The sequence below is a fragment of the Plectropomus leopardus genome, chromosome 1, assembly GCF_008729295.1.
Source record: "Plectropomus leopardus isolate mb chromosome 1, YSFRI_Pleo_2.0, whole genome shotgun sequence".
NCBI classification, from domain to species: Eukaryota; Metazoa; Chordata; class Actinopteri; order Perciformes; family Serranidae; genus Plectropomus; species Plectropomus leopardus.
Genome location: NC_056463.1, coordinates 15,284,208 through 15,409,207, shown reverse-complemented (window position 1 = coordinate 15,409,207; position 125,000 = coordinate 15,284,208). Strand labels below are relative to the sequence as shown.

Below are 125,000 nucleotides of genomic sequence, written 5' to 3'. Positions count from 1 at the left end.
GGAGGGCTGGGTGTTTACTACTGTTTAAAAGGCAGTGGGTGCTGTGTGCAGATTAATAAACAGGAGGTAATAGCAGAAGGACTCTATATTTATTTTTTATCTTAAATGTTGCTTGTTTGTCGGGCTGGATGAATATTGACTGTGAAATTGGGATCAGGGGCGACACATGCCAGTGCTCGGCCTTATCTCTGGGATGCAGGCAGGCCTGGGGCCGTTATCGCAGTGCCACAGTGGCGTGCCGGCACTCCAGCGCTCTCAAAGCCGCCACATTCCCTTTGTATCTGCCTGGAGAAGCCTGTTTACCTTTCACTGGCTTGATATTCCTATTAGAGCCGCTGACTATTTACTCAATGCCTCCTCCTCCTCTCCCTCCACCGGGCACTGCGCTGTCTCTCATCTCTTCCTCTTTCTGTTTCCCTCGCTCTGTTTGGCTATGCCTATCTAGCTCTTTTTTACTGTCTGTCTCTTTACTGTATATCTTTTTGTCCTGCTTCTGACCTTCACCATCACATAAAGTTCTAGACATGGCTTTGCTTACCAAGAAGTAAATAGCTAAGAACTAGGGGAGTACTTTTATACAGATATTACATACATGATGAGGCAGACTGCTTGACACGTGCATGGTAGGAGACAGTTCTCACCATAACATAACAACATTGGTCATGTCTTCAAACACTTCCTAAACTATGACAAGTGTGAGTGAGTTGGAGTTTCACGTTCCATCTCATCCGCGGCTTAACCAAATCTCGAAAATAGATGTGGCAGAAATCACTGGAATGATCATAAGTGTCATTTGGGGAGAAACTCATGTGACATTTATTTCATCGTTTAGGTGTGAGAGCTTGCCGCGCTATATATCAAAAATCTGCTGAGACAGATCTGGGTTCTAGTTGTCATCTTGCCTCTGCCTTCTGGTGATGGGAGAGTCAAAGCAAAGCACCACCTCTGAAGCATCCAACTAGCACCTTCAAGCTGCCGTCTTACATAAGTTACAGAAATACCTCAGTGACCCACATAAACAAACATGATCTTAACTAGTTTTAGAAGTGTTTCTCTGAGACACACAGCTACAATCAATGAGGCATCTAGTATTTCATCAACAAAGGTAAGCCTGTTAAGACAGGCAATTTGATTTAATCCTTGTGAAACAGCAAAAAGAGAGATGTGGTTCTGTGTTCATTTTCTGCTAGTCTTGCAGAGCCAGAGCTTTCTGCACACTTCTCTTGAGCACTGTGCCAGCGCTGGAGAAAGGTCTGGCTGAAGGGGGAAAAAAATGCTCTGTGTAGTTTGTATTTTTTTGTAACCAATCCCAATTGTCTTGGGTGGCGAGTGGGACTAATTTCTAATAGTTTCTTGATGAAAAAGGGTCTTACTTATAATGGCAGGCATGTAGCAAAGGATATAAAAAGATATCACACAGTGTTATATTACAGACCTTGGAAGTGACTCAGGTAGTGGCAGGAGATGCTGCAGCAGACACAGTGACCAAGAAGGTTTACGCTACAAAAGTTTTAAAGGCTTTCTTGTACAGGTGCCATTGTTCCCACAGCCCCAAATTCCAAAACCCCACCAGTCCAAAAAAATGCCCCACATGACTGAAAGCCTATTTCTCAGAGAGCATGTCATCCCCAAAACATACTGCTATTGCTCCAAAGTCCAGTTTCTCTGAAAATACACACTTTTTGCCATTAGATCCCCAGCGGCGTTTAAGCCACCAATCCCAGGTTGATTTTTTTTTTTTACCATCAATTCACAAATTTTCAAGCAATATTTCAGCCACTGAACATATGGGAACATTTTTTTCCTGAGAATGTGTTTAGGAACTGCAGGGAGAAATTTTGGGCCATGGGATCAATGGGCAGTGCCTCTGTAAAACTGAGTGAATAGAATTAGATGTTACTAGCAAGCTGTGGCCAAGCAGATGATGAATGAGCCACTGATGGTGAAGTATGAATCAAGGTGCTGATATCAATCAGCTTTTGCAAACACTACTTGAGTGTTTAGCCAGAAATAATGTTATCCTCTATACCCTCACCAGCGATTTTAGCTCTAAACTCAGATAAAGTCTTCAACAACTCACATCAGCATGAATCATATGTTTAGGCTTTTATTATGGGAAAGGGATTTCTTATTCATTTCAAAGAACTTGTTCCTGTGTAGAAAGTTTCTCAATGAACAAATTTAATAGGCAATAGACTTCTGAACACAAGACTCTCGCACAGGAGGGGCACACATGTATGTATCCAAATATCAACAAAAGAAAAGAAAATTAAAAAATGAACAAACACAGAAATGGCCTGGTAAAAATGGTCAAAAGGGTAACAATTTTGAAACATTATTTTTAATATGTTATTATGATAATTATAAATATAGTCTTTCCCTAGCTTTTTTTCCCTTAGACATTTTTCCCATAGTTTTTTTTTTGTTTTGATTCTAAATCTATTTATTTCTCCACCAAGTGGCTCATTGCCCTTTTCCCATTTCTTTGAAAGAAGCCAATTTGCTCAGGGTTCAAACATTGAAATACTTGTAAAAGGCATGTGAAACCAGCAAAAACAAAGCGATGTCGCTTAAGGCTTCAAAGGGTTAAAGGTTTGAAATAAGTAAGTTCACAAACTGAACATAGGGAGGCTCCGCGTAACGTTTAGTGATACATGTAAGCTTCAACAGTTTGAAAATGACTGTTTTAGAGCACTTAGAGTTACAAATTTCTCTGCAACATCAGGCAATAAAGAATTTAAGAGAAATCATACTAGAAAAATGTTACCAGCCGAAAGGCACCAGATGTGGTGCAAGCCCCAAAGGGATGATTCCCTTAAACAAGTTATACTCTCTCCCACTGCCGTACCTTACTATTATCAGGCAGCTGTGTACACCAGCTTTTAACTGCATCCCAACCTGCAGGCAAACACAACTAAAACTGACAGAAACCAGGTTTGGCAGCCAATCACTCAGTTAAAGCTTTCAGACAATTAACTGGCACACCTGTGCCTAGAATATCAGTAACATACTGTAGTGAAACACAACTTTTCAAATGTCGAACAGTCTCCTCTCCTCTCGTCTCCTCTCCTCTCCTCTCGTCTCCTCTCCTCTCCTCGGGGAAGGGCACTCAGATTCCTCCAGTGATGACTGCCTCTTCTCTGACTGCAATCTTCGTGGCAGTTTTTTTGTTTTATCTCTCTCTTCCATGCAGGGTACTATGAGGGGCTTGGGGCGCACAGTGCTGCATGCCATGCCATGAGGTGGGATAAGGAGCAAACAAACATACGGGCAGCGCTTAGCAACCCTGATCAGAGTGTCTGCCAGGGTCCTGATAAGCTGACAGGCAGGAGAGGACAGCGAGAGGTGGAAGGAGTGGGCTGTGGCTGTGGAGATGTAAGGCTGTTGACATTGAAGGGCGCTTTCCCTCTCTGAGCTCTAATGGCTGTGAATGTCATGACAGCCCCTACGAATAATTTTTCAAAATGGGAGGTCCTGCAGAACACAGATTAAAATCTTTGAGCATCTCACACAAAATCTTCAAAGTTCGTTTTTAAGTTGCATTCGAATGAAATGATGAACTAAAAGCCACCATGCTTTATTTGCACAGATTAGACCAATGGAGACCGCAATGACTGTACGTTAGACGACTGTTCTGGGACTGGAATCCAACACAAAGTTTGCTGCAGGTGGGAGAGGGCAGACAAAATCAACTATGAGTCCCACGATTTGTTGGAATTTAACTTAATTTGGCGTGCTATTCCTAATCAATGCTAAAGGCTGTCTTTTCAGTTGCCCTTTCTGCGTGCCTATCATTCAGGATGCAAATTAGAGAGTGCGGGCTCACTGGCCAATCACAACCAAGCTGGGTGAACTGTGCTTACGTTATAGACCCTGCCAGTCTAGACAAGCCACACAATTGAATTATTTTGTCCCCATTCAAGTTAGTCGAGTTCTCAAACCCAAGTAGCCGGCTTGGCTGAGGAAGTCTGTTGTGCGCATCTCTGTTCTACGAAAGATAATTTCAAAAACAACAATATCCATTGCTGAACTGTTATTTACCTTAAAACATAACACAGACTGCGATAAACATTTGCATTTTTTGTGTGGGTCAGGGTTGCAACCATATCCAACTACTATTTAATCAGCCTCACCGACCCTCACGGAGCCTCCCCCACCTAGGCTGCGGGTGCAGACGCGAGCAGACACACACACTGCGGGAGCATGTGATAATGGTCAGAAGGAACAGGCAGTGGTGAAGTTAACAAAACAGTCCTGTGTAGGGCTCTACTGTACATTAGCTGGCAATAAAACATGCACTGACGTTCACTATGTGCTTTACACTCGTGTTTTTGTAAGAGAGCTAAAATATAACTCGATATCAAAGCCTATGTTCTTACTTTTATTTAACTCTAAACCTTCATTTTCTCTCTTGTCTCCTTATGTTTATAAATTGGGTTGTATGAATTTTTCACTTTAGTTGCAGATGCATCTTCAGCTCAATTTGCTCCACCTGGACTGAATTTGCATCAGCTCAAATGTTTTGTCACAGCGCAGAGAGCAGTTAAGAAATTGTTGAGTCTACAGGAATTAATTAACACTAAGCCTTGCAGCTATACCAGCCACTTTACTTTATAGGCCCAACATATAGTGAGTGTCAATGGTTTTTGATGCCAAGTCAAGGATGTGTGCCTTATCTGCACCCCGGTGCGCTTAGCTTATCTCCTGTGGTGTTGCCTCCTCTGACTGAGTGATGAGGCAAGCCCAATAACCGCCCAATATCTCTTACAGCTCAGAGTTGGTTTCAGTTTATTAAGTTAACATATAAACACAGTCAGACACTAAACCAAAATACTTCAGGGTGTAATGACCATGCCCCACCATATGTGTTATCCCAAGTGTTTCCCCTTTCCTATGTCCCCATTTGCCTTTTTCTCTCTGTTTTGTTTTGTCTGTGTGTGCTGGCGTGGGCGTGGTCTCCTTCTCTGATTTCAGTAGCCCCTGACTCTTTTAATCATATTCACCTGCCTGCTATCAGCTTATCAAGCTCAGCTGCCCCCCATCACTTCATCCACATGCAGTGTTTGTATTTTGTCTGTCTAACCCCTCACTGCCAGATTGTTGTTCAACCTTTTGTGGTAGCCATGCATCGCCCTTGTCTACAGTTATTTGTGGTATTTTGCTTCTTAGTGTTTCCTGTGTTTTCCCACGCTCCAGGATGACCACTCAACTACCTGGATTCACCTGCTCTCCATGCTTTGCTTCACTATCTACCCACGCCAGCCTCATCTCAGCCACCTCCATTCCTCCTCACAGACCTTCCATCCCTCACCACGAGTCCTATAGGTGGGTTGGGAGTCTAACTTCCATTTGCACTACTGCACTTCTCCTATTAAATTTATGATAATTAATATTAGCATGCTTTTATTGTGTTTTTATTGTTTGAGCAGCTGACTGACATAAACATGGAGTATGAAAAGAAAAAATTATGGTAATCAATCTGATTAGGGGTTAGGTTTCAATCTGCCAAATATAACAAAATGAAAACTTAAATACTGTGTAAATGCAAAACTTTATTCATAAGCTTGGTTGCCAGATTCAGATGTATTATCTTCACCTCAAACTCATCCTCGATGTTCTTACTTTATACTGCATTGCAGTACTTGTGTCTGCTCCACATTGACTTCTTCAGTCTGTCATTTTTTTGTGGGTAAAAAAAAGTAACAAACTTAAAAATTCATAACCAAGTAAAACAAGGTGAGATTATTTCTCTGTTTACCTTAATTTAGCCTCAGTGCAGTTTACCCAACAACCCCAGAGTGATAAACATCATGTAGTGTACCCTGCTGTATTATTACAGGACATGTTTGTTTTATGTTTTAGGTCCTTCCTGACCCAAAAGTGTATTTTCATCTCACTCTCTAACTATCTGAACAGCTGCCTGTCTTTTGATGGTTGGTCAATCCATCTGTCTGCTGATTACACATCTGTCTGTCTATCCATCTGCCAGCTTTTGGAGTCAATGTGTGAGGGACGTGAGCAACATTACTGTCCTGTCCTACAGCCGTGCGGAGAGAGGACATAGGAGGATGAAGAGAGGGGGACAGTGAGTAAAGGAAAAGCATGAGATGATACCTGAACAGTATGTTTAGCAAATTTAATCAGAGGACAGACTGCTAACGTGCCAGCATGTAGGCATACACAAACAAACGGCTAGCCTCCGCCATAAGAGGTGGACTTACGCCTTCAAGTAAAGTTGAAGCAAAGTAGTTTTTGTACGTTTCTAAGATGGGACAATACAATCAATGACTTTTGTTCAGAGGGCCTGTGAACTTTTTTGTGAGGACAAAACTTGTGCACTCAACAGGGCTGAGCAAGCTGTGGATGGACAATAAATTACATCCAAGCTGTAGGCTGGGTGCTTATTATACAATAATTTCCTAATTTTTGTATTACCTCAAGATTCAAATACAAAAGATATTAATGTAACCTGTGGCTCTAGAGACTCTGAAGTTGGAGGCCCTTTGATTGAACTGGGTTGAGAAGTGAACCAGAGCTGATGCGCTAGATCAGCGTTTCCCAAACTTCTCCTTGAGTACGACTTGTCCTGCATGTTTTAGATCTCGCCTTGCTTCAACACAGCTGATTTAAATGATCAACTCATTCTGAACTCCTGAAGCTGCTTAAAGACAGGCTGATCGTTAAATTCAGCTGCGTTGGAGAGATCTAAAACATGCAGGACAAGTGGTACTTGAGATGAGGTTTGGGAAACGCTGTGCTTGATGAAAAGTGCAAGCTGTAGTTGGCAACTTTTATAAAAAGTTTGTTTTATTGACTGAAACTGTCACTATATTCACAAAATACAAAATCAGACCGTGTTTCTAACCGCCTTACTGCATATCAATGAAAACAGTCAATCAGTGCCTTGTAGCACTTCTATTGGCATTACCACACCTGAACAAAAACAACCAATCAGAGCCGTGGAGGCTCTAACGCAGCTGTCAGTCATGTCAATCAATGCTTGTGAACTGTGGTCAAATTGTCAAAGTAGGCAGTACTGATGTGATTTGAATAAAGACTGTAGTTTAGCTGTAAAATGACAAAGTTTGCTCCATCCGGTGGGTCGTTCTTGGTGCTTTGTTCAGCTGCCACAAAGTCTCTCATGTGCAGTTCAACCGTACACTAAAATATGTTTCTGAAAACATTTGAGGTGAGAAATAGACAACGCAGTAACAAAATCTTGATTCATCTGATCATGGCTACCTAGTTTGACAGCTTGACCGTAGTTCACGAGCAGTGATTGACATGACTGACAGCTGCATGTGAGACTCCTTGGCTCTGATTAGTTGTTTTGGTGCACTGCAGTCATTTCTTTTGAACCCTAATAAAAGCAGGAGGGAGGGGAGGGACATGATTTTCTTTTGTCATACATCATCCATCTCAGGTACTTCTCTCAGAATACAGTGACAGTGTCAGTAAGTTATTTTCATAAAAGTTCCCAACTGTAGCTTTATTGGATCAGTAAAGTGATTACAGTTCATTCAGAGGGGAACATGAATGTCTGAATCAATTTTTATAGCAATCCATGTTAAATTTGATGAGAAATTTCATCCAAAACCAGAAATGTAAACCTCATGGTGGCATTGAGACGATTACGCCAACGGATGGAAGTTGCCATCCCTGGAGACACACAAGTAAATGTTATTAGGTGTATAGTTAGTTTAGTTATTTGAAGTAATATAAAGACTTTTTCAATAAATCTTAATCAGTTAGTAATCAACATTTTTTGTGTAAGTTGCCCAACACTGAAGATGAGTTTTGCAAAGTGAGTGTAGAGTAGTGTGGCTTTATTTGAATGTCTGAACATCAGTCGTTTCTGTGTTTTGTACCACCATACAAACCTCCTCCATATGACTCTCAAGAAGAATAAACAAAAGTATTTGCAAATAGTATTTGACCCAGGTCCGTTTACAGATCAGCGAACCTTAATTGGCGCTGTCAGCCCGTGCTCACTTCCAGCCTATCCATTTCAATACTGAGACAATAACAACATTATGGAGCTCAATAGCTCATATTCCTATGTGGCAATAATATCTAGCTCCCTCCTCCTTTCAGTGTAAATCAATGGAGTGAGATGGCCTTTGGCTTCATTTTTCATCTTTAATATTGATTGCTGTTCTACTTTAGAGTGCACTGTCAGTCCAATTAAGGAGAATTTAATTGATTTTTCTTCACAGGCTGGGTTAGATTGGATTGGTTTATGCAAAGCAGATCAAACAGAAGTACTCCCTGGACTCCCCTCTATGTGTAAAATACAGCTCTAATGAGCAGCAGCACCCTGACACTTTCTGCATCTCACCCTTATTCTCCCCCTGTTTCTCTCTCTCAGCACAAAGTGACACACACGAGCACACACACACACACACACACACACACAGAGAAAACAATTCAATGTAACAGCACCACTAGTAATTATTGTTAGAAACCACTGCAATGATTCCAGCAATGTTAAAGGAATAATCATTTTCAGTACACTGTAATTGCTAGGAATGATTGTGTTCATAGTTTCAAACCATCCACTGATGTATTTTTTCCCCCAGAGAGAGTTGAAACTTAGGCAAAGAGTTGATAATTCATACAATTATATGCGATGAATAAAGCAGGTGTCTCTTCATTTGAAAATTCCACAATGACCTTTACAGGAAGCCTCCTCTCATGAAATATACATGACCCTGAACACAATATGTCAGACTGCTAGACAAGGCTAATTAGCTGCAGGTAAATTCAGAAGGCCTTGCTCTCTCTCTCTCTCTCTCTCTCTCTCTTTCGCTCTCGCTCTCTCACACACTCGCTCACACACCTTGGTCAAAGCGCATGGTTCTCGTGCTCCAACTGACACACTGTCCCACAGGTCTGGAACTGTTGACTTCACCACATTTTATAATTAGTTTTGCCTGCTGGTTAGTCTCAATTTTGCACTAAACTGCCCCAAACTCCCACCTTAACAAGACACTTGGTTTCATATTATAGCTTTAAAGATGAAATATTGGCCAATTGTGTCATAGCAGAGTTTCACTTGGTTAACCCTTTGGAGCCGAGGCTCCGAAATGAGCAACTTAAGAAGAAATGACCCATATATACACTATATATATATATATATATATATATATATATATATATATATATATATAAAGACTAAAAAGCAAAATGAAATAAACAACCTAATACAATTACAGAAAAAGAAAGGTAAATAACAAAATAAAGTAAGAAAATGACCTGAAAAAAATATTTTTTAATCATAATAATAATTCTGTGGCATCATTTTAGATATAAAATTATGATAACAATAGTTTCTCATTGCCTTTTCTCAATCAAACAATTTAGCTCAATTACTTAAAAAGTTTAACTTAATTACAAATTTAAATAAAATTAACATTTTGTCAGGTTTTGGTAAGAAAATAGGATTTTGATCAGTCCTGGCCAAGAAACGGAGGACAGTCAGACTACAGAGTAGCTGTTTCCCCCTGTTTCTAGTCTTAATGCTAGCTTAGCTAACTAGCCGCTGATTGTAGTTATTTAACACGCAGATAGAAAACTGAACTGATAAACATTACACAGACCAAAACTCTCTGATTTTAAGTGTCTCAGTTTTTCTATCCAACATTTCACAAATCACCTGATCCATTTGGAAAAGCAACTTATGAATCTTAATTCTCTTAATTTATCTGATGAACAAAAATACATTTTTAGAAAATTCTTTTCTAGTTTTCACTTTTTAAGGGAAAATTTAACTGATAAGCGTTACATAGGCCACCAATACCAGCTGTTTCATGTAACTATCTGAGAAAAAGCATAAGAAAATTAACACATTTCACAAAATGTTGAACTGTTTCCCAGTTTGAATTTCATCACGTGATTTTATGTGTTATTAGGGGTTATAGATATGCGTTAGAAGAGACAAGTTTAAGCCCAGCTATGCACAGACTGCTGTTACGAGTGTAATTAATGGCTGTGTTTGTTGTTATGCGTCTTACGTAACATTAGTCTAAGTAGCGAAAAAGTCCATGTCGGAAGGAGGTTTTGCAGGGGTTTGTAGCCTGTTGGAAACCGTTGGCAAACTGTTGGCAAAGTTGACTTATTTTAACCATGTTGTGTAAGTCACATGGAGTATGTACATATGTGACTTATATTACATGGCATACACCATGTAACTTAACCTAAAATAAATGTTAAAACTTATTACCAATGCTACTACATAATACTAATGCTAATATTAGTGATATAAAATCACAATGGAAGACTCCTACAATGGGCAGCACTGTACACATCACTTTATTTCCCATTCAATTATTATTTCCTGGAGGGCAGCGGGCTGATGTTTAATGTATGAGTCTTTAGGCATGTGTTAGTGTGTCTGTTTGTTTGGTTGCCATAGTGGAAATGTGTTGTGTTATAGCAGTCTATCGCTTGTCTCCTCACTTAAATCTCTACTTTCAAATTCCTGGAGGCTGGTAGTGGAGCTAACACCTCTCCTCTTTGCACCTTTGCACAGCCTGCGTGTGTGTGTGTTTGTGTGTGTGTGTGAGAGGGAGAGAGGGAGTGAGACGGAGATGGCGCTGTCTTCTATATCTCTGGGTGCCCCCTTGCTGAGCTGTCATCACTCCCTGGCACCGGGTACACAGCACAGCTGCAGGGGAACCACTCTGCAGGGAACCTTCGTTTCCATCTGTCTCCAATTCACAGTGGCACCTATTTAGAGCAGATCAGCGGCTGTGCATGCCACGAGCCACAAGAGAGGGAGAGGCTGGGTTTAAGGGGGTCAAGAGAGGTAGGCAGCGATAGATCAGAGTTTAGGGCATTGAGAGAATGGGGTTATGTTTGACAGAGGCATATTAAACCTGTCAAATGTGACTTTATCACGTTAATACATCAGCTTCAGTGTAACATATTGCATTTTTCATTTCAGTTCTGATCTAATCAGTTTGTCATCAACAGGCAGATTTCTTTTTCCAGAGCGGCATGAGAGCAATACATAAAGCTGGAAAAACATGACCAAATTTGTTCAAACTTTTAAAAAAAACATTGAAAAACATGTTATTAGAAACAAAGTTTAAAACTGTTTTTGATGAAGTTATAATGTCAGACTCATATTTGTCAGATGATCTACAAACACATCAGTATATACACTATATAGACAGAAATTTTTCTGAATTTATACAAAAAAAGTTAAACTGTATAATTTGTCAAATTTGTATTCTTTTTACAAATATGAATTTGAAAAATTTATTAATATAGTTTTATGTATTTATCTGGTTTTAAACAAACAAACGTGCCATAAATTGCAATGTATATTTTATCCCCAGTATCCCTATATCAGTGTAATATCACTGTGAGTTTATCAGCATCTGTGAGTGTGTGCATGCATGGCCATGTGTGTCCACTTGTGTATGTGTGTATACACTATGTACTCCTGTTCTTGTGTGTGTATGTGTGTGTGCAAGTATGAGAACAGGCTTAATTTAGCAGGTGTGCTTTGACAGTTCTTGAATGAGTGCCAAGTCTGCTGTATGAAGGATAAGAGAGAGGAGGCGCTCAATGTGCATCTGTGTGGAGCTCGACTGTGACAGATGGGGACGGTTTAACTTATAGAGTTCTGTTAAGATCTGGAGGTTTTTCTGACGCTGTCTGTGCCAAACAGGTGTGTATTCTAAAAAACACCACAGAGAGAGAAGGTGAACAAGCCTCGACTGACTTATTTGTCTGGTTGCTGCTGATAGAAGGAGGTTGCCAGTGGATACTTTGTTTTTTTTCTCTTCTTCTTCTTTATGCGGGTCCAAATTCATTGCAGTAACTCCCTCTGGAAGAGACACTCGAGTGTTCTCATTCATCCTGTCTCACTGTGGCCAAATGGAAACAAATACAAACTCTAGTCACATACATATTCTATGAACTGTTGTTGAAGCTTACAAAGAAATTAGTTAACTGAAATGGAAACTGTCAGTTCCAGGTGCTGCATTTTATTTTGTACCATCCAGACAGAAACATTATGATATATTCTTCCTGTGTGAAAGCTCCTATAATAGTCTCCTCTCTTTATATGGTCTTATTCTAGTATAGATTATAATAATTCAAATTGTTTCTGAGATAATTCAAATAACCAGATGTGAGTTAACCCTTTGAAACCTGAGGAAATTTACCTGATTCCTTTCAAGAATATAGGAAGAAGGCAATGAGTAATTTTACAAGAAATGACCCAGAATATTGCCAAGAAAAGTACCTGAAAATTACCTGAAAATTTGCGAAAGAAAAGAAAAAAACAGCAAAAAACGAGGAAATTACCTAATCCCTAAAAGAGCACAAAAATAGATTTTTCAATTTTTAATCTGTAATATAATTGTAATACTTATAAATACTGTTTCCAGTGTTTTTTCTAATTTTTTATTTTCTTATAAGGTGTGCGAGTTCAGCACAAGAAAAGTGATGACGAGTCCAGGTTTCAAAGGGTTAATTTGGTTGATTTAGTCGATTTACAGTGCTGTAGTTACAACAGGCCCCAGTGCACGCTATCACGACTGGCCATTGTTAGTTGTTTGCTGTCACCTTATTTACTAGTTATGCATCTAAATGAGCTATATAATCTTAGCATCTCATCACACAAACTTGACAATGGACATTTGATAGCGCTAACCAGATATCATCATTGCATGGATGTGAATGACAAAAATACCGAAGAAAATAATGAATTGACCTATTGCTAAGCCCCGCCCTAGAATTCCATGAGCCAATCACATTTCGTGCAGCTGTGCACCCAGACATCCTGCTTGTAGACCTCCAGAGAAAAGAAAATTTTGAATTTCCTGCTTGTTTATTAAATCATGCAGCTTTAATTTAAGAAATTGTCAAACAAAGTGCATTTGGTAACACAACAGTGATAGGGGGTAGCCTGAGAGGCTAGAGAGTGGAGTGTATTTTATCCTGTTCCCTAAACCTGACATAAACAGAGTTTTCTCCTTTGGATTAAACTGTTTGCTCAACTTGAAGAAGATAAACAAACAAGGATGTCTACATTTGTTCTAAGGTAAGGCAACATAGTGTTTGCAAAATTTGCTGCAAAGTGACAAGTGTATATAACTTCATACATTATGTAAGCAGCAGCAAAGTTAAGGTAACATTAGCTTATAGCCGCTAACGTTATGGCAAAACTTCACCTTCGTAAAGTTAGCTCATCATGTCAGCTATTCAATGTAGTATTTTTGTTCTTTGACAATCCCACAGAAGTGTTAACTGTAGCAAAAGTTGTAGTTAAAGCCCACCCAACTGCATTTTCATCAATTTAGCATTAACGTTAACTTAGCATTACAACTTAGTTAAAAAGTTACAAAGAAAGCAAAGGCTGGCTACCGCTAACACCGCTTCATAGTGAAGAGCCTTTTGATGGCTTCTGTGTGAAATAGAGAGCTTCTGTCCCCAAAAGTTCTGCTTAGCATCTTTGGATATGTCTTTGACAGACAGCTGACAACTGACAGCCGCCATTTTTGGCCTATAAGTCAGCATGCCGCTTGTTTGTCGGAGTCGAGTGAGTGACTGACTTTTGCAAAAAGACAAAAAAAACCCATGATGTAGATGGATTTGCCTTTTTATTTGGCATATATATATATATATATATATATATATATATATATATATATATATAGCAAATGTCATGTTTTGTTATTTAATGTGAGTTTTTTGAACATAGTCATATTTATACTCACAAGGCCCATTTTCTGCCCCACCCATATAGCACCTTCACCCACCTCCATACCGCCATTTATCTCCTTTTCTTATCATTAAATAAAATCGTCTATCCATTTTTACCCAAAAGAGACCTTTTCTCTTCATTTCTTACACACACACACACACACACACACACACACACACATGCATATATATATATATATATATATATAATATATATAACAAAGTGAAAACAGGCTGTCATCTGAGCATTGTTCACAGTAAATAAATCAAACGTTATCCACATTTCTGATGTAATGATAAGTTATTACTGGCACATCTTATGTATTAACTTGTAAATTTGGATTAAAATAATTTATTTGGCCGCAGTCTTAAATTGTGTTTCATTTTGCTAGCTACGAGCATAAGGATGTCGGTAATGCTAGATAAATATTAAACTTATCGTAACTGTTAGTTTAAGTGGTATGTGTTTTTTAAAATACCCCCTTACATTGTGGTACGCTTTGAACATAAGGATGTAGGTTAGTGTTAAGTTAGTTAACATTACTGTAAACGATAACTTTAGTTTTTCCTTGGGTGATGTGAGGGTCTAAGGGCAGAGGGATGTCGTACACTGTAAAGCCCTCTGAGGCAAACCATGTTTTTTGATAATGGGCTCTATAAATAAAATTGACTTGACTTGACTTTACCAGCTCTGGCACAAACTATTGTTGGAGGGCGCACTCTCTCTACGTCCCCCCACCCCAGGGGCCCCAGTGCAACCATTCTGCCTCTACTGTCTATATTTACACCTCTGATTGTGGGTTTAAATTTGTGAGGTTTCAGCTATAATAAAAGTAAACCAAGATCAAAGTTATAGCAATGTTAGTTTCAAGTTTCAGGTATTTCATAATTGTGTTTTGTAAAGTTTCTGCTGCCTATACATCAAATTAAAAGTATTCACTTCAGCTGTATTAGAAGCAAAACATTTTAGAACATTTAAATGTTATATACTGTACATATATAGCACTGAAGGATGTGCTTACTCATAGTGCTTTGAGCAGAGTTGAAAAGTTCAGCCGGTTAGGGGTGGCCAGGTGTCTTGCAGGCAGACAAGACGCCTCGCCATATGGCTGTCTCTCGTCACCCGACGCCAGCCGTCCCAACCAATGACTTTCAAATGCTTTACTTTGGCTGTACAAGGTGAAAAGTTGCATCTTGTCCATCTCATGACCAACACAGTAAGAGAGCTCTGTATGTGTGGAGAGAAACTTGTCCTCCATCAATGTAAGGAAATTGTACTGGTATGTCAATTAATAACCCGGCTAGAAAACGAAAAAGAAGGATTTGATGCATTTTTGATACACCAACAAAGTTGCAGATTATTTTGCCTCTCTCCTGCATGCTGATTGGAGTTTTAAAGAGGTAATGAAGTCCTGGTGTGTCCTCCTGCTGGGTTTGTGTTTGGCGAGGGGTGCCTGTGTGTCGCTGATAGAGGGATCTCTCTGACACGGCTGCTCTGGCCCGCCGCATCTGGGAGCCAGTAGCGGCAGCCGCTGGGGGGAGATAAGGCAGGGCTAGTCGCTCGCCTGTAACACACGTTTTGCCCCCCTCTGCCCTGCTCTCCTCTCCTCCCCTGCTCCTCCCTCCCATCATCCCCATGACCTTATCTCAGGGGAGAAGGCACCACTGGGTCGCTACTGTGATAGCACCTGCCAGAACCAGAGCTGGCCTCTGGTGATTATGGGGGAATCATTATCTCTCTCTCCCCAAAAACTCATTTTATACCTGCCAACATCTTAGGGGAGGGGGGCAAAGGAGCAAAGGCTTCTATAACAGGTAACAGGGAAAATTGTGTGTGTGTGTGTGTGTGTGTGTGTGTGTGTGTGTGTGTGTGTGTTCGCGTGTGTATCTGGAGAGTAGGTCGTGGGGTAAACATGCAACAAAACATCTCGCCTTGTTGCCATGTGGGATTTAAATTTGATATTAATGTGATGAGATACAGATTAAATGAGATGATGGCTGATCATCTGTTTTTAGTTGTTTTCAGCCTGTTACTGAATTGTGTTTATCAATATATATATTTTTATATGGGCAAAATGGTTGTTTATTGAAGGGTTACGTCATCGGCATAAACTAGAGTCAGGTTAGTGAGGGCAATTCTTATAAATTTTGGGGAAAATATGTTCTTCTATTGGATGCCTTGTTGAATATGAGAGGAAGGATTTTTGAGTTTTTGATTTAGCTTATATGGGGCTTAGCATGCAGTCAAACTCTTCCTTCCCAAATTTGTTGCTTTTACTGGAGCTTTTATTTGCTCCTTAAAGGTCAAGGGTGTAGAATTTAGGGGGGGTAATGGCAGAAATTGAATGCAATATAATAAATATGTTTTTCTTTAGTGTATAATCACCTAAAGAGAGGAATTGTGTTTTCGCTACCTTAGAATGTGCTGTTTATACAGACACAGGGAGCAGGCCCTTGTCCATGGAGTCCATGTTACACTTCTACAGTAGCCCAGAACCGACAAACACTGACATTGGTACATTTTACGGTTTCACATTGGCCACCATAGTTCAGTGCTTTTGTCAGTTTAAATCACCTGCTCCATTTGTTTTGAAGAGGAAGAAACCTCTGCAGATGAGGTCCTGGTAAAAAAAAACAACAAAAAAACCCCCCAAAAACTTCTGAACATCTGGATCTTAAGTTATCAGAGAAAAAAGATGAGCACACATTAGTAGGTGCTGGGTTAGAGGCCCATGTGAGGAGCTTAGAAGCATTTTAGAGACAAAGACTTGTAACATGAGACTGCTTTATCTGGTGTTTTTACTTGTTTAAAACACCTGATCCATTTGTTTTGAAGAGGAAAAAAACTCTTGGTTAAAATCTCCTGAACAATGAACACTGAAGGAGTCACTGAAGGAAACAGGAGTTCAGATTTGAGTTTCAGCTGGTTGCAATCTGCAATCCTCACCCTTAAATGCCACTAAATTATATTCCTTTAATTAGTTTAACTAAGCCTCTTTGCTCTCTCTCTCTATATATTTTCCCTCCTCCCACAATTATCTAATCAGTTTAAAACTGCAGAGACAAATCCCTCCCGCTTCACATCATCCAGTCAAGTGAGGTTAAAAGTTTCCATCCGCTGTACAAGAGTCTATACAGTTTGTACCCCATTTCTAACTTACTCCGTTATCTGCACCTGTATCTTGTCATTTGTTCCCAAACCTGTGATGAACATTCACTCCCCACCTGCTGTACCACCTGATGTTCTCACATAGTTCATGTACTGCAATAAGCACACGTTTTCATTCTCACTTCACAGACTACTTTTAGTCACAGGGTCCTGCCACCTAATCCAAAAAAAGTCTGCGCTGAAATGTATTCAATCATTTTTGGGATTCAGGTCCGAAATGAAATGTAATTTGCACTTTGATTTTTATCATTAATAAGATTTACAGTCTAATGGCTTTAATATAAAATGTGAATGTCTAATGCATGAACGCTTGTGAGTGTGGGAAGTCCCATTAGTTTAGCTGCTAAAAATAAAAATAAAAACCACCAGTTTTTTCTGCTGTATACACTGTGGGTTTATTGAGAAATCAGTTCTCTCTCTCTCTCTCTCTCTCTCTCTCTCTCTCTCTCTCTCTCTCTCTCTCTCTCTTTCTTTCTTTCTCTCTCTTTTCCCGTCCCCCACACCAAAAGTCAGCAACACACACTTCTCTCACTTCCTCTCTTGCTGATGACCATGTGTGTTGGTTTCAGCCAGGCACTTGGCACATCTGTGTACTCACATCCCCTCTCACTTCTCTCATCAGCACACTACTTGCTCTAACAAAAATATGTGTATGTGTATGTGTGTGAGAGAGGCATTATGGGGTATTGCTGTCATATGCACAGGCCACTCCATCTGGGTTAGGGGTTAATGAGTCCTGCAGGGGTCATAGGTCAAGGAGGTGATGGCTACAATGTTGCTAGAGTTTCACACAAGCCTCTTTCAGCTGTCCGAGCTTTGTGACGTTTACTTTGGCATCTTTGATTCTAAATGTAAGATGGCCGTGTTTCAGCCTATGTCTTTTCCCAGAACAGGCGTGCTTTTTAGAGGTGGCTGCTTTCTGTCAACCCCAGCGTGGTGGAGGGATGAACGAATTGCCAAACCACATTTAAAATTCAAATGAAATGATCAAAGAAACTACCCTGGCCTCGAAGTCTTGTCAACTTCATCTGCGTGTCTTTTAAGGGGAATACCTCTGTTTATCTGGCATGTATGAAATGAGAAGTAAACATGGAGTTATGGAGACGAGCTGTTCACATGAAACTCTAAAACGAAATTGTGGTGTTAATTTCTGATGGAATGTGATTTATGTTTGTGTGTTAAGAAGAGTCTTTTCTACTTAGTTAAACTGTAGAATCAAAATTGTTTTAAAAAGTTGGTGTTTTAAAGGGTTAGTTTGGATTCAGCAATGTCATGCAAAAAACTACCATGTTCAACACAGTAAAATTACTGTTTTTGTCAATGGATAGTCTCGCTTTCAAGAGATAGAGAAGTTTTTCTTTCGATTCAGTTCCCTGTCGTGAAGGGCTGTCTGTTCGGGAAGTACTGAGCATAGAGTTTGATAAATAAGACTTGGATTAACTTTTTTTGTTAGAGCAGTGGCCTATGACTTCAATTATCAAGAATCAAGAATTTTCTCCCTTTTCAGATTCTTTGTTCACCGTGGAGGCATACGAGGAAGAAAAAAGCTTTCTTCACAGTGTAACACGGGGTGAGTATTGATATACAAATGGTCATTTTGGGGGTAAAGTATTCATTTAAATGACATGCTAGCATTGGCTGTACTTCCTGTTAAACTTTATTGTCAACTATCATTCACACATCATCCCCAAAGAAAGAGATAAAAAAAAACATACAAAGATGCATGCTTCATAAAAGAACTGGCTAGAAAATGTATGTCAGCATGATAGAAAAGGTTTAGTGTTATGTTAGGAAAGACAAATTGAGCAGTTGGGCAGATGTATGGACAAAAAGAATGAAGTTTGTGCACTGAAATGGGACACAAAGTGTCATGGTCATTGAGCAAGGTGCACAGAAGCAAAGGATTCTGGGAAGGAGGGAAGGGGAAGGAGCGGCTGCCGGCCGCAGAAACAGCTGGTTCCTGACAGAGGAAGCCCAGATGGAGGCCCAGGTCCTGCTGCCTGCTGCTGTCTGCTGCTATCACTGCAGCCAGTTCTGCTGCCTGGCCTCCCCAGGGGCTGCGGCCCTGCAACATGCACAAACACACACTCACACACACACACTGTGTGTGCAGCTTCTCCTTTGAGCTGCTGTGGCAGGCAGGGTAGGAGGAGGGTTCAGATGAGAGCACAGCCCCTCAGCCAGAGCCACGAGACAAGCTGACCTGCCGCTGACATACACACACACTCTCACACACACTCTGCTGGAGGCAAACAAAGAGAGAATGAGATGAATGGAAAAGAAGAAAGAAAGGTAGATGCTCACACAAAACCTGCCAAGTACATCTAAAGGGGACAGCAAAAGACGCTTGGAGCAGAGGACAAAGACTGTTACTCGTGGGTATTGGCGGACAACTATCATGCATTACTCTGATGCAAAGTTGTATGAAGACATATAACAGAGAAAAAATATCCAGCAATAAAACAACAAGGATCAAAGTCTGGTGAGGAGGTGAAAGGATGAAGAGGAAGCAACCTCTGGCTGTTTTTCCTTTTCTCTGTTTGGAGTTTTAACAACAGCTACATCTTGTCCTTTTATGGCAGTTCAGTGGGTCAAACACAGTCTACTGGGGCCTTATTAAAGGTAAACTGGCTGAATATTATAAGGAAGAACATGCAAAGCCTCAAGGAAATGTGGGAAAGAGGATTCAGTTGGAGAGCCATCTAAGATTTTGGAGCTTATAAAGATTTTATACGCTTGTCGTCTTTGCCATACAGCTTGGACCTTGAAATCTAAAGCAGTGGTGATCTGAAGGTCCGAACATGTCTGCCGAGGTCCATTTGGAGCCCCAGAAGAAGGCCAACCTGAGAGCCAGGGCTTCAGCCGCTCCAACGTTTGCTCCACGTGTCCCCACGGTCACACTGATCAGCCAAAGAGAGCTGAGGGATAAACACTCTGCTCACAGACTCCATCCCGGAAGCGTCGATCTCAACCTGGCAGTCAGCAGCTACTACAGATGTAGTGAAGGTAGGAGCTTGTCATCTTGTAGGACCTGTTTTATGAAATATTTTGGCAGTGTGTTACCGTGATGAGAGACGGAGGGTCCCGCAGCTGTCAGGTCTTCTCATTAAGTTGGAGTGATTGACAGATAATCAGTTTGTGTTGACTTAGTGCCGCATGCTGTAAGGGCAAAGTGAGGTTTCTTCATCTTGTATAGACCTGTTATTTGATGATTGAAGCTCAGATTTCAAGGTTAGAATGACATCAAACAGCTAAATGAGTTTTTTTCCCCAAAGCGATTATTTGAAAAAATATTGCATTTGGCAATTTACTGTACTTTTCTTTTACTTCTATGTAAAACAAACTTGCTTTGGGGATGAAATTGAATTATAAATCAGGATTAAATTGGCCACCAAGTGCAATTTTCTCAACAAAATCCTCTTATTATCATATATTTGGGTCTAATATATGAGCTTTCAACAGCAAATACATTTGTCATTATTGTTAGGAAGCCCAGTGGAGCACATTTGTCCCTAAAGGAAAGAGAGGGAGATTTTAAGAGCTTTAGGTGGGTGGGGGGTCTTCCTCCGGGCATCCCCATACAGCTGCAGGGAACTAGATTCTTGAGTTTCTCTGTTCGCTTCAGTGGCTTCATAATACACATGCAGGTCATGAGGGTGCATCACGGTGAATGACAGAGTGAAAACTTTAGGGACTATTTGCAGGCAGATGAGGGATACTTGAAAGACATCCAGGAAAAAGGGAAGAGAAGAAAAAAATAATGTAATTGATTCTTAAAGCACTGAAAACACTGAAGTGGTGCCTTTAGGTAAAAATGAAAACCTTCACTTAATTCAGCAAAGGGTTTGAGTAGAGCGAGAGAGAGATGCATTAAGAATCAGACATTAAAGGCCCAATTTTATAGACTCTAAATATGTAGAAACTGTAAGCCAGAGCAAGGACTAATACCCAACGTAGTGAATTACCTGCAGCGCCTGCCGTCTCTTGGCAGTAATGAGCTTTGTGAACGTTGCAGCGATAAGGCCTCTATAATTAGGCTTAGTCATAAGCATCCCCCCTGTAATTCTGTGATAAAAACCCAGTAGAACTCTGGTGTCGGTGCTCCAACCCATTCATCTCTCTCTCTCTCACACACAAATGCATACACTGAGGAAATTAAAATGTGTCAATGTGAACTGTAAACACAGCTCTTTGTCTCAAGTAGTTTACCTGATGTAACTGTGTGTGTGTGTGTGTGTGTCCAGCGATATGTTCACACTATATGGAAAGGAAGCAGTAGTAATGTGCGGGCTCGTGCGTGTGCATGTGTGTGTGAGGTGTTGTGAGCTGCAGCATAGGCTTCCTGTGAGGGAGCAGATGTCGCAGAGCTCAGGCACAGCTGCGACGGGCGATAACCGTGGTGGCAAGAATATGTCGGCACGCTGGCTCTTCTCCCTGGGTCTTATCAGCCGCACACAGCATACAGACACACACACACACACACACACACACACACACACACACACACACAAATGCACACACTCATATAGACACTCTACAATAAGGAACTGCCACCCAGCACTAGCACACCCTCACAGCAAGCCCAGATAGAGGGAGGAAGGCAATGAGAGAGATGGAGAGAGGAAGAAAAGGAGAAAGGACTAAATCAAGGGACTTTGAGGGAAAAGGTGCAGTGAATCCCTAACAAAGCCTTGGCTCATGTCTGCTGTATCATAGACTTCATAATTTGGTGCCAATCCTAATCCTCTATAGCTATGAATAGGCTATTCTTTACAGTCTTCTCTCACATGAAGAGATGACCTTCATATAAGTACACAGCTTTGTCACTCTCTATCAACAGTATTATCCAGGTCACTAAAGACCTGTTGGCCTAATCATTCACATAAAATAGACTTTGAGATCAAATTTATTTTGATACCGCTATCCATTTTATCTTTATACACAGTTCTTTCTATAACATTCAACATCATTACAATGTCTTGCAGTTTTACAATCTGGTGTATTTTGGGTTTGTTCAGAAATAGTTGCTCTAAGTGCCAGGGCACACTCTATCTTTACTTAGCAACTATTTTTAAAAGTTTTAACTATTTATTGATTAATTAATGTATAGTCTGCACCAGGGGGAGTTTTCAGTTACATTGTTTGCTTGTTCATATGATGATTTAACTTCTTTTCTGAGCACAAACTGGAACATTCATAAAGTTAGAGTGCATTAGAATACCGTTTGGTTTGTCAGAACACCACACTGTCGGGGCAGCAGAGCGTACTCTGAGAACTGGGTCTGGGTAGATGGAGAGCAGAGCACTCATAAGATTAACCTATTGGTTTGTTAATTTATGTAAAAAATACAGCACTCTGTTTCTTCGAACAACACCACTGTCATTTTCGTGTAGAGCGTCAAATTGGATTTACGAGTGCATCCTTTTGTGAATCTGACGTTGGAATATCTATACTGTAAGTTTTCTGTGCACAGATGAGTTTTCAATGTATCCTCATACAACAGTTCATATGAAATCTAACAAATTAGGGGCCAATGAATGACATTATATACTTGAAGTAAAGTGATGTACTTAACATTAAATTATGGGGTTTAGATTTAGGAAAAGAGGCATGATTGATTGATGATGTTGTCTTCAGGGGCGTAGCACCAAATTCTGGGCCCTATGCATAAGCATTCTCAGTGGGCTCCCACTGTTTCTTTCTTGATCCATGTCTCTCTCACACACCTTTTGAGTTTTCTTGGTTTCATCACTTGTAGCCTTCCCGATTACGTTGGCTATACACAAATTATGGGCTCGTGATTATGTGTTTTATATATGAATGTGGCGCATTACTTTAAATAGATTTACATATAAACAGTACAAGAGAACAACCAGGAGATTTCAGAGTTCTGTAAAAGATCCACCTCGTTTGTTCAAAAATGCTTGTCTTGTTTACAATTTTGCATTGTCACCATATCTCAGCAGTTAAGCTGGTGAACAGTCACAAACAAAATGATGGTGCATACTACTAGACACATTTTGTAATAAAATCCTACAACCTTACTGTACATGTTAAAATGTAACATTTTCACTGATCCACTGCTTAATGATTACATCAGTATTTGTCTGGCACAGATACAAGCAGACAGATGTGGCAGAGATCATCAAAAAATGTGGGAAAAGATGGATGTTGATGCAAGAAGAGAGAGGAAAACAGGGTAAATCAGGAATGGAAAAAAGTGAGAGGTACTATACGTGTAGGAGAAGAGGCAAGGTGGTGATGAGGTGTGTGTGTGTGTGTGTGTGTGTTTGTGGGAGAGAGAGAGAAGTTATCCTCTCTGTTTTCTCAGCACCAGCTTTGTGGTTTCTATGAGGAACAGATGTTCACAACTTGATACAGTGCCTCATCCCCCTCGACTCACTATCTCCAGTGCCAGCACCACCAACTGTCTGCACACACACAAACGTGCACTCTCACAAGCACACACACATATTGTCTCTTGGGAAACACAGTCATATATAGCACGGACTTTCTTATGTGAGTGTGGGAGGGTGTCTTCACCTGCATACTGAGGACTTTTTACTGTCCATTTCCCCCTCAGGCTCAGGCTGCATATCCTGTTCTTGAGTAAACACTTGATATAATCAGGTGTCACTTCCTCCTTTGTCAGTTTGCACTTCTGTTGGTCAGCTGTGACCCTGCGCTCTGGACTGGCAGTCTGGACAAATAAAAAACACAGATGCATGCACTAACTGTATGCATGTTGTTAAAGTCGACACGATCAGACACCAGTCATCCTGCAGATAAACATAACTTGTCTTATCAAAGCATCTCACATTTTTTGCTTCCTACAATTCACTTCCTATAGATTAGTTGTTAGTAGTAGGACTATGAATGCCTATGTATAATTAAGAAATGTAGGTATAGTCTTACTGTTGTTTATCTAATTTTCTATATTTTACTGTTTTTCTTGGATCAATAATTAAAGGGACAGTTCACCCCCAAATCAGAAATACATATTTTTCCTCTATTTTAGTGCTATTTTTCATTCTAGGTTGTTGTGGTGTGATTTGCAGAGTGTTGGAGATATATCGTCTGTAGAGATCCTGCCCTCTCTCCATTATAATGGAACTACATGGCACTCAGCATGTGGTGCTGAAAGTGCCAAAAAATATATTTGAAAAGCTCAACAGCAATGTTCCTTTCCAGAAATCATGACCCGGTTACTCAAAATAATCCACAGACCTTGTTGTGAGCAGTCTCATATAGGACTTATTATCTTTCTACCAACTGCACCCGCCAACCGAATCACTGCACGAGAAGCTTGTGCTTGTGACAGTGTGAGATGTAAACATCAATAGCGTCTACCTCGGCTGAACTGTAATGTAAGCTAGCTCAGTGGTGCTAGGTGAGTTAGCAGTAGAGGCACACTTCCATCTGTGTGGGTATACATTTGGTGGAAAGAAAATAGTTCCTTCATAAACTGCTCACAACAAGGTCTGTGTATTATCTTGAATAACTGGGTCATAATTTCTAGAAATATTGCTGTTGACTTATTCACATGTATTTTTTGGTGCTTTAAGCACCACAAGCCGAGTGCTATCTAGTTCCATTATACAGGGGAGAAGAGGCATCTCTACAGCTGATATCTCCAACACTCTGCAACTCACACCAAAACAATTCAGACTGATAAAAAGCACTACAGGTAAGAGAAAAAAAAGGTATTTTTGATTTTGGGGTGAAATGTCCCTTTAAAGTCTTTAAATATTTACAAGTGAAATATGATTTTAGTGTTGCAATGCTTTTGCAATATTTTAGTATTTGCAAAACAGAAAAAAAGAACTGAATAAATTTGAATAGTACATGGAATAGCAAAACAGTATGGAGTAGTGACAGTAGTGCACGGTGTAGTGCTCTTAATGAAACAACCCTAGAAGTCAAGTTTTTCAAAGGACATTATTCTCTCCAAAGAGCATGGATTCAATTTTGAATTCACATCATGTCTGTATGATTCCAACAAGCGACACTTTGCTGCTCGATTGCAAACAAAATGTCAGGGGGTCTATGGGTGCAATTTGTAAAAGCAGCATTCCAGCGTACGTGCTTGAGTGGGTGGGTCAATGATCCGTTGCACCACGCCGTATCACAGAAAGACTCCCTCTCTCTGTCTCATCCTCTTTCATAACAGTATGGAGCAGCTTGAGAGATGTGCACGCACATTAAAGATGTTAACATACAAAGTGCGAGAACAACATCCTCTTATTGGAGAAAACAGTGTTTACATCACAAAACCCATATTCGGGGAGGATGCACGTGATTTCTCAACACACACAATTATTTTTATCAGTGTTTTAATCAGCATAAGAGTTTTGTTTCCGTTTTGATCAAGTGAGATGTACTCTTTCCCCCTTCATGACAATGACAATGGTGACTTTAATGGCATCTCCGTAAGAGGGTGGTCTGTTGAATGTGCATGTGAGAGGAGAGGATAGGAGAAGAGAGAGGAGCGCAGGAACACAATGGGTCTAGCGTTCCTTTCAGTCGGCTCAGGGCCTTATCTCCTGTCAACACACTAGCCTGTGACTGCCACTATAGGAAAGGATTTACAATGTGTGAGTGGAGGAAATGCTGCAAACTTCTCTCTTGCTTTTGCGCTGACACACTCTCACACAGAAATAGTCATTTCCATACCAGCACAATGACCAAACCTAATTCTTGTATCTCAGTGAGTGCTCAACTGTCCAGGAGATACTGTCAAAATAACAGAGTCCGCAGCAGGGCGGGGGGGTATGTGAGGTACCGGAGAGATAGAGGAGTGAAAGAAAACGGGGAGACAAAGCTGTTTTCATCATTAATGCCATCAAAGGGACTTCCAGTCGCAGTATTATGGCACAGAGAGTTCATTCAAGCGAGCTCCCCACCTTACTTGTGTGTGTTTCATTGTGCAGTTTATCAGGCCGGCCACATGGAGTGTCAGGGCTAACCCAGTGACCGCTCAACAAAAGCCCAAATTAAGAGGAGTGAGAGGCTGTCGTACAGGGAGGCTGACAGGTTGACTGACGTCGTTCCCGAGGAGAATAGCATCCTGTCAATCTTGGAGCTGTCACCTTGACAGGAATCCTTTCTTTGGATGCAACCCCCATCGCCAACCTTTCTGTCACTCAAGGCCACACACACACACACACACACACACACACACACACACACACACGCACACACACACACCTCTTCCCTTTTCAGTATTCTGCACTGGAAACAAATAAGCCACCTACAGTAACATACTAAGAAGACCCACACACACAATGCTGCATGAGCCACCTAGGGCCATAACTCTGAGAGAAATATAGAGAGGGAGTTTCATAAACACTTCATCCATCTCCTTGACAACCGTACTTCCACCATGGTACTCTACACGCGCTGCCTCCGACAGACTCAGCTTGTAATGGCTTGTGCATCTCTTTATGTGTGTGATGTTGGTGAATTTCATGAGTGTGTGTGTTTGACCACAGCGGCAGCTTTACAGTGAAATCGGCATTTTCTGGTGTGAACAAAAACATTGGCACTGGACCTCAGGTTACCTGAAGTTATTCCTTCACATGAGCCGCGGGGGGAAACTCTGACGTTCCAATCAAAGAGTGCTGGGGCTTCCCCTCCACGCTTGTTCACATTATTTAATCAGAACTGGAGCGCTTTTTTTTTTTAAAAGTCCTCCTGGCTCCATATGAAGGCAGCGTTTGTGTTGGAGGCTGGCGATGCTGGTGAGACTGGAGTTGGGGCAGAGCAGCTGTCTGTGTGTACTTTACAAGCTGGTTCTGTTTGTTCTGTAGACACAGCAGGAGGGGTCAGGAGGGTGTCAGCTTTGTCTTCTGTCCCCCTCTATGGCTATGTGTGAGTGTGTGTGCACACACACAAACGTGTGGCTGTGTGCGCGTCCACAAGAGGGAGAGAAAGAGGGCAGGTGGGTGGGGCAAAGGGGGTAACAGACCAGTGTGGACAGGTGGAGGACTCTCATTGTAGGAGCCAGATGTACCTGCTTTTTTCACTGTGTCTCTCCATGTATTTCTGTCCGCTGTCTGTCTGTGGTTGTGCATATGGACGGATAAATGAATGGGCCTATCAGCACAGGCCCAGGGGCCCAAAGAGTCAGGGCCCCACTTGGCCCTTATCTGTAAAATCTTACTCAAATTACAAACCAAAAAATTGACCCCAAATTACTTCAAAGAGACACAAAAACACAAAAGTATCCCTTTCCCACCAAAATTTGCATATGCACGTGGGTTTTTCAAACATGTGTAAACCCACTAATTAAGCTATAGACTGCTTTCCTATTGCCAGTAGCAGACCTGTACAGGGCTCTACAGCAGGCTGGTCTGCCTTTTGCTACTGTATGGGTTGTTTTGGTGTGTCCGTTTGACATCATGGATGGATCGGAGGACAGGTAAAAAGGAGAAAGCAGCATGAAGATGGGTCTATGAAAACTTTACAGTGGTTTATTTTCTTTATATATATATCTCTTACTTATTCTGCCTTTCTTCCAGACTCGGTGGAGTCTAATATGGATTGATGTTTTAGAACTGCTTAGGTGGAGATGGATGGTAATAAGCGGCAGTGCATCACGGCATCTCGCCGGTTAAGAAGCTAAAATTAACACGTTCACCTGAGTGTTGTGTTTTGATCGGTGCCAATCGGACCCGGAGGTGGTAAATACCCGTGTCTGTTGCAGAGTTATTGGACCTGTGTGTGAATGCCGATTGTACGCATTCCCATTACATTAAAAAGCCAGATATTAGCAGGTGTTAGCAAGTTTTTTGTGCAGTGGGAATGAGGCTGTAGAAGCATCATGACTAAAGAAAGACCCAGAACAACAACAGAAAGCATGCAAAATCACCATAAAGCCTGTGCGTGTTGTTGCTATTTAGGATAGGTGGTGGGGCCTTTTGCATATCTGTGCCAATGGAGCCATCATCTCAAAATCTGCCCATTGTTGTGCACATTAATACACATTACTGTGAATGCACCATCATTTTTAGTAGAGCTGATATGATGAGTCAATTAGAAATGAGTTGACTGACAGAAAATAAATCTGCAGTAGCTTCAAAAACAAAAAATAGTTTAGGTCTTTAATGAAGACATAATGTCACAAACAGGCCACCTTTCCATTTGCTGCTTGTGTCTATTTTGTCATTGCCAATTGAAAAGATTTCAGTTTTAGACTGTTAATCAGGCAAATTTAGCAATTTGAGGACATCCTGTTTTGTCTCTGAAGACTTTTGATGGGCATTTTTCATTATATCCTGACATTTTATAGACAAAATAGTTAATGTTGTTTGTTTTATATTTCTACAATATAGATAACAAATAATGTACAATGCAGGGAAATGCAGAAAATCCAGTGGATTTATTTGAAGCCTCCACCCCAAAAATAATATTTTTTTTCCCAAATGTAAGGTAAACACAAAAATTAACCAAAAATAATGTGACAACAGTACACAATACAACAGTATTATTGTTTTAACATAAAAGTTATATGTAATACCAAATAAATAATAGCTATTTATAGATAGATAGAAAGATAGATGGATAGAAATATAATTGACAGATTAATAAAAAATAATTGTTACTGGCAGAGTTGCATAGTTGCCTTGATAGGAATAAAGGGCTGAAACAGCCTATTAAATAGGATATACACAGTCAGCATTAAAAAAATACCAATGTTGATGTTGGTAAGGATATATAGAGACAACACTGTGCTTCATTGTCAGGTACTAATTAAAACAGGCAATACACGTGTATTTAACTGCATGCAGAGCAATAAAAATAGAGCACTAATGACAGTGATAACAGCAACATTTAGTCTATCCATCTTCACATCAATCCACCCACCGACTACTTATGACAATACCTGACACACACAAAGAAAACAATACATTTTGCCAGCTTTGCAGCATTTACTGGCTTGTTTTCACATGCAGACGAAGATATTCTTTTGTATTCATTCAGCTCTCAGAAATCTGTTCTTGTGGGGTTTGTTTTGTTTTTTTCTCTCAAGTGTTGAATAAAGTAAATAAAGTCTGCAGTCTTACGAACTCAATTCTGCCCTGCATGTCCTGATATGAGGAAACAGCGGCCCCCACGGGCAGACAGCGGGACAGTAAAACAGTTGTCTCTCACTCAGCTTTCACTGCTTTTTTATGTGACCGGCTGAAATCATTAGTTTTAGGCTGCGCTCTTTAAGCCATGTAAAATGCATATATTTACATATTTTTCTAGGCATGGATTGTAAAAAAAAAAAAAAAGTCCTTCTTCATGCAGGTATTGTTCTGTAGCATCGTGCAGTTTATTCAGCCTCCAGTTTAATAGTTTTAATAATTTTGTATCAGTATGGGGGGTTTGTACTCTATAATTTGGATCTTCTTCAATTTAGAAAGATTCCTGTACATAGCTGCCAGCTCTCGCTTCTGATGGTACCCGAGAGAGAGAGAGAGAGAGAGGGAGAGAGAGAGAGAAAGAGGGAGAGAGAGGGAGAGAGAGAGAGGGTAGGAGCTCCAGATGGTGTTTAAACGCAGACAGAAGGCTACAGCTAGGACAGAGAGAGGAGGAGGAGGAGAGAGCCGCGGTTACTGCGTACAGTGAGCTCGCCAGCTCCGCTCATCAGTGAAGACAAAACAAGTCTGAGAACCCCTCAACCCCCCCCTCAAAAAAAATTGTAAATCTACGGGAAAAAGAAACGTTAAAATATGCCCAGCTGACTGTGATTTTTCTGCGGGAGAAGTGGATCTCTTTACAAACACCATCTGAAGACAGGAGGTCGGCGGAGGATCGGCGCGGCGGCGGAGGAGAAGGACCGTACAGAGAAACGTGGTAGTAGAGTGTCCACAGGCTGCGAAGAAACTGTTTTTAAAACAAACAAAAAAAGGAACAGATTGAATCTCTCTGGATGTATACGGACTTGTTTCTGACACCACGGACTGTGGCTGAACTGTGAACTAAAGAGAGGTTTAAAGTTGTCACAGGAGGAATAATAGACGCACCCTGCAGACAAGAGGATCCGCATCTTAATAATTTGCGTTTTTTTACATGGCAGACGCAAGGATTTTTGGACAAAATAGAAACCGGTTAATACTTTTGTCTGCTTAAAACGAGCAGAAGGGACGTTTTTTTTGCAGCTGAAACTGTTTTTTTTTTCTTTCATTGTGTTTTTTATTTTATTTCTTCTATCCGGGATGGTTAAAATGAGCAAGAGAGCGGATTTACATGACTGGGACAAGTTGTAATATTTCACCGTCATCACAAGAAGCTGTTTGCTTTAAAAGAAAATCACAAAACAGACTGCAAAACCAAAGAGGATCCAAAAGCCCTTGCTTTGATTTTATTCCTTGCTTTTTCGATATTACTGAGAAGAGAAATACCTCATAATTTATTATACCTGGAAAGTCAAAGCCCTTTTCGAACCAATCAAAGGAAAGTTAAACCTTTTTCTTTTGTGGCTTCTGCCTCGCTTTCCTCTCAATATTTCAAAACAAAGCAACAACAAAAAAGGAATAACATCTGAACAGTTTCCCGCACTATCTAGCAAAGGCTTTATCATTTTGTTCCTCCAAAATAATGAGGATTTAGACGATATAAAACCTGCTTCACAAACTATCTGGTGTGGATTATCACCGCTACAATTACCTCAGCTTGACCTCGACCTTCACAAAGTAAGTTAAACCTGCAAACCCAACTGTATTGAAGCAAAATCATGGAAAATATTTAATTTGTTGTTGGTATGAAATGTGTTTAAATGCACTGGAGGCGTGCAGGAGCGTGCATCTGGGTTTTTGTAATTTGATATAATAGAATACGTGTTTCATATTTAAAGGCTCAGACTGCTCAGATATCTCGATTGGTTTAAACTCTCTCAACATTGTGGTCAACATTGTGTTTCCAGCTCTGTTGGAGTGGCATGTTAATGTCAGTGTGAAACCAGGCTGCTGTTGGTGGACTTATATATATCATTTAAAATGCTTATTTTGCGATCTTTATCTGTAGTTCCAACCACTTTAATTTAATCCTTTTACATATTAAGTTGTTTTCAGGGGGTTTGTGATCATGAATGTAGGGGAAGCAATGAGTTCTCTGCATGAAATATCACATTTCTTATTATTTAATTGTTGTTAATTATGTAGAGATAGAGACATGCAGACCAATGGAAACTGCTACCCTGGATGTGGCAGGACAGGAAAAAGTGAGTCTGTGATGATTAAAAAAACAACAAAAAACATCATCATTTTTATTATTAATGCCAGTGTATGCACTTGTCTGTTTTCATGTGTTTTTGTTACTTTATAGTAGTTAACAAAATGTGATGAGGTGAAGAGGGACAGACAAACACAGAGACACATGGTTCACGAGTTGTTTGCCCCACCAGTCTGTGCTGCACATCAAAGTGATGTTGAGACAAAGTGATGACACAAAATCTTTGTTCTCCATGAACTTGGTGTCCACCTGGACCTGATGAAGGGGAGGGCTGTTAACGGATAAACTGAGAGGTTTACCCTGAACTGAACTCCACCGCACCTCCACATTTTGTAATGATAGTGCATCACCAGTGTTCATTTTTGTGTGACAAGAAAGACCAATCCTTTCTGTTGAGGTCAGGGTGTTGTTGTGATACCAACTTGTGAAAACATTAATGCAGGATGTAGAGGAAGTGTTTAAAACAGGAATACTATGGAAATCAATAGGAATAAACTCAACTGCAAAGTGATTAGAAAAGCTGAAATCATGGAGGATAATTTATCTTGCGACTGCAAGGGACACTCCCTGAGAAGAAACAAGTCCAGCCAAAGGTTTCCACTTGAACAGCCTCAGCAGCGCACTCTTCTGCCTGTGAGTGCAACAGTAAAACACTCAGGCCATTTTCTCTGCAGGACACGGCCCTGTATAATTGGCCCTGGTAAATATCATGTGAATAATTGAACAGTTGATAATAGTCTCGAACAATGGATGGGAGGTTGCAGGGGTGAAACCGCAGTGCAGACACCCTGCCTTACCGCACATTATACCTCCATCACCACCGAGCGAGCATCTCAGCCTCTCGCCTTTCCAACGCTGACCGCCCCATCGCTCAGCTGGGCCCGGCCAGCCGCCCGCTAAGGCAGATGTCCCCACTTCATCATTAAGTAGCTCTCTTAAAAGGCAGGCCATTCATTATAACCCCAGCCTGCCGAGTGTTTATTCAGTTCCCATCTACTACCACAGGTGCATGGATGGGACGTTGTCTGTTTAATATGCAGAAGGAGAAATACCACAGGACTTTTAAAGAGAAAAACCTGTTTTCTTCTGAAGAAACAGCAGCAGGCGAAGCCACAGACCAGCAGAGAGTCAGTGTAGATTCTCTGTTATTTAATGACAACTAGAAGAAACAAATACTGCCCTGTGCTTCACGATGCTTTCTTGTTTTATGATTCTGTGATTCATTGCTGCTATTTCAGGCACATTTTGACTTATGTTTTGCCATCAAGGAATCAAAGGCACAATATTTTTGGTGCTCTTGCATGTGCCAAAGTTTACAAGATAGTTAATCAGGAGATGGGGAAACTGTTTTCATCATCTAACACTGTCTCTTGTCTGGTGACACGGCTCTTTCTGTGCTGTGACTTGATGCTGCAGCAGGATCTACGCACAGCTTACGTGTTTACTGTATTAGTGTGTGGGCTTGGTGAGTGTGCATGTGGTAATTATTGTGATCTAAATGCGGGTAGTGCAGGTGAAACTGGCTGTCTCCTAATTAATGAGCAGAGCAGATGGCCTTGGGTGGGCGGGAGCTGCGAGCGCACAGCAAGGCCGGTCAGGTGGTCAGCACAACACAGACACCTGGGCCATCACAAACAAGACAAGCCAAGCAGTTGACACTAGTCAAAGACATCTGGCCTGTGTGTGTGTGTGTTTGCGTCTATCTGTGTATGGCTAGTAGATATAGTGTGTTGTATCTGATATCATGTGACACCTTGAAAAGGAGAAGTATCGACTCGTGACCTGTCCTCATACATGCTGTATGCTTCATGTGTAAGAGCAATCATTAAAGAAGACACAGCTGCACACAAATATAATTTGTGAAGCAGAAAATGTTCTCGTCTTATACTTTCTGTCCAGTCAATCGTCTCTGACCCTTTAGATGTTCACTTAGAGGAACCCAACCACCAAGTTGGAAGCCATATAATTTTACACCAGGGTGTTTTTAAGTTCTGGCAATGGCACAAAGTTACATAGTGTGTGTGCAGCCTATTTATATTTATGTTTATGTGTATGTATCATGTTAAATAGTGAGTCTTATTTCCCATTCTAATAAAAGTATTGTTTCGCAAATGATTCACCAGATGATTCAAAACGAAGTGTGTGTCTTTACAGCTCATATTTTTGCCTTTTGACAAAACTATGTTTGTGGTATTAATTCTTAGTGTTGTTTGTGGTAATGTAACCCAAATTATGTGAAGTTTTCACTCAAGAGGAGTATTTTTTCACAGATAAGCTCATTACAGTCTCCCTGCTTTTCCTTCAGGGTGAGAACATTAGCCACCAAGAGATAAAGATACTTTCAAAATAAGAGGGGGAAGTACATCCTCTGTTTAGTTTGTGCCATGGAGAACAAATAGCTGCAGTGACATGACAAAACTGCAGAAAGTGAGGAAGCCATAATTGTTGGTTATTATTCTAACCATTGCCTCCCCGTGAGAGTATGTGTTCATGATAGAAGCAAAAAACGACAGACAGAGAAAATGCGATGGGTATTGAAGAGGAGACAGTGACGTGTTATAGATTGTTATTTGAATTTTGTTAGTAGCTTTTTGATATGTCTGTGTTCGGGATGACAAATTAACAGCAGCCTTATGCAGCACTGTTGCTCACAGCAGAAGCAAAGCATACATACTGCACAAAGTAAGTTCAGTAAGATCAGTGTGTGAATGTGTGTGTGCTTTTTTGTCGATATGGGAGCAAGTGAGCAACTTAAGGAGTGATGAAGTGACGTTCCCGGCGCTTAATCTCTATGGTTTCACTGTTTATCCTAATACACAGTTGGAAAAGACCAGAGTGGTTCTGGCCGCCTCCTGCTCCGTCCTCCGTCCTGTGCGTGCGTGTGTGTGTGTATGTTGGTCTGCTCTGCTCTGGTCTGTTCCACATGTGTTTGACATTACTGTGACAAGGCTGCCCAGCCTCTCTGGGGAGATGGAGAATGTCAGAGACTAGAGCGGAGAAGCGAACAGCTTCCCAACATCTGATGGAATGAGAAACACACTCGCTGGATGGCTGACCTGCTGACGCCACAGCGTGGGAGCAGAGCGGAGGGTGGAGGCCAACTAAAACCCCAAATGTGTGTGCGAAATATCACTCTTTCTCTTGTTTCCCCGTTCGCTTCCCTACATGTGCACACATCCACTCGGATACCCAAGAATAACACACACACACTCACCATTTCTGCTCTGCTGGTTAGTCACAACACTGTTTTGCATCCAGGGGAATGATCAGGAGTCTTTTCTCTGTGTTTCCATGCATGCAGAGCAGGTGAAATGCTCCTTACTACCTTATCTGCCTTCCAAGGGTGAAAACTCACCATTTATTGCTGAGCATTTGTGGAAATTATTTGCTGAATTGACTCTTCATTTTACTAAAATTACTTCAGCATATACAGCACTGACAAATTGCACCCTCAATTACGCATTTCAAAAGGGAGCCACATTTCCACAGTTCACAGAAATGCTTAATCATGAATGCAATTGGAAGCAAATGTCACAACATTGATGATTTCACATATAAAGTACGTATAGCTGAATTGTTGACAGCAACAGCCAAGAAAAAAAAAAACACTTCCTCCCCCTCCCTTCCTAGTCTTGTGCCTATTTCACCTCCTGCTCTGCCTCCTCACCTTTTACTTCCTCACTGACCTCTGACCTTTTTTTGACCCTTCTCTTTTCCTTGTCCCTCCTCCACACCCGCTCCCTCTGCTTCGTTGTAGGAAGTATGCTTAGATCAGAGTCAGACACAGGAAACAGCTGGGCTAATCTACAGTAGCACTGAGCTCTGTTTTAATCACGTCAAATGGACAGGCCAACAGAGAAAATGGGAAGTTCATATCGCCACCGCTACCTGATATAATGAACCCCTCCCTTTTCTTGTGCCCCCACGTCGAGGCCTTTATCACAGGCAGGGAGTAAACAAGCACAAAGGAACACAGACTGGAGTTATTAAGGCCTCCACTCCAAAGCAGTCCTCTCTGGACGTCTGGGGAAGTGCTGCAACACATGAGCACGCAGGCAGAGATTGGGAAGGAAGGCACGTCTCTCTCTCTCTCTCTCTCTCTCTCTCTCTCTCTCTCTCTCTCCTTGTACAGTATTTGTGAAATTAAAAAAGCCGTTATCTCCTGGAAACAGATCCTGTGCCACACAGATGGTTCCGTCTCTCTTCAAATGGGAGGCTGAGCCACTGAGTGCCGTTGTGTTACCAGTTAGTTGTACAGACCTTAATCTCGGCTCCAGCCTTCCTTCCTCTGCCTCCCTGTCTCTCTCTCTCTACACACACACACACACACACACACAAACCCACACACAGACAAACGACACCATGCAGATAAAAGTATTGCCTGTGTGGAGCCCTAATTTCACTAGGAGATGGACATTTTAGCTTCTCAGAGGTATTTGAAGTGCGGAGAGAGGAAGGTCAGAGATTTTCTTGATATGTCAAAGAGCAGTGGTCACTTTGAGGAGTGACTTATTATCGCCCGGCATTTAAAGTCACCAGGAGCCTCTGCAGGGTGTGTGTTTGATGGTCTTTCAAGTGCTACCTCAGAGAAAGATCATCCCATTAGTAATATGCTCTGACCTCTGTGAGTTATCAATGAAGAAGAGGTGTCTATATACATCTGTAGACTCTCAGATAAACAGGAGTGTTGTGATTATGTGTGAGACCATAGACTTACATTTTACAGTATCAACTTATAAACACTGTAGTATCAATTACAGGCTTGTCATGGACCTCCTGATCACATTGACAGCACATTTCTGAAATGCAGGGCTGTAGATTTTTCAGGAGGATAGACTGCGGAAGGATTACTGAATCGGTTTACTAAGCACAGTCCCAGGGGCCCAAAATGTAAGGGGGCCACCCGTGTCCTTACCTGCAAAATGTCACTCAAATCAATACATACTGACTGGGAAGATATTCATAAATGACCACAAAGAGATGTAAAGTAACTGCAAAGAAACAGAAAATAACTTAACAAAAGGGACAAAACAACCATAAAGAGACAAAAAAGACCAAAAAAGAAACCAGATTACCTCAGAGACGCACAACTACTTCAAAGAGATGCTCAAAGAGAAACAAAGTAACACAAAAATTGGCTTAAACAACCACAAAGACATACAATATGACTAAAATGGACCATTGATTACCTTAGACAAACTACCAACAAGTGATGCAAAGAAACTGAAGAGACACAAAATAACTACAAAATAACTTAAAAAATAACCATAATCATAGCTTGGACTTATCTTAAATGTGCGTAGAGTTTAAAAGATTGTGAGAAAGATGAGTAGGTCTTACTTTTACTGTGTGTGTTTAAATGGTGTGTTATCTAAAAGCAGTCTGAGAAGGTCTGATCAGGGTTGTGTTCAAGGTTTAGTCCATTTCTGCTTGATTTAGTTTAGCTTTTTATGGAACTGTCACTAATTTACCTTTTAATTAGAGTTAATGTTAATGCACAACTTAGGGATGAATTAAAATGTTCATACAGTGGCATATTTTCTCAAACTTTTGATGATCCACAAAAGAACACTTCCTCTTAAAGTGATACTGTTTTGCCATCCGCTCGCTTTGCCCACGACATGACAGCAGGTCATCCTAATTTGCCAATTAGCTCACATAATCAGCATGTTATTGGCACGGCGGTGGCTCTCTTCCTTTGCCCGCTTGCTCTGTTTTTGTGGCGGCGTCCCGTAGTCGGCTCGTGTCCCAGAGGAGTAGCTGGTATTTATTTCGGCAGCTTCCAGCATGAGCTGGCTGTAGGCTAAATGGAGAAACTGTCAAAGCTTCTCTCTAACCTGTCACATGAATGCTCCCCCCTCCTCTTCCTCTGCCGCCACATTCTGTTTCCCAGTGGTTTGTGTGCCTCAATATGTGTGTACGTGTGAAACCTATGGGTCCTGCAGGATAATACACAACACCCTACCCATGCCTGGCTAATGTCAGGAGCTATTGTTACTGTGCCTGCGGGCCAAATGAAGAGGTATGAGAGCGCTGGCAGGCTGGGGAGCAGTTCAGGCTACAGACAGTTTTGTCAGCGCTGACAGCTTCATAGTGACAGAGCAGACATTTAACACTGAATGAAATGAAATACATGACATCAAGCAGGAGAATGACTAATCTGCTGTTTGTTTTCCTATCTTAGCTGTAAGTGACAGCTCAGTGTCAGGTTTTTTAACGGGCGCACAAAGAGCGGGAGACATGGGGAGAAAAATAAGGCACAATCCGCACGTGGACGGGGAGGGGGGGGGGGGGGGGGGGGGGATGCTGCAGTTGCCATGGTATGTGTGTGTATGTGGTGCCAGGGTCAAATCTAAGTCTTTTGTGCTCCATAAATCAGCAGGAAGCAGCGGTGACGTAAGAACAAACAGAGCTGCTCTCTGCTGCAGCTGGCTGGAAAGAGGGAGAAACAGGAGAGAGGAATACAGGGAGGGAAAGAGAGAGCAGGACAGCAGCTGTCAGGCCTCCATCGCACACCTGTCACACAGGAAGTGAGCGCCGGCCACTGTTTCCTGGATACACCTCCTCAAACACTGCTCCTGGAAGAAATGGGAGGGAGGACATCTGCTGTGAGGGGGAGACAGACAGGCAGCCAGACTGATACACTAACAGATCAATAGAGACATTTGCTAAGGATGAGGAATAAGTGCCGACTAACACGAGGTGGAAACAGAAATACAGAATTTTTCATGCCTGTGTTTTCCCTCTCATGTCAGCTGCCTCGTCGTTCTGTTTGCATGTGTGTGCAGATTACACACAGTTAAGAGGATGTTTGTGTTATCGCAGAGCTCTGTGACAGACAGGTCACTCTGTGGAGACTCCGGACTAACTCTCCCACAAATACAATAAGCTCACATGCCCTAAACTTAACAGTGGGACATTCCCACGCTCGCTCCTCTCAACCGCCTCTCCAACCCTAACACACCCCGCTCCCCCCTCCCTCCTGTGACCAATATGAACTAATCCAGATGTAGTAGCTGCTCACAGATGCACTTTCTTTACATGGCTTCTTTCTTTCCTCAAATTTGTCTCCTCTCTGCTCTCCTCAGCCTCTCTCATCACTCAGCTCACAGTCTCCACGCCGGACTGATCAGAAATAGGAAGTGATATCACTCGTTGCTGCAGCGCTGCTTGCTGATGAGGCACTTGGAGCTATTGTCTCCTGTTTTTGCTTCTCCTCCCAGCCTCCAGAGTCACTCTGTTGTGGCTGCTGTTGGTAGAAAAGCTCTTCTTTGTTTGTCAGGCTTGTCAGGCTGGGTCCTCAGGAGGCCCCCCTTGCCCTATTCCCAGGCTGCCCTTCATGCTGCCTGTATGCAATTAACAGAGTAATTAAAAGCCTGATGAGCTAATTGGTGCTGGGTGAGGCTGCAGGTGTTTGGATCAGGGAGCTTATTTTTGTAAGTGCACTCATTGTGAACATCCTCTGACAGAGGATGACAGAGGCGATTTTCAAACATGTTTTTGTCTTTTATTGCTATTTAAATATTATGTATTTAATTATTTTTTCACACTAATAAGGGGGATATATTGGCAGAAATTAAATATAATGTAATAAGTACGTTTTCTTTAGTGTATAATCACCTGAAAGTAAGAATCGTTATGTTGCCGTTACCATGTTGCACCACCATGTTTCTACAGTAGCCTACAATGGACAAACCAAACACTGGCATTTGGCCATTCATGTCTTTGCATGGACCATCGTTGTTAGTGGCCCCTCCACAACAAACTGTGTTGGAAAAATACAGATTTTTAACCTGAAGCGCGTGTGTTCATACCGGTTTAAATTACAAGGTCCATTTGTTTTGAATAGGAGGAGACCTGTGAGGATAATGTGGCTCCTGGTAGAAAACTTCATAAACATCTGGAGTTAGCAGAGAAAACAGATGATCACACATTAGTTGGTGGTTTATAATGTGAAACTTCTTTATTTAGTATTTTTATCGGTTTTAATCACCTGGTCTGCAAATTTTGAAGAGGAAAAGACCTCTGCGGATAATTGGGCTCCCAGTAAAAATCTTCTGAACAATGAATGCTGAAGGAATTCAAACAGGTAGAGGTTTCAACTGGTTGTAATCTGCAATCCTCACAGCGAATTCCCACTAAATTCCCCTGAAAGTTTACACACTGTTACTTTAAGAAATTCATCATTCTCTCTCTTACTGTGCCCACCATCTGCAACCACGTATGCCATGTGTTGCAGATACATATGCAATGCTCAGTGGGAGGAAGAAAAGAGACAAAGTGTAGCCAACAATGTATTACATTACCTGGTGAGTTAACAGTCAGTAATAGAGTACATTTAAAAAAAAAAAATCAAATGATCACAAATGCAGCAATACCAGTCAGGTTGAGTTAGCTCAGGTCTCAGAGACTTGGGCAAAGTTTGTGCACAACCCTGTTTCATACCAGCATATCAACAGTGTACTGGATATAAAGATGAATTATGTCATTTCTGATGGAGCCCACTAACTGAGCTCATCTGAAAGAGAAATGACGGAAGAAAGTCTGATGTGATGTTGCAATGTAGCAGCCTGAGGCTGAGCTCTCAGCTGGCAAAATTAGGCGCACAGCTGACAGGACGAGGAAAAGAAGACATAGATGAGAGGGAACAAAGGAGAGTTATCATGCAGAGCAGAGGCTACAAGTAAATCCCTCTCTCTGTCTCTCTGACCCATTCCCAGATGTGCATGCACAGTCACCTTCTCATATACAGTAGCTGTGTGTGTGTGTGTATGTTTGTGTGTGTCTCTTTCTTGTCTCCTACTTCCTCCCCCATATCTCTCTCGCTCTGTGGCAGCTGTGCTGGTGATGGCTGTGTGCCCATGGTGCAAGCTGGCTGTGGGGTCCCAGGTGGCCCACATGACAGTTATTGATGTTCAGGTGTTCAACTCCTCTCACACAGAGACCCTGGAGCCACACACATACATACACACACATACACACACACACACACATACAGACAAGCAGAAGCACAATACACACGCATGCCCTCTCAATGTACTTATACTCAGTGTACTTACACAATTTTGCATATAAATGTGCATTATGTGTATTCCACTATTGCTGCTAAGGAAGAGTAAACAACACAGTAACAAGTACAACGGAGAGCTCGTGCATACAGCTGCTGGGCTGTCTGGCAAGCAACAAGAACCACAGTTGTCATTGTGAGATGAAAACAAGCTAGTCATTATGAAAATGTTTGCAGTCTAGTTTGTATATGATTCCTATGGTCCAGTATGTGTGACCACTTTCTGTGTGTGTATGTGCGTTGGGGAATCCATTGTTGGTACCAGTGCCCAGTGCAGTCCTAACACACTCCAGATGTGTCTGGCTAGCCAGGGAGTTGTTCTTGGCACAGCCGCCTCGGCTGAATGTCACAAATACTTTCCTTTATTTAGGAATGGCTCTGGGTTAGTGGCTGAGAGGAAGGCGAGGATGGATGGATCGAGGGGGAGAAAGGAGGGAGCGAAGAGCAGAGAGGTAGATGAAAAGAGCAAAATAAATGATTAGCAATGTAGAAGGACAGGGGAGGAGGAGTGGGGGAGGGGGGGGGGATAAGAGAGAGAAGAGATATAGAAGGACAGAAGATGGAGAGGGAGGAGAGGAGGAGGGGAGCGGTGAGGGAGTGAGGCAGAAACAGCTCCAGTCTAGCATCTGGATTTTATTAGCAGCCGTTGGGAAAATCTGAAAAGGAAGTTTTTTCTCTGCAAACACGTCGGCAGCAGTGATATGCTGCACATAACCACTTCACTGCCGACGAGAGGAGCCAGGCCCTCCCAAAGGAGAACAGATGGTCGCTAGAACTTCAATACAATTACATCAATAACAGCTTTCACAGATATAAGCACTGTATGACAGGATCCCTGCAGCTCAGAGAGACAGAAGTACAACTCCTCTACCCTTAGCACCTCTAGCCCTGGATAAATTGTCTTTAATCCATCCTCACTCCCTGCCTGTGCTCAACTTATCCTTGGTTTTCTTGCCAGTTTGCCCATTTTAAAGAAAATGTTTTGGTCCAAAGCTTTTGACTTGGAAAAAAAATGGTGACTTGTCAATGATTTGCTCATGGTAATCTGATCAAAGACAGGAGGGCTTTTGTCAGAGCTTATTAAGGAGAACCCCCCCCCACCCCCACCGTTTGTTTTTTTGTTCAACGTGTTTGTTCAGCCGGCACTGCATGTGTACTATCACAGGGATTCTCAAGTAACATAGGGGAAATATGTGTTTGTGTCCGCAGCGTGAGCATATGCATTCAGCAAACATGTGTGCATACATCTGTGTCTCTATTTGTGTGTGTGTGTGTGTGTGTGTGTGTGTGTGTGTGTGTGTGCGTGCACTGTATAGGCCTGTCTCCCACCCTGTCATTAGTGAGGGCTTTAAAGCCTCTGAACTCTAAATCAGCTCAAGATGAAGTGGAGTCTGGGATCTTTCTGCAGAAGCAGCCTGTGTGCTAACACGCCAATACACACACATGTACACACAGTCCCATCTTGCCTGTGACACAGTTCAGACTTCACACTGATAACAAGGCATATATTCAAGTATAGAATAATCAGAAAGACATCTGCTCTTTTCATAGATGTCTCTTGGTTAGAGGAAGATGACTGTTTGTGTGTAACTGATGTCTTTTTTCTTTCGAATGGCATTTGGGCTGGTGGTAGTAGGAGAGTGGAAGGTGCTGTAGATGCTGTATCCCCAAATCTTAGGTCCAGGGCACAAGGCTACAATCCCCATGTTTTGATATGAAGGCCTGGTGGGAGGCTGGGGGCCAGGGGCTGAGGCTCTGTTTGTGTGGACTCCTCAGCGGCCTGATAGGGAACAGATGTGGGAAGGCAGGCGGCCGGGCAGCCAGCCAGAGCAGCTGGGAGAAATTAAAAACAACAGCATTCCTGGAGACATGGGGAATTACAGTGGGAGGGAGGGAGGGATGTAAGGAGCGAGAGACAGAGGGTGAGTTTTAGGGCTATGTGGTCACTGGCGAGAGTCTCTGTGGAGTACGAGAGATTGAAGAGACAGGAGGGATTTAAGGGAACTGTTGTGCAGCGGTTAGCTAAAGCTAATAAGTTGCAGCTGTATTTCCAGTGGAAGCATGAACACACATGCGAACACACACACACACACTCACACACAGATATGCATACAGTCAACAAAGGGACATATGCCGATGTGAAATGAGACCAAGATGTATCTGTATGGCCCTCTAATGGCTTGTCATGACATGATTGTATTTATTTGCGAATGTGTATCTGTGTTTGTTTTGAAGAGCTTTAATAAAGGCATATGTACTTAAACCTATAATGATACCCCAAAATGGCTTTAGAAAGTTGCACAAACCACTGTGCTGTGTGTGTGCAGCTGTACAGTACATGATCGGTGGTTTTGTGTGTCTCTCAGTGAATTGTTTTTCATCTTGTTTCATCATGGCACAAGGGAAGAGTAGAAGACAGAGAACATTTTTAGAACTCAGACTGCAGACTGTTTCTTTGGTGAGCAATCTTTTAGCCCCGATTACGTCAAACGTGCAGACATACAGCTGTTCAGAGAGTTGGAGAAACAGAGAGAGACACAGACACGGCGGCAGAGAGGTACGTAATGACTGTATTGTTTTATTTTCAGCCTAATATTCAAGAGCGAGCATTTGGGATAAACAGCAACGTGTCTGTATCCTGAGCAGATTTATTCTCAGCTGTATTGATCCCAAAGTGGCTTCTCTCAGAGAGCCAGATGGGGGAAATAGAGCAGCTTGCCGACAGGAGCATGAGTCTGGTCCAGACGTGGAGGTCTGTTTTACCTGGTAACCTGTTTGCATTCCCAGGGCGTCAAGAACAGCAGCTTGATCAGTGACGTCTAATTCCAACACACAAGTCACTCCTTATAGCGTCTATATGAGACATATCGGGCTTTCACTTGACTCTTGTCATTTTCTGCTTCTCTCAGTCTGAGTGTTTCGTCCTTCAGCACAAAGCACAATGGGAGCACAGATGGCCACAGATGGGGTTGCAGACCTAGCAGACTTCCTAATGTATTAAAAGTGAAATCCAGAGCATGGTGCATATGTGTGTGCTCTGTCCCTGTAGCTGGTCAGATTAAACAGCTGTCTATAATCCCACGGTGGGAGCAGACAGACAGACCGGACGCTCCTCTTATCCTCCACTCTTCTCCTCTCGAAGAAGTGACAAAAATAGCTGTGTTGTAAACAGACAGTTTTGTCATTCCCAATCTTTTGATCACACGTGGGCCCAGCTTTTATTCATTCTTATCATTATGGGGACTAAATACTCTTGAGCAGTGTATATTTTTATAAGGATTTATAGCCTACTGCTTGTAAGTTCTACATTGCCTACAGTGGCACAGTAAATTTGATCAAAGCGAAGGTTCACTGAAACATATGGCTGCGTCCCTTCAGGAAGCAGCCACCCAATTCGGCAGCACAGAGAGCCTGTTTGTGTGTTTAGGAGTTCTTTAGAAGAGAATGGCGGCATCTATTTATACCAGCCCTCCCCATCTGCCTCCATCTACAACCTTGTGTGTTTATGTTCAGTGCGTCTGGCATGGGGAAAACAGCGGAGTGCCCCTCGTGTTCTTGAGGATCACTGTGTCAATGGCCCTCGTACAGCACACTCCAGAGCGGCACTCTTTAAATACAGACACCAGCTGTTGAACGCGTCTACATGAGCTCTCAGAAATAGGTTAACACCAAGGACTGAGACCAACTGAGGCAGGGGGTGTTGTGGAGGAAAACACGGGGTTCAAAGTTGGCTCAAGAGGAGCAAATGAAAAACACATCATTTGAAAGTGATTTAATATGTTAGCTGGTGACTACAATACTTGTGCACTTGTAAAAGAGGGCTATTAACAGTGTTCAGATGTATGAAATACCTTTTGCTGCTTCAACTCAAGAGTGGTGGAGGTATTGTTTTTATTATTATTATTACAACCCAGATAGCCACCAATGTCATCAGACATTAATATTTGGTTGAATTTAGGTTTTGATGTAGGCTGAACAAAATTCAGTGTCAGGATGTCGAATGGCAATGTCAATTTGATGTTGAATATTGTCGACATATGATATTGATATATTGTTGGTTTTAACCTGTGTTGTTACTTAAATCCAATGTCTTCCAAATGTCTCATGCCAACATCATCTTGATGTAGAACAACAACACTTTGTTGTAAGGTATGGAGAGCAAAACCCAGTGTCCTCAAAATGTCAGGACGTTAACATCCACACAACATGGAATTCTACCACTGTTTCACACTCAAAAATATTGATAGCCTGATTCTAATTCAAACCACAATTCAACTTCTGCCTGACGTAAGAGTCTAGTGTCTTTCTGACATCATTTTGATGTCTGATGTCATATGGGAAGGGATAATAACTGTCTGCTAGCCTCTTTTCCTGTCATATGAAGTCTGTGCACATGAGGATTTGAAATATGGCGTAAGGCCTTTCATCAGCTGTTTTTTGGAGTTCTACATTTTAGAGAATAGATCATTTCTCTCTCCTGTAATACATTAAGAGACAGCTGAAAGAGTGAAAATAAAAAACAGATAGAAGAGAGTTGTTGATTGTTGAGGATCAATGAATGCTACATAAAGTCTGCAAAGTAGTTTACATCTGCTTTGCTGGAGCACAGACAATGGCCCTCTGTCCTTATCAAGCAAGTGCAGAAGTACAAATATTTCTGTGCTAATATAAAACGTGCTGAGTATTGATTTCATTGTTTTTCATTGCACTTACTGCACTCCCAGCACACTTGTACACATGCTCTAAAGCTATCTTCTCGCAGGCTGCAAAAGTCATCACACCTCTCAGCTCAGGTTTATATCGCAGAAAGATTTGGTTCCAGCAGCTGCACCGACAGACAGACACATAGACAGAAAGACAGACAACACTCCACAGATACATCACTAAATAACATACCTGCAGCTGATATATATATAGTCTGACTTCTGTATGCTGTTTGTGAGTGTTTTTGTTAAGGTACATTGTATGTATAGACTGCAGGAGGCCACAAATACAGAATGTAAGGCAACAGTCGTGACACACATCCACCCCGTGTCATGTTTTCTTCTCATGCCCCTCGCTGTACCATCCATTCCCTTCACACTACACAGCCTGGCCTTGCCTTGTTTGGTGCTGGCAGGGTGTCTGGCAGAGGACAGTGAAGCTTCTGGTAGCAGGACGGAGCTCTGCTGAAAGCCAGTCCGCACAGTGATGGACAGCAGCAGATCCAGCTGCACTTGTCACTGGCTGTCAAGCCGGCTGTCTGAACTAGGGGACGAGAGGGGACAGGCGGGGAGGAGTGTGTGCATGTGAATGTGTGTGTCTGGGGGTTGGAGGTTACAGTGGAGGGGCACTGATTGGGATGTCAGAGCTACATCGAGTGTGTATGTGTGAAGAAGAGAGAGAGAGAGAGAGAGGGAGGGGGGGGGGGGGGGGGGGGGGGGCGGGGAGGGGGGGGGGGGGGGGGGGGGGGGGGGGGGGGGCTCTCAGTCAGCAGCAGCTGAGCGAGTGAGCAGGTGTTACTGTATGTCTCCCAGGCCCATGAATCTCCAACAGGAGAGACACAATACAAGTTTGAATTCATTTCCACTCCCCGCATTGATTTGTTTTGGTTCTTTTTATGGAGCTTTTGGTTTAAGGAAACAATCAATGGTTCCCAGGTGAAAATGTCAGTGGTCTGCTCCTTAACCAGCTGTCTCCACTTTTTTTTTTTTATAAAAAAAAAAGAATTTTCATCGCTTTCATCATTTCTACAGTACATTGTTGCACAGACATTTCGTGTTGCTTAGAATACATGTAAAATCAGTGGCATAAGAACCAAAAAATACAGATTTAAAAAAACTATTGTGTAAAGTAGTGGTTCCCAACTGATCCATTAATGGTGTTCAGATTGCTCCTTAGTCATTAGTTGAAGGTCCACCAATAAATGACCACATATTCAGTTTTATTTTACAAAATGTAAATAACACTTTGGCTTAGGAATAAAACATGCAACATGCAGAAATAAACAGATTCTCCCCTTCAAAATAAAAGTTCTGTGCTGGAAATTTACTGTACTCCAAAATAAAGTGTGTTTTTAACAAAACTGATGTGTTCATGAGTCACTTGTGGTCCATTCAGAATGGACCCGTAACCCACGTTTGGATGGCTACCCACCAGTTGGGAACCACTGGTATAAAGGACATAGTAATATTTCATGACTAGGAAGAATATCTATGCAACATATGACAATATTACTTATTTTGTGGCTTTAATTACTTGGTTTATCAGTCAGTGTTATAAAAGTCCAAAAAAAGATCCCAAATGGATACTTTCTCTTGTTTGTTTTTCTCTTGTTATTCATCTAGGACGATTTTTGCCTATCGGTGTAGATTTTGAAGGATAAGCAGGGTCTTTCTCAATATTTAGAGTGTGCATTTTTCCACAACAGTAAAAATATGAGTATGGTAGGGGACTTTTATTTTCAGAAAATTAAAAACTAAATTTACACCATAACTTTATACAGAAAAAAAATGAAATTGATGCTTTAAAATCCACCAGAATTGATTAAACAAATGCTTAAGATTTCCTGGTGGAGCACCCTAAAACCCAGTGTTCCTCCTGTTCAAATCAAACCTACGCCCTTTTCTTTGTACATTCTTTTAATTTTGCAGATTTAGGTGTTTTCCAGTGCTGTCTCCACTTTAAAAGTGTAAGTTTTTTTTCAAGCTGCAGCTCCATCTTCATGCCTGTGTTTTGTTTTTTTTTTTTGCCTCCTATCAAATCACAGGTAGCAGAGTGCAGAAGGCTGGAACAATGCCAGATTCACCTGCGGATGTAAAAGCCCAACCCAGGTCCACCCCACCCACCATGCCTCCTCCACCCCCGGCGGTCAGCCAAGCAACCAATCGCACTGCTTCATTTACACCTGCTACCAGTAAATCAAGTAAGGACTCTTTCTTTATTGGACTATTTTCTAAGATGTATGACACCTTAAGTCATATATTGTTCAAAATATTAACCTAAATCTATGTAGTTGCACAAGTTGTTTAGGTTATGTGCTGTGAGATATGTGTCTTCTTTGACTTGAAGATGATCCTTTTGTGCTGAAGCGTCGTGTCAGCAAGCAGTTAACCAGGCAGGTGTGAGAAAAACAGTGAGCTGGTAGGCGGGCTGAGCCGTCGACCCATCACTGGAACAGCTCGAACTCTTCATTTCACAGTAAGCACTGGAAATGAGAGCCATCGTTATGTGAATTCATATCTACTTTGTTGCAAATCGCTGAGATGCATGTCTAAGCGTAGATTTTGTCATCTCTAGGTCAAATGCCAATTTGGCTTCCAGGTTAAAACAGCACTAAATCGAGGCAACGAGTGGTCTAGAGGTTAAGATGCATATCATCGACTGTGGTCACAATGTCCACGGTTTTATTCTGGTCAGAGACCTTTGTAATGTAATGTAATTCTCTGCCTCTTTCTTGATTTGTTTCCTGTCAATTCTCATCTATCAACTGCCTGAAAAAACTTTTAAAATTGTTTTAAATTTGCTTTGAAAGTAAAAGTCAAATTTACATATTCAGCAGCATGTCGCTGACTGTTACAGTGTGACCTGCTATGGGTTAAAAATTAATGATACACCCATTCATAAATTACACAAATGAATACACCTCTGCAACTGCAAGTCATAATGGATTACACGGTCATTTGTCCCTCTTAGATCACTGTCATGGACACTTTATATGCTTGTGCAAAGGGAAAGAAATTCCAAATATGTGTTTCTTCCCTGTTCTGGTGAACAAATGTTGGAGTGTCAGGTGTGTGTCTCTACAAGCATCTATCTGTGTGAGTATGTGTGTGTCTTTTGGTGTACAGAATGCCCTTGCTAGTGGGACAAGTGTCTTTGAGCGCATGTGTGAGTGCGGCTGTGGCATTGTGTGTGCATGTGTGTCTGCGTTGTTTACCAGCTGGTTGGAGCAGCGATGGTCAGGCCGTTGCGGTGTGTAGACTACTTTCTTCCCTATATAGCAATGACAGGCCATGTTGTTTCACCTGTTGTGGCGGGCGGTCAGCAGTGGAGCTCTCTCCTTGCACCTCTCCCTCTCTCTAAAACCAGAACACAAGTGCTGCCTGGCGGGATCACATGGGTTAGTCCATTTGTGTTCAGGGCCCTCAACCCACATGACTCTCAAGCGGCTGAGAGAAACCACGCAGGAACTATTGACCAACTAAACTGCGCATTTTCTTGTTTTTAAATATAAGTACAAGGTATAGTGTTACAGCCCACAATTGCTCTCTGCAGAGTTCTGTAAATACATTTTGAATCGATTAAGTTGCTCCAGCGGTTTTGAAACTAGAGTTTGGATTCTGTGCTCACTGTAAGGGCTTTCATATGCTGTTAAAATAAAATGCAATCCATTAAATTACAGAAGTTTCATACACTGTCTCCTTAATCTGAGAGAAAACTATGTCACATTTTGTTACTACAATTCTACAATTTCATTTAGCAGACGCTTTTATCCAAAGCGACGTACAACACAAGCATCTACTGTTAGTTATTCACATGTAATGCATATAAATGTATGTTTAAAAAACTTACAAAAAATAGGAGTTAGAAAAAGAGCATCTAATAAAATAGCTTTTTTGATATTTAAATCAGATGTATGATTTTCATCTGGCTCGGATATGAAACAGGGTAAAAGTCAATCTTGTGAGCTATCTGTGAGTTTGTTTGTGCCAGCATTACGAGGAATATGGGAGTGATTATATATCTGTATGAACGCCGAGTCTATTCTGAACCTTAAAGCTGCAAATCTACTCTCAGCTGGTGGACATGTGTAACACCAGATTTAGCTACACACCTGCTATTGGAATAAAAGTAACACAGGCCACAGGACTATTTTTGGCACCTCTTTAACAAGTTCCTCTTATAGTTGTGTCCTAGTGAGTGAGTGAGGAGCTGGGTGGAATAGGCTGATACAGGGGGAGATGGAGGGGGTCAACTGGTACCAGTTGTGAGACAGCTGAAGTTACTGCAAACGCACACTCACAGCGCTCAGTCAAACTTGCACAACTGAAGTCACCATGTGCATCACATACTGCAGGCGTGGAGTCAAATTTAGGTCTATTATGTGCTTTACGTCTATTTAATCTAAACCACACACTTCTCTATCAGCAGGATAGAAATGCTTCTGTCCTTTTCAAGCCCCCAGATCTGTCAGATGCTCCCCAGGCTTCTCCAAAACTACTGACCCAGTTCACGTTGTCTCTTCCTTCTGTCTGTTTATCTGCAGTGCTGAATGGGAGCAGCCACTCTCCTACATCACTGAACGGTGCTCCTTCCACTCCCAACGGCTTCAGTAATGGGCCGGCCATGTCGTCGACGGCCTCGCTCTCCAACCAGCAGCTCCCGCCGGCTTGTGGTGCCCGGCAGCTCTGCAAACTGAAGCGCTTCCTGACCACGCTGCAGCAGTTTGGCAACGACATATCGCCAGAGATTGGGGAGAGAGTGCGCAGCCTTGTGCTTGGGCTGGTGGTAAGCTGTGATTGTATTCTTGTGGAATTAATATGATGATTTTTTCCAATGACTCTACTTAACATTTCATTGATTCAGCAGTTCTTTTTCCTCTAAGTTTGTGTCTACTTATTTGCTTAATGATAGCATACAGTAAATTCGTGTGTTAGTATTTTACATACTGTGAAAATATTTTAACAACTACTTTTATTTGTAAAAACAAGACAATAAGGACAATTTGTTTTCTTCACTGTAACTACTCATAAGTTGTCAAATAGACAAAAACAAGTGAAAAGAGAAGAGAAAAGAGAAAATTGGTTGGTGGTGGGGGGACCCATCAAGGAATGAAACATTGTCATTTTACAGAGTAAATGGGATAAACAGAGTGGTTACAGAGGCACGAGCATACTTCTGTGCCAATTTAAGAAGGACAGATTATACATGCATTACTGAAAAACAGGACGGTAAACTGTTTTGGTTAATCTAGAGGAATGATTGATGGGATATTAAAATTCTCAATAAATGGTCCTCAGTCGACCTAAAGATCTCATCAGTAGCTCCACTGAGAGATTTTTTTTCTTAGATTAGGAATAAAATTGAAATGTACATATTGTAAATTTGTCTTATACAAAAATTGGATGCCCCTGAAGTCCTAAAAGTTGATGTATTTTAAAACACAGTAGGTTGTACACACAACATATTATAATGTTTACATAAGACATGGATCTTGTGTGAACAAAATAAGAAAATATCACCTGTTTCGGCTTTGCCGGCTCTGCAGGAGAGTGTTAAAAATGTTTGTCTCTTGTGTCCACTCTGTCTAACTCTCCCTGTTTTCTTGGGCAGAATTCCACTCTCACCATCGAAGAGTTTCACTCCAAACTTCACGAGGCCACCAACTTCCCTCTGAGGCCATTCGTCATCCCCTTCCTGAAGGTAAATGCTTGTGCACAGATTTAATGTGAGATAAATCAAGCCTGATGTCTAAAACTGACATTCTCAGAGTTTACCGCTGCTGTCCATATGGCCTGTATTCAGGATGGTGTGTTTGTGTGTGTGTGTGTGTGTGTGTGCGCGCAGATACTCTGTGCTCCTTCATTTTCTGCCCCCATACAGAAAGGTTTCACGGAGAGTGGATACCTACAGTGTTTAAGAATTAATGTCCATTTTTGAATGTCGGTTAAAAGTATTGTGTGTGAGTGTGTCAGACCTCCTGGCGTGCGATGATCCTCCACATCTGGGACATTGCAGCAATGGCTGTGTTATATCAAGCAGACAGGTCTGAGAGAGCTATTTGACAGCGCTGACACACACACACACAATAGCTATACACATCAGCACACCCTGGAGAGAGAGAGAGAGGGAGACACATGGCAGAGGAAGGTGTCAGGGGACCTGTCTTATCTCATCCAGTCTCTTCATCTATCACTTTCTCTTTTCTCTCTCTCCATAATCAGGCATTATTTCACTTTCACCCCATCTATCCATTGTTCCACTATGAGTTTCATGCTCACCTCTCGTCCACTTAACGCTCTTACATTTGCATCGGCTCAGTAAATCTATATCCTTCCTACAACAGTTTATTTCATTCCTAATCCAGAGATGTCTGTCTCTCCTCTCTTTTACATTTAAGGCAAACCTGCCCCTGCTGCAGAGAGAGCTGCTTCATTGTGCCAGGTTGGCCAAGCAGACTCCAGCTCAGTATCTGGCCCAACACGAGCAGCTTCTCTTGGACGCCAACGCCAGCTCACCCCTCGACTCCTCCGAGATCATGCTGGAGATGAACGAGCACGGCAAGAGAAGGACCCCTGACAGGTAGCATATCTCCATTAAACACGAGAAAACATATACAGACAGACTTTAGGGGCCGCCTTCATTGGCAGACTCACACACACACGCTGTTATATATGAATTATTTCAGGGTATTTCAGAATGCCAAGCGACAAGGGGAGGCTATAAATCCTCTGTGCGGGAGGCGGAAGTCTGGACAGCCCCGATGCCAGGCTGGCTGTGCCAGCTGTCTGGGAGGGAGGGGTGAGATAAATGCACTGTAGGAAAAGAAAGAGAGCGTCTGAGAAGCAAAAGAGAGAGGGACAGAGAGGAGAAGAGGGGGTGAAGTACAGTAAATGTCCTCAGCACAACCCAAAGACAAAAAGAAAGACCAACAGTGAGCTATGGTTTGAAATTGTCCCACATTTCTCCCCAGTGGTCTGCTTTGTTCAGCTAAGAAGATGACAGAATTAGCTGGCATTTCCCTTTTCTGCCTCCCTTTCTTCTCTTATTGGCAGCGTCCGTCTTTTGTGATCACTTCTTCACCTCGTTTCCCTCTCTCTCTCTCTCTCACTCTCTCCGACTGCCTGACCTGCGGGCTCCCAGCAGCTGTCCATATGTCAGCGATGTGTCCAGATGGTGATGTGCTGACCGTAACACTGAGCACATCCTGAGCGGGGTGTGGGGAGGTGGGCGGTGGTGGTTGCGGATGGGACTAGGGGTTGGAGCTGAACGTGCAATCCCACTGTAATCCGCACACCTCCGCCTCCTGACCTGTGGCTTATACACAGCAGGAGGGGCTAGCTGGAGGAGGGGGAGGTTGGTTCAGGCTGGGGCAGGGCCTACGTCGCGCCAGCTGTTCCTCTGAGTTGTCAGATACTGGAGTTAGGCATGTGTATGAGTAGAGCCGACTTAAACAAATATATAACCTCACACATAAACACACATCATCTACATGGACAGCGTTATATTTATTCCCCTTTGATCTGAGGGATGATAAAGAGTGATTTGCATCCGAATGCCCGGCTGTTGCCATCCAGCTAAACAGATTAATATCAACACTCCCATTTTAACTGTCCAGATGGCTGGAAAACGCAACCTCTCTCTCTCTCTCTCTCTCTCTCTGTCTCTCTCTCTCACACACGCACACACACACACACGCACTCACTTAAAGTGCACAGACACAAATGAGTGTCACTAAACATCTGCCAAACACACAGCATCCAGCCCATATTGCCCCTTAAGCCCGAGAGCAGGGTGGGAGGGAGAGGGAGAAATATTTGCAATCTAAGAGTCGGCTGAGGGATATATACAGATTAAGCGCTTGAGACGCCGAGTGTACAGTTGGACTTGGCTTGGTTTGATACATATGGTGTACAGCTGTGCGAAAGCTTTGGTGGAACACTGTCACACTGTAACTGAACAACAACCAGCTCTCAGCAGCGATACATGTGCGTGAGTGCGTGTGTTTACATGCACAATGTGGACGTTGTTGAAAAACAAGTTTGTGTTCCTCGCTAGAAACTTTTCAAACAGGTATGGTCCACAATACTAATGTAATCTTTGAATATAAACTGTTATGACAATTTGTTGTAAACACAGACACAACAATCAGATATCGTAGAATAAATCACATCTTTCTATGTGTTTTGCATGTTTTTACAGTAGGCAATTTTTTTGCCCCTTCATCTGATTTTCAGGGCATTCGGTTCTTTGCCGGGGCATGTTTTCCTGAGCTATGAAGTAATACACTGGCACTGCATATTTAGCCTGGCAAAGCCACCCCACAGTTTTTGCATTACTCATTGTGGTCTGGCGAGGCCATTGATGGACTAGCTGGAGAATGATTAAGTCAGCCGCACAAGCTATCCCTTCAGACATAACGTGGTGTCAAAAATCTGTTTCTGAGTAAAACTGAGTTAAGAAATGAGCGATGTCGTGGCAAAGTTTTTGTAAATGAGGACAGTCATGTGAGCATCAAAACAATTTCTGAGTCATCCAGAGTTTATCTGAAGTAGCTGAATCGATTCTTGGGTGGACATTTGTGGAAAAATGGTGAATGTGGTTGTGGAAATAGAGCTTATGAAATGTTTTGCTGTGCAAGGACATTGCATATTTGTGAATAAACACTGGATTGAACAACAAAGATGCGTTTTGTTGTGTATCATAATATACCACACATCCCACTGCTGGAAAAATGCTGCAGGCCTTAGTCTGTATCCAGACTTTTTAGCTCTTATCCCATGTTCTTAAATTCTGGATATGTCATATGTTTGTCAGCACAGTAGTGTGGTTGGACGCTACTTGTTTTTAATAACTGTCACAAAATACTGTACATATTATAGTCACTATATTAAAAAGTATCTTGGTAAGCCATGCTAAATACTATGTAATATTTTTGATTATTTCAACATTCGGTCATGTTTGACTGACTCCCCTGTCCTCCTCTACAGGACCAAAGACAGCTCAGAGAGAGATGGGTTGCACCCAGAGCACATGGCTAAAAGGCCCTGCACCATCAGCCCCAGTCAACGCTTTAGCCCCAGCACAGGTCTCCCTGCTCATCCGCCTCCCAACGGCCTCACCACGCACCCTCCCAACGGCCTGCCCCACCCACCAAACCCCCAAGTGGGACCCCAACACTATCGCTTAGAAGACATGGCCCTGGCACACCAATACAGAGACGCTTACAGACATAATGAGCACCGTGACGCCCGAGACAGGCACCGGCAGACAGGTAGGACAGCTGCAGTCACGGGGTCAGATACATCTATAGTTATATGGTGTATATGTAAGTGGGGTGTATGCAGAGAACAAAGGCCAGTTGTCAGTCCTGTGTGATAATCCTTATGGCAGTGTGTCTATATAAAGACCACATCCATACATGCCTATATGCTCCAACTGTGGCCACCATATATGACTCCCGCCTGCTTTCCCAAAAGGAAAGAGATGAATTCTCAGCCAAAGTGTCTCACTGATTAGACACGAGGCTACAGCACAGGCACATTAGAGCGTGCCACCAGTCATTTTGTCTGAAATAAACCTTTGATAATTAACTGGATGATTGCAGTAATAAAATACAAAACATTAAAATTAGTACTAAGATGATAATAAAAAAAAGAGAAGGGAAATATCCATCCCAACAACTACAAGAACTGTCATCCACCCCACAGACACAAACTATAAACATGGACATACACATGCAAAGCAACTAATAGTAAGTGAACTGAAATAGCCTTTTAGTCGTGAATCTGAGCAAAGTTTATGCAGCTACCCTCAGATGTTTTGCATCCATTAATAAATGTAAACTGAAAAACTGTGTGTATTTACAAAGAAAGAAATGTGCATACACATTCTTTAGGTCAGATTTATAAAGCGGCAAGTATGCTTGAGTTTGTTTTATAAATCCCAATCATCGTGGAGCTGAGTGCACATACACAAGCTTCAATTCCACCCACGGTTTGCCATAAATAGATGTAGAAACACCTTTAAACATCTGTTTGCATATCGACACGCTCCAACAAAGCACAGCTGTAACTTTTTGTATTGTCCGTATCACTATTTAATCATGTTTCTGCAAAGCGTCAGCATGTTAACATCTCAAACATTATGATTATTGACGGTCAGAAGGATGATCAATGATTGGAACTGACTTTACAAAATGCAACTCAATTCATGATCGAATTAAACAAATATTAACAGGGAGATTATGGCTCAAATATAAATAAAAAGAAAGAAACATTCTAAATAATTCAATTAAAGTTTATAAATGTACCTTTGATTGACATTTCACAGAATGCTGTGCAGCAGGCAAAAATTCTAGCAAGACCAATGTAGTTTGCAAACAACCTGAAAATAATGTTTTATTATAAGATTATATCTCTCACCTTAATGTTACCTTCAGCTATCTTAGCCAAAACCATATGTAAACTTGGTCAAAAGGATGCGTGAGGTATGCATGGTTTTTGTGTGTATGTATTGTTTATAAGTCTTGTCCCTGCATATTATTTTAAGTAAAGGGTAAAAAAGCATCACCTGACCTACCTGTTCACAGGGAGTTAAGTATCCATCCTGGACTAGAGGAGTATTTTGCTGCTTGGAGTCAGTCATACAGTGTACCTACTGTATATGTGCTGAATCTGGACCATCTGTTTGTCTTTTAGCAGTGCATGGAGCCCGCCAAGAAGAGGTGATCGACCACCGTCTTACAGATCGAGAGTGGGCAGAGGAATGGAAGCACCTAGATAATGTACGTATAAGCATGGTGGCCATGTTTATGCAAGAAATTAGTAAAAGGTGACAAATGAATTACCTAAAAATTTGTTTTAAACAAGAGAGGAGGATTATTAGAAAATTATATATATGTATATAATTTTTTAGCACTTTTTTAATGTAATTTTCTTGTTTGTTTTCATGTTTTATTTTTTTGTGTGCTTATTTTCAGGTTATTCTCTTGTAACTTTTTCTTTTCTTTTTTTTTGCCAATTTTTGGGCCATGTCTTGTTAAGTTGATGTTGCCGTCTCCCCGTGTTTTTGAAAGAAATCAAATCAATTTGCTAAGGTTTTATAGGGTTAATGTCAACCAGCTATTCATTCATAAACATCATGAAGCGGTGAAAAAAAAGACCTAAGATGCCAACAGGCTATTAATGTTAATGTTAGCAGGACAGGAACTGCTGACGGACAGAAAAGCTTCTGCCCCATCTGAGTGTGCATTTGACGGACAGCTGACCATAGAAGGGCTGTGTCAGTGTGGTGAATTAACAACAGACAGACACCTATCAGGCTTCCTGGCATCCAACTCCATGAAGACAAAATCATGTTCAATAGACACACACACACAAACACAAACACACAAACAGAAACAGGGCCCCAGATGGAGCTCAGGACCCAGCAGAGCGCAGCTCCAGCTGGGGAGAGCAGCTGAGACAAGAGCTGCAGTCATGGAGAGAACCGGCCAGGCCTGGACCCCTGCCAAATTAGAAACACTTCACTGAAATAAATATAGCTAACTCAGAGGGGAGGGAGGGAGCGGAGAGAGACAGAGGAAAGGAGGCAGACACACAGAGAGGGAAAGATGAATGGGAATAATGATATGGATTGAATGTCAGCCATGCTAAACCCATTTAGCAGGCCAGGCCGGGTCTGGAAAACACAGGGCACCGTGGAAAAAAAGTGACACTGTTTACAACGGAGGGGGGGAAGGAGAGAAAAGAGAGGAAATCTGTTGAGTTGGCAGGGAACGGAGCAGAAGGGTGGAAGGAATTGGCTCAACTTTTTCATCAGCAGTCCAGCTGTTACATTATCGTTGTTGTAATGCTCTTAGACATTGAAATTCACTGACGAGCACACAATCCATGAACAGATAGCAGAGACGGGAATCACAGACAAACAAGCGTGTCTGCTAGGTGGTATGTGTTTTGTGACGGATTAAAATAGTGTCTAGATTTACAGCTTTATTTACTCCAGAATGAACTCTTTCCTTTTAAAGTGGCTTTGTTGCTATGACCCGTGGAGTTGTTTATAAATGTATCAAAACTCTACTACATGATGAAGTTTTAGCTGTTTTCCTTTAGTTCTGGGTATGTGTTTGGGAGATAGATTTGCATTTTTGTAGAGCACTATTGAACTTCTTCTGTTAACCCTTTGAAAGCTGGTGCAACATCACTTTTCTTACACTGCTTTCAGACACCGTTCACAATTATTTAAGCCTTTGAGTTCATTGTTGTTGTTTTTTGGGGGTTTTTTTTAAATGGGAAACAAGGCAGTGAGGCAAATGGCAAGACATTAGTTGATTTAGAAAATAATTTCAAAAGGTTATTGGAAAATGTCTATGAGAAAAAGAAAACAGAAAAACTAGACAAAAGCTATACTTATAATTTTCATGATTAAATATTTAACATTATGTTACAGAATTATTATACATTTTAGGCATCTTTTCCAGCTCATATCCTTGTTTTAATCAGGTTTGTTGTTGTTGCTTTGTAAATTTTTTTAATCTAATTTTTAGGTAATTTTCTTGTACTTTTTACTCAGTTTTGGGGGGTAATTTCTTCTTAAACTGCGCATTGCCTTCTATTTGATGTTTTTGAAGGAAATCAAGGCAATTTGCTCAGGGTTCAAGGGTCTAATTTATCACGATAAGTAAATGTTCTAATTCCTCCTCGATCCTGTCCCGCTGCAGCTCCTGAACTGCATAATGGACATGGTGGAGAAGACGCGCCGCTCTCTGACGGTGCTGCGCCGCTGCCAGGAGGCCGACCGCGAGGAGATGAATCACTGGATTCGGCGCTACAGCGACGTGGAGGAGATGAAAAAAGGTGGGAGCAACGGACAGCACTGCCTTCCTCCTCCTCCTCCTCCTCCTCTTCCTCCTCCTACTCCTCTCCACAACTCCTCCTCCAACACAGCTAGCAGCAGCGAGTCACTGCCCATAGGAACTTCCTCGGCTGCTGAAAGGCAGACAGGCAGACAGACAGGTAGACGAACACACACAGGGTCTGAATGGCAAAGCAAAACACTCACAGCAAGGTAGGGCTTATTTAAAGTGCTGAAAATTCCTCAAAAAAATATCTCAATTAAGACATAAAAAGTCAGTTAGGTTATCATATTTTCTGAAAATTTCACAATTTTTAGCTCATACATATCTAGTTGCATCATCCGGGAACCAGCTGATTGCATCCTAATGCTGCCGGCATGTTCATTCATAATTAAGATTTGTATTCACTTCTTACTGTCTTAGTCCCATTCCTTCTGAGAAATGGTTGAAAAAGTTGTTGACAGCTCATTCACTGATGTTGCCACACACATCTCTATAAACAGATATTTGCAGAAACTGTAGGCAATCGGACAAGGTTTGGTTTTGGAAGCATTCTGGTTTCCGTGTGTAGTCTGAGTAGTATCAACCAATCCCATTTGAGTGGCAGGTAAACAGCCTGTGTAGAGAGGTGGAACACACTGGCCGAAATGCCAAAAACCCATCAGCTTTATTCTAAAAATGAGTTAGATTTATATTACCTTTTTGTATCTGCATTCAAATTCAGATATCTGTTCATAAAGATTAGCTGAAATGAGCACGTAAGAGGAAGTCAAAAGTTTAATTACTTTAGATTCAACTTGACAAAATCAAAAATAGTTTTGCAACTGGACTTTGACTTTAACACCAATGACTCCTGACTTCACTTGGATTTAAGCAATTTGACTTGAAAATAATTGACACCTTTCCTCAAGACCAGAGATTAAAAAGTGTGTAATTTATGAAGTGTGCCACAAATTAATTAATTTCCTGAATCAACTAATGCTGTTTATTCCCAAAAAGTCAAATCTTAAATCCTCAGATGATCCACTTTGTTGAACCAGTCAGACAGCATACAGTCAAATCACAGAAGAGAAACATGAAAAACTGAAGTTTTGTTGCTGAGCACCAGTAGGGAAAAAAATGACATCAAAGATAACTGCATACAAAAACTATGCGGCAGTCAACAAAATAGAATTGTACTATGCAAAACATGTGGGTCAAAAATTACAGATGGAGATGCAATCATAATTTTTGAAAATTGAATGTATTATTACTCTGATGCTATTGCTCTGATTCAGGACTTATGATAATAGCTTTGTTTATATAGCACCTTTATAAACAGAGTTCACAAAGTGCTTTGAAAAACAAAGCAAAGCTGAGGCAAGATACCTCAAAGGCAATATAAGACAGAAGCCAAACAATAATGCTGAACTAAGGCCAGACAGAAATTAAGGTACAATTAAACAAAAGATCAGACGCAAGAACACTTTAAAAAATGACAGATGATAATGAGGTAGAGATAAAGATTTTTTTTTTTAATTAATACATACGTATACTTGTCTGTGTTGAGTTGGAAGTAACTTGTAACTTGCAAAACAATGACTTGTTCCCACCTCTGGTGTGTTACTGAGTGTGTGCCTGCTTGTGTGTTACAGAGATCCACAGAGACTTCTTACACAGGCCTCCCTCAGGATACCTGCCAGAAGAAATCTGGAGGAAAGCTGGTAAGACCCAGGCATCCTCTTCTCTCTATTGTCTTCATGATTGACCTCACACAGACTAACACAACACACATACACACACATCATCAGTCTTCACGGCCCTCACCCTGGCCACAGAGACAGACAGAGCAGAGGCCTTACAGCCGCAGGTTCATCAGGGCAGAGGATTGGAGGCCCTCTGTGTCATTAGGGCTAAATGCCCTCCATCTGTCACCACTATGAAAGGCCACTGCAGTTAAAGCTGCAGTGAAAATGCAGTCACCTGGCCCAAGGCAGGCCGCAGCAGCACAGGTCGGAGCTTAACTGGCCTCCATTGACCTGACAAACACACACTCTCAAGATTTTATACCTTTTTTCATTGCGATTGTTTTCTAGCCTCATGCACAGTACACAAACTTATTACTGAAGTGAATCAAATACATACATTTAGACAAAAGAATCTCTTTTATTTTGGCTCAGTGTGTGGCCAAAGGGAAGCAGGTGGGAGTGTTGCATGGCATGGGCCTTCTTGTATACTGCATGTTAGATAAAGCCCATCCCAGGAGTCATCTGGCTCCGCCCTTGTTCCGCCCCAGTCCCAGCACTATTATGTTGCAGTCATAGTCCAATACCCTGCGGAGGAAAGATGCTGCTGCTGTCGGCAAAACACTGTACTGCATTTTCACCAGCAGGAAAAAAAGCTCTTTTAATTGCAGTTGTTTTTCATACAGGTACTACAAGCATCCCGCTCTCCCCAGCACTAAAGCACCTCCAAAACAGGCAGGGTGAGTAACATATCTCACTCCCAACATCTCACCTCTAATACGTGTGTCTATATGTGTGTGTGTGTGTGTGTGTGTCACCTCTGTTTCAGCAGCCAGGTACTCTGCCTGATGTAGCTGCAGCACCTCTTGCCTTTAATTAAAACCAGACACGTATTCTCTGGTCTGGTTCAGGTTGAGAGACTGCAGTGCTTTTGAAAAAATAAGATCTGAAGTGTGAAAAAGCAGACAGAAATAACACGTCTCAGGGACTTGCCAAATCCCTGTGGAATTAAAACGTTAATATTGCTGTCCCCGTGTTTTCCATTAAGTGCTAATTGCCCCAGCATCTGCTATGCAGTCTCCTTGATAAGAATTAATTAAATTTGCAAACTAATCTTAGTGGTGCATGCATTAGGCCAGATAATTGAGAAGCTCGGGATAATGCAGATAGTGTTTTGCAAAGGAGAGAAGAAAGAGGAGGAGGAGGAGGGATGTAAGAAGAAGAAGAAAAAATAGCTGAAATGAAGGATAAAGGTAGAGGAGGTTGAAGCAAAGCATTAAGGCATGTGTCTGAGTGTGACTTTATGTTGACAGGATTGACAGAATGCTAACTTTTTAGCATATTAGCACGAGAATTAAGCTCAGACTTGCACACACAGACACAGCCATGTGCATAAACACAGCAAAGCGCTGGATAAGGTTCCCGCCCGTTGCCTATCTTTTTGCACAGTAGTTTGAAACAAGTGGAGTGGAGCGGGGAGGAAAAGTGACAGTTATTTATGAGTTCTTTCTCAAACAAACATTGACCGGAGGAAGCAGGGAGCAGTAGAGAGAGCCAAATCACTTCCTACCTGGTTGGCCTGACACACCCGAGAGCCTCTTGTCATTTAGTGCATCTACTTGGCACATCTGGAGGAGTCGGAGAACGAGGGAAAAATACACATTCATCTTTAAAAATGTTTCTGTGTTTGAAGGCAGAAGAAAATAATCTTTTAGAGGAACTGATTAGCATTTGCTTAATAAAAAGTGTATATCTGGAAACCTCAGGTGTTTAACCCTTTGAAACCTGGAACGACATACATTTTCTTGTGCTGCGTTCAGGTGCCCTTCACATGCATTGAACCTGGAGTGAATTGGTTTGATTTTTTTTTTAAAAACACGCTAAAAAGACAATGAGCTACTTGGCAAGAAATGTCCCATAAATTACAAGAAATTAGTAAAGAAAATTACCTGAAAATTAGTTTTAACAGAGAAGAGAGGGATACATTATTGGAGGATAATAATACAAATAGCATAAAATCCAGAAAACTATATTATAAATATATACTGTAAATATTTCAGGTAGTTTTTTTTTGGAACTTGGAACATCTTCCTATGTTTTTGAAAGAAGCCAATTCAGATTTCAAAGGGTTAAAGATCTACGAGAACTCATGTAAAGTACATTTGTTGTGCACCGTGAGGCCAATAATGAAAGATGGCAAAATGTAATCACTCCTGCCTCTCACTGAGAGGAGACTGCGGGAAGTTTCTATTTTAGACTGCCATCTGGAAAGGAGTCTACACACCTGCCTGTTGTAAAAACACAGCCTCCTCACTCATACAGTTCAGCTTCTGCTGCAAGAACACAAGGCCCCATGATAAAATCTACATGGTAGGAAGCCCTGCAGTGGGGATATGCATGCCCACCGGTGGGAAAATTATTCATTCTTCTCTGTAAACTAACAAATTCTATTAAAATGATTCTTATGACAAGATGACAGTCATGCAAACAGGGAATCCCTGGATGTTGTTTGAACAGCCAAGTCAGTGACAAAACTTTGGAGACATCTGCTGTTGTCAGCGCTGGGAATTATTGTGGCCAGACGTGTTTGAATTAATTATTGAAGTCTGGCTGTTTCCCTTTTCTGACAGAAAGTTTTAAATCTTGGATGATGTACATCTGTTCGCTGAGATGCAACAAGATGGCAGCTTAAAGAGCCTCAATAAAGGATGACAGAGCAGGCAGGATGGGACGATGGTCACAAGCTCTAACACCTCTCTCTTCTTCTCCCTCTCAGAGGAGGCAGTGAATGAGGTGAAGCGACAGGCGATGTCAGAGCTGCAGAAGGCGGTGTCGGATGCTGAGAGGAAAGCTCACGAGATGATTTCAGCCGAACGCTCTAAAATGGAGAGGGCGCTGGCCGAAGCAAAGCGGCAAGCCTCTGAGGACGCACTAACAGTCATTAACCAGCAGGAGGACTCCAGTGAAGTGAGTACCACAGACCCCTCACTCACATTTCACCTCATTCTCATCTCACTTGTTCTCTAATTTCTCACTTGTTCTCTAATTTCTCACTCGCTCTAAAATGCTACTTTGCTACATCCATTACCCCTCACGTTGTTCCCCTCATACTCTTAAGTCAGTGCTTCCCAATACTTTTGAAGGGACTCCTTTCCTATCATTACGTTCACTGACGACCCCTGACTAAGTGACATAGTGTATGGCCATACAGAAAAACAGATAAACTCAACAATTACCCCAAAAAGTGAATGCGACAAAAACAGGAAGTTGATGTGGATGAATTCAGAGCAGATTATTTCCTGTGAATATTGCATCAGGGATGAGTTTTCCTGAGGTTTTTATATGATTCTGTCTCTTTGTGTTTTTTTTGTCCTGTCCTTTTGTTATTTCTTACAATCATATATACTCAGTAGGTTTCACTTTTGATAAATTCAGTGTTTTCTTCTCTCTGACTATTTTTTAAGCTCTTCTTTAGCTCTTGTTATAACCAGTTTTGGATAAAGTACCTGAATGACATATTTGAGTAGAAATTTTTTTACCAGAAAATTACTTTGGTAGAATTTAAAGTCACCAAGTAGTAGAATGTAGTTTATTTCTTTGTAATATACACCACCTTAAAAATGAAGCATACATTACACCAGAAGGAAAACATCCTTTTTTGGAACTAATTGGATTTAAAGAACAAATCCAGTTTTTCTGTCACTCCCATTCCTTCATTCATCCATCCATCCCCTCCTCTCTTCCTCTCCTCTTTCCCTGTTATTGTAGGAAATAACTAAAATGCTCAGGGGGAATATAGAAGAGCAGAAGTTGACAGAAATATATAAACTATAAATGTAAAAAGTTAAGTGCAGATACTCTCCAAAAAAATAAATTAAGTACTAAAACTAAGTACAGAGTATTATTACTTTGTTAAATCCATACTGTCTTAACGTAGGACAAGTCTGTTTATTTATGAATATAGCTTGTGTTTAATATTCACCGTGCCCTTATCCTGTCAGATTTTTTAGTTTATAGTTTAGAGTAATAATTTTAACTTTTTAATAACAACTTCATTTAGTTTATTCACAAAAATACATAAATACTCAGATAGGCCTATTGTATACAATTTTCAATTATTATCAATTTATCAAGTTTTTTTTTTTTTTACACTCGTTATAATCAAGAAGGCCTTGCGACCCCATGTGAAGCTTTGGCGACCCCTGGAGGGCCTCAGGACCTCCAGGCTGGGAATCGCCACTCTAAGTTATCCCATGTTGTGTAATCCACACAGCTGGCTGCTCTTGGTTTGCTGCTGCACCATGTTGTCATCATTATTGCAGAAGCAGTCCAGTTGTCTGTGTAAATAAAAGCAGACAGACCCAGATGGTTGGAGCAGAGTGCCAGGCTGAGGCCATTACGGAGCAGTTGACCACCACCTGCTGGTTACACAAACCAGTGGCGTTGGACCAAGACCTAAAAGCCTTAAAAATGAAATCCCCATGCAAAGAGAGAGAGAGAAAAAGAGGATCTGACAGATAAACTTTATCGTAAAATGAATGATTTTAGCTTTAAGCATAAGTGAAATCTATGCGCTTTCCTGGGACAAAAAAGAGACTTATTTTTATCGACGCACTCTCTCCCCACTGTCTCACCAGAGCTGCTGGAACTGCGGGAGGAAAGCCAGTGAGACGTGCAGCGGCTGCAACACGGCTCGCTACTGCGGCTCCTTCTGCCAACACAAAGACTGGGAGAAGCACCACCATGTCTGTGGTCAAGGCCTGCAGGGGATGCCAGGGGGCAGCAGCGTTCCCCTGGGCACCCCCTCCTCCTCCTCCACCTCCTCAGCGTCCTCCAGTGCGCCCCCCACCCACTCGGAGAGCACTCCTCCAGGAGCCCTGTCCTTGGCGGGCCAGAGCAGTCTTGCGGGAGGGGCTGGCAGCGGCAGCGGAAGTGTCTCTGCCAGCCCCAAGGAGAGCAGTTCCAGCAGTGCCTCTCGCTCCACAACTCCAGCTACCCCCGCCCTACTGGATGCCACCTCTCGCTGACGTCTGACCCTCGTCCCCTCCCTGCATACTGATGCGACGGTGCCCACACTCCACACAAAACCAAACTGAGGAATCTTCATCGCACACTGCTCCCTTTCCTCCTCCCCCACCTTAGTCCTTATTTCCCTCTTATCCTACACTCTTCTGAAAATCCTCTCACTACCTGACGATAGACTGCTTTTCTCAGCTTGTCACCTTCCCCTAAAAAAACACTTTTTCTGTCTTTTTCTCTTTCACAACCACAAAGATTCCAGCCTGGGGTTCAGTGTAGTGGAAAGCATGAAAAGCGTCTCCTATCTCTGTGTGAAGTCACAGAAACATATCGGATGTGTTTGCTGAAAACATGACTTGAAAATGTGACAAAGATGTGTCCTCAGTAATGTAAGCACGTTAAATACTGTCCGCCTAAGGACACAAGACAAGGGCTGTGGTGAGGCAACATTGATGGAGGGATGACTAGGCTGATTAGCACTTGGATTGGATTGCCCTTTAATTTAGCACCGATGAGAGAACAGCACCCAGCCCTGAGATGTGCATTACCAGTGCAGACAGTTCACTGATGTGGCACTTATTCTCCAGTGTCCTAACAGAGACGGGCAAGGACAAAATACCTTTTTTTCAAATGGATGAGGGAAGGGGAAAAACCTGTGATGCGATTAATTCCTCAGAAACCCAGCTTAGTATTTATTAAATGTTTCTTTCTGGCTTTAAGGGAAAATAAAGAAAAGTCCAAATATTCTAAATAAAGAATAGTAGTGCTGATGCTGATAATAAAATGATATGAAATAAATTAATTTTAAACTGCTAACTACCTTGCTAGCGAGCCAAGAAAATCTACACCGGACTCACCTCTCTGCACCATTGTGAACCCAAATGAATTCAAAGATGAAAAATATCATGATCCAAACCTTTGTATTACACTGCCAAAGTGAGTAAGTAAGCGATAAGGAGAAGCATCTTATAACCAAACGCAAAGCAACATCACCTCCTCAGCAGATAAGCCAGCCCTGGGAGGACCAGGCTGCAGAGACGCTGCAGAACGGGACCCAGAGGTAGTCAGATGTTTAGAGAAAAAACTGATCTGCAGCTGCCTCCTGCAGTCTGGACAAGCGATTCCTCAGTGATGGCCCAGACTAGTGAATATGGACAATGCTGTGAACTTGCCTACAAGAAAGACTTAATGAAAATGGATGGAAACCCTGCCACAGTGTGATTTTTTTGTGAATGGTAACAGAGAGGATAAAAGAGGAAAAGGGAAAAGCCTCAAAGAAGATATGACATGGCAACGGAGCTGCCAAAAACCTCAAAAACAAGCTTGAAAACATTGTCCGAGAACGCGTTGCGTACAACAGAGACGTATGAGAAGATTGTTTGTAAGTCGTTTTTTTAAAGCTCCACAAGCGAGGAGATATTTCAAGGAATTGCTTTTACCTTTACATTCACTCCCTCCTTTTCCAAAGCATGATAAACAGATGAAAGAGCCTAGTAAAGGGCGGTGTAGACTTGGTTCTCCTCTCTCTTTCTACCTCCCCTCACCCCACACCTCCCTTCTACGCTCTTCCCCCGACTACTTGACTCAAGTCTGCCCCTTAAACCCCAGCCTGCTTTGGACAGAGCCTCGGAGCAGTCACGTGGGAAGGGTTCGAACCTGCTTGTAGATATTGTTCCTCTTTTCAAATTTCAATAATGTCTCTTGTCGCTGATGTCCACATGTGCTGCCCTTGTGTATATTCAGAAAGACGGACTTTGTTTTTGTTTTTTTTTTTCATTTTCCTCCTTTAAGTTTGGGCTGAGCAGTGAAGTCAGAGCACTTGCTTATGAGAGGAAGCCCCACATTGTACTTATTGTTTGATTTGTTGTATCTATATTAATGAGATGAAACCCCTCTTGTAGAATATTTTGTATTGCTCGCATTGTAAGACAGTGAGAGGACGGAGGTGCAATATGAAGAGAATTCAGCTACTGAATGGAACCTCAGCAACTGCCCATAGGGTGTCATATAATATAGATACATATAAATATATTTAAAGTAACATCAGTAACTTAATGTGAATGTACATAGTATTTAAAGAGGTCCAAAAATGTGTTTGCCAAATAACAGAAACCTTTAAAGTTTAATGTCCAGAATATGATTTTCTCACAGTACATTTAGTTCTCAAATTTAGCCATTTTTTCTTTTTTTTTTCTTTCTCTCTCTCTCATACAAGTTTTCAATTTTCACTCAAATCAAAGTGTCATGTGACCCTGAGTGGAGGAGACTGTTGGTAACAGAGGTAAAGTGGTTTCATGCGTCACCATGCATGCAGCTGAAAAAATGGATGAAAACAGATTAAGGGTGGATAGACACTACAAGACTTGCATAGCATTTTCTATATTAATTAATTAATCAATCAATTAGGCCTTAATTTACAATATTTGAAAAACCAACATTGTACTGCACTAAGACAAAAACTATTGACAAGTAATACAATGTTTATGTTTCACTTAAGTCTTCTCAATTTGAACGAGATGCAGCAGTTAGGACTAAATGTTGTCATGCTTCATTCACCCCAGGTCAGTTTACATCCTACAGGAGGCACCTCAACAGTGTGTATTGACAAAAATCAGCCTGAATATACAAATTTGGCTTATTCACACCAAATTTAGGAACTATCAAACTTGATCACGTCAAAGGGTTTGTTTCCACCACTTTAGGGACCCCTCTCTCTCTTGGTCTTCATCAGCCTGTGTGTGTGTGTGTGCGTGTGTGTGTGTGTGTGTGTGTGTGTGTGTGTGTGTGTGTGTGTGTTACGAGTGTTATGAGTGTACACCTCCCCCCGCTCTCACGGAGAGTGTTATGAGTGCCCCCCCCCCCCCTCCCCCCAAAGGTGCAGGACAAGCCATTACTGCAAGATTAAGTGATATGCCAGTGTTAAGCTACAGTAAACCACAAAGCTAATTTTGATACCCAATCTTTGAAATGTTTTTTTTAAAACTAATTATTGTTTATTTGTACAGACAAAATCTCAGCATAAGCTAAAAATTACAGTCCAAAAGAGAAGCATTACCTCTTATTATTTTTTTTTTTTTTTTTTTGCTGGTAAACATGTACATGTCAAACAATCTGAAGGCCTTTACTTAAAGGTCCAGTGTGTGGGATTTATGGGGCTATATTAGTAGAAACAGAATATAATATAAAAAGTATGTTTACTTCGGTGTCACATGACAATAAGACTTTTTTTAATTGTTATGTTACAATGAGTTGTTCATATCTACGTAGGGAGTGCGTGCTGGTCCACAAAGATCACCATGCTGTTTCTACAGTAGCCCTATAAGGCCAGACAAAACACTGCCTCTACATAAGAGCATTTGCATTTTCACATTGGCCCCCTTCTTACGTTAAGTTAGCAGAGAAAAAGTGTGAGCACACATTAATAGGTCTATCAGTCCATTTGTGACTAGCTGAGCTGCGTCAGAAAAAAACACTGATTTGTACAGTAAAACTGTTTTTTTTTCAGTGTTTTTACCTGCTTAAATCACCTGGTCCATTTGTTTTGGAGATAAAGGGATCTTTGCAGAAAATCTGGGTCCCTGTAAAAACTACCTGAACAAGGAACACTTAAGGAATCCTAAATCCCACACACTGCTCCTTTATAGCATCAGAGGGCTTGTAGCAGTTATGCTTCCATTAATTTAATATTGATCATTGTAAACCCTACAAAATTGGCCTCATACACACTTGGACCAAACTTGGAAAAAAAACTTTCTTTTTTGCAGTGAATGGCATAGGAAATTTGTTCATAGAAAGATTTTTATTTGGACTATCTGAGACACAACTCAAATGGGATAAGCTGCAAGGTACCCCTGCATCTGTGTGTAGCATTTATATATGTGTGTTATAATTACCATAATATGGTGTTGACCTCCGCTTTCTTCTTTGTCATTTTGTCATTTTCTCCTTTTCCCCCAATGTCTAATTCCTCCACTAGTACCCCAGACCAAGTCCTCATTAGCCCCCCTTCACACTAGCTACCTCCTGTGACCATACAGCTAACCACCAGGAGAGGTTGACCTGGACTTTGAAAAGCTGGGCTAAGAGCAGACAAGGAAACACACACTCAAAAGCAATCATACGAATCTATCTGGAAAAAGGTTTGAAAGGAACTGCCATTACTCGAGATGCGGAAGAATATTTACTCCCACCAGACCTCACCTGTTTGATCACATCACACTAACCAAACTGCTAGTACACATATATTTAAACCTGCGTTTTACCAAACTGAACACAGAACCAACCATGACATGCCATTTGTTGTCCGAAACCAATAAAAGCACAGACCAAAGTATACTCTTTTGCCATAATAGGCTTTGACATAGTGTGTATTGTCAGACCAGAAATAATAAGGTTAGAAGCTCTACTACACCAGTTAACCAAAGTGTCTGAAATACACACAATCAGGGCACACAAGAGAGAAGAGCATGCTTAATGAACCGGCTGAGTTTCAAATGTGTAGACCTCTTATTCAAGCAATCAAAGCGCTTGTTGTCTACATATTGAATGGTGCTTCTGTAAAAATAATAGAAGCATCTCCTTCGGAATAGCCTGCTGATTGCGTGTTGTTACAGTTACAAAGCCTTGCAGAGATAAAATGAATGCATGGTGGGTGTGTATTTGTGTGTGACTGCATGGCGGTGTGTCTGTTTTTGTAAAAAAAAGAAAAAAGAAAAAAAAGACTTACCTTTTTCTTCGTGTCTCTGTACAAACTACTTGAAACCTTCAGAGCTTTAATGAAACATCCCAGATAGACTACAGTGGCAGATAGATTCACAATATGTAGCAACAGCTTTGTGCAGTAAAATAGCTCGTCTGGTTCAATATCGGCATCAAAGACGACATTGTAATGACAGTTCCTTTCAACTCTGAAATGCTTTGTGTGGGCCTCGTTGTCTGCAGGTAAGCCCTCAGATAAACTAAACAAAGCCAAACCCAGTAGACAACTGATAAATGACCAAAATACAACCACAAGTTACAAGTTTTTTTTTTTTTTTAGATTTCACTTTGGTTGAGTTTTTTGTGTTACGTCCAAGCATTGGCGAGCTTCAACGTGGTCGATTGTGCAGTCTGTGCAAAAATTGTTGCAAAAAGACTGTCCTTCACTGAGATTCTCCCTTCTGATTTCATTGGACAGGATGCAAAAGATGAAATCTGTTCAGCCGGGTGCAAACTTCATTAAGTCATGAAACAAATGAGATTTGTGCAGAGGTGTCATATACTTTTCTCTGTGAAGATATTATTGATGGCAAACGCATAAGGGCTCTGCTGTTGTGAATATCACCCAAGGGTCTCCGAACACTTTACATCAGCCCTTTTCTGTTTCTTTAACTATGTACATGATAACGGGCAAAACGCATGTTTAGAAAAGGCAAATTTTAGCAGGTTGGTATTTGTCTCTCCCTACCCCAACCAGTAACTCTACCAATGAAGTTTCAAGGCTCATCTGATGTGATGGTGACACGTCCTTCCTGTGAAACAGGCACTGATGAATAGCTCCAGTAGAAAGTGGCAAACAGTGGATACAGCACTTGTTTTCCCCAAAGCCACGGCTCAGGATGGTCCTGTTTTTACCTTTACATAAATTGAAAAAAAATAAGGTTTATGGGTTTTTTTATGTGTAGGGAAGCATTCTATACTGTATTGTGCAATACATTATTACAGAAAAAACATGATTCTGTAGGAAAGGTTGGCGCTTTGAAGATCTTTCTCCTTTTGTTTTATTACCCTCTTCAAAAAGGTCCTGTTGCCGTTTTTAGATGAAGTTAACTGTGCCAGAAGAATTAAATTCTGATTTGTATTTATTTCTTGCATGCTTTCCTCCCTGTTGCTATACCGCTCTTTAACTGTTCGCTCTGTTGGATGTGTGAAGCTGTAAAACATTCTAATTCAGGTTATTGTCTGTGTTGAACAATGTAACTGTGTAATTAAAACATGAAATGAAGTATTCATCACTCTTGTTGCTTTTCTTCTTTAAGTGCAGGCATATTCTGAGACTACGTCCCCATAAGAGGAAGACAATCCATTGTTATTGAATCACTGCTAACACAAAGTTATTATGTAAATTCCAGAAGGCATATGATTGCATTCCCTCGTGTCTACAGAAATATGATAGCAGTTACAGTTACAATTCGAGAGGCACTTAAAAACGTATATTTATACACATCTCGAACAAGTTCACAAAGCCTCTACTCAATCAAATTTTAATTTGATATAATTACATCTATTGAACACGCTGGTCAGGTTCTTTAACCTGCCCAGTGAGTCACTCATTACGGACTTATGCTGAGCAGCAAAGCTTTGTTCATACTGACAAACTGTTATTTTAAAATCTAGTGGAGATTCAAATGGTTCCACTAATGCCAAATATGTCAGACTGGATATGGGGAGATGTGTAGAAACAAGATGTTTAAAATAAATTTAAAAAAAAATATACACAAATTAAATAAATTGCAAGCATAATATAACTTAAATGCAGAGCTAGAACAACTAGATATGAAAGGAATACTTTCATTTTAAATAATTCTCATATAATAAAGGTATTTTTTCCAGTGGTGTAACATCAGAAAGTTTGTGGTTTTCTAATGTCTGAGTGTTGGTTTCCTAAATATACTTAAAAAAAAACATGACAGAAAAGCACAGTTTAAATAATGAAATTGGAATTTGAATGAATTCCATTTTGCTGCTTTAGTTTTATGTCCTGGTATTGTGCATGCTGGCTCACTGTTACACTGTCATGACTTGAAACCTGAATATGACTGAGCCATCAATAATGTTATTAGTAACACATGAACCTTTCCTAATGAGTCAGAATGTCTGCTGCCGGAAAAAAAAAAGCCAATTATCCACCCCTTCAAGTATGTTACAGTAAATATGCAAACTAGTTAGTCTTGCAGTATTCCTTATGGAGTGAGTAAAAGCAAAGTTAATTTTGACGAGAACTTTAAATTTTGTTTGAGTCTTAGTCGGTTAATGAAAATGTTAATTGGTTTAAAGTGAAATTTTAGTCGTTTTTAGTCTAGTTGTAGTGTTTTAGTCAATCTTTTGTTCTTGATTTTCTTAGTCAGTACATGGCACTCTAATGCACTTATTTTGGGATATTTCTCCTGGCTGTGAAAAAAACAATAAGAAGTTAGCATACTTTAGTAATCTGAGCTGAGAATTGATCACTGACTCACAGTACTGCTTTCATATCATGTAGTTTCAATATGAATCCCTAAAGTTATTTATATTACTAGTACTTTATATTACTGATGTTACTGAGGTCTTCTGCTGAAATGTTTCACTCAGTAGAACTCCAATTTGATGAATGTATGCAAAATGAGTTCACGTCTAATTATGAGTCATATGAAATCTTAAACAATATTTTGTGGAAGAAGTTGTTAACTGTAGGTGGGCCACTTTTAGGTTGTCTGTCTGAGCATAGCCAAGTATTTGGTCTGGCTTCATTTCACCTCATCAGGGCACGAGATTTCACAGTAACATTTGCTGGTTCTATGTATTGTGCTGGAAATTTATAGTTATGTCATTATTAATGACATATTTTCACATATACAACACATCACTCTATATTTTATTTCTTGTCTTTACTTGTCTATGACTCAGCTAAGTTAATGACACATTTAAGGTGAGTGTAAGAGGTTGTGTTATCTTGGCTTTATCCTGGAACAAGAACATCTGAAGTTCTGTTTATTGGATGACGTTTTTATGGTACAGCTATCAGATGATTTTAGGGAAGAGTGAATCTAATGTCTGTATGCATACATGTCAATGTGTGTATGCATATGTGTAAATATGTGTATATGTAGAATATACATACACACAGACATACATATACACATATACTCATACACACATTCACAAAATTTAGTCATGAAATAGAAGGACATCAGGTAATGCTTGGTGTCAATTTTTATTTTCACAAAACTAAAGCCAAGTAGAAGTGAGATTAAATTTTAAGTCACCAAACGACACTTCGGGATTCCCACAAAAATGCCCTGACATTTTAGAAATTCATCTTTATTTTACGAGATTATTGGCGTCCATTTACAGCCAATCATTTATTACTGTAGTTGCTGTAAATCCTGGGGGTGAGGTGGAGGGAGGGATGGGTACCAGGGGCAGAGGGAGGGAGGGCCCCTCGTTGATGCGCCAATGGAAGGAAGACACATCCAGCGTCTCCCTCACGTGCGCGCCGCTGTCAATCAATCCAGCGCGTCATGAGTCTCATTCACAGGTGATATCTATTACCTCATATGCTCTCAGGTGTCGCGTCTGCAGACCATCACGCCGTTGTCCTTCCTGTGAGAGATTTTTTGTGGCGGTTTTTTTTGGCAGGCTGCGGTGGGCTTTGCAGATGCCATGTTTGAGCAGTGAGCATGGCGGAAAATCATCTGGAGTACGGCTACCTGGAGGGCGAGTCCATCGGGGAGCATTTCGCCGAGGACCCGGTGGGTATCGTCGTCTAAAGTGAATGAAAGAGGGTGCCGTAACGTTTGTTTGTAGCCTACGCACGTACAGCAGGGCGAGCAGATGAGGATTGGCACGCTGGATAAACGAGTGCAAGCACGAGCTATGCTATGTGGTGTCGTGATATCACTGATAATGTGCACAAAGACCGACATCAGTGAGCCACATCCCGGATAACATGCTGACTGGCTTCTTCGACATGGAGCCAATCAGGTGTACAGCATGTCCTGGTTCAAGTATTGAACACAGCGTGGTTGTAAATTGTGGTTCAGGCACTGAACATACACGTCTAGATATTATATTGAAACCTACATCTGGGCCTATCAATTTAAACGGATTTAAAAAATCAATATATTGCTGAATAAATAAGTTTGGTGCTTATAAGAGATATACATCTACACTGGCAATTTCGTTCATAAATAAATGCTGTCCAAGCAGCCCATACCTTCTGGTGATTTCATTTTTAGATATCAAACCAAAAGTGTTGATGAAAAGTGTTTAACTCTAATGCAGCTCAGTGATTATACAATATTTAGATTCAGTTTGTATCGTTTTTCATAATTAATACACAGATGGATCACAAATTAAGGGAACAAATACTACAATGAGCATGGGTGGATTATGAGACAATGGGCCCCTGGGCTCGGATTTGCAAAGGGCCCCACCACCTTTCCAATGTATTATTAAGACACACAGACTCCTGTGTTTTTTTTTGTCTCTTTGTAGTCTTTATGCATGTTTTTGTGAGTTAAGTGTGCTGATTATTTCTCACCCTTGTTGGTCTGATAATGGTTGGATAAAAATTGTGTTATGGCTGTTAGCGTTAACATATTAATCACGATGCAATTAAGGTCTATTCATAATGTTTTGTTTTTTTTTATCGTGTATTATATTAATTCATTCAAATTAAAAAAAAAACACTTGAACATAGGGTTGGTACTTTGTACATGCTCACTTTGTTAATATAAAAATATATATTGGTTTACAATATCAATAGAAATCAGCGTGTTGGCCAATTCCGAGATTACGGTATTATCGTGCATCCGTACTCGCTACACATCATTTTGTAGTTTTTTGTCTCTTTGTAGTCCATTTTTGTCTGAGGTTATTTTGTTTTTGTGATCATTTTTCTTCTTTGAGGCTATTCAAAGAAGGCTGGGACACGCTGTTTGACCCCATGGGACCTACAGAGTATGACGCATGCGCAGTGTAACTGGAGCTGCGATGATGAAGGGTTACTGCAGACAGCACTGGAAATAAAGGGATGATGTGCACTCAGGTGCTCTTTTGGTGCACTCTAAAGCCTTCTTGGGTGCACTCAGCCTCAAAACTCAAGTGCATGGCGAGCGATATACAGCAGAACGTTAACATGTTGAAAGCGTTTGTGTATGGTCTTTTATTGAGGACTTTTTCAATAATTATAGAACTGTAATTCTCATCCATATCATTATTTAAAAAAAAAAAAATCCGACATAAGGCTGTCTGAGGACGCATCAGTGAAGCTTATCAATCATTGCCATGTTCTGTGATAGTCCACCAACTATTGAGCCTGTCAGCAGATGCAGATCAGCCTTCACTGTGCATGTGTTGCACCCTGATGATGTGCTGCAAAATAATGCTGTGACTTTTCCTCTTTTAACCCCCTTGATGGTGCATATTAATTTGAATAACAGTTCTCAGGTGAAGGCTGAGGGGCTGACTCTTTTGGCCCCTGTGCCTGTGCTCAGTAGGCTTCTTGGGAAATCCATCCGTGGTTGAGATCTGGTGACTCTAAGGCCATGGCATACGAATGACATAATTTAAATTTTTAAATCATTCAGTGACCCCTCTTGACCTGTGCAGAAGCATTTTTATTCATTGTGTTTTATTCCTCATTTATTCAGGTTTTTAAGTTATCGTTCATCAGTTTGGTTTTCAGTGTAGTGTTCTGTTTCAGTCCACAGTGATCTAATATTCTCGTTTTCATGTTTGTGTGTTTCAGGAGCTGGCGGCAATCAAGGCCAGAGTTCAGGAGCTGGAAATGGAGGAAGAGACGGAGCGACTGAAGGAGGAGGACGACAGGTGTGATGCAGTGGACATGCAGCTCCTGACCAGCAGCCCTCGGCCTGGTGAGACAGCCCGTGCGTCTTATCCTCCTCGTGGTTTGTTATTGTGTCACGCCAGTGTACAGCGAAATACTGATTATGCATTTGGGAAGCCTCGACAGCGTATTCTTAGCCAGGTGTGTGTAGCATCACAGCCCCCAGGCAGGTGAGGTAGCTGCATCCTTCACCATCTGGCCAACACCTGGGACGCTTCACTGTGGTCACAACAGTGCTCACATGTGCCTCATCACTGCCCAATGAGACGAATCAGTGAGCTCCAGAGAACCAGAAGGGTCCTCCTTGCTGCCTGTGGCTATTTTCTGCCTCTGCGTCTCCTCATCCTTTTCACCCTCCCTTTTGGTTCCTCCTAAGAACAGAGATGCAGTCAGAGGGGAGTCGGATTCAGGATGTGTATTATCAAAGACGATGCAAGAAATGGATACGTTGTTGAAATAATTCACCTGGACTGACCCGCTGTGTGGACAGTATACTCTTCATGCTGCATGCACAAAAGCAGTATATACAGTTTGTTTTTGTTTTCTCCACAGGACCTTTCTACAACATGACTCCTGAGGAGCGGATAGACGCAGACAACAGATCAGTCTATGTAGGAAATGTAAGACTTCTATATCTGTTTTTTAACCCACTGAGCACATACTTTTGTACTCCTGATCTTACACACCGTTGAACAAATCCCAGGTAGACTATGGAGCTACTGCAGATGAGTTGGAGATCCATTTCAATGGCTGCGGTCCCGTCAACCGAGTTACCATCCTGTGTGACAGGTTCTCTGGGCACCCCAAGGGGTGAGTTCAACCTATGCATATATTGTAGACTTTTTTGAAACTGTTTGACCATAGAATACAACTGTTAAACATGTTGGCATCCAGGTTTATTTGTTCATCTCTTTTTCTTCTGCCCTTCACAGCTTTGCTTACATCGAGTTCTCTGATCGAGACTCTGTGCAGAGTGCTATTGGTTTGCATGAGACCTTATTCAGAGGAAGAGTCCTTAAGGTGAGGAGCATCACAATACATGTTTGCCTGTAGTGAAAACATCAAACTTGTTCAAATGTCAGTAATGGCATTGGTTGCAAAACCACCCTCGGCACCCTGGGCACTGCTAACACCATATTTAAGGATGGAGATCATTACGTATGGGTAGGGTTGAGTGATATGGAGACAACAAAATATTACAATATTTTTGACTAGATACCTATTGATAGGGATGCACGTCATCTGTAGATATTGGCTTAAAATGAAATATTGGAATCAGCCGACATGCTGATTTCTGCCGATATTTTTTGATGAAGTGAACATCAACACACAAAACATCAACTTTTCAGATAAAGTATTCTTCTTATTTTGCACAATGAATTAATATTACGTACATTGAAAAGCATTATGATGTTAATTCCACTACAGAAGAGACTTGATGATCACTAAAATTAGGTGGTGGAAAAAGTGGATTTATCTATATAGCTAAATGAGTTGTTAAGCATACTAGCAAAAAGTCCAGTGTCAAACATTCCTATGTACTGATATTGCAGTGATACTGTAGGATTAATTGTTGGCACTTTCACAAATGATTTACATAATGATACTTTTGATAATCAGCAGTTATATAGATATGACTGAAGGCGAATAATAGAACAGCTAGAACAGTCTAAGTTTAGAACATTGCAGCCTTAAAAACCCGGAAAAGACAACACTTACATATTATGATATTCAAAATCTATTGTCTAACATCATAGCTATATATAATCTATATAGTTCCCAGCCCTAGATATAGGTTTGTTTGATTTTCTCATGGGAAGGATATGGACGGTTTTTCACGATTGGTAGAGCTCTAGTGATGCACTGTAATTTTGCATTTCCTTTTTATCATGGTTTATCATTATCACTCCTGCTGAATTGAGTAACACTTTGGTCCTGTGTATTGCAGATACTGTAACCTTAGTCATTGTTTGGTGGAAGTAGAGCAAAATGCAAAAAGGTCATGTCATTTTGGTTTGACATAATTTTCCATCTGGTTTGCTTTTCAAAAAAAGAAGCCGCAGCACCCATTTTCATTTTCTTGGTGTTGAGCAGGTCGCTTCAATGTGAATTAATGGCATCTTTCTTTCTATGCATCAAGACTTTATAATTATGATTTTGATTGTTCTGTTCCATCACTGCTGGATTGCATACATGGCATTCCCTTCAACATTAATCAATGACTACATTTGCATGAACAAAATATTCTGGTTTTAGCCCTCAATATTTCCACTAAGCTGTTGACATGGCTAATGGCAATGAATACTCCACTGGTATTTTGGTTTACATGCAGCTGTGTATACTCTGATTAATTTGCCCAAACATGTCATGAATCACTTTAAAAGTATGGAAAAGTGGAACGGATGGAGCTGCTTGTGCCATGTTGCTTCTTTGTTTTAAAATACAAAGTCTTACACAGTCTTACACACTTCAACACAGCTGGAATTCCTTCAACCAGCTTCTTGAAAAGGTCAGTGTTGCCATTATTTGTGCATAACCAAAACCTTTGGATATCCAAGTCTTTCATCATGTTTTTAAAATAGGTGCATTTCTCCATCTGACCAGAAACTGCTTAATGCACTGTATACATGTCCAAACAATGCTCCTAAAACCCAAGTTATATCTTCACATCCCACATCTTTATCGGAAAATGCTGCATTGAGAAAAAGGCCTAATAATTATGGTATATTCATAAAGAATTTGCAGTTTTCATGACCCATATCAAATTCAGAATGGTCATATTCGGGATAACAGTGGATTAATTGTAATCGGTGTGCATGCAGGTAGCCAATCATACTTTGTACCTTATCTTACAGGTAATGCCCAAAAGGACCAACATGCCAGGCATCAGCACCACAGACAGGGGAGGACACCGAGGTGGCCACACCCGAGGCAGGGGCCGTGGTTACCGTCCACCCCGATACCATAACAGCTCTCGAGGTAGGTTCCGGTACCAGTCAACCAGGCCACAACATCAAACACCCCACCCTTACTACGGAGGCCCCTCGGTGGGGAAGAGACAGTGGGGACACATGGACTACCACGAACAGATGCCTAAACGTTACCCATGTCTTCTTCTCATAACCCCGCCGTCAGAGGAGTTGGGGGCAGGGTCGAGTGGACAGCACTACCCTCAACAGCGCTAGCACCGCCCACAACTCACACACAACTGAAGTGGGCGACTAGAACTGATCATTTTAAAAGACGGACATAAGAGATGACTTTGTAGGACGCGTCTCTGCAACAGTGCTTTAAGAGATTATGAGCATTATGAGCTTATGTTGCGATGAATGCATGGGACAATCCTCAAACTGTTATGCAGTTGCGTCTCTTACTGTTTTTACAAACTGATGCGAATGTATTGTGTTTCTGCCTGCAATGTAATGTACAAATCCTCCCGATGTATAACTTATAAGTTCTTTGCTATGTAAGTGAATAAATAAAATAATGATGAATGCTTCATTTGTAATGAAATGACGCGCATGCAGTTAAGTGAACAACAGTCAAGTTTTATTAATTATGCAAGTCAATAATCAAGGCAACATGTAAACAACAAAAAGGAGTAGAGGTGTTCTGTACAGAGGAGGCTCAGATGGGGGGGGCGTCAGCCAGTTTGCACCATCATTCCAGATACGATGCCATCGAAAGCCCTGGAGAGGGATTGGATAGTCAACAATTAAATACTTTCAGACTGGTAAAATATCAGTGATACAAATCTTTAAAAAAAAAAAAAATAACAAGGATAAACTCACTTAGACTGAATGGTGTCTCCAGGATTGTGAAATGGGTTGCACATTACATCCGTGAAAGAGTTGTGTAATTTTCTGAACATCTGGAATAGAAGTTACAACTTTAAAATTGTTTTAAGGGCATAAATGCATATGAATCCCATTTTTTTGTACGAAGTGTCTATGGTAAAAAAAGAAATCTACACTCGGGGCTTGATTAAATTGCTCTTTTAACTGCAAATAATCACTGACAGCCATAAGATCAATACACTAACACACGGGGTGGTGCTCTATTAGATCATGAAATCTAAACTGAGGCATGATGCTATATAAAGGTATAATACTTGCAAGTATGCCGTAGGGCTGCATGATATACAGATCACCATCCCGACAAACAGCACAAAGCTAGTTGTGTATTTAAACAATACATATGACTTTTGGCAAACTGTGCTTGTTAGGCTGCATTTTATTGTGATTAAGACATGCGATATGATCAACTAAATGCTCAACTTACACTTCTGATTTCATTGTCCCGTAACGACGTATTTGAAGAGTCCACAACAATGACAAATTTCACCTTGGAGTTGGTTACATACCCATATCTAGTTCACCAGTTAAGGATATTCGGTTTCCCCTGCAAGAAATTTAACAGTGTGTGCAGAGATCCACTGACCAAGATACCATTGTATTTTATGCCATTTTAAACTATTTTTTAACAAACACACACACACACACACACACACACATATATATAAAACCATGTTTTTAAAAATATAAATAAAAATGTATATAGTGATAAGAATAAATTGATAATAAACTCCCACTTCACATCCAATCATAAACCATTCTATAACAATAAGATAAATGCAACTGTCTACATGTCCAACAAGGGCATAAACAAGGATATTTCTTGATTGCTAGATGTGTGTACATGTATGTTATTTAAATGTAATAAAGATGTTTGCAATTTTGTTTAAGGATAATTAACCTTAAATCACAGTCTAAACCCTGTCAAAAATAGATGATCTAGTTAAACACAAAGAGCACTTCTCTTGTGGATTTTTTCTTTAGTTAAAAAATAAATAAATAAACACAAGGATACACTTTGTAGTCTTCAGTGGGGTAGAGCAGACCCAGGTACAGCTCTCTCTGGTCTCCCAAAGATTTGCCCACAGCTGAGATCTTCTCCTCCACCACATCCAGAGAGGTGTGCACCGTGTAGTGAAACTTCAGCTCATTTTGAGTGGGCACACTGCGGATATACAGCGGGTAGTTCTGGCGAAAGGACAATAATAAGCCGGTTAAAGGCATCACTCCCACAAAAAGTCAACAGAAACGCAGCCAGTTGTGACAGCAGCTAATGTTGTTAGCTTTCTAACGCTAGCTCCGTTTGGCCACCTCAAACTCCGACAGAGGAGGCTGACATTTATGCAGAGCCGATATAAGAGCGAGTACAACATCTTAACTTTACAAAACGGGTTTTGGATAAAACCTGGGACATTTAACAACGGCAATCATACCTCTTTTGCGATCACTGCTATGCACACCGCCATGTTAGTGTTTCCTCTCTGAGCTGTCAGGAGGCTGTCACGTGACACGCTGCGTTCAAATGCTGTTGGAAAAGAGACAACTGAAAAGAAAAAATATTTTTTAAGATTTAATTTTGTCTATCTATCGATCTATCTATCTATCTATATATATATATATATAGACATTAAATTCAGTGGTCATTGCAAGAACAAAAGAAAATAATGACACAAATAGGGTCATGGGGTCTGCTGCGCTGTTTCAAACCACAGTAAATAAAAGAGTAACATTTAACACTAAAATAAAATTTGCCCAAGTATGAACATACACAGGGGTTTGCCTAATTAGTTATATAATAAAGCTGCAAGATTTGAATAAATTAATAGTTTGTTTAGTTTTTTAAACATTTTTTTTAGACTGGTACTATTTTAAAATTTGGTGTAAGAGGGCAGTTTCTTAAAAAAAAAAAAAAAAAAAAGAAGTAATTTAAATGAATGGAGAGTTTAGCTAAACTAATGAGCAAATTAAACAGAAATTGTTAATCCTTGGAGAAATATGGATTTTGGAATCTTTCTATACACCATATATACTCTATTTTGTAGCTATTTAATCCATAAAACGTATTGATTGCAGGTTAGATAAGATTTTATCAAACTGATCAAATATGTTTTGTAATTTTGTTAAACGATTTTTTAAATTATTATTATTTCTGACTGATTTTTAAATTTGCACGTTCATTTGTCAGAAGTCCCTGAATGCACCAACTTTCTGGGAACAATTTTACGCATATTTACAGTTTTACAATTAAATTCTAACTAATAACTCTACTGCAAACATTCATAAGTCAATTGAATGAAGATCAATCAAGCTAAAACAATCTAAAACCTAAATTTATTCAACCAAGAAAACACCTGAAAACAATTGCGCTTGTGTGTATGCGCAATTGTTGCGCTGACGACGCGCGCGAAGACAAACAAACTCACTTCCTCAAAGCTGCTGCTCATGTGACTTCAGCACAGCACTGCGAGTATGTCTGCCCTGTGCCTCACCATCTTCTGTGCTGTAATATGTTGTTCCTTGACAGAAAAGCCAAAAAATGTCTCATCTCCAAACATTATCATCATGCTCATGGATGACGTAAGTGTTTTCTGTGTTTTTTGTGTGTGCTTACACGTGTGTTTTACCTTTCTGGTGTGAGTATGAACTCTTCAGTCTTTCCCTCCTCTTTTCAGATGGGTTGGGGGGACTTGGGGGTGTTTGGCCAGCCCTCTAAAGAAACCCCCAACCTGGATGCCATGGCTGCAGAGGGGATGCTACTTCCAAATTTCTACACTGCGAACCCCCTCTGTTCCCCGTGTGAGTCAGCTGAAAATGTTGTGGTACAGAACTCGAACCAGCAGTTCCTGTTTTGCAAGATGCTAAAATAATTTCTGTCTCTCATAGCAGCTGCAACCTTCCTTTTCTATACGTGTTTTTAATGTCTTTTATTGTCACATCACGAAAATGCTCTAATAACATGCTGCTCTGCATTCAGGCGCCATTCACTAGTATTTAAATATTTAAACCCTGAGCAAATTGGTTCAATTTCTTTCAAAAACATGGCAAAAAAGGCAAAGAGCAACTTGATGACGAATGTCCTGCAAAGTGCAAGAAATTAGTGGTTTAGGAAATTATTATTTTATGAAAATTACTATAAATATACATTTTAAATTGTTTTACAGAATCATGATGATTATTAAGCATTTCTTTTCTTTTCATTTATTTATTTTTACTTTCATGGTTTTTTATTGTTGTCCTTTTTTGTTTGCTAATTTTCTTGTACTTTTTATAATTTTACTTTTTTTTAAATTTCTTGCTAGTTTCTGGGTAATTTCTTGTTATTGCTATGCGTTTATATATATATATATGTGTGTGTGTGTGTGTGTGTGTGTGTGTGTGTGTTTATTTTTACTTTCTTGTCTTTGTTGTTAGTTTTTTTTTGTATGCTAATTTCTATTTTTTTTCACTTTTTTTCAATTTTCTAGCTTATTTTGGGGTAATTTCTTGTTAAGCTACTCATTGCTTTATTCCCATGTCTTTGAAAGTTATCAAGCCATTTACCCAGGTTTCAAATGGTTTAATGTAGCCTAAACTTAATACAGTGGACCCACCACAGAACCACACTTGTTATTTGTTTTAATTAAGCTTGCACCTCCCCTTACTCAAACACAACATACAAAACAAAGTACAGTTTGTTCCAATAATTCTGTGCAGCAAAGCGGGTATTGTCATGTCATGGTAGCAAGAAACCTTTAAACTTAAGCTTTGTCATTTCATTGTTTTTGATAACTTAAAAGAATACTTTGCCCTTGAAATGACTATTTGTTAATTGCTTAGTAATACTGTGTTACCTTGAATTTGTGAAGAAAACTTTGGGTTTTTTTGTGCTTACCTCCAGGGAAAACATAGAATATAAGCATTCACTGATGATTCATGAGGGTCCATATTTAACATCAGCAGAAATGATATCAAAACATACATTTACAAACTCACACAAAACTAGAGCAGTATAATTCAAGTCTCATTTATTCAGTCATATGCTCAGTACTTTCCGAACACATGCGTTTATGCTAGAAAATTAACGCAAATCTTAGTATGGGATCTGGCATAGATAAGTCTCACTTTTAGTTCACTTTTAAATATTATGTTTAAGTGAAAATGTGTGTGTTTGTAAAGTACTGAGCACACGACTGGATTAGTTACTTGTTTAGTTCTTTGCACTGGATCATATTGCATTTATAATTTTGGAAGAGTTTGTAAACAGATGTTTTGATGTAATGTTGCTGTTGTTTAACATGGTTCCCAATCAGTCAGTAAATCAATATATTTGCCAATATTCATGGAGGCATAAGATAAGATAAGATAAGATAAAATAAGATAAGATAAGATAAAATAAGATAAGATGAGATAAGATAAGATAAGATAAGATAAGATAAGATAAGATAATCCTTTATTAGTCCCACAGTGGGGAAATTTACAGTGTAACAGCAGCTATGAGGTACAGGATAAAAAAAAGAACAATATAATAGTAAAAAAAAAAAAAAAAAAAATTAAAAATATTGAATAATAATAAACAAGGTGCAAAGTAAATAAGAAAACAAGGTGCAAAATAGCAACATAAAGTTACAAGGTGCCAACAACTCAACAGTCTAGAAAAAAAATAAAATAAAATATGTACAAACAATATATACACCAACTGCGCATGGAGGATAATTGGCATGCAAGGAGAAAAAGTTTTCTTTACTAATTCAAGGTAACACGGCAGGACAGACTGATTGACAAATGGTCATGTTGTGTTCCTTTCCATGTAAAATTCTATGTAATCGAAAAAGAGTTTGTGTGCATATTGTTCATGAAAAGTTATAAAACTCCTGTGGATGGACTCTAGAAATGCCAGGCAGTCAAGCTGAAAAGCTGCTTTTCTTCTTTTTGAATTGAAATGTGGAGGTTCAGGGTTTCACCTGACAGCGGTGATTAGAGTTCATTATTTAGCTGAATCACAGCCATTAAAAGCAGTTGGGTATAGCGAAGGGTATTGGTCTTGGCAGCTACAGAAAACAAATTCTGAAAAGCTGAAAGACTTCAGTGTACACATCAAAACTCAGATACATGCCAGAGCAATCCACATTTTCATTAACTATGACAATAACACAAATGTTATATTTGATTGAATTTAGTACTTTACGAGTTGGACAGATTAGTTTGTAATTTCTAATGAATGTGACATTTGTGCAAGGACAAAGAACAGAGCACATTTGACTGTTTGTTTTCCAATGAAACGCATGTGGAAGACCATTGCCCAGATATCCAGATAATGACCTCTCTTTCTGTAAATTTTAATAACAGCCAGAGCTGCACTTCTCACCGGGAGGCTGCCTGTCAGGAACGGTTTCTACACCACAAATGGCCACGCCAGGAACGGTACACTCTCAGTATATCCTTACTGTGCAAATTAGCCAGCTGCAAATGATTTCTTGCAGGTTTTCTCATTACTTAGTCTGCAATGTACAGTTTGCAATAAAGTCATGGAAAGTTTTGTGCACTAAATTTTGACCCTTTTTTATAGCATACACACCACAGGAGATAGTGGGAGGAATCTCTAAGGATGAGATTTTAATACCCCAGATGCTGAAGAAAAAGGGCTATGTCAGCAAGATAGTTGGCAAGTGGTGAGCTCTTTATCTTTCTGTAATCCAGGTTTTTAGAGGTTTCTGAAGTTTTAGAGGTTATGTTAATGATGAAAGGTGATGGTGGCTGTGAATTAAATCTGTGGAATACGCTCCATGCATAATACAGTAAAGTATAGAGTAAATTTGCATGTTGTAGCCAAATTATTATACGTAACATTTCTGATGATTATTTTACACAGTGTACAATAATTTTACTTAATTTTCAATACTTTATGTTTGAACGTATTTTTCCTGAAGGTATCCATTCATGTACATTCGTTTCTTTGTGGTACAAAAATCTTCCTTTTGTTTTAGCTCTGCAAAAATGCACTTAAACATGACTACTTATTTTAAAGGAGCAGTGATGGCAGATTTGGTGGTGGTGGGGGGTGGGGGTGGGGGGGTAGTGTCATCTAGTGATGAGGATTACAGATTGCAACCAGGTGAAACTCCTCCCGGTGAGAATTGCTTCATTGTTAATCATTCAGGAGTTTTTTTCTCAAGAGCCAAATTGCCCACAGAGGTCCCTTCCTCTCCAAAACAAACAGACCAGGTCACTAAAACGGGAGAAAACACTGACAAAGTAGTTTAACGTTACAAATCAGTGTTTCTCAGATGCTGTTCGGCCTGTCTGCAATCAGCACCTCATATTTTTTTCTGATCCTTACATGCAAGAGAAATAAACCATTCCAGAGATTAAAAAAAACAAAAAAACCAACAAACCAGTCTCACATTACAAATCTATGTTTCTCCAACACGGTTCAAGACATTGCAGACGGGCTTTTAGCCTAGCACCTTCTAATGTGTGTTCACCTTTTTTCTCTGATGACTTAAGATCCAGATGTTAGGAGTGTTTTTACTGGGAGCTGAATTGTCCGCAGAGGCCTCTTCCTCGCCAAACAAATAGACCAGGTGATTTGAACTAGTTTAAAGACACTGAATAATAATTTTTGCAAAGAGGTTGCTGACGCAAAGAAAACAAATTGTTGTGTAATATTTCTGCCAATATATCACCTTAAATCCTACACACCGGACCTTAAAAGATCTTCACAATATTGCCACCAAACACTAAACGTTTATGTGATAGACTATGTACCTGTCTCAAAGTTTGAAGGCTCTGCAAAAGCTGTTTTACATACTGTAGTGAAATGAATAGAAACCAGTGAGAGCTTAGACGTAGTAGCTACAATCAGACACCAAAATAAGTAGCACGAGTATATTTGATTTGTAGTCTAAATTTAAACATGCAGAATGATCCCTTAGTCACGTTGATCAGACAGTGTTTGAGTGCACTTTGTTTGTCACTACAGGCATCTGGGCCACAGACAGCAGTACCTGCCTCTGGAGAGTGGTTTTGATGAATGGTTTGGTGCGCCAAACTGCCACTTTGGCCCCTACAACAGCAGCATCAGACCCAACATCCCTGTCTACAACAACTCTGAGATGCTTGGCAGGTAGTATCACACCCGAGCACTCAGATATACATAACAGCAGACAGAAAGAGAGGCTGAAAATCTATAAAAATCTTCTTTCCCCCGTGACTCAGTGGAATGGTTTGGCTGGCTGCTCCTCTGGATGAGTTGAGTGTCTCCCCTCCTCTTCCTTCTCTGTACCAGCTGTGCTTGTGTATTCCATTTTCCGCCCATTTGTTTTCCCCAAAACAGCCATATGTGTATTCAGGGTCATTGGAACTGGCAGCCGGGCGTGTTTTTCGCTTAGCCGTGGGTTTAATCAGCACTGCATACCTGGGCCCTGGACAGACATATGTACACACACACATAGACACATGTGCACACAGACACACACAAGCCCTCAAGAGACGGCAGGTTGCGTTGGCTATGTGCGAGGACACCTGGAGGAAGTGAAGCGTAAGAAAGAGAGATGCCTGTCACTGCTTCTCTGCTCGCCGTGCCACGCTTCAGCAACACCTCATAACAGTTCCCTCTGCTCAGCTCTGCTGAGACTTCCCAAATATGTCTTTCACCAACATCTCCTGCAAACACAAGAGGGAAATTTGCCTCCATTGTCTTAATGATATTGTCCGCGGCAGTTTTGGTCAATTTAAAAGGAGATTGAAAAGCCCAGACAAAACAATCAGGTCGTTGTGATAGAATTGTTTTGTGCGGTTGAATAAGCAGAGGAGAAATGGTACGGTGCGGCCTCAGCAGGTATTCAGATGGGATGATGGTTAACAAATAATGAGTGTTTATTTAATGATTCATGTCAACCCACTTATTTTCCAGATACTACGAGGAGTTTAAGATTGACAGGATGACCGGAGAGTCCAACCTCACAAAGATGTACTTGCTGGTAAGTTAAAGGGATAGTTCGGATTTTTTTCAAATGGGGTTGTGTGGCGTGCTTAGCCATGGTCGGTGTTTTACATACAGTAGACACCGTCGGCACGCCTCCCGTTTGGAGAAGCAGGCTGAAGTCTGACTCAGAAGCTAAGCAGTCTACTGCTGTGTAGGGCTCAGCAACAAAGCTCCTGTGTTCAGTAATGTTAAATCACAATTTTTTTTTTTCAATGCAGTCTGGCTTTGAAGAGAGCGATATAACAGATTTATTTTACCATTGGATATCACTGTCTGAACTTAATGAGAAGCAGTGAAAATATTCTAAATATTGTGTACATTTGGCTAAAATTCGTTCTGCTGCTGAGCCCTCCACAGCAGTACATCGTTTAGCTTCCGTGTCCGACTCCAGCCTGCTTGCTGATTGACATCTACAGTACGTAATACACTGTATATGGATACGTACCCCATGCAACCCCGCTTTAAAAAAAACTGAACTATCTCTTTAAGGCTCATCTGTCCTTACTGAGATGATACAACCCGTTCAGTGGAGCAGCTAAACCAATTTATAGAATTAATAAAAATTTATAGAATTTATAAAACTTTGTTGTCTTTTTAGAGTGGAAAATAGTCTTTGGATCACCAAAACGTTTAAGCACAGAAGCACAGATCATCTATTTAACAAATTAAAAGCACAATTAAAGCCTGATTTTGGCCTGTGATCATTACTGTGCTATTCACAAGCAGAAGGGGATTGTTGACTCTTGCACACGCTCGTCTTGATTATCTCTGCTGCCTACGTCAGTCCCTCCCATTCACTTCCTATAGGGATCAAAAGCAGCATGCAGAGACACACTGCATGCTTAAGAGGTATACTTTGTCATCTCAAGGAGAAGATGCATCCATCAAGTAGTGCTTTGTAAAGCTCATATTAGCGCGTCTTATGGAGCTACATTGGTTTCAGTAGCGTTTTTATTAATGTGACTGATTGTTTGGAAAATGCAAAGGCAAAACGACAAAGTAAGAAAGAGTTATTTGGTTTATATTGACTGCAGTATTGTGAATCAAGCTACAGTAAGTCATTTGACAGTGTTGTAACTCTCTCTGTCACCTCTACAGGAAGGTCTTGACTTTATACAGCGGCAGACTGAAGCCCAGCGACCCTTCTTCCTCTACTGGGCAGCAGACGCCACTCATGCCCCTGTCTATGCCTCCAAACGCTTCCTAGGGAAGAGCCAGCGAGGCCGGTACATTATATCATACCTCACTGACTCTCAGCAGATGCATAAGGTTATACATGAATGTGTTTCTCGGATCAAAGCTGTAATCCTCTGTTGTCTGTAGGTATGGTGATGCAGTGATGGAGCTGGACTACAGTATCGGTCAGATCTTGTCATTGCTGCGGAGTCTGGGTATTGACAGTAATACCTTTGTCTTCTTCACCTCAGACAACGGCGCGGCTTTGACATCCGGCCCAAAAGAAAGTAGGTACTCAACTGAAATGTTCAGACACATTCACACAGTTTTTATGCCTCTGCACGGGCCATAGCTGAGGCCGGAGGCATTATGTTTTAGGTTATCCGTCCATCTGTTCGTTCTTTCTCGTGAATGCAGTATCTCACACCTTGAAGGAACAAATTTAGCAAAAACGTCCTCTTGGACTCAAGGATAAACTGATTAGATTTTGGTGATCAAAGGTCATTCTTGTGAACGCCAATATCTCAAGATGGCCTTGAGGGAGTTACCTCAAATGTGGCACAAACATCCACTTGGTTTAAAAAAAAAAAAAATGAACTAATTAGAAATTGGTGGTTGAAGTTCAAAGGTTACGGTTACCTCAAGAAACATGTTTTCGGCTTTAACTCAACAATCCAAACTCTGATTATAACAAAATTTCAACCAAATGGCTGTTAGGATGAAATGATAAAGTGCAGACATTTTATATCCAAAAGGTGAAAGGTCAACTTCACTTTGACATTTTTTTGGCTGTTATTTAACGTCATATATCAGGAAAATAAGGAGAGACATTTGGTCAGATACTGATTTGGTAACACTAATCTTGGGTTTTCACCATGAAACTGTGCTGATTGTAAAGATCGTCTGCCCTGCCGGGTGGGAGTTGTGTTTGAAGTATCCACGTTTTCACAGACATGGATGTAAACTGTAAGTGCAACTTGAGTGGTACACAGAGGCACACAACCTCACGGTGGTGATTCTAGTTTCTGTGTGAAACTGAATTGGTGCTTTTTTTTTATCTAAGACACATTTTGTATCTGCTTTATGTGTGTGTGATTTGATACATGGATACATGTGTTTTTGTGCTTCTGATACTTAAGGCGGGAGCAACGGGCCATTCCTCTGCGGGAAGGAGACCACCTTTGAAGGAGGCATGAGGGAGCCTGCCATTGCCTGGTGGCCTGGACACATCAAAGGAGGCATGGTGAGAATAGCCCCATGATTTAAAGCGTTTACCAAATAAAGCCTCCAAAAAAAATCCAAGACGATCATTCACTTAATCCCTACATCTTCTCTAGAGACTAGACTTAGTACCAGGATCCAGAGCCAGTTTTTCCTCTTCCAAGCATTGTTGCTGCTCCCTAATGTTCTGCCTATCAACAGGTACCAGCAGCTGAAATGTTCTCTGTGCAGCTACAGGCGATGCAGAGGACTGTAACGCAGGGTTGAGAGTAAAGGAATAATTACTTCACTAATCCTCTCTTTTGAACGATTGTTGCTTTTTGTTTCATTTGTGTATCATTTACCACTTTACACGCGCTCGCTCTGACCCATCGGCGCCGTCACCAGTTAATCTCGACTGTGTTCAACTTCTATCAAGTGATTGAACTCCAGAAACAGTGGAGATAAACCGTGTGATTGCAGCCACGAAGCGTGTGGGCGCTTTTTTTCCACTGTTTCCTCAAATATTTTTTGGCTGGAATTAATGCTCCAAACTCTCTCTTTCCTCCCTCCCCCTCCCCAATTTAACCCCCCACCCACACCGTGATCCTCTAAGCCTGTGCGTTCTGCAAATGACTTTTAATTGTATTAGGGGCAGCTGTGACACGGGGCTGTGACGCAGAGGGATTTGGTGGAGGAGCGAGCGGAGGCTGCAGTCTGCAGTAAGCCTTGCCCCTGGCTCATCTCACAGGGGTGTGCTGGGGCCTGATAGCACAGCAGAGTAGCGAGGGAGAGGGGGATTGGGAGCGTCTTAAGCGGCTAATCTGTTTGTGTGTTTGCTGAGGTTGGATTGAGCCGTAATGAGGACTTCAGTATCTGAATATGCCAGGCGTTCAGGATAAAGGAACGAGAGGGAGGAGGGAGGGGGGGTTCAGGGAAGGAAGCAAGGAAGAAGTAAAAGAGGTGGCTGCTGTAGAAAAGAGAAAAGGAGGAGTGCTAAAGACGCTGGCACTGCCACACTGCCAGGAACAGTGTTGTGTTTGCAGGGCTTTGCTGCACCTGTGCCACTTTATAATTGACCAATATGTCTTTATATGCATGTGCAAGAGAGTAGAACATGTCTGTACAATCTTTGTTTGAACCTACTTGCCTGCACATATGCTTTTGTATGTATGTTGGATTAGCTGTATGTGCGACAGAAGAATGTGCAAGAAAGTTGTTTCTTGACTAGTGGAATACACACAGAGGTAAATATAACATTACAAACACCTATGTGTGTGTTTGCATTTGCATTCACAGGCATAGCTTTTTGGGATGTGCAGGGTACAGATCCCCGCTCAATGTTTAGAACATGTGCATGTGTTGCCCCACATTAAAAGAAATTCCCATTTGAAACTGATGCAGAAAAGGCACAATCAGGGACATAAAAATTTACCGGAATGCCGGAAACTAGGTGTTTGACGCTTAAAGGACTAGTGTGTAAAATTTAGACGGGTGGCATCTAGCGGTGAGGATTGCCAATTAGACCCCGCTGAAACTTTTCTCTGTTAGAATTTCATCTGTTCGTAGCTCAGTAGGTTTTTTACCAGCTGGATTATCCACAGAGATCTCTAATAAGACAGTTTCACATTAGAAATCAGTGTTTCTCAGACGCTGTATGGCTCATCAGAGATGGGCAGCTGGCCTAGCACATGCTAATGTGTGCTCACCGTTTTTCTCTGATAAGTTAAGATTCAGTTATTAAGGAGGTTATTATAAGGAGCTGAATTATCTGCAGGGATTTCTTTTTTTCAAACAAACAAACCCAATGATTTTAACTGGTAAAAACACTGAATAAAGCAATTTACCATAAAAAAAAGTGTTTTTCCAACACTGCTTGTCGCAGAGAGGCTGCTCAAAGGGCACCATCTAGAGCCAGTGTTTGGTTTGTCCAGTCTGGGCTACTGTAGAAACATGGCGGTGCAATGGCAGACTGCACGGACAAAAAAACATTCTTATTATATTATATTCCGTTTTTTAAATTCATCCCTAAATCCTTCACACTGGACCTTTAATATTTCCTTGGGTAGAACCCCCTGCCTCCTGCATTTCACATGTCCCCCCCCCAATATTAAAACCAAATCTATGCCCTTGTTTGTTCTCACACCCCTCGGCTGTAAAAATGAGGGTCAGTAGATCCTCCCTGAAGCTCTCTTGGGTTGTGATGACAAAGCTGCTTTGTTGGAGCTGCTGCTCTACAGCTCTGGATTTATCACTCTGGGAGGGAGGACAGAGCAGGCACAGGGTTGCCCCCCTCTCTTGTTTTGTTGTCTTCTGAAATCTCTGTTGATCTGTGTATTGAAAAGTCCATAAGCTCAAATGCTGGAGACAACAAATAGCCATGCAAGCCTTTGTTAAAGGGAGATTTCAGCAGGTTCATTGTGCAACTGAGAGCAGATTCATCTTTACAGTGTCAAGAGGAAACAAGTTTTTTGGGGGGGATTGGCGATAGGAAGACCACCAAAAAGGACCTAGTAGTGATTTAACTTGACATGTCTGAACAGAAATCGTCAGTCACTCATATTTAGGAGGATGGAGGGAGGTGTACTGGAATGAAGGAGCATGGCCGGTCTGAAGCAGGTGCACATTCAGCATTCTCGCAGTGCCTGAGGGCGGCGAGGGGGGCCAGGGTGATGAGGGGTGGTGGCTGCAGGAACAAAAATGGAGAGGCGGGTGGGTTGTCGGCCCCACAACGTTGTCGAGCGTCCCAATTCCTTTTGTTGTGTTTTATCAGGCAGCAGACACATAGGCAGAGTAGCAGAGACGGGGATAGAAGCGCTGCCTCCTCAGATAACCAACATCACCACTCACGACACAGACAGAAACGAGAGACAGAGAGTGTGACGTTAATAGAGAGTGATGAGTCAGTCAAAAAAAGAGGAAAGAACAAAGGGTGAAGAAAGAATGAAGTTCAGTGTTGACTGCAAACGAGGGCAGAGCTAATAAAGGAAGGAAATAAAAAGATGGGGACTCATGAGATAAGTTTCTCTGTCAGAGAAGTGTGAGCCTAAAGGTTTTTGGTCATGCAAGTTATTACCAACTAAATGTCACTTTTGCTTCTTCTTGTGTCCTTTTGTCCTGTCCTGTTTAATGGTTTGTGTGTTTCTGTGTGAGGGAGACTTTAAAAAAAAAAGAAAAATGAAGTAAAGGGCTAAATCTGTGTGTGTGTGTGTGTGTGTGTGAGAGAGAGAGAGAGAGAGAGAGAGAGAAAGATTGTGTGAGAGAGAGAGAGAGTCTGGATGTGCAGATAGATCATGGAATGCATTGCAAAGCCTTTTCTGCGGCTGGTTCTGTGGATACAGAAGAAAGAGGGAATTCATTTCAGTGCTAAGGAGCTTGTGTGTGTGTGTGTGTGTGTGTGTGTGTGTGTGTGTGTGTGTGTGTGTGTGTCTGTATCTGTATGTGTGCTGGCTGCCGATAGGAGCACAGCGGCACATGGTGGTGCAGCTGCAGAGGCCTGATAGCGCTATCTGATTGTGAGCGTGCTGTCTCCCTCTAAGGCTCGCTCAGGAGAGAATGGAACGGAAGATCAAGGATGACAACGAAAAAATGTCATTTTATCTGAAAATAGTTCAAAGTTTATAAATAAAATAAAGCTTTTCAGTGGGACTGGGAGAAGGAGATAAAACACCAGCTCGCTCCAGCTCCAGCCGCCTGCTTGCCCGGGCCTTGTCCTCTTCCTACTTTCTCTGCTTTTTCTTCGCTCCTCCTTTTTCCTTTTCCTTCCCAAAAAAACTAATTTAGAAAGAGAAGCATTTTGGAGGCTTTATAATAAACCTGCAAGCAGAGATTAGAGAGGAGACTGAAGAAATGCATCTCTTTCCTACATGTGTACGCACAACAACACACGCAAGCATCCTATCATGACTGTGCATTCTTACCTTGTATACGGTCATGAAGAAAGCCCAGTGCAAAAGAGCAGGCTTGTGGTGTTCCTGGAGCATAAAACTGTTCATTCTTGGATTGATAACTTGTAATTGTTTGTCACTAATGGCAGAAACAAATGATCAAGGGACAGTTAGAGGGCAATTCTTATAAATGAACGAGAAACCATGACCAGTTTATTGATGGTAAAAAGAATAGCACATTAGCACTGAGTAATGTTTTTGTGTGTGTGTGTGTGTGTGTGTGTGTGTGTGTGTGTGCATGTGTGAGAGAGAGAGAGAGTGTGAGTGATTTTTGTCCTTGAGAGGACACTTGGCTCGTCCTAACTTCTTCGAAAGTCTTCACTTTTTCTGTTCCTGACTCACAGGTTGTGTGAAATGGCTCCCTGTAGGTATTGATTATAGTTTTTTGTTTGCTTGTTTGTTTTCTTTATCCTTTTCCAGGTTAATTTCCAGTTGGCCAGTGTGATGGATCTATTCACCACTAGTCTGGCTCTGGCCGGCATCAGCCCTCCCGCTGGCACAGTCCTGGATGGACTGGACCTGACGCCTGTCCTGCTAAACCGCTCAAACACACTCATAGACAGGCAAGTACAGCATATGTGGCCTGTGGGATACAGATCTCCTTTATACTGTATTTTATAATGCTTTTTAGAGGAATTAGTGTTGATTTTTTTCATGCAAGAGGTAAATGGCCTTTCTGGTCTTTTGACCAAGTGCTTTAACACTATTTGTCACATTCACACACAAAGCAGGTGACAAAGGCTGCCGTCACCTGCTACTCAGTTAAATTTTCACATTTGATTCAAGTTCCATTAAAATTTGGGGTTTAGTGTCTTGCCCAAGGATTCCTTGACATGTAGACTGAAGGAGTCAGGGATCGAACTGCCGATTTCTCTGATTAATGTGCAGCCTTCTCTACCTCCTGAGCTACAGCCGGCGCAAACAAGGCAGCGTTTTTAACCATACTACTACCATGGTACTTTGACTAAAATATCTCACTAACTATGGAAAGTATCATAATGGAGTTTTGTACATGCTTTCCCCATCAGGATGAAGGGAATCAACTTTGGTGATCATATTTCCATCCCTTTTTCCTCTAGTGCTATCATCTGGTCAAAACTGTATTTTGTCCGACACTTTGGCTTACCTGCAAAACTAATTACATTCCCATCGACCTCAGCACTACTTTGTGCTAAATGCATGATAATATTCTACCCTAAAATGGCGAATTTGATAAACTTTAACCTGATACCCGATGTTGGCATTGTCACTGTGAGCACACTGATGTTAGCATTTTTCTCAAAACGCAACTGTGTCTATGAACAGCCCCATAGGGCCGCTTACATGGCTGCAGATTTTTTCTGTTGATGTCTCATGTAAGTGAAGAGAATTTAAAATTTGTGGTTTTTAGGGCATTAGAAAGATTACTTTCCTTCATTAGAAGAAAATGTAAGAATGGGTGGAAACAGAAGTTCCTTACTTGGTTCAAATTCGTCTTTAAGGAAACAAATCTGAGCGTTACTTTTCCCTCTTCTCGTCCTCAACAGGCCGATCTTCTATTATCGTGGGAATGAGCTGATGGCTGTGAGGCTCGGACAATACAAGGCACACTACTGGACCTGGAGCAACTCACTGGAAGAGTTTCAAAACGTAAGATTCCCTTTTAACATAGCAACTCTGTGCCGCCATCTCTGTTTCCTCAGTTCCTGATTTGCAGTGCCACATCCTCCCTCTTTGTCTCTCCTAATCTCACTCAAACACACAAACACTTTCTCTGTTGGTGTTATCTTGAAAATGGCTCATCAGTTGACTGCTGTGTACATCAGAGCGTAATGAATATTAATGACGAACCCCCCACATCAGCGAACTTACATCATTCATCAACCAGTTGACTTGTTTGTTCTGACTCCAGTGGAGATTTTCTTCCTCTGCATTTACATACCGACGTTCCCCGCTGTAGACTTGTTCTTTTGGCACCACGGAGCTCAAAGGGAAGAAAGAAAGGCAGATGCCAGCAGTGTCTCTCGGTCGTAATTACATCAACTCAGTGCTGATTAAATGTATCGGGAGAAAAGTGAAATGTGACACTTGAGAAGCGGGATAGTGCGGTTCTTCTTTCTATCCCCTGTCCGTAAAAACATGTCCTCCTGTCCTCCCATCATGGTTCTGCTTTTCCTGTGATCCAGTTTGTTTTATGCCCCATCGGTCGCTTAAATTGCTCTCTCCTTCAGGGCCGCTGAATCAATAGCAGCCTCCTTTATCAGCTCATGTGAACTGAAGTGGAACTTCACAAATAATGGCGTCTGATTGCCTGCGAGTTGCCTATCGATTGGTGTGTGTGTGTTCATGAGAGAGAGAGAAAGGATGAGCATGTACATGTCTGTCCTGCATGTGTTTCATGGAGAGACTGTTGAGCTCTTTTGAGGGAGCGAGAGTCAAATTCCCAACATGCTTTGTGTCAGTACGGTTGAATCCTTAAACTGTCTGTCTCATGTAACACAACTACATTTTATAAACATGAAAAAAGTATACATACTTTTTGAGCCGTTTCACAGAGTCAGACCATGCATGAAATATTTGGAAAATAAGCCTTAGAAGGAAAACATTTTTAAGGTCCTTGTTTAGGCCACTTCTTGCAAGAATAACATGGATTACTGATGATTTCAAAATTATCTGTACCTTTAAAACCTTAAAAATATAAGCTTCACTTGTCTGCAGCAGAAATACACCATCAAACGCCCTTTTTTCACTGACATAAAAATCATGTTTTCTCGCTTGCTCTTCAGCTCTGGTAATACTTTAAAATATAATTTATTTTTTCTTGGCCCATGGTAAGAAAATAAACAAGGGAAGATGTGTGTCTGTGAAGAAGAACAAAATTACAGGTTAATAGCTGGGAGACGTATCGCTCTGTCCTGGCTGTGTTCATGCAGCTCAGCCATGAGGAAAATGAGAAATTTCACAGGCTTAAATGGCTCTCATCAAACTCTCTGGAGGCAGTGTGGTGATGTTAATATTGCGAAATATAGTTTGTCGTGACTGTGGCTCCTTTGTATCTGGATTGCTGAGTAACTTGTGATACAGTAGGAGCTCTACGGCAGGTGTGATAGCTTTTTTTAACTGTGTCGAATGCCTCAAGGTGATGAATGTAACCTGAAAAAAGACTTGTTTCACAGTCACCTGTTAGTCATATGCTGGTTTCTATTTCTTCATCAATTGTCTTGCAGAAAATGACAAAAGAGACTCTTGAGCTGGATTGGACCTCATGATATTAACACACTTACACTTGCTAAACTGCATCTGGTTCACTGACTTTATGGCAAAAGGTGAGAGCAAACATTGCAGCAGTTTTAAGCATATTAAGCCTTCCTGGAACCGATCAACTTCTGGCGAATGGTCCACAGATCATAACAGAACATAATTGGAGGCCAACATTACTGTATGTAAGATCCTGTTGCATACTTCTTTTTAAAGCTACATAGGTAATATAAGACAACACACGGTATCCATGTTACCAGCCATGTCAGCACAGCTTGCAAGAAAGAGGCTAAATAATGCTCCAAATTTAGGCAAAATTTTGGTGAGGGGACCACCGGCATAGATATTTTTAAAGCGTCCGTTTTAGGTCCGGACACACCAATCTGTCATAAGAGAACTAGTGGCAACGAAAGCCGCCTGCTGCGTTGCCTCACGTTGCCATGTCTTGGCCAAAAAGTTGCACATGAACACATCGAAGTGATGGCCAACTATGTTCTTCACCTGCATGAGGGGAAAAACCTCTCAGCAGACGTGATCGTCTGTAAGCATCATTTAAAAAGGGCAAACAGAAGACCATCATGATGTTAGCTAGCCTGTTAGCACAGTAACAACACAACACAGTGATGAAAGAATAAAGCATATTTAAGAGCTCAACAGCTAAAGAAAAACAATTTCAGCTTCTATAACAAGTTTGTCTTGACGTCACTCGCTCTTCACATGTGCTGAGCCGATCTGCCAATCAAAGTGATTTTATTCGCTGACGGGCTCTGCCGCTGCTGCAGCCGCCGGTTGAATATGCTGAATCAGCTGGGGAAAAAAAACGACTATCGGCTTGTTGTGTCAGGGCCTTTGAACTTTCACCTTAAGATATCTGAATGACAATGGGTTTTAAGACTTTTTCCTTACAAAATGAAGCTGTGTATTTGTTTTTGGAAGGAAGGGACAACCAGGGGAACTCAAAATGTCAACTGAACTGGTATTAGTGTATGCACATCAGATAACTGTTCATTAACTGTGAAATCCAAACCAAAGTATATCAGTATGTGATTCTTTAACTCTCATATTGACATAGTTTTCAACTAGCTTATAAACCTAAACAGCATTGAATGTCTGAATTTAGCCTCAGTTTTTGGTTTTGGTGTCCCACCCCAAGATTTTCAGTAGCCCCATCTGGCCATCCCTGTAAAAAAAAATTCTACTGCAAAGTACATATGTTTACAGTAGAAATAGTTTTAAATATTTAGCTCGATCTATACAAAGTGATTGTTCTCCTTTCAATACATACACTTTTTTGGATTAATATACATGCCAAATCTTTCCTTTTCCAAAATCCATCCTGCCACTGCTGGATTCTCCTGCACCTTATCTTGCAATAAAACTGCTCTGCTCCAGTTTGAAAGCAGCCCACTTGTATCCATAGCATTAATGTCAGGAGAGATACGGAGTTATTGCTGTTATGTCTTTGGTATAAGAGACCGAGCCAGAGAGATGCACACAGCAGGCCTTTCTGGCTGCTCCTCTGGGATGAGTTTTTTTTTCCTCTTCTTCATTCTTTTCTGCATTTCTAAGCTTTTGGCTTCAAAAGACAGGACAAGTCTGGATCAGAGGAGGTTCTGCAGGGCGGGGGGTATCTATCCTTCTCACATGCTCTCTTTCTCTCTCTTCTATATGTATTTTTGAGGCACTCCGTTGAGCGATCTCAGAGGGGGGCAGCAACAGTGCCTTACAGATGAATGCTTTCTCGATATTAGTTGTGCTCATCAAAAAGTGTGTGTGTGTGTGTGTGTGTGTGTGTGTGTGTGTGTATGTATTGAAGGAGGGGGCAGAGCTCCAGGGGGCTCTGGAGGAGTGAGTGTGACTCAATCAGGCTGTGATCACTGCCAGGCTCACGGGAATGGAGTCAGGGAGCAGGAGCGAAGGCGTGGAGAGATGAAGGGGGGAGGCAGCACATGGAAGAAAAGTCCAATATTTTGCCAGTGATTTCAACCCCTTCATGATGTACTAACAGTAGCTGCATAAACAACACAACAGATTGGAAGACAATATGCATATAGGCTACACTACAATGAGATTAAGCACTGAGCTCAGAGTAGCAGGTGGCTGCAAGCATAAACATCCAGATCTTTTTAGCTGAGTTCATTGTAGCTTTTTTTTTTATTGCACATGACAAAACACACAGAAATGTCCTTGTTTACACATGTTTCAACTAGAACTGGTACTGGAAATAGATGACTAAAAATGATCAAATGCTGGACACACACCTTTGCAGGAAAAAACAGAAAGTTGAAAAGTCATTAGAGAGAAGAAATAATATCAAGAATTGTTAAGAAATGGGATGTAAAGATCTTTTTTTCTTTGTTTTTAGGTTTGTGGTCCATAAAGAGAATAATATTTTTTTTTATTTGTTGCATGTGGGACTTACTTCAAATATTGTGTTGTGTTGCTCTGTAGAGATAGACTGAGGTTTTGCAGCCAAATAGGGCAGCAAGTGGTTTGCAGTCTTAATCCAGCATACAAGCAGAAGACAGGGCCGTGACATAAATAAGAACCAATCTGGAGATTTCCTTTAAATGAAAATATATTAGAATCAATATGTATCTGTTCTTGTAAAAACACACAAAAAAGGTTTGTGTCTTTCTGTGTGATTTCTCTTCCAGGGCATCAACTTCTGTCCAGGTCAAGAGGTCCCGGGTGTGACTACTCACGAGCAGAAAGAGCACACACTGCAGCCTCTCATTTTCCACCTGGGCCGCGATCCCGGGGAAAAGTTCCCCATCAGGTTAGTTCCCTGAAAATTTCAATTCTGCTTACAGCTGATTTCCAGTCAGGGAGAGAGGTGAAGAAAGAGGAAAGAATGAGAAAGGGAGGAGAGTGAAGTCAACCAGGAACAAGTGAAGAGATGCTGGGAAATGAAGAGAATAGGAAAGCAGTTTGCCTGCTGGTAGCACAGACGGTGTATAAGATCAATGCTGATTCAGTGGCATGAAGAAGAAGGCGTTGGATTGATCCGCTCAGCCAGAGCTCGCCTGATTACACCCTTCTCTTTGTGATTGCAAACAGCTCCTTAAAGATCACTATCTGGCCCTCAACCCTCCGGTGCACCGCTACAGGTTAAAATTGCAAGATAAATTGTTCATGTCTAAATTGAGAGCGAGTGCTGTTTAATGGAGTTTTGTGTGTCGTTGCTCAGAGGAGAGTTAAGAATCAGGGAAAAGAGAGTGACACCAGAGGACACAGACAGTCAAAGCTGAAATAAGATTATTACTAAATGAAACTGGATATATGCTGTGTTTTTCAAATGTAATTTCATTTTTTAAACTTTGTTTCGTGTACCGCTGTGTGATTTAACAAATGTTGGTATTTAATTCAAACTCCTGGTGTACGAAGAAATCGTCTGTAATGTAAGGCCAAAGCTCACTATGTATGTGCTCACACTGTGCGTTCAAAATAGACAATAAAAAACAGTTGGTTGGCCCCTGTGGACCTTTCTGGCTTTTGACAACTGTAAAAAGAAAAAAATTATTTGAAAGCTGCGAGGCAGGTAGATGTTTGTTTGCTAGCGGAGGTCTGTCAGAACTAAAAATATTACCAGCCAGCTGAAAATTAGCAGCTATTTCCTGCCAGTATTTCTCTTGTTTAGGAAACACCAAACAAGCACGTATGTTGTTGCTACAGTTTGACCGACCTGGTCTCCATCATTTCTGAACACATGTTTGCTTCTTTGCACTGGCACAGTGAGAAAGAGGGCACTGACCTATGGGAATCAACTCTTGATTCTGCTCCAGCTGCCTGACAATCAGAATTTCGGACATCAGGTGGGAGCGATTTATCGGGCCATGAACGATGCTGCTCCTTTCTGTACACTGCATGGTAAACTACAAATATAAAGCAGAAATTTGGTTTGACTCTAAAATGATTTGTGCAGCTCAAAAATCGAGTCAGAACCGGGCTGAAATCGTACAACATATGTCCAGGTTAAGGGTGCAAAGCTAGATGAGCATCGTTTTTAGTGTGGACTGTCAATGCAGAATATTTATGTGATCATTTAGAAAAAAAATGACGCAAGCTGAAGGCATGATTAATACATAAAGATCAAAGAATTCCTTTGATGAGAGAATATTCCTTTTTACTCATAGTGTTTATTTCAGCTCCCTCCTCCCATAAAACCTCCCCAGACTGACCTTTCGTTTCTCCCTTCTGCAACTCTGCCTCTCGCATTCTGCTCCAGCCTCATCTCCTCTTTGCCTCCTGCTCCAACTGCTTTCAGTTCTGGAGTGAGATTGGATGATAAAACATTAATGTTGTTTTTCAATTGCCCACCTTTTAGCCCTGCTATTCACTTGGAAGAATAAAAAAAAAAGCAAAAACCAATCAATACTCAGCCATGTGTTGTGCTGAGAGCTAGATGTGCACACGAACCAAAAATGCACACAGATTTTTCACCTCTGCAGAGAAGGGTCATTGTGTCGGCCTGCAGGGTCAAACCCCCTCTTCACTGTTCCTCTCTCCAATCTAATCAACACTATTCACTCCCCTACCTTTCCAAACTTTTCTCTTACCTTTTGCCTTGTTACTTCTCACCTACTGCTGTACACCTCAGCTCACTTCTCACCACTCAGCTGCTGTCCCTCCGATCCACTGGGACCGTCTCTTCCATCCTAGTTAAGTGTGTGTGTACACATGTGTATGTGTGCGTTTTGTCCGTGTGCTCCTCGGTCCCCCAGCTGGACTCGCTGCCTGGCCATCATTAATCTCTGTCTGCACCTAAAGAGCCACTTAAGATGATGTAGGGCCTGTCTGCACACATACCTTCACTACTGTCGCAGGATGTGATATAGCAAAGAGGACACACACACACATACACACACACACACACACACACACTCAATCCTCAGTCCGGAGCACTCACCGAGGAAAACAGTGAATATTAAAATTACGCAACCTAGAAGAGAATGTGGGATTACCAATATGTTAGTTTTTAATTGTTTTTCTTGTGTCTTATAACTGATTTGATTTGAGTTTAGGGGATGGCAAGGCAGGTGTGGGTGGTCTCCTTGTCCAGAATCTACCTAACTCAGTGAGTCTGGATCCCCTTTAGATTCTTTCACTGCATCTTTGCTTCCTTCAGGCTTCCCAAGGTCCTGAAAAACCTGGAAAAGTCATGCAATTTCACAATCACATTTTCCAGGCCTGGAAAAGAAATAACACCAGTTAAAATCATGGAAAGTTTTAGAAAAATAATGGAAATGTGTTGTGTGTAATAAATGAAGTTATATTAATGTAACATATCAGAAAATGTATTTCCTGCATCCAATGACGTTCGGTGGCTTTAATATGTGTCAACGTGTGACAATGTTGGAGTTGTTTTTGTTCATTTGTTCATCACGAACGTTTCTCAGTTTTCTCCCTGTGTTCTGTCTCACCCTTTATGTTTGCCCACTGGGCATGTCAGAAAATTTTTTAAGCACTTTTGGCTTCAGAGGAGCACACAACTTTAAATGGCTGTATTTTGTATTTACCACTGATATTTTAAGAAAACGAAACAGCATTTTTTTTCTTTTTCCCCAAAAATCCACACAGCTTATCACAGCCAAAAACTGTTAAAAAAAATAGTCCTTGAATACATCATATGGGACACTGAAATTATGTTTGAATACTGCTGTAATTTTGTATGTTTAAAAAACGCTGAGCACGTGGGGCATGAAAAAAATATTTTGGGTCCTTGAAAAATCATGGAAAGATTTGAAATTCCATCCATGAAAATGTGTGGGAACCCTGTTCCTTCCACTTTGCCCTCAATCTCGGTGACCCACCGCCCCGAGGTTAACACATCCTACTTTCACGCCACCTACCTCAGCTCACGTCCCCAGAGCCCACGGTCATCCAGAGTGTAGTCCCAGCCCCAACACTGCAGGCAGCCCTGCACAGTCTGGCCTCATCTGCTGCCTGCCACCGAGCTCTTGTGTCCCCAATCAATAGTCCTTACTGAAGTGCTCAATTTCCACCGGGGTGGAGACGGAGGTGGAGGGGAGGGGAAGGCAGGACAGATGTATTTGATTGTCTCCTCAATTCCCCCACCTTCTGCCACTGTGTGGTTGTTTGTGTGTGTGTGTGCTCCAGCAATAGTGTTATGAATCAGTAATCAGAGTGGTGACACACCTGAGCAATGCCCCCATCCCCCTTGGGTGCCATACATTATAAATCAAAAGACTGCATTTGCATACAGCCTGCTTATTATTCCAGATTTTGCCTCTCCACCAGTAAGCTAAGGGTTATAATCATGATAATGAGCAGTGCTGACTGTGGGCTTTTTATTATTTGTTTGCAGAGAGGGTATAAACAAATGATATTATTAGTTTTTGATTTAGAGGTCTGCAGTCTGAGATTTTCGGTGCATAGACAAAACAACAGAAAACTTAATGTCGAGTTTCCTAGTGTGCTTCGCTTGCAGACTTTGTATGGAGGAGTTGAATACTTGTAGCAGTCTGATAAATCTCCCTTACATTTACTTTTATTAAGTTGCTTCATCACTTATCACAAAATGAATCGCAACAATCAGTAGCGGGCACAGATAGGAGGGGAATGAAATATCCCTCCTGCTGATCGAGATCGGGCGAAAGCAGAATTCGCGATTTTAGATAGCTGAAGCAATTTAATCTGAATGTCTGATTTTTAACCGAAGGGAGTTATCCAGTTTTTTTTCACTATAAGGCGGGGTCAAAATGCGTACACAGTTAGCCTGTGACGAATGCGGTGGCACACCAGGAGAGAGACTAATTGCAGTCAGTGCACTACCAGTCGAGTAATTGTAGGGGAAAGTAAAGGCTGAGACTATCGAGGAAAGGAGCAGGTGCTGGCTGATGGAGGAAGCATTGCTGCCCTGTGGGAGATCTAAGAGGGAGGGTAGGTGTGAGCTGGACAGGGCCTGGGGTTATTACTCTAATTGACACTTCACCTCACACACATGCACATGTTCCCTGGGGGCCAATCAGAGGGCTGGGTTTGCAGTGGAGGGAGGATGGAAGGCTGGCACAGGTGCTGCCGGCGAGTGTATCAAGGGTGTAATTGCACTGCTGATATTTGTCTATCTGTGTGTCACGCCACCAGACGCCCACTCCCCCAACACACACACACACACACAGACGCGTGCACACACAGCCCATTAACCCTACAGGTCCTACTGAGAGCAGCGTTCCTTTGAAAGCCTTCGGGGCCCCTGTGTTTTACACACTGAATATAATAATGCACAGAGGTGCTCGGGCTCACTGGTGTCCAACAGCAGTAATTGAGAGACAGGGGATGGGATAGAGGTTACATAGTTCACCCTGCTGAGTGCGCTTTCCCATAGGGTGCCCAAGTGGACAGTGTGTGTGTGTGTGTGTGTGTGTGTGTGTGTGTGTGTGTGTGTGTGTGTGTGTGTGTGTGTGTGTGTGTGTGTGTTTGTTTATGCTTTTGTCATTGAAAGCTGCAGCATGTCCCCTCTTTGATGTAGTGATTTAAGCTTGGACTGGATACATGTGTGCAGTTTATTCATTACAATATTCCACAACAAACGGACAAAACCGAATAAGAAGAAAATCAGATCGTGTCTGTTGGTGTCGATGTGGATAAGCATTATAAACAAATATATATATGAGGAGACACTGATTTATTACATTTAAGCTTTGTCGTATTTTATTTATTTGCACATCCATGTCTATTGAAAATACAGTAGGAACTTAAAAAGTTTCAGCATTGTGCAGGAGAGGTTAGAAGTCAGAAAGGGTTTTTGAAAATAACTTCCTATTAAATAGCAATAATCCTAATTACAAAAAAGTGAAAAACAAAGATTGCATAATTGATCAAAGATTCAAGACTAAGTACTAATACAAAAGATTACAGATTACAAAAAGTTTAAATTTACAAGTTGAGATTCATTGCAAATGAATTAATGACGTGTTATGAATTTTAGCATTTTTTTTTTCAGATGTAAAAATAATGTAGATATTGATTGTAATGATGGAAATAGATTACATATACTTTATCAATAGACTGAGTTGTTGAAGCCATTGTAAATTAAACAGATCTCAAAATTAGGTGACTGACAGAAAAATAAATGGCTATTTTAAAATTTCAATTAATTGTCTTAATTATTTTTTCAAGCAAAAACATCACCAGAAACAACACCAAGCATCTGTTGCTTCGTTCTTCTAAAATGTAGGGGTTTGCTGCCTGTTGTTATGCGGGCTCATTGCAAACTGATTATCTTTGAGTTTTGGACTTTTGGTCAGCCAAAACAAGACATCTGAAGGTGTTGTCTTTGGAAAATTGTGATGGACATTTTCTTTACTAGTTTTTCTCATCTCATTTCGATTGGTATCCCCCCTGAAATTAGGCAGGTAATAGATATTGAACCTGGTTGTAACTTGCACCCTTAGTGACTGTTTGCATTGTGTGTTTGCAGTGTTTTGACTAAGGAGTACCAGGATGTGCTGCGCAGGATCTCTCCAGTTGTGGAGCAGCATAAGAAGACTCTGATACCTGGTATTCCCCAGCTCAACATGTGTGACGTTGCGGTGATGGTGAGATTTTCATAAAATATATATCCTGATCCACTTTATTGGTGAAATAGCAAAATTAAAAAAAAGTATATTGTGAAAACAGGCTTTGTCGTGTGTAGCAGGTAAGTCTTTTTCCACTGTATCCAGAGGCAGTGGACCAAAGCCAATTCAGTTTTCGCAGCAGATACTGGAATTTTCTTTGGGCCAGCAGCCTCAAAAATGGGCATGCCTAAACTTTATCTCTGTTATCTCTATCACATTTGTGCATCTGATAAATTAATACCAAAGAGGAATCGAACCAGCAGACTGTTCCACCTTTCATATTTATTGATTTCTCTCACTAACCAACTCCAGAATGTGTGTCATGTTTGATGGAGTCAGAAGTCTTCACTTTAATCTGGACCTTTACTCCTCTATCCTGTGGGAGTATTTAAAAGAGCTGGATTGAACAGTGACTCGTCGTTCTGCTGCTGTGGATTTATTTATGACACGACACTCCCCCCTTGTGGTGAAGAAAATAAACCCAATTTTAAGCACAGTTAGAATCAGAAATGTTTGGGCACTTTTCCTTTAACATAAAGTCTTAACCTGCTTCATCCTAATATGAATCTATTGACTTGTTATATCTTGTATCTCGGGTAATACATTATCCACAAATTGAACGGAAACTGAAATTTGATAAGTTTAAAGATAATATGCAGGACTTTCAGAGAAAAAAAAACTAAGAATTAATGTATAGGCTCAAACAAAATCCCTCTCACTTGTCACTTATGACCCTCTTTTCAGCAGAGGCTCTGCCTGTATTTGTTTGTTTCCCTCTTATTTTCTGGTCATTTATGGACATGTAATCTCTCAGCGCTCAGTTGAGGTCGGACTTAATAAAAAGGTAGTGACCTGGCATGTTCAGAAATGTTTAGAAATATAACGAGGCAAAACGCCAAACAAATTTTTTTTTTTTTTTTTTACTTTTTTTTTACAAGTAATTGCAAACAACTTTGCAATGTGAAACCTAGTCTGTAATATTACCACTCATCATGGAATGATTTATACAATATGGTATAATTACATGAACTAGCAATCCATAAAAGCTTTTTCATGTGACAAATGTTAAACATGATGGGTCGCGATATATTTAATAACACAGGGTACACGTTGTAGCCAGAGAAAAAAACTTGAATCAAAACCAGAGACAAATGACACAGGACAGGAGACCCTTGTGTCACATGATGGGACATAAAACAGTGATGCATCTTCCTGTTAATAACTAGTATCTCTTATAACAACATATTCTTGTGCTTACTGTTACGGCTGTTCTGTGTTACAGAATTGGGCCCCTGCAGGCTGTGAGAAGTTAGGAAAGTGTCTCAAAGTTCCCAAGTCTGAACCCTGGAAGTGTGACTGGCCGCACTGAGATGATGAGGAACCAAAACCTGAAGATGTGCCTTTCTACAGAACAACAGACAGTCTTATATTTTCTTCAAAGTTTTTTTTATTGAGATCTTTGTAAAATGGTTAACGCATAATGTCAAAGAAGACAACGCAAATTGGCAGAACAACATTACATTGATTATGCAAATAGCTTTTTAAAGCTGTGAATTTAATGGGCCGACAGATTTTACCTGCTCTGGAAAAACATCAAGAGTCAGACTCCTTTTAATGATGTAGAGCAGAAAGGGAAATGTATTTATTTTGATCTAATGTAATTAATTATGCCACGTTGGATTATTGGACTCAATCTGTATCATTCTTACATATATGCATACTGCACAAATGTGTGGTATGTAATAAAAATATTTTTATTATATCGTATCATGAGTATTTTTGAGACTCTCAGTTTTCCAGATTAGTGGCCCTGATGCAGAATATTCTCCGACCCTGTGTGTCTCTTCCTGTAAAAGTCAGAGCAGAGTAAGTCATGTTTGCTTTTTCAGTGCGATGCAGCTGTGGGTGTAAAAATATTGCGCATAATCTTACTAACAGTCATTTCCTATACAGCTAAAAGGAAATTGCATGTTTCAGGAAACAGAGCGATCTGTCTTCTGCAAATGAACTCACACCCTGATGTCAGACGATCACAACAGAATAACTAGCATGGAGGTGGACACGACTTTCATCAAATCAAAGAGGGGGATCCTGAAAGTAGCAGAGATGGTGAGACAATTCCCACATCACTAACAGTTTGAACGTTGTTTTAGTATGCAACAGATGTACTCTAACAGCTAGGATGTGCCCTTTATAAATCAGAAAGGGAAACAGATACTGTATTAGTCAATGACAAAGTAGCATCACAATTTAGCTTTACCAGAACTAGTTTGTTTATAGCAGTGACCCACATTAATGTATCAAGAGCATTTTTGGAGGCTGAAGGAGCAACTGGATCAGTTCTGTGTTTTAAAAAAAAAGTGATGTGGAAACATTGGCAGGGATTCAGTTCCTCTTTTTCTGCATAAATGGTAAGTGCAACATGTTGTATGAAGGAAGGCAGTAAGTGAATCAGACATGCTGGTTTTCTGCTAAAAGTTTAGTAGAAACTCTCAAGTCACACTCTAAATTTCAGTGAGCGAAAACTGCCATGGCCATTTTCACAGGGGTCCACTGAACTCAAGATACCTGAATGAAAATGGATTGGTAACCACTAGTCTCCCTTTATGCCAGTTCCATGCAGTTTGGGGCAAAAGCCATTCAGCCTGTTGCTTGCAGTGCAAATGTGTTATTTTCGCCTGTCATATTTGAATATGCATACTGTGGTCCCCTAAACAGTATTGGAATTGCATAATCTGTAAGATTTTAGAATTTATGTTTTCTGTTATTGCAGTAACCATTTTTTTTTTCTGCTTTAGGTGACTCTGCTTGTGGCCTTTGTATGTTTCGCTGTAGCATCCAGACCAAAGTACATTGCAGCCACAGTGTTGGAGTTTGTGATCACCTCATTGCTGGTTCTGCTGTACCTGTTCAAGCTCAACAAGAGGCTGACTTTCTTCTTTTGGCCTCTCATTGTCAGTGTTTTTTTGTTTGTTTGTTTTTACATTACATACAAGTTTTAGCCCACTGAACTGTTCATGTTGCATTTTTAACATTCTTGTTCTTTTCTCTTCAGGATGTTTTTAATTCAATATTTGCAGCCGTCTACTTTATTGTTTTGAGCCTGTTGGCTGTGACAACATACACTGTCACAGGAACACTGGTTGGAGGGGTAAGGAATATTTCTTCAGTCTATATTTGCAATTTCATTTGTGTAGGACAATGTTTAGTTATGGTTTTTAGTTTTCCCCTATATATGGATGGCTTACTGAATGGCCTGTCTTGGCACAGGCCTAGGGGCCCACTAGCCTCTACTGGTATATTGTCACTCAAATTAGCATGCACTGACCAGAAAAAGACCAGCAAGAGGAACGGCATGATGCCTCTGCTGCTTGGGTCTGTGTAAAAATGCAAAGGAGGGACGTCAAAGAGACTTAGTCGTGGCCCTATAGTACAATCTCTGTGTAAAAGCTAGCGGGGTGGTGGAGCCTTTTTTATATCTATGCCCAGGGGCCCATTTTCTCGTAATCTGCCCATGTCCATATACTCTCAATACTCCCATCCTTAGTGTGATGCATTTATGTTGAAATCTGCTGTCTGTTTACAATCTGCTCTTCTTACAGATCGTAGGTTTGATGTCAGCTGGGCTGCTGTGTGTGGACAGCTATGTGCTTTTTAAGAACATCACATTCAACAGGCCAAGAAGTGAAACCCAGAATCAAAACAACACATAAATATGTAAAATGCAGTAAATTATTACACTATACTATGTGAGCACTGATATGTTCTATTTGTACCAGTTTCCGCATATTTAAGATTCCATTCCAGCTGTATTTGTACATTTCTTAAAGTTTTTTAACAGATATTTTTAAATGGATATAAGTGATCAATAAAGCTTTTTTTGCCTTATGACATCATGAGTTGGATATTTCCACCGAGTGGCTGAGGAGGGCTGTGTGTCGTGCAGCTGGGGGGCATCGCATTTCACATCTGGAGAAAGCAGATGTTGCGCTTTTTGGAAGCTCGCGCTACGTTTCCGCGCTGTCATTGTTTCCGTTTCCACCTCCGAGAAACCTCACGCCTCCACATTATCTTCTTTTTTTTGTTTTGCCTTGAATCCGCTACGTGGTAGTTTGGGCTCTCTGAAGTTTGAGGATTGTTAGTATCTTTTTTTCTGCAAGCATGGGGGACATCGAGGCTCCCAGCTCGACTCGGCCGCGCCAGAGTGTCCTGCTCTCGGTTCTCCCGAGCAAAGAGTTCGCCTCCTCCAGGAAAGGAATGCTGCTCATTGCTGAAGTGGTAAGAAATGACTAGAGGGATCACCTCCGAAACAAACTGTTTATGTGCCATTGTTTCGCCAAATTTGTGCGCACTAAAGTCAAAGCGCGCTGCGTTTTTAATTCTTTTATGTGCCGTTTTCTCTAACTTATGGTAGCAGTGCGCGGCTTTAATGCACGTAAAGATATTAATTTAACAGACTGTTTAACTGTCATTTTGAATATGGGTCAGTCAGCTTCCGTCATAAGGTTTCCATTAGTAAAGGGAGGAGCAGTGGGAAGTTTTAGCAGCGATGAGGTAAACTTCTGAAACTTTTACACTGGATCATGGACACACTCCAGAGAGACTACTCCAACCATCCTCTTCATTGTTAAGAATAATCTGTGCGGACAGTTGTCAAACTAAATAACAGTCGTGTTGTGTCAGATTGTTTCGTCTGTAATCAATTTAATTAGCTAATATTCAAGTTTATAGAGGAGTTACTATTTTATTGACTGATTAAGTGCATTTCAGCAAAGCAGGAACTGAGAGACTGCAGGATACGTGTGTTTCCATGTGTGCGTGTGATGGTGTCAGTGGTGAGGGTGGGGAAGGGTTATGGGAAGGGTCTTCTCGCAGTGACTGCTCTATAAATCCTCACAATTGTGTCATGTGAGTGAGCAGTCATCTTCCTCACAGTCACATCCTTCACTGTGCTGCCATAACATGTAGCCCGGAGCACAGTCCTCACTGTGTGTGTGTGTGTGTGTGTGTGTGTGTGTGTGTGTGTGTGTGTGTGTGTGTGCAGAGAGACACACACAGACACACACATACACACACACACACTATAGCCTCTTCATTGCTACTCAACAATGTAATGCAATGTAACTGATCTTCACCCCATGGCTAAAATGCTTCCGCCCGTCAGAACCCATTGGCCTTTGCTGACAGTAGCCTGCAGAAGTGTGTGTTGCTGTGTGCATGTAGGTGAGAGTGCGCACTTGGTTTAAACTTGCATAAAACTGTAAGACTTGCTTTAGGACATTTGGGGTTTTTCAGGGTGTCAGGACAAACCTCTGCAAAAATCTGAGACTATAACACACTTTTACCAATAATAACCTTAAGCTTCAACAAACAGAGAAGAGGAGTTATGTCACACAGCAAATGATATGAATGTGGCTTATATTAAGGTCACAGTCTAACTAAAGTAATCACATAATTGATGAACCGTGTCAGTGTGCATACTAACTTTGCTTATTTAACTTCTAGGGGGAACTCTGCTGTATGTGTACGTATGTCCATTTATTGTTTGTATGACTGAAATCCTGCTATCTTTGACATTTAAAGGGTCACCTTTAAAATTATGAAAAATTTTATTATTGTCCTGCTTAAGTATCTAGCCCTGTACATTTTGGTTTTGTTTATGCATGTTTTGAGATATCTCTCTGGGATTTCTGCCCACATACTTGAGAAATTGCATCTAAAAACATTAACAGCTACAGATTTTGTGTCACTGTTTCTCTGAAAGATACAAAGAATGGATAAACTTTTCTAGGTTGAAATGAAACCAGCACCCTTGGATGCAAAAACATCCAACATTTCCATTAAACAGTCCTGATTATAGATTTGCAAAATTGCCCAGATTGATTCAATACAACCAGAGATGTTAAGAGGAGAGCTACCACAGTAAAACTGAATGGTAAAACCTCTAACAGTTGACAAGTTTATGGTGTCTTACATGATATTGTCATATCGCACAACCCAGACTGAAGCTACTTTTTACAGAGGAAAATCATCCCTTTGAAACCTGTTGACAGCAAAGACAGATGTGTAATTTTCCACTGCTATAAATACAACAAAAAAGAAGCATTTTCACTGTATTTGAATGAGATACAAATAGAAAAAAATACCTGGCCAAAATTATTCCAGTTTAGATACCACAAGATGCAAGTGAGAGAATGTGTTTTGTTTGTTTGTTTTTTCGAGTGTACAAGCCCTTTATAGTGCTAACTAATGTATTAAGAAACAAAAGTTTATGATTTAGTGGTAGTTCAAAGTTGTGGAATGGTAGTGAATTGGGATTAATTTGGTAATAGCTTTGGTTGCATTGTAGGGTTAACCATGGTATTATTTATATAAATACAGTTCTGGTATTTACTGTGTTGTGCTGTGTGCACTGTGTGAGTGTGCAGCCTCTTCACTGCAAGTTGTTCTTGGAAAATAGTCACAGTTGTATTGTGTTTTTGAGACAGTTTAAAGCTTACAGCTAGTATTATATGAGCCCACAGGCAGCTCAACTGTTAGATGTGAGTAAAGTGAAAGCAGCCCGTTGCTTTTCCATTCTTGGGAGTATTAGTCAGACATAGATCCTGCTGAGCATGCATTACTTTACACAGTGTGTCACACCCCAGTGTATTTCTCATTAGGAGACTCAGCCAGCAACAGGCTCGATAAGGAATGTGAAATCACAAGGTGTAAACTTAATGTGCTGCATAAAGGCAGATTTTTGTAGTGTTTGAAATATTTTCAAAATGCAAACAAGCTGCTAATAAACGGTATGCAATGTGGTAAATGTGTGCAAAGTGTGCTTCCTCCCTGGGTGGTATAAACTGGTTGAATCGTCAGAATTTTTAGCTCAGTATGTAAAAGCCCACATATGAAGTCATAGCCAGTTTCACTATTCACTACCTGCTCAGTAGACTCATGGCATACCTTTTAAGGCCAAAGCTTTGAACATGCTCTCTTTCATCTGAGGCCTCTTCAAAATAGAGTTTGTCTTTACTACATACTTTGCAAAACAAACAACTGATTTGAGTGGTCATACAACTGGAAATTAATCATCACATATTTTGACACTTAATCGCTTTTTATTGTCAGTTGTCAAATGCTACTTTAAATGTCTACTGCATTACGTTTTGGTGGCAAATATACTTTTTAATCCACTACATTTACTTTGACATGGTTTGTTACTTTGCAGATTAAAGTCATTAATACAAAATAGAAATTAACTTATAATGTTTTGTAATTGGTTAAACTATCCAGCAATTTATAAAGTAATTAAAATAATCTCAACCTTTACCAGCTGCAACAAAACAACAATGTACACATAAGCACATCATTAATTATAATACAGTAATACAAAATATGACATTATTCTTAAATGGGCCATTCTGCATAAGGAGCACTTTTACTTTTGGTATTTAAGTATATTTTTTATGCTAATATTTTTTACTTTTACACAAGGTTTTCAATGCATTACTTTTACTTGTACCAGGGTATTTCTGCACTTTAGTGTTACTACTTCTACTTAAGTTCAGTAGTACGTGCCAGACGTACAGTATAAGAAAATTCAAGACTATGCCAGCCCGTCCTTTGCTTTTTGAGTTGTTCAGTTCAACATACAGTCATGGCATGTAACTAAGTACATTTATTCAAGTACTGTGCTTGAATACAATTTTTCTTGAGTCTATTATTCTTTTCATTTAATACTTTTACTCAGCTACGTTTTCAGAGGGAAATATTGTAATTGTTGAGAGTCTTGGAGAAAATCTTCTACAGTTATAGCCTGTGGATGTTACGCGTCTTATTACAGAGAAATCTCATGGCAGGATGCTGTTCTGTCGCAGCATTTTTAAGTAACAGCAGCTGCAGTGTGCAGAGATCAGTCAGGGGGAGTTCCTATAACCTCAGGCCAGTGTAGGATGACTGACTGAGACAAAGACAAGATGGCCGGGCCTGTCTGAGATTACGGTGTCTGGACTTGCTGTCATTTGCACTGATACAATCTGTCCAGCACTTCTAATGGAGAGCGTCAAACACAGGGCAGGCTCATTTAACTGCATTGTAACAACTCGCTGCAAACGCATAGCATGTTTCAGAGTCCTCTTTCATTAAACTGCTTTGAGTTTGTGGATGTTTGCACAAGCGCGTTTGTGTGTGAGAGAAAACGAGAGGGATTCAGTGTAACACAAGTAAACATTGTCTTTAAACAGCTGTATCTCCTTACAGGAAGTGGGCCTGAAGCTGTGATTCATGCAGACTTACAGCTTCGGGGCAGTGCAACATTATTTTACAGAGAGAAGATCAAAGAAGATTACATTTCTTTTTATTTATCAGCTGGATTTAAAATGTAGAGTTGCCATTGGCTTCAAGCAGCTCACTTAGAAATTGATAAATATGTACATAAGCTCAAGGCAGGAGGATGGGCTAGTTTCCTTCAATCACAAAATGAAACAGATTTTAGCTTATCTTTTGCTTGAGGCTTCAGTTTTAAACTTTTCTTCAATGTTAACATTCAGTACATTCCTCTTATTTTTCTCTCTCTGTTTTGTGTTGTCTTTGTAGGCGCTGTCCTTTGTATCATTTGTGTGTTTTGCGGCATCCCGTGCGGCAGCCTTCGTGACAGTTCCCCTGCTGGAGTTCCTGGCCGCTCTCTTCTTGTTGTTCGCGTACTCTACCAAATTCAATGAGAGGTTTAAAGGCTTCCTCTGGCCTCTAATGGTGAGAGTGAAATTTCACTTAAACTGAAAACTTGCACACTGTTGTACATAAGGAAAAACGGTCTTGTGCTAAAAGAATAACATAATATAAAGTTGGATTTTTCCTCCAAATTATATTGTTTCTTTTCTCACAAAGGATTTCATGAGATGTGTGACAGCCTCCATCATCTTCTTCATCATCTCCATTATTGCAGTGTCCAAGTATGCAGACGGTTCCTCGAAGGCTGCCGGGGTAAAACATGATTTCAGAACTATCCAATCGTAGCTCACCATAAATTATGTATTACTAAGAACACGCACCACACTTAGCCTTTGTCCATCACTGAGATGATATTACATATCCGTCTTTTTACAGATATTTGGGTTCATTGCCACCATCGTCTTCGCCATAGATTTTTACCTCATTTTTAATGAGCTGGCCAATTTCCTAAAGCAAGGAGGAGGGGAGTCCAATGAAGAGCCATCAAGACAGCAAGGTAAGACTCCCCCAAATATCTGATATAAAGCGATATAAGAACATGCGTAACCCTTTGAAATCTGAGCTAACTGTCAAAAACACTGGAAGGAGGCAATGAACAATGGAAAAAACAAACATTACCAGGAAATCAGCAAAAAGTTCAAGAAAGTTCAGTTTTTTTTGGAAATGACCTGGGAAAAGTGCTTAAAAATTATAACACTTTTGAAACATAATTTGAAATATTTATCAATGATAGCTCTAAATGTGTTTTTTCCCAAGCTTTTCTATTTCCCCTATAAATTTTGCTTGCTTTTTTGCTTGTAATTCGTTGAATGTTTCTTGCCAAGTTGCTTATTTCTCCACCTGGTTTCATGAGAATAAATGCTATAAATGTTTTTTGCAATATCACAACTCAACCTCAGGTACTTTAGAAGATTGTGTCCTTCCATTGTTTTAAAGATGGAAATGACTCCGAGTCCACCAGATTACTTGTTTCTTTATTGCATGAAAGCCACAACATTTGCCTTTTTTTTTTTAAATTTATGTAACTGGTCCAAAACTCTGTTTTCTAGATGAGTTTTCAGACTCTGATTCCGACTAAGTCAACAGGCCACCCCCATGAAATCTTCGCCAGTGGATACAAAATAAACCTTTGCAGGAGAAATGGCCACTACTGAGCTATCCTTTGCAAAGATCTGAAAGTGTTTCCTTAGGCTTTAAGGTTACATTCATATTGTGTAGAGAAGAAATCACATCAAGGTCACACTGATTGTTGCTGAATAACGTGCATCGATTGGTAGTTGGGGAAGTTCGTCTCCTAGAGGCAAACATGTATAAAAACATTCAGGAATTAAACTGATGTGTCAAATATGTTGTTTTTTTTATTTTAAGTCACTAATTCACTGGCCAATGCAAGTCATTTTTCAAATAATGCACTGTTCTTTTTCATGTCCAAACTCTTACCCATTGTCTTAAATGATTTGGGAAATTAAAATTGCCAACCTGATACTTAAATGATGTTAAAGCTGTGAAATTGTTTGGTCTCAATATACGGAGCTCTTAGACGTTGTTTGTACGATTTGCATGTGGGAAGATGTGTCTAAACCTGAAATAATGACTAGTACAGGCATGTGGCCCTATTCAGACACATATTAAATTACAACACTAGATTATTTTCCATTGTGAAAAATGTTTAGAAATACTAATAATGAAGTATGTAAGTCGGACATCATTATCATTTATGCATTTACAGTATTACTTTAAAAACATGTGTACAGTATATAGAACAGATTGGTTGCAGGTTGGCTGGTTACAACCTCTGTCCAATTGTCTAAACTCTGTAAGAGCATATTTTTTATGATTTGAGGATAATATTTCTGTAAAATCGACTTTTGGGTCAACAGAGTTCCTGTGGTGTGCCACTGCATGACAACCTTTTCTGGGTCATTACATTGTTTATATATACCAAAAAGTTTTTGTTTGAGAGTTGTCATGAATCTAAGTGTAATGAAAATATGTGTTACAGAAATTATACATTTTCAAATCTGTTTAATTTACCCAAAGTCTGAGAGACTCTCTGCTCTTACATTGCAATTTGTCTGCTGTATGTGCTTTTTACAGCCTCTCTCTCTCTCTCTCTCTCTCTCTGTGTGTGTGTGTGTGTGTGTGTTTGTGAGAATAACAGTGAATTGAAGCCACTTAATACATTATCATTTTAATGAAAAGCGCTTGATAAATAAAAAATGTATTATTATTTTTGTTGTGATTTTTTTGTATTGAAAAGTATCTTTACTTGTGTTGGTTGTGCATCCACTTTTTTAAATGGTTTGCTTGTACCTTTGATTTTTCAGTAGGCCTACTTCCACCGCCACGACTGAAGACGCACGAGAATGTCATACTGACTGTTAATATAATATACTAACAACTTCTAACTCCGCATTTGTCACATGGTGCTGCTCTGTCACAAACTTTGGTGTCAACCTATGACATTTTAGGTATCCTTGTGCGTCCTTATGTGCTGTTTATGCTCTGGGATGTAGTTATGGTGATGTCAACAATGCACATGTGGTGGTATGGGTCTCTATGTTCACACAACAGTGTCAACTGTCACAATGGTTGGGATCATGCACTAAAGTCAAGAATGGTTAGGTTTAGGCAAAAGAGGCTCATGGTGAGGTGTAGAGAAAAAAAGGCCACCCTGCGCTCCTTATATGACGTGGTTACCGGCAGCGCTATGACCTGACGCTTTCCATCAGCGTTTCAGGTGCATGCGTCCGTTTTCCCTCAGCCACGTTTCCAAGTGACGCCGCCCATTCACATTGCATGTGGACGTTGAAGGTGGGTTTTGGGATCACACTTGAACACTGAAAGCATTGACAGAGCTGTGCTATTTGACGAGTTCGGAATGGGAACGGGTTGAATATACACTGCACCCATAAAGGGTGTTCCTGTAGCACTGGGATCATGGGCGGCGGCAGGATAGGGCTTTGTTGGGCTACAGCACTACCAGAAATTGTCTTAGCCCCACCTTAGCCCTACCACTGAACAACCAAGAAAGTGCCATATCAACTCCTCAAACTTTCATATATGTTCTCTATATATGCTCTCCCGCTGGTGAGGTCCAGCAGCGCCTCCAGTGTCGTAATGCCGACAACTTCACACATTAAACTGATCCGAGTTCAGGAGTAGAGTCGCCCTTCATTCATTAAATTTCCTGTTTGGAAATCAACGTAAGGTTATCACTGACTTGAGATCAGTGGGAAAGCTCGGACACGTTTCAAATGCGCCGGGCATGTTGGATAATTTTCCATACACACCTGAGGACACAGGACAGGAAGGAGCCCGCTTCCTCCACCTGCCAGAGCGAGTGAGTTATACTTTATTTAAAATTTCTCTCTCTCTCATTTTGTGTGTGTCTGAGTGAGGTGTGACACATTTAACAAGGTACATGGGCTGGTGTGTGTGCGTAATTGCCGGCAGAAGAGGCAGTCTGCTGTTGCGCTTGGTGTTGCGTGTGAAAAAAGTGCATTGTCAGTGCAATTATCCTATATTAATCATCTCAAGTTGTGTATTATTTCTGTTTGTTGAGAGGGCGGTAATACTTTTCAAGCAAGATTCATATGATTATATTTACAATGTGTTTGAATGGTGCCTAGGCAGAAATCTGCAAAAGTTGTTGTAAAATTGTGAAAAAGCTCATAATGCCAGTGTTAAATGGGCATAAATCTGCAGTAAAAACAGAACCAGCGGAGACCGTTGCTAATCAGCATGTGGTGTTAAAGTCCAACAGCCAAATGAAAAGGTTAAATGAGAAAAGGTCCCCATGTGGAGACTGCTGATGGTGTGGGGTGAATAGCGTGTGGCATATTGGGTTTGAATCACTTCACTGTGATGCATCCATGGTTTGAGTCCTGTGGGATGCCATTGCCTGAAGCAGATGAAACCGTTCTGCAGTAGCAGGGTCATGAGAGGGCTGTGTTTCCCTCTAGCATTTCACAGAGGCAGGAGTGGGATGTAATACAACAAAACAAAAGAAACAGCAGAAATTTAGTTGACAATTCAAAGGGCATCAAAAAGAGTGAAAAATCAAATGCAAAAAGACCCTAGAATCTCTGTTTTAACGTTATTTTTTGCGAAATTCAGAGCTGCAACTTTTTTACAATACTTAGGCGAACATGCTTTATTATGACTTTCTCATGGAATTACATGCTATATGATCCATGACTTGATGCAATTCTAGATGAAATATGACTTATTTAAGGTATTTTGTGAGACATTACACTATGATTTTTTATGTTATATCACATGCTAAACAATGACTTTTTGATGCAATTTTCAGTGACATACTATATAGTGACTTTTTTATGCTATTTTGGATGACATACTATACGATAACTTTTTCATGCAAATCTGGATGGCATAATAAAGTCTGACTTTTTGTCATGATTTTGAAGGACATGCTATACTATGAACTTTTTTTCCGCTATTGTTGATGACATACTATACTACTTTTTTATGCTACTTTGGATGATATACTATACTATACCTTTTTTATGCTGTTTTGGACGACATGCTGTAGTGTGACTTTTTTATGCTTTTCTGGACGACATACTATGGTGTGATTTTTTAATGTTATTTTTTGCAGCATACTGTAGTATGAGTTTTTTATGATAATTTGGACAACACATATATTATACCTTTTTTATTGTTTTGGAAGACACACTGTATGACTTTTTTGTGATAAATTGGACTACATACTATACTATGACTTTTTTTAATGCTATTTTGGATAACATACTATAGTATGACTTTTTGTGCCATTCTGAACAGCATACTATAATGTGACATTTTTATGCCATTTTGGACAGCATTCTATGGCATAACTTTTTAGTGCTGTTTTGGACGACATACTATATTATGACTTTTTTATGCTATTTTGACTATAGTACTATAGTATGGCATTTTCAGTTGCTTTTTCGACATGCTAAATTATGATGTTTTTGGACATTTTTGCAGCATTCTATGGTATGCTGTGCCACACGCTATTTTATGCGTTCTCAGCTGTTTTTGGGACATGTTATATTTTGACATTTTTCACCATACTATAGTATGGCATTTTTGGTTGTTTTTGCGACATGACATATTATGATGTTTTTGGCAGTTTTTATAACATTCTATGCTGTGGCTTGTCTTGGCACACTATTCTATGCAGTTTTCAACTGTTTTGGGGACATGTCATATTTTGAAATTTTTCGCCATACTATATGATGGCATTTTCCGTTGTTTTTTCAACATGCTATATTATGATGTTTTGGCAACATTCTATGTGATGGCGCGCCTCAACACACTATTTTGGCATGGCATGTTAAAAAATTGACCCACAAAGCAAAACTTTAGTATGGTGAAAAATGTCAAAAATGACATGTCTTAAAAACAACTGAAAACTGCATTAAATAGCGTGCCAAGACACGCCATAGCATATAATGTTGCAAAAACGCGCCAAAACACCACAGTATGGAATGATCAAAAAATGACCCAAAAAGCAATACTATAGTACAACAAAAAATGACATGCCCCAAAAACTGCAGAAAGCACCTCAAAACAGTACAAAAGAATGTGCTGAGACACGCCACAACATAGAATGTTGCAAAAACAGCGAAAAACACCATGATATAGCATACTGGAAAAAAGACCAAAAAGCAAAGGCCATAGTATGACAAAAATGTCAAAATATGCCATATCCCTAAAACAGCTGAAAACACCTCAAAACACTATAAGTTTTTTTTTTTTTCAAACTTTATTAACAATTCATGAAATACAGAGTTAGTGCAATTAATGGCTTAAAGATTACATTAACAACTGAAAGACAAATAGAAGTAACAGAAAATAAATACATTAACAGAGATTAAGAATAGAGACAAAAATCAATTAATAAATAAAAAGATTTAAAAAAATAAATATATAAAATAGAAAACAAAACACTATAAGGTGTTGTATCGCTTCTGTTACTGATGACGTGCTGACGTACTGCGGGTAAGCGTGCTACCTCACTTCCGGTTTGTCTTCGTCCCTCTGGTAGCGTCTCTGTCGTTGCTCCTCCAGCTAATCTTCTAACTTGCTCCTTACTTGGGCTGCTTTTTACTTGTCTGTGTCTGAAAACTCACAGAAGTTTTACTCAAACACTCACAGCTATTTTCTCCTCTCGGCGGTTCTTGTGTTCTGTTAAATCACAGCCGCTCACTCACTGTTAGCCCGTTAGCTACTTTAGCTTTAGCTCTGGTTAGCGATGGCTTCTCCCTGCTCTTCTCCCTCTTCTGCTGCTCTCTCCTGCTCAGTGTGTGATATGTTTAGTTACTTCTCTGCCTCCTTTAGTGATGGCGGTATTTGTAACAAGTGTAGTTAATTAGCTGCGCTGGAGGCGAGGCTTAGCGATCTGGAAGCGCGGCTCCGCACCGTGGAAAAGCCCTCTTTAGCTGCGGTGGTTAGCATGCGCTCCGTAGCTGGAGCGGACAGACATAGACACTGCTAGCCGCCCCCCGGCAACCCCCGTGCAGCCGGGAGGCTGGGTGACTGTCCGAGAGAAGTAAAGTAAGCTGAAGCCCACGGTACACCTCCCACCCCTCAAATGAGTACTCCCCGCTCAGCGACACACCCGCTGAGGACTCAACCCTGGTCATTGGTAGCTCAGTTTTGCGAAAAGTGAAGTTAGTGACACAAGTGGCCATAGTCAAATTTGAAGCTGCTGGCTAAGGCTAAGCGTAAATACAGTAAGATTGTTATTCACCCTGGCGGCAATGACACTCTGTTATGCCAATCGGAGGTCAGTAAAATTAACATCGGTGTGTGAGTAGGCAAAGATACGGAGCCCCTTAAGGGACATGGACATTTTTCTCGCAATACTTTTGCGAGATCTCGCAAAAGTGCGTCCTTATTTTTTTTTTTTCACCCATCAATTTTTTTTCTCCCCCATGTCCCTTAAGGGGCTCCGTACAAAGACGATGTTGGACACTAATCTTCTCTGGACCCCTCCCCAGTGTGACCAGTGATGACATGTTTAGCCACATATTATCACTCAACCACTTGTTGTTGAGATGGCGTCCAGCAAATGACTTTGGCTTCGTTAATAATTGGCACTCTTTTTGGGGTAAACCTGGTCTTATCTGGAAGGATGGCATCCATCTCACTTTGGATGGAGCTGCTCTCCTGTCTAGGAGTCTGGACGAGTTTATTATTATATCCCAGAGTTGGGACCAGGGTGCAGGTTCCAGGTTCAGGGTGCAGGTGCAGGTTCCAGGTTCCCAAAGTTTCCAAAAGTCAGATAGGAACCAGAGCCTTCAGGTACCACGCTCCTCTCTTGTGGAACCATCTTCCAGTTTTGGTCAGGGAGGCAGACACCGTTTCCACTTTTAAGGGTAGACTTAAGACTTTCCTCTTTGATAAAGCTTATAATTAGAGCTGGCTCAGGTTGCCTGGACCAGCCCATAGTTGGGCTGACATAGGTTTAATCTGCCGGGGGACTATCTATGATATGCTTTCCTTCTCGCACTACGCTAATCCCGTTGCCTCTCTGGAGCATTCCTGCTCCCTTGTTTCCTAGTTTTCCCAGATCCTGGCCGTAACCTTGGCTGTGCCTGATCGTGGTGACAGCTGTGCTGGCGCTGTGACCCTGCCTTTGGTTGTGCTCGTGCTGTGGCTGCACTGATACTATACCCCCTGCCCGCCCTGATTGTGGTCTTGGTCCTGGTTGCGCCGATGCCGTGATCTTGCCTTTTGGACACCTCCCTATCGATAAACGCACGAGACTCTTATCATCACCCTCAACATCGTCATAGAGTTATTTTAATAATTTAATACGTATCGTTATTGTAATGTGAGATGCGTCTGTTTCCATTTGTGCTGTGCCTATCTCCCCCTCTCTCCCCCTCTCCTCACCTCTCTCTTTCTCTTTCCTTTTTGCCATTATTGTATTTCATTTGTTATTTACAAACATATATCATGTTAAAAAAATCACCAAAAAGGCAAGGATATAGTATGGCAAAAAATGGCAGAACTATCATTTCCCAAAAATCGCTGAAAACACCTCAAAACAGCTTAATATACTGTGCCGACACAGGCCATAGCATAGAATATTGCAAAAAAAGCGCAAAACACCATGAGACAGCATGTTCAAAAATGACCAAAAAGGCAAGACTATGGTGTGGCAAAAAATGGCAAAAATAACAAATCCCAAAAATGGCTGAAAACACCTCAAAAAAGTTGAAAATACCATGCTGGGACACGCCATAACATAAAATGTTGCAAAAACAGCAAATACCACCATAAGATAGCATGGTCAAAAAAAAAACCCAAAAAGGCAAGGCTATAATATAGAAAAAATGTCAAAATACGACACGTCCCCAAAAAAATTTGAAAATACCTCAAAACAGTATAAAATGACTTGTCCCAAAAACATCTTTAAAGACTTCAAGGCAGCATAAAATAGCATGCTGAGACACCCCATGGCATATACTGATGCAAAAATGGCAAAAACACGATAATATAGCATGTTGAAAAAATGACCAAAAAGTCAAAGCAAACAGTATTGAAAAAAATGTAAAAAAATGACAAGTCCCAAAACAGCTTAAAACACCTCAAAACAACCTAAAATAGCGTGCTGAGATTTGCCATGACATATAATGTTGCAAAAAACGACCAAAATCCCGATAATATAACATGTTGAAAAAATGACCGAAAGGCAAGGCTATAGTAAGGCCAAAAATGTCAAAAATGACTTGTCCCAAAAACAGCTGAAAACACCTCAAAACAACCTAAAATAGCGTGCTGAGACACGCCATGGCATATACTGATGCAAAAATGGCCAAAAACACCATAATATAACATGTTGAAAAAATGACCGAAAAGGCAAGGCTATAGTATGGCAAAAATGTAAAAATTCGACACGCCCCAAACACATGTTTAAATACCTCAAAACTACCTAAAATAGCATGCTGAGATACGCCATGGCATATATTGTTGCAAAAATGGCCAAAAACAAGATAATATAACATGTTGAAAAAATGACCAAAAGGCAAGGCTATAGTAAGACAAAAAATGTCAAAAATGACTTGTCCCAAAACAGCTTAAAACACCTCAAAACAACCTAAAATAGCGTGCTGAGATTTGCCATGACATATAATGTTGCAAAAAACGGCCAAAATCCCAATAATATAACATGTTGAAAAAATGACCGAAAAGGCAAGGCTATAGTATGGCAAAAATGTCAAAATTCGACACGCCCCAAACACGTTTAAACACCTCAAAACTACCTAAAATAGCATGCTGAGATACGCCATGGCATATATTGTTGCAAAAAAACAGCCCAAAACACGTTAATATAACATGTTGAAAAAATGACCGAAAAGGCAAGGCTATAGTATGGCAAAAATGTCAAAAATGATTTGTTCCAAAAATGTCTTAAAACACTTCAAAACAACCTAAAATAGCGTGCTGAGACACGCCATGGCATATATTGTTGCAAAAATGGCCAAAAATACCATAATATAACATGTTGAAAAAATGACCGAAAAGGCAAGGCTATAGTATGGCAAAAATGTCAAAATTCAACACGTCCCAAACACATGTTTAAATACCTCAAAACAACCTAAAATAGCGTGCTGAGATTTGCCATGGCATATAATGTTGCAAAAAACGGCCAAAAGCAGGATAATATAACATGTTGAAAAAATTACTGAAAAGGCAAGGCTATAGTAAGGCAAAAAATGTCAAAAATGACTCGTCACAAAAATGTCTTAAAACACCTCAAAACAACCTAAAATAGCGTGCTGAGATACGCCATGGCATATAATGTTGCAAAAAACGGCCAAAAACACGATAATATAACATGTTGAAAAAATGACCGAAAAGGCAAGGCTATAGTATGGCAAAAATGTCAAAATTCGACACGTCCCAAAAACAGCTTTAAATACCTCAAAACAGCATAAAATAGCATGCTGAGATACGCCATGGCATATAATTTGCAAAAAAACGGCCCAAAACACCAAAATATAACATGTTGAAAAAATGACCGAAAAGGCAAGGCTATAGTATGGCAAAAAATGTCAAAATTGACTCCTCCCAAAAACAGTTTAAAACACCTCAAAACAACCTAAAATAGCGTGCTGAGATACGCCATGGCATATAATTTTCAAAAAACGGCCCAAAACACGATAATATAGCATATTGAAAAAATGACCGAAAAGGCAAGGCTATAGTATGGCAAAAATGTCAAAATTCGATACGTCCCAAAAACACCTCAAAACAACCTAAAATAGCATGCTGTGATACTCCATAGCATAGAATGTTGCAAAACCGGAAAATAACACTGTTACTGTGCCGGTGTTATTTTTGTCGTGGTGGGTATGGGGGTTGTGGCTTTCTCATTTTTCAGGCAGCGTGACTGATGACGTCATCTGAGGTTCGCCACGTTATTGGGGATTCCTTCCTTCTGTAAACTGGGGTGTTCCTCTGCCTGTGGCCTGTTTCTCCTCCTCCTGCTGCCCAACTTCCTGTTGTTCATTTAAATCTGCCTTACCTTTTTCCAGGGGGCGGATGTTCTTACCCATGAGCAGTTCGTCTATGTATTGTGATGGCGTGATTGATGTAAACTTGTGATTGTTAACTCCGTACTTCATGTTATCTCATGTATGATTGAGCTAGGCTCTAGGTTAACCTTTGCTGGATTTCATGTTTAACACTTCTATCCATTACATCACCTGCTGAACAATAAACGGCTTTCCTGCCTGTTTGACACCACATTGCTGTTTTACTTCCCTTTGTCCCGAGACTTACCATCTGTGGATTGTAACAAACACCATGTTATAGCATGAACAGCATGAAACAGCGTGCCAAGACACGACATAGCGTAGAGTTGCAAAAATCGTCAAAAACACCATGATACAGCATGTTGAAAAAATGACCGAAAAGGCAAGGCTATAGTATGGCAAAAATGTCCAAACATGACATATCCTAAAAACAGCTGAAAACACCTCAAAACAGCAGAAATTAGCATACTGACACAAGCCATAGCATAGAAAGTGGCANGTGCCAAGACACGACATAGCGTAGAGTTGCAAAAATCGTCAAAAACACCATGATACAGCATGTTGAAAAAATGACCGAAAAGGCAAGGCTATAGTATGGCAAAAATGTCCAAACATGACATATCCTAAAAACAGCTGAAAACACCTCAAAACAGCAGAAATTAGCATACTGACACAAGCCATAGCATAGAAAGTGGCAGAAACAGTCA

The 125,000-nt window shown here is 40.8% G+C and overlaps 6 protein-coding genes across 13 annotated transcripts; 5 read left to right on the top strand and 1 right to left on the bottom strand.

Annotated features, from left to right (window-relative positions):
• Window positions 1-19,138: 19,138 nt before the first annotated feature.
• Window positions 19,139-67,251, top strand: cbfa2t3 (CBFA2/RUNX1 partner transcriptional co-repressor 3). 5 transcript variants are annotated; one of them, XM_042493451.1, is made up of 12 exons: window positions 19,139-19,894; window positions 46,924-47,079; window positions 49,423-49,664; window positions 50,490-50,579; window positions 51,277-51,458; window positions 53,867-54,150; window positions 55,577-55,662; window positions 57,598-57,892; window positions 59,367-59,435; window positions 60,143-60,196; window positions 62,233-62,423; window positions 64,094-67,251. In XM_042493451.1, exons 1-12 carry the CDS (start codon window positions 19,690-19,692, stop codon window positions 64,481-64,483), a joined length of 2,244 nt encoding a protein of 747 aa, XP_042349385.1. In that variant the 5' UTR covers window positions 19,139-19,689; the 3' UTR covers window positions 64,484-67,251. The 5 variants fall into 5 exon arrangements, with proteins under 5 accessions (XP_042349385.1, XP_042349376.1, XP_042349393.1 ...); XM_042493442.1 differs by having other exon boundaries at window positions 60,128-60,196; XM_042493468.1 differs by lacking the exon at window positions 19,139-19,894 and adding an exon at window positions 29,467-30,570 and having other exon boundaries at window positions 60,128-60,196.
• A 5,525-nt stretch (window positions 67,252-72,776) lies between these two features.
• Window positions 72,777-78,559, top strand: pabpn1l (PABPN1 like, cytoplasmic). Of its 4 annotated transcripts, none has more exons than XM_042493411.1 (6): window positions 72,777-72,964; window positions 74,965-75,091; window positions 75,616-75,674; window positions 75,767-75,873; window positions 75,996-76,083; window positions 77,919-78,559. In XM_042493411.1, the coding sequence occupies exons 1-6, from the start codon at window positions 72,893-72,895 to the stop codon at window positions 78,246-78,248; spliced, it is 783 nt and encodes a 260-aa protein (XP_042349345.1). In that variant the 5' UTR covers window positions 72,777-72,892; the 3' UTR covers window positions 78,249-78,559. The 4 variants fall into 4 exon arrangements, with proteins under 4 accessions (XP_042349345.1, XP_042349337.1, XP_042349329.1 ...); XM_042493403.1 differs by having other exon boundaries at window positions 75,616-75,683; XM_042493395.1 differs by having other exon boundaries at window positions 74,965-75,103.
• Window positions 78,560-78,590: 31 nt separating this feature from the next.
• Window positions 78,591-80,426, bottom strand: trappc2l (trafficking protein particle complex subunit 2L). The gene is made up of 5 exons (XM_042493430.1): window positions 80,351-80,426; window positions 79,933-80,105; window positions 79,345-79,432; window positions 78,855-78,934; window positions 78,591-78,752 (listed from the first exon to the last, which is right to left on the bottom strand). The coding sequence occupies exons 1-5, from the start codon at window positions 80,381-80,383 to the stop codon at window positions 78,707-78,709; spliced, it is 420 nt and encodes a 139-aa protein (XP_042349364.1). The 5' UTR covers window positions 80,384-80,426; the 3' UTR covers window positions 78,591-78,706.
• A 932-nt stretch (window positions 80,427-81,358) lies between these two features.
• On the top strand, window positions 81,359-106,782 carry galns (galactosamine (N-acetyl)-6-sulfatase). Its single transcript, XM_042493374.1, has 14 exons — window positions 81,359-81,494; window positions 81,590-81,713; window positions 84,243-84,317; window positions 84,463-84,565; window positions 85,876-86,019; window positions 86,809-86,875; window positions 87,979-88,106; window positions 88,204-88,343; window positions 89,196-89,299; window positions 93,624-93,766; window positions 94,730-94,832; window positions 99,098-99,219; window positions 104,884-105,001; window positions 106,305-106,782. Exons 1-14 carry the CDS (start codon window positions 81,387-81,389, stop codon window positions 106,389-106,391), a joined length of 1,566 nt encoding a protein of 521 aa, XP_042349308.1. The 5' UTR covers window positions 81,359-81,386; the 3' UTR covers window positions 106,392-106,782.
• Window positions 106,783-106,844: 62 nt separating this feature from the next.
• Window positions 106,845-108,891, top strand: LOC121948138 (proteolipid protein 2). Its single transcript, XM_042493422.1, has 4 exons — window positions 106,845-107,131; window positions 107,821-107,976; window positions 108,078-108,173; window positions 108,625-108,891. The coding sequence occupies exons 1-4, from the start codon at window positions 107,042-107,044 to the stop codon at window positions 108,733-108,735; spliced, it is 453 nt and encodes a 150-aa protein (XP_042349356.1). The 5' UTR covers window positions 106,845-107,041; the 3' UTR covers window positions 108,736-108,891.
• Window positions 108,892-109,007: 116 nt separating this feature from the next.
• On the top strand, window positions 109,008-115,228 carry cmtm3 (CKLF-like MARVEL transmembrane domain containing 3). Its single transcript, XM_042487503.1, has 5 exons — window positions 109,008-109,300; window positions 113,603-113,758; window positions 113,894-113,989; window positions 114,113-114,233; window positions 114,787-115,228. The coding sequence occupies exons 1-5, from the start codon at window positions 109,184-109,186 to the stop codon at window positions 114,813-114,815; spliced, it is 519 nt and encodes a 172-aa protein (XP_042343437.1). The 5' UTR covers window positions 109,008-109,183; the 3' UTR covers window positions 114,816-115,228.
• The last annotated feature ends 9,772 nt before the right edge of the window (window positions 115,229-125,000 follow it).

Bases quoted from the DNA above. Each gene is read 5' to 3' on its own strand.
- cmtm3 (XM_042487503.1), top strand. From the start codon at position 109,184: ATGGGGGACATCGAGGCTCCCAGCTCGACTCGGCCGCGCCAGAGTGTC. The intron at 113,759-113,893 runs GTGAGAGTGAAA...TTTCTCACAAAG, and splicing joins GCTTCCTCTGGCCTCTAATG to GATTTCATGAGATGTGTGAC. The intron at 113,990-114,112 runs GTAAAACATGAT...GTCTTTTTACAG, and splicing joins GTTCCTCGAAGGCTGCCGGG to ATATTTGGGTTCATTGCCAC.
- galns (XM_042493374.1), top strand. From the start codon at position 81,387: ATGTCTGCCCTGTGCCTCACCATCTTCTGTGCTGTAATATGTTGTTCC. The intron at 84,318-84,462 runs GTACACTCTCAG...CCTTTTTTATAG, and splicing joins AAATGGCCACGCCAGGAACG to CATACACACCACAGGAGATA. The intron at 99,220-104,883 runs GTTAGTTCCCTG...GTGTGTTTGCAG, and splicing joins GGGGAAAAGTTCCCCATCAG to TGTTTTGACTAAGGAGTACC.
- trappc2l (XM_042493430.1), bottom strand. From the start codon at position 80,383: ATGGCGGTGTGCATAGCAGTGATCGCAAAAGAG. The intron at 79,433-79,932 runs GTATCCTTGTGT...CTGGTGAACTAG, and splicing joins CCCACTGAAGACTACAAAGT to ATATGGGTATGTAACCAACT. The intron at 78,935-79,344 runs GTAAGTTGAGCA...CTTCTATTCCAG, and splicing joins GGGACAATGAAATCAGAAGT to ATGTTCAGAAAATTACACAA.
- LOC121948138 (XM_042493422.1), top strand. From the start codon at position 107,042: ATGTCAGACGATCACAACAGAATAACTAGCATGGAGGTGGACACGACT. The intron at 107,132-107,820 runs GTGAGACAATTC...TTTCTGCTTTAG, and splicing joins TCCTGAAAGTAGCAGAGATG to GTGACTCTGCTTGTGGCCTT. The intron at 108,174-108,624 runs GTAAGGAATATT...CTCTTCTTACAG, and splicing joins CAGGAACACTGGTTGGAGGG to ATCGTAGGTTTGATGTCAGC.
- pabpn1l (XM_042493387.1), top strand. From the start codon at position 72,893: ATGGCGGAAAATCATCTGGAGTACGGCTACCTGGAGGGCGAGTCCATC. The intron at 72,965-74,964 runs GTGGGTATCGTC...TGTGTGTTTCAG, and splicing joins AGCATTTCGCCGAGGACCCG to GAGCTGGCGGCAATCAAGGC. The intron at 76,084-77,918 runs GTGAGGAGCATC...CTTATCTTACAG, and splicing joins TCAGAGGAAGAGTCCTTAAG to GTAATGCCCAAAAGGACCAA.
- cbfa2t3 (XM_042493442.1), top strand. From the start codon at position 19,690: ATGTCTGCCGAGGTCCATTTGGAGCCCCAGAAGAAGGCCAACCTGAGA. The intron at 19,895-46,923 runs GTAGGAGCTTGT...ATCAAATCACAG, and splicing joins CTACTACAGATGTAGTGAAG to GTAGCAGAGTGCAGAAGGCT. The intron at 51,459-53,866 runs GTAGCATATCTC...CCTCCTCTACAG, and splicing joins AAGAGAAGGACCCCTGACAG to GACCAAAGACAGCTCAGAGA.